General features: G+C 38.3%; 14 protein-coding genes and 1 long non-coding RNA gene across 16 annotated transcripts in view; 8 read left to right on the forward strand and 7 right to left on the reverse strand.

The window, feature by feature from the left end:
- The window catches only part of LOC133722894 (polyadenylate-binding protein 7), a 4,662-nt gene extending 3,780 nt beyond the window's left edge, over positions 1–882 (forward strand). Inside the window, exons 10-11 of the mRNA XM_062149750.1 lie at positions 145–348; positions 437–882. Coding sequence (XP_062005734.1) covers positions 145–348; positions 437–634 — 402 coding nt within the window. The 3' untranslated portion in view covers positions 635–882. The remainder of the gene's footprint in view (positions 1–144; positions 349–436) is intronic.
- A 3,702-nt stretch (positions 883–4,584) lies between these two features.
- Positions 4,585–6,478, forward strand: LOC133722895 (pectinesterase-like). The gene is made up of 2 exons (XM_062149751.1): positions 4,585–5,281; positions 5,598–6,478. Exons 1-2 carry the CDS (start codon positions 4,585–4,587, stop codon positions 6,476–6,478), a joined length of 1,578 nt encoding a protein of 525 aa, XP_062005735.1.
- Positions 6,479–8,327: 1,849 nt separating this feature from the next.
- On the forward strand, positions 8,328–15,762 carry LOC133721299 (splicing factor Cactin). The gene is made up of 13 exons (XM_062147873.1): positions 8,328–8,756; positions 8,845–8,936; positions 10,154–10,253; positions 11,525–11,596; positions 11,766–11,828; positions 11,923–12,063; positions 13,393–13,488; positions 13,967–14,251; positions 14,338–14,473; positions 14,569–14,717; positions 14,800–14,982; positions 15,068–15,334; positions 15,418–15,762. Exons 1-13 carry the CDS (start codon positions 8,343–8,345, stop codon positions 15,535–15,537), a joined length of 2,118 nt encoding a protein of 705 aa, XP_062003857.1. The 5' UTR covers positions 8,328–8,342; the 3' UTR covers positions 15,538–15,762.
- Positions 15,763–18,910: 3,148 nt separating this feature from the next.
- LOC133723396 (wall-associated receptor kinase-like 20) lies at positions 18,911–21,670 on the reverse strand. Its single transcript, XM_062150224.1, has one exon. It carries the CDS (start codon positions 20,945–20,947, stop codon positions 18,998–19,000), a length of 1,950 nt encoding a protein of 649 aa, XP_062006208.1. The 5' UTR covers positions 20,948–21,670; the 3' UTR covers positions 18,911–18,997.
- A 137-nt stretch (positions 21,671–21,807) lies between these two features.
- LOC133723397 (peptidyl-prolyl cis-trans isomerase FKBP16-4, chloroplastic) lies at positions 21,808–26,020 on the reverse strand. Its single transcript, XM_062150225.1, has 10 exons — positions 25,800–26,020; positions 25,562–25,708; positions 25,190–25,245; positions 24,991–25,046; positions 24,533–24,590; positions 23,850–23,924; positions 23,166–23,255; positions 22,661–22,738; positions 22,235–22,275; positions 21,808–22,133 (listed from the first exon to the last, which is right to left on the reverse strand). Exons 1-10 carry the CDS (start codon positions 25,876–25,878, stop codon positions 22,106–22,108), a joined length of 708 nt encoding a protein of 235 aa, XP_062006209.1. The 5' UTR covers positions 25,879–26,020; the 3' UTR covers positions 21,808–22,105.
- Positions 26,021–26,514: 494 nt separating this feature from the next.
- Positions 26,515–28,290, reverse strand: LOC133722456 (protein CHUP1, chloroplastic). The gene is made up of 2 exons (XM_062149345.1): positions 27,394–28,290; positions 26,515–27,164 (listed from the first exon to the last, which is right to left on the reverse strand). The coding sequence occupies exons 1-2, from the start codon at positions 28,204–28,206 to the stop codon at positions 26,661–26,663; spliced, it is 1,317 nt and encodes a 438-aa protein (XP_062005329.1). The 5' UTR covers positions 28,207–28,290; the 3' UTR covers positions 26,515–26,660.
- An 8,999-nt stretch (positions 28,291–37,289) lies between these two features.
- LOC133720685 (threonine dehydratase biosynthetic, chloroplastic) lies at positions 37,290–42,050 on the forward strand. The gene is made up of 10 exons (XM_062147108.1): positions 37,290–37,423; positions 37,988–38,469; positions 38,557–38,736; positions 38,938–39,207; positions 39,370–39,576; positions 40,330–40,578; positions 40,664–40,734; positions 40,873–40,990; positions 41,397–41,531; positions 41,662–42,050. The coding sequence occupies exons 2-10, from the start codon at positions 38,032–38,034 to the stop codon at positions 41,800–41,802; spliced, it is 1,809 nt and encodes a 602-aa protein (XP_062003092.1). The 5' UTR covers positions 37,290–37,423; positions 37,988–38,031; the 3' UTR covers positions 41,803–42,050.
- A 3,133-nt stretch (positions 42,051–45,183) lies between these two features.
- On the forward strand, positions 45,184–47,868 carry LOC133720686 (GDSL esterase/lipase At5g03810-like). Its single transcript, XM_062147109.1, has 5 exons — positions 45,184–45,486; positions 45,589–45,719; positions 45,843–46,073; positions 46,760–47,015; positions 47,461–47,868. Exons 1-5 carry the CDS (start codon positions 45,243–45,245, stop codon positions 47,652–47,654), a joined length of 1,056 nt encoding a protein of 351 aa, XP_062003093.1. The 5' UTR covers positions 45,184–45,242; the 3' UTR covers positions 47,655–47,868.
- A 5,286-nt stretch (positions 47,869–53,154) lies between these two features.
- LOC133722896 (two-pore potassium channel 4-like) lies at positions 53,155–53,793 on the reverse strand. Its single transcript, XM_062149753.1, has 2 exons — positions 53,350–53,793; positions 53,155–53,166 (listed from the first exon to the last, which is right to left on the reverse strand). The coding sequence occupies exons 1-2, from the start codon at positions 53,791–53,793 to the stop codon at positions 53,155–53,157; spliced, it is 456 nt and encodes a 151-aa protein (XP_062005737.1).
- A 20,604-nt stretch (positions 53,794–74,397) lies between these two features.
- LOC133722897 (GDSL esterase/lipase At5g03810-like) lies at positions 74,398–76,135 on the forward strand. The gene is made up of 5 exons (XM_062149754.1): positions 74,398–74,638; positions 74,769–74,899; positions 74,997–75,227; positions 75,429–75,684; positions 75,919–76,135. Exons 1-5 carry the CDS (start codon positions 74,398–74,400, stop codon positions 76,110–76,112), a joined length of 1,053 nt encoding a protein of 350 aa, XP_062005738.1. The 3' UTR covers positions 76,113–76,135.
- Positions 76,136–77,528: 1,393 nt separating this feature from the next.
- Positions 77,529–88,250, reverse strand: LOC133720328 (E3 ubiquitin-protein ligase UPL7). The gene is made up of 15 exons (XM_062146585.1): positions 88,098–88,250; positions 87,883–88,005; positions 87,536–87,782; positions 86,851–87,443; positions 83,632–84,633; positions 83,200–83,534; positions 82,207–82,485; positions 81,856–82,108; positions 81,103–81,273; positions 80,892–80,984; positions 80,683–80,790; positions 80,166–80,282; positions 78,171–78,260; positions 77,984–78,081; positions 77,529–77,772 (listed from the first exon to the last, which is right to left on the reverse strand). The coding sequence occupies exons 1-14, from the start codon at positions 88,119–88,121 to the stop codon at positions 77,998–78,000; spliced, it is 3,519 nt and encodes a 1,172-aa protein (XP_062002569.1). The 5' UTR covers positions 88,122–88,250; the 3' UTR covers positions 77,529–77,772; positions 77,984–77,997.
- A 4,445-nt stretch (positions 88,251–92,695) lies between these two features.
- Positions 92,696–94,482, reverse strand: LOC133720071 (uncharacterized). Its single transcript, XR_009851659.1, has 5 exons — positions 94,378–94,482; positions 94,194–94,304; positions 93,809–94,084; positions 93,254–93,718; positions 92,696–92,841 (listed from the first exon to the last, which is right to left on the reverse strand). It is a non-coding gene; the product is annotated as an uncharacterized LOC133720071 (long non-coding RNA).
- A 21,490-nt stretch (positions 94,483–115,972) lies between these two features.
- On the forward strand, positions 115,973–118,874 carry LOC133722203 (pentatricopeptide repeat-containing protein At5g03800). Its single transcript, XM_062149022.1, has one exon. It carries the CDS (start codon positions 116,065–116,067, stop codon positions 118,726–118,728), a length of 2,664 nt encoding a protein of 887 aa, XP_062005006.1. The 5' UTR covers positions 115,973–116,064; the 3' UTR covers positions 118,729–118,874.
- Positions 118,875–119,054: 180 nt separating this feature from the next.
- On the reverse strand, positions 119,055–120,491 carry LOC133722204 (splicing factor Cactin-like). The gene is made up of 4 exons (XM_062149024.1): positions 119,985–120,491; positions 119,750–119,886; positions 119,538–119,660; positions 119,055–119,453 (listed from the first exon to the last, which is right to left on the reverse strand). Exons 1-3 carry the CDS (start codon positions 120,091–120,093, stop codon positions 119,571–119,573), a joined length of 336 nt encoding a protein of 111 aa, XP_062005008.1. The 5' UTR covers positions 120,094–120,491; the 3' UTR covers positions 119,055–119,453; positions 119,538–119,570.
- A 19,375-nt stretch (positions 120,492–139,866) lies between these two features.
- Positions 139,867–142,029, forward strand: part of LOC133723631 (probable glycosyltransferase At5g03795) — a 3,091-nt gene continuing 928 nt past the window's right edge. The window contains exons 1-3 of one of the 2 annotated variants that reach the window (XM_062150520.1): positions 139,867–140,636; positions 141,312–141,535; positions 141,717–142,029. The exon at positions 141,717–142,029 is cut by the window's right edge and continues 36 nt beyond it. In XM_062150520.1, the coding sequence (XP_062006504.1) occupies positions 140,223–140,636; positions 141,312–141,535; positions 141,717–142,029 (951 nt within the window). In that variant the 5' untranslated portion in view covers positions 139,867–140,222. Of the gene's footprint in view, positions 140,637–141,277; positions 141,536–141,716 lie in introns of both variants that reach the window. The other variant, XM_062150521.1, reaches the window with a different exon arrangement.

Raw genomic sequence — 142,029 nt, forward strand, 5'->3', positions numbered from 1 at the left:
TTTCAAAAATATTTTACAAATGTTAGCCTTTGGAGGATTGGCGCTGAAATGAATATTTTCTTCCTCCACTTTTGTTGTATGCTTGATTATGTGTGAACCATTTATATGTGACATGTTCTAATCTCTGCATGCCATGCATTTCAGCGTTCGGGGCAGCCTAAGTATGTTCCTAATGGGCGTCAACGTGACATGAATAAAGGATCAGGAGTCTCATCTACTGCTTCCAATTCTGTTGGAGGTGGGTCTCAGGGACCAGAGATGCTGAGTAGTATGCTTGCTGCTGCTTCTCCTGAGCAGCAGAAACAGATACTCGGCGAGCGTCTCTTCCCACTAGTTCATAAACACAAGGTGATGAACTGCCTCCTTTAACTCTTTCTTTGGTATTACTAAAAGGTATTGCACTGATCTAAAAGTTACACAATGTTTGTACCTGCAGCCGGATCTTGCTTCAAAAATTACCGGGATGCTGCTGGAGATGGACAACTCAGAACTGCTGCTTTTGTTGGAGTCTCCTGAGAGTTTGGCTGCCAAAGTGGGAGAAGCTGTTCAGGTCCTCAAGATCTCCAAGACTAAAGTATCTAGCAAAGATTCCCTTCATTCTAGTTACCTTTCTGCTGAGGTTGCAGTCAATTGAAAGGGCATCTACAGTTGTGTGCGGTTAGAGGTTTTGTCGCAGCTCAAGCTCAGGGAAAATGAATTTTTGATACTTAATTGGCACCTTCTCTATCTTTTTTAGTATTTTTCTTGCTTAATAGAACAGTAACGTCTCTAGTCAATCTCGTATCTTAGTAGCAATGATAGAGGTGATAAATAGAGGATTTTGGAACCATATGTTTTCTTAATTTTGGGATTTTGAACTTAATGGATTTAATATTGGCAGACTATGCGTAATAGTTTTCTGTTTTGGATGGTACTTGTTAGCCGTGTCTGTTATTCTGGTGGAATTTGAGCATGAGAAGATGGGGCTTTTGCTATAAGATATGAACAAGGCTTTTGACCATGTGGATTGGACATTTCTTGAAGCAGTTTTGCTTAAAATGGTTTTCGCTAATGCTTGGGTAGCTCTGATTATGGAAAGTGTCCGTACTGTTACTTTGTTGGGATTTCCCTATCCTATTTTGTTTTCCTGCTGGATTGAGTTCTTAACTAGTCCTCCCACAATTTTGGCACCGTTCCAAATCCTAGGCTTGGTTATAAAGATTCAGGGTTGAAAACAAGCTTCTCTCTCCTAGGCTGGTAAGGAAACTTTAATATAGGCATGGAAACTACAGTCCCAGCTTAATTACCCTACGTCTTGTTCTAAATTTCCAGAGAAGTTATGCTCCCAGATTAACTCGACATTAGCAAGATTTTGGTGGAGTTCTTCGAATGATTCTGGCCTGCATTTGAAGAATTGGCAGGCATTAATGAATTGGTGGAATGGGCTCCTGGGACCTGGATTCTTTTAATGATTCCATCCTCGCTAAGCAAGGTTGATGTATTTTGGATTTCTCCTCACGCCCTTTGGGTGGAGGCGTTAAAAACTCGATATTTTTCTTCTTGTTCTTTCTTGGAGGTTTGTAAGGGAACTTCTCCTTTCTGGATTTGGCATGGTTTGTTAATTAGTGCTCGTTTGTTGCTTCAACTTGGTATCATGTTGGTTCTTTCATTCTGGAAAGTCTGGCTATTTTACTGTTCGTTCAAGTTATTGCCCATGCACATCATAGAATTCCTTCTCCGCTTCATGCTTCTTCATCACACATGGTGCCTAATTTGGTTTGGAAATGGATTTGGTCTATTCCAACATTATCGAAAATTAAACTTTTTTTCTAGCGGGCCGCAATGCCCTGGCAACAAAATCCAATTATTAATTTTGGCAAATTAGTGCATCTTCATATCTGTCTCTTGTATAATGAGTCTCCATATCCTCTTCTCTTGCTCCTGAGCGGTTCAAGCTTGGTTTGCTCATCCCATGGGTTATAGGCATGTTCCTCTTTCCCAAATTACATCTTCGGAAAGATGGATTGCGGGTTTCTGTTCCCAAAAGCAGTCTTTTGGTATGCCTTTTGATCTCCTGGCTTCCAATGTGGCTTTTTGTTATGGTACCATAGGCTCACACCTAATTCACCTAGGCCTAAAGCCAGCGCTATTTAGAGCATCTTCTTTAGTCAAAGGGACTTAAATTAGAAAACCATTCATGTATGTATGTAATACAATATTCGTAGAATTACTGTTCATTGTTCATGGAATTATGGTTCAATAAACGTTGTATATAATGCTTTCATGTATGTAATACTTTGAACTTGGCCTCGATCTATCACCCTCTTCGATCATTTGAGTTTCCGCATTGGAAAATGATTTGTGGCCTCAATGAGGTCTAAGATTTGTGGCCTCAATTTTAGGTGTCATGTCATGTCATTTACACACATCACCTATTTGTTAAATCATGCCATGTATGTAATACTTTGAACTTGGCCTCGATCTATCACCCTCTTCGATCATTTGAGTTTTCCGCATTGGAAAATGATTTGTGGCCTCAATGAGGTCTAAGATTTGTGGCATCAATTTTAGGTGTCATGTCATGTCATCTACACACATCACCTATTTGTTAAATCATGCCATGTAATTCTAGAGAAAAAGACAATCTTATAATTCCAAAATCTAATAACTCTAAATTATTTTGGCTTTCTTTCATGGGTGATTCTAGTTGGATCTCCAAATTTGCTCTTTGGACCTCTCATACTAATTTACTTTTTAGAATACTTGAAAAGCTAAGTAGACCTCCTTATTTTTACCAAAACACCCTTGAATATGAGATACAACAATTTATTACTCTACTTTTTATCTCTATCTTCAACCATGAGAAGAAGAATGAATCAAAATCACATGATATTGCTCTCTTATGAGTAGGTTTCTCCTCCACCAAAATTAATCAAAGGTTCTCGATCTTGATATATTGCTGAAATCCTTTTGAATTTGCTAAAAAAATGATTTCAAGAGTTTCGGGTTGGAAGATTGAGTAATAACTATATCATAATATTCCATGAATTTAGTTTAAGGAAATTTCAAATCAGATTATTTTGAATTTATTTTTGTATTAAATGATGGGCCATGTATATAAATTATTATTTTTACTTAATTATTTTAGGTAAATTATAAAACTATATGGCAATACAAGGAAATTCCGGAAGAAATAAAAAAATAATTTAATTGAATGTTATATTTAAGGAGGTAAGAAGAGTTTTTTTTTTTCCCATTTTTCTCTCTTTGTCCTTATTTGTCTTTTCATATGACTTGACCAAATCTATTAATAATTGAAAAAAGTTGGAGGTCCAAATATTAAATTTGGAGGTCCAACTAGAACCACCCTTCTTTCATTTTTTTTTCTTTTCATTACACTCATGCTTAGATTTAAACAACAATTTTTTTTTCTTCAATTAAGAGTAGAAAAAAAATCATGTAATTCAGTCAATAGATTTGCACGTACATACGATTAATAGATTTGCATAACACGTGTACAACCTTTGTTGGGTTCTTGCAAATTTTGAAAATATAATGTGAAAAATACATATTCATTTGATTGTATATATTCTTTTGTTCATTGTTTTCTCTTTATGTAGCTACGGTTTAACGTTAGATCTGAATTTATTATTTTTTGTTTGTTTTTCTCTTATATTTATAGATTGTAGATGTTAACTAATGGTTGCTAACGTGAATTTTTTTTTTCTTACATCTTAATTTAGACATAAGTATTTTCCGAATTTAATTTATTAATGCTATTTTTTTTGGATGAAATTAATCAATATTTGGAAAGAAAAGTTAACGTCTATTTCTTGACACATAATTCAATATATTAATGCCATTTGGAAAGAAAAATTAAAGAAAAGAATTTAATTAAATGAAGAAAAATATTGGTCAAAGAATCTGTAGACATATCTCTTAAATTAATACATAATTAATAGCTAATATTTTTTTTTGTACCTAATTAAATTAATTAATGTAATTGATTCACCCCTATCATCTAAAAAGAAATGTAAAAGAGTAAAATTGGTGTCGCAATAGTATGATGTGGCAAGATATATTATGTGGAATTGAAAATAAAAATTGTATTTACTAACATGACATGACACCTAGGATTTGAGGCCACAAATCTTAAGTCTCGTTGAGGCCCCATATCATTGCCCTTCTGCATTTATGTTCAATTACATGCATATGGTTTTGATAAGAAACAAATTAACTGCATAGTATTATGAGCAGTAGTTGATAACTCTCCAAAATTTGACCATGGGGAACGGTCCTCTCCAAAATTTGACCATGAGGAACGGTCCTCTCCCACTTCTGCATATATATGCATACAAAGGAATGATCGAGTACGTGATTCGAGTCCATTGCAGTATTGAATTTTGCTCTGCTCATCATTTACATTTCAGTACAACCCTCACGATTCCATTGGAGAAGATGAAGTTCTCCTATCATTCCATTCTTTTATTCATTCATTTCTCTGCTTTGTTCACTAACCCACATGCTAGCCCTAGTTATACTATTGGCTCCTCTCGCATCACAAAAGTTTCATTGCCTTCGTTCGAAGACTCATTGGTGTCGACCATGGAACTTCTACAAAATGTGACCTCTACCATGTCCCAAATCCATGATGATGATGGTGATCTATTTCTTAATGTTACTATTCAACATTGTGCAAATTTCCTTGGCGAAATTGCTGGAGTCTTGAATTGGACCCTTTCTTCGATTGATCAGGAATACACTAAAGCTTCATCTGGAGATTATAATAAATCTTATACAACAGGTGATGTTATTTCCCATGCTAGGACGTTGTTGAATGCTAGTCATGGCAGCCAAGAAACATGTATGGAGGTGCTCAATGGTACCAAACACTCCATGGTTGCAGGGAACCTCAAACAAGTGACCGCATCTATCTATGAAATCTTTGATATGTTGCAGATGCTACAAGCTTGTAGTCCTGATTTTTCCAAGGCTACTGGTGCTATACCAATTGGTTCGACTGGACTTGATGACTTCAAGATTACGCTAAAACCAAACGTCACTGTTTCACAAGATGGGAAGGGAGATTTCAAGCTAATAATGGATGCGATTGCGGCTGCACCAAGTCACTCGACCAAGTACTTTGTGATACTTGTTAAGAAAGGGGTTTACAACGAATATGTGAACATCAACAACACAAAATCGAATATGATCCTGATTGGAGAGGGTAAGGATGCTACTATCATTTCCGGGAGTAAAAGCGCAGGCTGCGGTTTGACAACATTTGATACAGCCACATTTGGTAAGACACTAAATATTTAATTCTTTGCTCAAATTCCAATTAAAAATAAAATTGTACGTACATTCGGACATAACTTCATATTTTTTTATTAACAAATTAATATATAACATATCATTTAGACCCCATTTCACTTTCGAATTTAACATCATTTCACCATACCATATATGGGTAAGTGTTGGGTCATTTGCACCATCGGTGCATAGAATAATTTTCAACCATATATATAGTTTCACTTAATTATAACGACAATCAATTCACAACCTCAAAATTAACATTTCAAATTACTAGTCATAATTAATGTTTATATATGTTTGACTTCCAATAGCTGTTAGAGCCCAAGGATTCGTTGCAATTGACATAGGGTTCGAGAACACAGCAGGTCAAAATAATAAGCAAGCGGTCGCACTTCTGTCTGGCGGCGACCACTCTGTCTTCTATCGGTGCAAGATAACAGGAAATCAAGACACATTGCTTGTGCAAGCCGGCCGCCAGTTCTTCCGAGAATGCCAAATCACCGGCACTGTCGACTTCATCTTTGGCTATGGCACTGTCGTCTTCCAAAAATGCAACATTTACATCAAGAAAAACCAAATTGGCGGCACTAGTGTCATCGCTGCCCACGGCCGTAACTCCTCAACAGACTCATCCGGCTTTTCATTCCAATTCTGCAATATCGATGGAGACCCTAAGGTGTCCGCTGTGGAGCCAACTCAAGAAGGCGCGTACCTCGGTCGGAGTTGGGGCATTTATGCACGAACAGTGTTCATGCAGTCGTCTATAAGTGATGTTCTAAGGCCGGAGGGTTGGCTTCAATGGCATCTAGATCCTGAAGACAAACTATATTTCGGTGAGTACCAGAATTCTGGGCCTGGTGCGGCGCTTGGAGGCCGGGTGAAGTGGCCTGGTTTTCATAAGATGACCGCATCTGATGCTGATAAATATACAGTGGCCAACTTTATTGATGGGAATTCATGGCTAGCTTCTTTAGGCATCCCATACACACAGGGATTGGATCCGCCGGCCAATCCTCCAACCAATCCGCCGACCAATCCGCCAGCTAATCCGCCTGCCAATCCTCCAGCCAATCCTCCAGCCAATCGGCCGGCCAATCCGCCAGCCAATCCGCCAATGGCAGCTTCAACAATCATAGTCACAACCTACAAAAAGTTCATTTCGAGTTTTTACACCAGCGATTGAAATTAGCAAAAGAGTTTAAGGAAATTATCAAGCTGTATTTTGAGGTTTTATCACTTAAATCATTCACCTAATAAGTTTTTTCTTGGTAAGTGTGAACTTGTGAGTTTGACTTATGAGAAAAACTAGTTGTTGTAATTCAGTTATTGATGTAATAATAATAAAAAAAATCATTCACCTAATTTTTTTTGTTGTTTCAAATTTTAGCGGCAAGACAGATCAATGATTAAGCAACAAAGACATGATAAACTAGTCAAAAATTTAAGGGTTTTTGTCAATTTACCCCATTTTTAGAGATTTTTTTCCCACTTACCCCATTAAGTTTTTTTAATCCCCTCTTACTTAAAACACTCTAAGGATGTATTCCCTAATACCCCATTAAGGTTTTTTTTTTTTGTTTTTATATATTTTTTTAATACCATTTTACCCTCATCCCTTTGTTACTTAGAGAGAGAAAGAGAAAATGGAAGAGAGAGAAACCATATGATACTTTGCTTAAGCCGGTCACCGGTCGCCGGAATCCGGCCAACTTTCTCCAGAATCTGGTCACCGATCGCTGGATTCTGGTCACCTGCCGCCGGCCACCGGACTTTTCTGAAAACCTCACCGGAAAAGTTTATTGCCCCCCAATAGAGGGGCAATAATGGTCTCTTGCCCTCCAATAGACGTCTATTACCCCAATAGTCTATTGCCCCCCAATAGACGTCTATTGGTCCCCAATAGATATTTCAGTTGTCGGAATGTGAGCTAATCTCCCTAAATTTAGACAAATAAAACTTTGATTAAAGAAAAAAAGGGGAAGTTTACATCAATTTAAAACTTCTATTACCCTCCAATAGATGTCTATTGCCCCCAATACCCTTTTCTACAACCTATACCCATCAAAGTTTGATGATGTAATATGAAATGCCCAATCACATATTTGGGCAATCAAATTGTAAGTTTACTAAAAACTTTGGAATGATTTCATGTAGTAGAGGAGAGGCAATACATTTATTTATCATAAAATAAAAGCTTACAAAATAACAAAATATCAAGAAAATAATAACTTGTGGATCCTTGATGGTTAACGTGAGATGCTTCTAAAATGGTAAGCTTTCAAAACCAAATCCGGCAACGGTTGGCTTTACCGCAACTCAAAGAAACGACGTCGCACAGAGGCATGGACTCCTCGTCCTCCATTTCTATTAAACCGCCACAAAAACCAAATCTCAGTCTTCCAGTCTCTCTGATCATTCTTCTTCTCACTCACTCCAAAATGGCGAGTCGACTCGTTCTCGGGTTCACACTCGCGCTCTGCTCCTCTTCTCCTCCCGCCCAGCTCTCTGCAAGGACGTTGTCGTCGACGACGACGAGGATCTCAGCTTCCTCGATGAGCCGACCGAGCAGGGCCACGACGTGGCGCCTCACTATCCAGATCCTGACAAATTTGATGGCGAGACCTACGCCGACGCCGACGACTTCTCCGATTTCGATGAGGGCGATCATGAGGCGTACAAGGAGCCGGAGGTCGACGAGAAGGACGTCGTCGTTTTGAAGAGGGCGTACTTCAACGAGACGGTGAAGAAGAACAATCGGAGAGAGAGAGAGAGAGTGTGTGTGTGTGCAGATCGCGGAGAGAGGAGAGAGAAAAAGTGAGAGTAGTGGCAGGTGTAATTAATTAATTAAGTTAAGGGCAAAACTGTAATTTTATTTTAAACAAGGAAAGTGCGAATACAAATTTATTGCTGGGGCAAGTGAGATTATTTTGGCAAAATTTGGTGCTTTGGGTCAGGAACCCAAAATTTAATCATATCTCTCTCACCCGACCCGATCCGATCCGATCCGATCCGAACTCTAGCTTATGAGTCATATTTGGGCCAGAGTGATGGACTGGGCTTTTGAAACATGGCCGTGTCTAAAACCCGACCCGAACTCCAAGCTTCTAATATCGATTCGTTACAAACCCGAGTCTCACCGCCAAGGCATGGGACGCAGCAGCAGGAGTAGGAAGGAGGCCTCATCCAGTCGACGCAGACGAAAGTCCGACGACTCCGACTCCGACTCCGATTCGTACACCGACTCCGACGATTCCGACAGCCTCGACTCCTCTCCGGCGAGGAGTTCCGGCAAGCGCAAGGAGCGAAGCAGTCGCAGCAGAAAGAGCAGCAGCCGCCGCCGGAACCACTCCGACGACGAGTCGTATGAAAGCGACGACAGCGACCGCAAGAAGAAGAGGTCGTCGAGGAACGTCACCGAGGAGCAAATCGCCGAGTACTTGGCTAAGAAGGCACAGAAAAAGGTTGGCCTTTTTTTGGTTTGTTAGGGTTTTGTGTTTTGTATTTCAAATGTGAAATGTTGTTTGATTGTTGTGGTTTTGGTTGATTTAGGCCGCTCGAGTAGCTAAGAAGCTGAAATCGAAGACGGTTTCGGGTTATTCCAATGATTCGAATCCCTTTGGTGATTCCAATCTCAATGAGACGTAAGTTTCTTTTTCATTTTTGGGGATTCTAGTTCTGTTTTCTTTGTTTGAGTCAGTTTGGTGTAGTGTGTATATGCATTTGTTGTAACAATTGTAGTTTTCGGAAGTAATAGGTTATACTTATAAGTAAGCTTATGGTTGGCGATGCAGAACTTTTCACTAGAACTAGAACTTATGATAATGATGCAAGAAAATTTTCACTTAGAAGTTTAATTCACCAACTAAAAAAATGTTGAATTTGGCTAATCTCACCAGATGAGAAACACTAGTTGTAGTGCAATGTAATGTCTGACGTTATATTCACAGCATTAGGACATAATTGTGCTTCATTGGCTGGTTCCTTAAGGTTGAAGTTATTAAGTTTCTCTATGAATGGCCCTGGTAAGGTTGAAATATGGGTTGTGACAGATATATTGGCTGTAAAACTGAAGGATATATCTATAGATATTTTCATATTGAGGAAATGTCAAATTATGCATGACTTCATCAGTACTTTCAGTGCTGAGGTATAAAATACAGATGGCAAGTTCATATTTCTTTCGGTCCTATATACAAAACATAGCTAAGCATCCATCTGCATACATATGACACTTATACCAAGTCGTATAACCAAATAATTTAAATTGTATGCTTGAACATGAAATTCATATTTCTCTACTATCCCTCTATGAATAGGATACATATTTCCATACTATTCCTCTGTGAAATGCATATATCCCTACTTGAATATGAAATATTTCCAGTACATTATTATAAGCCCATTTTCGGACCAATAATATGTAAAAAATAAGCATACTTACTGACCTAGTGATAAGATAGGTAGGTGGTTGATTTGAAATTTTGTGCTAAGTGACTAGCTAGGTAGTTGGGTGCTTGCCTCCATCTTCTTCAACTTCGATTTTAGCCAAATGTCCCATAGTTTTCATCACAAATTCTATGGACATCCGATATTTCTTGGATATCAGGCCATATTGTCCAAATATTGGGTATTTTCCTTCCCTACAACCCCCCCCCCCCCCCCCCCCCCCCCCGGCAAATCTGTGTTAGTGACCCAAGAAAGAGGTAGATATGTCAAACCATGGATACAGCTAGAGTTTCTTATTCTTGTTAACATATATTGTTTTGCTGAACTATCTATTGATAATGTCTATAAGTAAATTAAGAGCTGCTTTACTATCTGTAATGTATATATTTGAGTTGATGCTATGCTGTCGCAGATTTGTATGGAGAAAGAAGATTGAGCGTGATGTCTCCCACGGCGTGCCACTCGACGTGTATTCAGTTAAAGCTGAGAAGCAAAGACAGAGAGACAGGATGGTACATTTATAACCCAACAAGACTTATCGGCTTATCAATTTCCTAATTGTTGCATTTCTTTGCCTTGTGTTGTTAAGGTCTTATCTGTCTTGTCTAAGGCTTTACATAATATTAACTTTTACTTCCAATTAGTTAAAATGTTTGATCCATATGTTAGCAATCGTGTCTTGTATAAACAATCTTAGTTGAGTTGTAGGATTTGATTGAAATTCATGATCTAAGACTTTAATTTGATCTCATTTCTTACCGGGAGCATCATAAATTTTTGCAGCACTATGGCTGGACTGTATAATGAACTGATCAGCTTGGAATAAAGTCTGTAGGCATTGTACTGAACATGAAATCGAGTCATTGTTTCACTAGAATTGGGGAGAGTTACCTTACAAATGTGGCCTTGGGGCTCTGTGGCTTTCATTTAAAAACAAATAAGAAAAAGGAATTTACTGATGCATGGCCATAACAAAGAAATAAAACAGAAAACACTTCATGATCAAGAGATAGGTGACATGTTTGAAATTTTTATAACTATGAACGGCGCTGATCCCTGCAGTTGTTAATCTTTTACCAAGGCACTTTCATTTGTCTTGATTGGTTCACCTTTTCTTTTGGTAACCCTCTTATGTACGCTTAGTAGTTGCATGTTTAGTGTGATAGGGCAGACAGAACTCATAAGCAGCATGGCTAGCCTTAAACTGTGACTACAATTATTTTGATACCATGTCACCTAGAATATAGTCAACCTGTATTAGTTATCTCCTGTCGGTTAGAGGGTTGGTTCTTGGTCACACGTGTGTCTGTGTGTAGCTGAATGTGTTCAAAAGAGATTACTTCCGTACCCAGGATGGGTTGAACCCTACGTAAGTTAGGTGGTTTGGGAGGTTCGGTTTCAGTGGCTTTACATATTTAGTTTATTGACTCCTGATACCTGTTCTGATACCATGTCATCTAGAATCATATAAGTTATTTCCCTTAGAGGGTTGGTTCTTGCATACATGTGTGTCTGTGTGCAGCTTGTTCTAAAGCAATTAGTCCTTTATCCAGGACAGGGAGAACCTTATATAAGCTAGGTGGGTTGGGAGGTTGTTTCAGTGTCTTTACATATCTAGTTTATTTACTCCAGATACCTGTGTGATATACACATCTGTGGCGGTACTTGGCAGTGTATTTTAAGTATCTCCATCAGCTCATGCCATGCCACAGACTTTTGTTAATTCCCAACCTTTTCTGTTTTGCTTACTTGAAATTCTAATATGTTTAAGTTCATTATGCAGGCTGAGATAGAAAAGGTTAAGAAGAGAAGGGAGGAAAGAGCACTTGAAAAAGCTCAACATGAGGAAGAAATGGTAAGTTTATTGCCTGGTATGCCAAGAACTTTTCTCTTGAGAATGTTGGCATAATGAATTGGTGTGCATTTTGCCATTGGGAATAATATTTTTGTTGTTGTCATTTCTTCTTACCTTATTGGTTGATATCATTGTAGTTTTGTTATGCACCTTTCATTTCTTTCTGCAGGCGCTGCTTGCCAGAGAACGCGCTCGGGCTGAGTTCCAAGACTGGGAGAAAAAAGAAGAAGAGGTATTCTATTTATATACCCTTCTTTTTGCTGTGAACTTTGAATGCTCTTGTATAAGTTAACATGTTATACCGCTTTTGTTGTGCCTGGTGATAGTTCCACTTTGATCAAAGCAAAATGAGGTCAGAGATCAGATTGCGTGAAGGGCGTATCAAGCCAATTGATGTACTTTCCAAGCATCTCGATGGCTCAGATGATTTAGATATTGAGATAAATGAGCCATACATGGTTTTCAAGGTAATACTCTTGTGGGACTATTCTTGCTACTTAATTTCATTTGATTTTTGTTCATTGCATTTTAAAGTCTTCTCAACTTTATTACGGCTGGAAATTTTCAACCACCTGTACTTCACAATGTGTGAGATAAACAGGGAATATAGATGTTTCTTTCCAGGGGTACTTATGTGTTTGCCTCTCCCTCTATGTATGTGTGGAGAAGGGGTATTCTTTGTTAGGTCATTGCTCCTTATCACTACTTATCAAGTCGGTTCTTGATTTGCAGCAAGAAGATTCTCATTCTTTTTTCTACTTTTTTCCCTGAAATGAAGAATGGTCTCAATTTTAAGCACGGACCATCATTTTTTTTAGTGTTCGGAATATTGATATACTCCTTTCAGTTCTCCATTTTGGTTATGTGTATTTGAAACTCTTTTTGTAACCAGTCAGTGAAGAAGGCGAGTTCTTGTTTTTCTCCCTGAAATGAAGAATGGTCTCAATTTTAAGCATGGACCATCATTTTTTTTAGTGTTCGGAATATTGATATACTCCTTTCAGTTCTCCATTTTGGTTATGTGTATTTGAAACTCTTTTTGTAACCAGTCAGTGAAGAAGGCGAGTTCTTGTTTTTCTCCCCATTGGTGTGTTATGTGTAGAATACAGGGAGAGAGTGTAGGTCTTTTTTTTTTTGGGTGAAGTGTGAAGTTGCTTTTTGTTTGTGGGGGAGGTTGTTTTTGGAGGCAGGTTTGAGTTGGGAGATGCCAGCAGGGAGTGTTGCTCTAATAAGTGCAAGGTATCTTGGCAATGGCCAAGGGAAGAAGGCTAAAGTTCTCTGGGTTGCGGTGACCTAGCTGTCATTTGGGTGCCTTTGATGGAAATAAATAGAAGAGTTATCTGAGGATTATACAGGTGCGGGGATAGAGGGAGGAGCTATGGGATAGAGTAAAACTTTTGGCAGCTCTATGGGTTCTGTTTATACACTTTTTTTTTGCTTATTCGGCCTGACAGAAATCCAAGGCGATAGCATCTCTCGTCATTTGTTTGTTTGGAGGACAGCTGTAGTCTAAGCATAAGGTCTTTAGTGTATCTTGTCTACAGCTTTTAAATTGTATTTGGTGTAGCTTTCTGGTTTCTGCTGGTTGTCTGTCTTTGTTTGTGGACTACTTGTAGACTTTTATTGTATTATTCTTGTGTTAATTAAATTTTGTTACATCAGAAAAAAAGTAGTCAATAATTGGGAAGCTCAAAATTTTCTATAACTATTATTTCTGTCTATGTTCTGTTGTATTTTTTATAGACAATTAAATGGAGGCATATAATTTACATTGGCTTTTGACATGTATGATTCAGGGCTTGACGGTAAAGGAAATGGAAGAGCTTCGAGATGACATCAAAATGCATCTTGATTTGGACAGGGCAACCCCTACACATATAGAATACTGGGAGGTATTATTCCTTTCTCTTTTCCTTTTATTGCTTTCTACCTTTGACATGGTCTACTTAACTAAAGAATACGAGCACTTCAGATTACTCAAAGTCATGATGATAACTAAAGATCAGTGTCTTCTGTTATGCATTTGGTTTAATTCATGTAAGTGGTGGTGAACTTCAAACATTTAGGGTTTAGGGTTTAGAGCTGGTGCTCCTTTATTTGGCTCAAAGAACTTGTTTCTTTAAAAAGAAAATTGGGTCTCCTTGGAGTTGTCTTGGGGTTAGTAGTTCAATTATACTCGTAGCAAATGAGTAAACTAAAGGAATGTGAAAGATTGCAGATTGGCCAGCTGAAATTGATTGCTTGGTCTTCATTTGATTACCTGAAATTTTTATTAATGAACTGTAAATAGTGCAAATGGTGCCTGAAAATGATATATTTGAGAACCAAGGTTCAATGGTGAACCATTTCTTGATATGTGCCATTTGGCAGGCACTTTTGGTGGTTTGCGATTGGGAGCTATCTGAAGCTCGGAAAAAGGATGCTTTGGATCGAGCTAGGGTTCGTGGGGAGGAACCTCCTGCCGAGTTACTTGCTGAACAAAGAGGCATGCATTCTAGCATTGAAGCAGATGTCAAGAATCTCTTGGAAGGGAAGACTTACAGTCAGTTGGAGGCATTACAGTCTGAAATTGAGTCACAGATGCGTTCTGGTACAGCCAAGGTCGTTGAGTATTGGGAGGCTGTTCTTACACGCCTCCATATATTCAAGGCAAAGGTACGTATCACTAGATTCTTGAAAAGCTTTTGATGTTATTTACAGCTACATGGTTGAGTCTTACTATTTAAGTGCTGCTAATACAGGCCTGTTTGAAAGAAATCCATGCTAAAATGTTGCACAAGCATCTGCAACGCCTTGAGGGACGAGAGGATGATGAAGAGAAATTGGATATGCCCGATGACTTGCAACCTGAAGAGGAGAGTGAGCCTGATGCTAATGGTATGCACACTTTTCATTTGCAGTAAACAAATAGTTTTATTTTTCATTTTTTATTATTTATTTTATTTTTATTCTAATATGGATTGTCATAATAGGTGCTGAAACATATTCACCAGAACCTGTAGAGGAGGAGATCCACATTGCTGAAGAAGAGGCTGAAGAGGCCGGTTCATTTTCACCTGAACTATTACATGGAGATGAAAATGAGGAAGTGATGGACCCTGAAGAGGATAGGGCTATACTGGTAAACCTTTTAATAATACGTGAGCATGCAAGTTTTCAAAGTGCTTTGGTGTGACCATACAACTCTTTTGCTATGTTAATAGGAACGCAAGCGTATGGCCGTATTAGAAGAACAACAAAGACGAATTCAAGAGGCTATGGCATCAAAGCCAGCTCCACCATCAGAAGATAACTTTGAGATGAAGGCTGCCATGAAAGCCATGGGTGCCATGGAGGAAGGTGATGCAATATTTGGCTCTGGTTCTGAAGTGAACCTTGACTCACAGGTACTTCATCTTGCCCATTTTCCCAATTACCATTTTTGTTCTTCTATTAACTTGTGGATAGAAGTTGACAATTTCATGGATGCAGGTTTACTGGTGGCACGACAAGTACCGACCTAGAAAGCCGAAATATTTCAACCGTGTTCACACAGGATATGAATGGAACAAGTACAATCAGACCCACTATGATCACGATAACCCACCTCCAAAGATTGTGCAAGGATATAAATTCAACATCTTCTATCCAGACCTTGTTGACAAGATAAAGGCTCCAACTTATACTATTGAGAAGGATGGAAACAGCAGCGAGACCTGCATTATAAGGTTTCATGCAGGGCCACCTTACGAAGACATTGTAAGTTTTCTTTGATCTGAAAAATTGAATGCTGTTGATGAATTCTGTTTACGAGTAAATTACTGAAATATTATTTATCACAGGCATTCCGTATAGTGAACAAAGAATGGGAATACTCTCACAAGAAGGGGTTTAAATGCACATTCGAGCGTGGAATTTTGCACGTATACTTTAACTTCAAACGATACCGGTACCGCAGGTGATGTGGCTGGTCTGCAACTGGTTCACACAGTTTCATTTCATATGTTCTGGGTTAGTGAAGAAAAAAAAACGGAAACAAAGAGCTTGTACTCACTACTCACTTGTGTTGTAGTTTATGTAATATAAGATTGAGTGCTGCTATTGCCACCTTATTAACTAGTTTGTTCATCCTACATTCTCATCTCACTCTACATATATATTTATTAATTTCAAGTTTACTTTGTTCACCCATTTGCAGTATTTAAAATACCCTTTTTCAATGTCGAGTTTAACTCGAATTTTTTTTTCTATTTGGCTTCTTCCGCGTCTCTCTTAGTTCTTTTGGGCCTTCTCCTCGTCTCTCTTTGTCAATCAGTCTCAGGATGTCTCAGTCAATCAGTCTCATCGATAGAGGTTCGGCGTATATACATACTGAAAACTATAAAATTGTTTAGTAGAGGTTCACCGAAGACTATTCAATATTTCGGTTATACTCTACCGAATGAAACAAAAATCTGTAACTTTCAGTTCTACAATCATAAATGAAGAAACATGAAAACAAAAAAAACTATTACCTCATTTTTAGGCTCCAAGTAGGTGTTTCTAGACTCCATTAGCGTTAATATGATATATTTTGAGGCATAAAAGTCGTTAGCTTAACAAGAGAACGATTAATGATGATGAATGCTAAGAAAAAAAGCGTTAGGATTTAACGATGGATGAAAAGATTAAGAATGATTCTTAAAGTATGTGTTCTTTAGGGTGTAATAAGAAAAAATAAATTGTAATTTTCGATAAGATATTTTCTTTTATTGTAATTTTACATTAGGGTATTTTAGTTTTTCAGTAAATCAGAAACTTATAGGGTGAACATAATAATTAGTAAGGTGGCAATAGCCGCACCCTAAAAGATTTTGAAGTCCAGTTCAGTTACTGTTGTCCGGACTCACGAATGCTGCACAATAATAATTGCACCATCACCCCAGTTCAAACACAAGTTTTCATTCCAGCATTGAACTAGTGTAAACTTGATGCTTTGATATTGATCCGCACTCTGGCTTCTTGAACCAACATTAGATTAGGCTGCAGCACTAAACTTCATTCTTGAAATTAGGCATTTTGTGCAAACGAGGCATTCAACTGAGATGAAATTCAATTCATCCCTTAATAGGGTATTAAAACCCTAGGAAAGGAATTCATTCTCTCACCTCCGGTCAACAATGAATAATAAAAAAAAAATCATAACCCTAGCCTTTTTTGTCCTAGCGACGTTTTTATGACGTAAGTCATTATGAAGGTGTTTATAATCGTAATTTACTATTATGAATATGAACGATTCAGGTTGAACATATTTTATTTGTCTATTAATTTGATCTAGTTCAATCGTTAAGATACTATCAATTTCGCTAAAAATTTGCATAAGTGATCTACTTATGGAGAAAAAATTGAACGGTCAAGATGCCGATATGTGATTGAAAAATAGGTCTCATAAGCAATCTTTTAAAATGGTTAAAAAAAAAAAAGTATCTTACTAGAAGTTCCATTTATATATAGTGGGTGGGAATGATGTGGCTACCTAGAGTTTATAAACAGAAACCTCTGATTTGGTTACCTCCTGAAAATCCGTAGAGTTCATTTATGAGTTGAAAATGGCGTGCTTCCCATTATGTGTATCTAAACATTGTCTCGTTCTCGTTCAGATGCTCAATGATGTTCTAGAAGAAATCAATAAGACCCGCAACATCATCCGTGTAGCCAATGAGGTCTACTACAATATACTTTCTCTAAAAGGAGCCCCATTTGATAGATTTGTGGATGTTGTCTAATCCTCTGTGAAGACCTTTAAAATTTTGTTTAATCATCACAATAACTACCAAACCGTTCTTAAAAAACTTGCTGCGGTTCCCATATTTGTACTGACCTGTAGAAGAAGAGTTAAAAGTGAGGACTAATGAAATAGTTGCAAATGAAAACTGCACAATCAACCCAGTTTAAAAACAACTCATAAAACTTTCAAGAATTTATTCATCATTCAATCCAACAGAATATATCCCCCAATCTTTTGTTCAATTACGGTATATGTGGTAACTTTGCATTTCTTTGCCATTTTTGTGGCTAGTTTATATTTCTTTTGATTGTATTTACGTTCCATGATTTCCTATATAATTTGGTTTTATAGAGTGCCTATGATGTTTGTAATGAGTCATTTTCTCAGATTGTTTTCTTTATCTCAATAAAATTTTGACGTTTCATTTGAAAAATAGATTACTGTTCACTTAAATGCTCTGGTCTAAGGTAGTATTTCCAATTTTGCACATTAATCCTTCAAATAACTTGTCATTCATCCATTTGTTGGCAGAATCATTTCTTATTATGGGGGGTTATTATACTTCACTACATCATTACTTCGGTATGAAATGTGTTTTCAAATGCTTGTCCCTTTCTCATTGAACGGAGTATGCTAATGATGATTACCAATTCCTACACTCGGGAAGCATTGAAGCAATGAAAGTCATACTAAAATAATAAAATGGTAAAAGTCAATGTAATCTTTGTTCTTTGACTAATCCCATTTCAAAAGTGGCTTTTTTTCTATATTTGCCCACTCTGTAATCCCCTAATATTATTTATAGGTCTCACATTTCCACTAAAGTTTGTGGAGTGATAATTAGCAATACCAATTAACAATCTCCTCAAAAAAAAAAAAAAAAAAACCAATTAACAATATGTTCATGAATGTACATGAGGATGAGGATCTGCATTAGTCTCAACTCCATACTTAAATCATTTTACTAAACTCGAGCTGAAACTCCATATGTGTAATAAAATGTTAAGTATTAGTAGTGCTTCCATTGGTTGCAAAATATGATAAAACTTGACTTCTAGTAATGTGCTTCGTTTGATAGATTGTTCATTTTCAATTCAAACTTTCTGCAAATTAAATGCTGTCCTCTTTTTCAAAAGTTTCCTTCCTTTTTTCTCCAAAAAGATTCCAATAACCCCATATCTTCTTCTCCTCCATCATTTTAAGCTTTCTGCACAAAGAATCTGATCCTAGCTAGTCTTTTTCTCCTCTCCACTCAACTCATCCATAGCAAAGAATCACTTTAGCTTCTATGGGCTTCTCAGAGTCAGAGCCATGCTTGATGGTTGGTATCATCAATTACATACTCTCTCCTTGGGAACATGAATATTCAAAGATTTTATACATATATATGATTATATCGACAGGACCACAACCCCATTTAACTTCAATGTACCTAGTGGGAGATGTTTTCTTGAATATATATGTCGGGATGTTATATTGTTAAGTTGTTAATGACTCAATATATATGGCGTATCTCATATTCAAAGATGTGACTCCAATATCTAATTAATGACAACATAAAATGCGGATTAATTGTCTCGAAAGAGAAGATTTCCATTATTTTAGGAGTAATGTATTGTACACGTACTGATATAGTTCTAACAGTACCAACTTGATTAATTATGAAGCACTTCTTGATCTGAAGTTTGGATTATGCACTGGAGTTCTTGAACAACATCCTTCATGGTTGGTCTATCTCCCTTCTTTTCCCTCAGACAAGCAAGAGCAAGATCTAAGAAAAGCTTTACACTTCCCACAACAACATTCCCTGAAGACTCTTTATCTCTAAGCAGCCGCTGATCCACAACTTCCATAATCGTCCCATTGCTGGCTCTTACACTCACATAAATGACTAGATTCACATCATCTTCGCCACGCGAGAAATCAATGGCTTTCTGTGATGTCAAAAGCTCAAGCATCACAACCCCATAACTATAAACATCACTTTTATCAGTCAATTGGTAGTTTTTGTAATACTCAGGGTCTAAGTACCCCAATGTACCCTGAGCACAAGTTGAGACATGACTCAACCCCGGAAGAGCCAACCTGGAGAGCCCGAAATCTGATACTTTTGCATTGAATTCATCATCAAGTAATATATTGGTTGACTTGACATCTCTATGGTAGATGGGAGTGTGAGCAGCAGAATGTAAGTATCCCAATGCTTCTGCAGTTTGTAAAGCAATTCTCAGCCTACTTTTCCATTCAAGAAACGTGGAAAACTTACCATGTAAATGCTCACTAAGTGTCCCATTTGAAATGTACTCATAGAGCATCAGTGGCTGTTCGGCTTCCATGCAGTAACCCAAGAGTCTGACCAGGTTCTTGTGATTGACTTGGGATAGAATCCCAACTTCATTTAATACTTGTTCTGTGCTCTTTATGTTTCCCACTTTAGCTGACTTCACAGCCACTATAGTCCCATCTTCAAGCTCTCCTTTGTACACTTCTCCAAAACCACCACTCCCTAAAATTCGGTCTTTAGAGAATCCATTAGTGGCTTTCTTAACTTCTTTCAAGTGAAACATTCTAGCTGATTTCTTATCATTGCTCTTCAACATGTCTTCTCTCGCTTTTATAAGCTTTTCCTGCTCAGACAATCTGCAGGCCCTTTTTACTGTAATTATGGATATAACCACAGCTAGAACGAAAAAGGAGATTACCCCAATTGAGACCTTTAAACTCAGGCTAGCTTTGGTGTTTCTCTTGTTCTTCACACAAGTTGTCAGAACTTGATCCCAGTAGTAGCCCTTGTTGCAGAAGCAGCGAGAGCGGCCATTTGTAGCAGTAAGTGAACATTTAGAAGTGCTAGAACAGTCAGGCTGTGCACTACAAACCGGTTCATGTGGAGGAGCCCATTGAACTTCCAATCCATCTTGCCATTGATCAACAGGCTTGTTTACGTCCAAATGAAGAATGCTTCTAAAGGCTTTGCAACCTGAACTGTGAAGCCGAATCTTGTATGCTGAAGGTGTTCCACCAGCAACAAATGTGCAGCAAAGGTTGAGGGTGCTCTCACACTTGAGTGCTCGTTGTGTGTCAACATGCCCCGAGCTTTCCAAGTAGCGGTGACAAAGACTAGAGGGAGTGCAATTCAGAGGAGAAACCAAGAGCCGCGGAGAGCAGTTGAAGAGAAAGATGGTGTTTGATGAAGTGATGTTGAAAGGAAGTGACTGGTTTAACCAGAGGCCTTCACTCACCACCATGTCTCGAGTAACACACTCATTTCCTGGCAGCCATGGGGATGGTTGTACCACCATACGCTGGTGCGAAACCATAATTTGAAGCACTAGATAGTAACTTCCATTAAGGGCAGGGACATAGAGTTTCTTAGAGAAGGGGTCACATTTGAGAGAGTAGTCTGGATCACCACAACCGGGGTTTGTGCTTAGTGGATATGGGACTTTAAGGGAGCCACAGTCCGGGCATGTCTTTTGGGAAGAGCAGAGATGATCTAGGAAAATAAGGATGAAGAGACAGCTGCACAGTAAGCTTGGTATTGTGTTTCCCTTGGTTACCATTGTGCATGAAGCAAGGGGAAGTAATGAAAAAACCTTATGGTACATATGGGAAGGAAGATGGGGTAAATAAAAGGATACACTGCTACAGCAACAGAATAAAATGGAAAGTGGATGCAAGAATCTATGTTAAAAAACAAGGTTCCATTTATAATTTATTGGACCTGTGGATTCTCTTCTTTATAGGATGGTACATTGGTATTTTAATCCGTGACCTCTACTTAAGGAAAGCTGTTCCAGAAAAGGCTACATTAAAAACTAATGGCAAATCTAATTTCCTGTTTTGTTTGTTTGTAGTTAAAGTGTTAAACACAAACTACTAAAACAAGAAAACAGATCCATTAGAAAAATAAAAGAAGGAATTCCACAACATAATGGCCATCACACCAATGATATTTTTCAATGTTCTGTTCTCCAGTAAACAAACACGTGGATCGTGAATAGGATAAATTAAGGGATGCTTACACAGAACAGAAGTATGCGGTCCAGCCGATCTGTGTTCTCCCCAGCTAGCAAAGAATAATTGCGAGCTCCATACAAGAAAATTTAAATTCTTGCTAAAAAAGGATTATAAAGAAGAAGTCCATCAACCAATTATTCAATCATCATGCATACAATCCGTCTTCTGTGCCATTTTGTAATTTCAATTCCCTATGTGCAGAAAATGTATCAAAGATTATGTGCTTCACCACATTTATAAAGAGCGAGAGAAACTAGAGGACTCAACAGTTTAAGTCTGAAAATTAGAAAGGCCATAACAGAAAGGAAATTGCAAAGACCATCTCACAAAACTCTCAGACTTCTTCCATTTGTTTCTTACCATATTGACTTTGGCAGTAAGAAGTACACGTTAAAAAGAGGAAATGAACAATACAATAAGTCCAAAGAAGTTTCTGAGGTTCTGCATAGAAGTTGCAACAATAGGAATGAGCATTATTTTAAAAAGAGGAAATGTACAATACAGTAGGTGTAAAGAAGTTTCTGAGGTTCTGCATAGAAGTTGCAACAATGGGAATGAGCATCATTCTATGCGGGTACAATTGTTATAGTCTCAGAACACAAACACAGCTTTATGGTCTGCATCTTTATGGACTAATGAAGAATAAACCAGCAAAGATGAACATCCTTGCTTGCCATGACTTTGAGCTTCACTCTCCTCATTTACAGTAACCAAACTAACTGACAAGCAGGACAAAGAGCATAAAATTAACCTTCAACAATTTTTACAGGAGACCTGCACAAGAGAGAGTAAAAACATAAATTAACTACTTGTTTATCTTCTACATACATACATTTGAAAGTGATAATGACACTTCGCAGAACATCTTTACTTACCCAAATGGGCTTTGTTTGATGGCCAGTAATTCAACGTCCAACTGCAGTTTATAAGAAGATACAAAACGGTAAAGAGGAATATAGAGAAGGGCCCGTGATAAAAGGTAGTAAAGAGATTAAAAGAATATAATGACATTTTGAAAAGAGAATTGTGAGGGATACAGATTACTCCAAGTCTCCAAGAGGGTTCTACTAAAGATCATGCACTTTTTTTTTTTTTTTATTTAATTTAATTTTATATGTTTATCAAACTATAGATCATACAGTTGGTATTAAAGAGAATGGTAACTTTGAAATAACATCAGGAGACTAAGCATCTGCTAATCATGGATGTGTGAGTTAATAAATTTAAGCATTGAATGCACTTAAGTTTGCATAAAAAGCCTGGAAGAGGAAAAGAGAAAAGCATCGATAAAGTTCTGTTACCTCTATTGTTGCATTTGGAGGGATTTCTTGGACTCCTTTGCTTCCATATGCCAGCTCAGGAGGAACTATGAGCAATCGCTGAGGAACAAAGAATCTAAATCAAACAGTTGATAAATTATTGGGACCCAAAGGGATACTTATAATACAGAATAAGAAAATAAAAAATCAAGAAAAGAAGTAGCTGTCATTTAAGTTGTTCAAGTGATTTCACTTTAATGAAGAGTATCATAGAGAACATAAAGATGTCCAACACCTGAAACAATTATTACCATAGCAACTCTAAAACTCTTACACAGTGAGAGAGGAATAAATATACATCAGATGTCTGAAATTCAGACTCTATAAATTAGTCTGTACATAAATCCAAATAGATGGCTTAATACTAAACGCCAAAATGATAATGTAGGAGCTTGTGACCTCTTCTGCAAAGTATAAACTCAATTTATGTTGCAATATTGCTTCAAAACATAGTGAGGAAACTTTATATGCCAAAAACAGATCTCACCTGGCCTCCTACCCGCATGCCTTTTACACCAATATCTAACCCCTTGAGGACTGATCCCTTCTCAGATTGGCCTACATCAAATCCGTATGGCTGCAACATACAAGCATATGTAGATTAGCTAAAAGATTTAGAAACACAAACAAACATACATGCACATTACACTAAAACAATGGTTAGTGCATACTGCATGGACTTCGTTGATAGAAATTCTTCTTCTATCTTATAATCAATATAATACACATTACACACTTCCAACTAAAAACTAAGATGCCAAAATCTCAAATAAATGATCCATGGAGACAATTGAACACTCAGAGTAATCAATACAATTTTTCTCAGAGAGTTCAATGTGTGAGGATCAATGAGATTCAGTTAACGAGCGGTGACTCATCATATAAAGAAAACATTAGTAAGCATGTGAATGCTTAATGTAAGAAATAATTTTTTTTTTCTTTCTGAAATTTTACTAATCAGAACTGTTTTGCTACATAGTAACGCAGACATGATGTGGCAAGTTATAATTTATGGTCTAGATAGTTATTCTGGGAACTAAATTCTATGAGCATAAAATTGGTTGGTTCCTATATTGTAGTTTAAAAGGAGAGTGACAGCACTTGAAATAACTGTCAGAATGACCTATAGTACTAAATATACAAGTGAAGAGCAGCACCAATCTATTCTTACCGTTCCTCCGCCAACACCAAGTCCTTGTCTACTTGTCATGAAAGTGATACCCTTCCACTTTGCAACATAATGAACCTGCAAACAGAGATGCATAGTTAAATTGCATTCATCGTACTTGAATTACTCATAAATATTTGGTAATTTGAAAGACTCTTGAATTACTCATAGATTTTTGGTAATTTGAAAGACTCTAATTATGTGTTTTAGCAACCTTATCTGAGGTCAAGTTTACTTTAAAATCTATGACAGAATGTATCCATTACATGCGTAGTTGATTTTTGAGGACGCAGCTGATGAACAACTCTAATCCCAGAAGATCTGTGAGGGCTTCTTACCTCTCAGAATGTCTAAATATATGCTGGTAGATGGAATCGGATAATAGTACAAATTATCAATTAGTGCCATTCGTAAAACAGTGTAAAAAGAAGATAGGAAGAATCTAGAAGATAGACCTAAAAGGCAGCCAAGTAACACATTGGAAGAGAGAGTACTTGAGCAGACAACTAGCTACGAGCATGGCGAGGTCCTACTGGGAGTGTCTCAAAGGTTCATTTGGTATCTAGTCAAGTATGGAAGCTTAGTAATATGTGATATCTAATAACACTTAGTATTGGCATATTCTTGGAGACAGTATTGATCATATATACTCAAAATATTGAAATTTAACTTGATCACAACCGTACTGCAACCCGGGATCCTGTCACTGCCTCAGTTCCATTCCCAACCTTCAAGTCATAGTACCTGAGGAATAATAGCAATACTATCAGAAGGAGAGAAATATATGAGTAACACTATCTTATGTCCAGCAGAAAGATATGAACCTTCTTCTAATGAAACCAATTACCAAAGTATGGCATGGAACATCCAAATAAAGGTTAAGAGTTAAATTCTAATAGCTGTGATAATTGTCAGCACCCAACTTCTGGGAAAAGTTCTTCTGAAAGTTTGATAAGAAATTTTCATTTAAAGAGAATTTATTTTGAGGTGTATTTAGCTACATGCAGCATGCCATCGACATGTAAGCTTCAAGCCAGCAATTAAATGCAACGTACATGATTTAGTGTCCTATGAAGAACTACAGAAGGAGAGAGATTCAAAAAGGTGAGCAGAGGATTATATGAGCAACGATTAATTTACTAACTTTAGACCATTAGGAAGGGTTGTAAATTCTTCCTCAGGTATTTTTGCTCCTCTTAGCTGCATCAAAAGTAAATGAATGTCACGAAACTCCAAATGTAATAAACGATTTTCAATAAAAAAATTTGCTTTTTTCCCCCTAAAATTTCACCTATTAGGATCATTGATCACCAAAGCATAATGTAGAAGATAAAACAACTTACAGCTCTCCTACTTGTACTGACAGCCTCAGCCACATCACACACATAAATGCCAGCAGCTGGCTCATTTGAAATAGAAAAACAAAGTTCAGTAAATATTCTAGTGTACAAACAAAATGAACATTCATGGAACTATGGAAGGAATTAAACAGAAGCTACAGCTATGAAAAGAGCAGAGACAATAGGAGAATAAAAACAGAGAAAACCAAATTGGGTGCACCAAATCTCCACAATATCTCAAACCCAATTCATGTTCAATGTCAAAAGGAGATTCCTTTTCCTTTAGCCACATGAAGAATATAAAGAAAGAAACAAAATGAAATCTGGACAACTAAGTAAGCTCAGAGAAAAGGGAGAGTTAAAAGTTACACAAACCTGATATTAAGAGAGAGCCAATCAAAGCCCTCCTTCCCTCAGAGTGTAATGATTGGTGGGTTGGTTTTGTATCATCATCTGATGAGGAAGAAGAAGATGAGCATTGACATGGTAAGACCTGTGAATTCCTCTTGGGGAGCCTCTTGCCTGTGAAACCATACAAATATTGCTCAAATTTGAATGAACACAAAAGACATGAGCTTTCATATATAGAGAGAGATAGAGAAAGAGTGATTACTTGTAATGGGTGCAGAGAAGAAAGGCTTGTGAAGCAGAGTTGGGTTGTGATGGTGGTAAGGAAGAAAGAAGAGTTCCATGGTGAACTTGGAGACCGTTAAAGAGTTTCAGCGGGTATGGTCTTTTTTAAGAGAGAAACAGTTTTTTTTTTAAGAGAGAAACAGAGAGAGAAGATAGCACTTTATTTCATCCACAGCTTATGGTCCCAAAATCACAAGGTGATGCCCAATAGCATGGAATGTTTTTTCATTTATATCTGTTCATTTCAGTGATTCAGTGTGTGTGTGTGTGTGTAGATGTAGATGTGTGGTGTGTGTGTATTGGGGTACATTGATTTAAATTTTCTTATTTTTGTATTATATGCGACCAGATTTGACTATATAATGTATCATCAAACTTAAACTGTAGCTCCCACGACCAGTTAGTCTAGAATGATGGGAGCTTCGGAGTTTCATTTGTTGTGGTCAACCAGTTGTTGTATGTATGATCAAAGAGGAAAAAAAAAAAAAACTTAAAACTGTGGCATATGAGCTTGTCTATGGTGTTGATTTCTTTTTGAGGTAGTTCCTCATTGTACTTTGTTTTTTATAAAGTATATAGACTTGATACCTTTCCCAGGCCTCTTAGCTAAGACCAAGTGCATATATGCTTGCTAAATTCTAAAGAAAGAAACGGAAAACAAAAGAAGAAGGAAAGAATTAGGCACAAGTATCGATCAGTTATTAATGAATTTCACTAAAATGCTTTAGCTATAAATCTCTGTGATTATAACTTTGTATTATTAATTAATTTAGCAACAATGAATTGAAGATTAAATAGTAAGGAGTGTACAATCTATGCGGTCATGCACTAATCTATGCGGTCATGCACTAGAGCAAGACCTCCTTGTATGATGATGTTCCTGTGCATCATCTGAAACAGAATGCCTCCCAAAACACTTGACTGCTTCTTCATGCCTTTCTTTCTCCTCCAATCTTCTTCTTCCGTTCTGATCACTGCCTTCCACCCATCTTCTAAGCCTTCGAAACAACTTGTGCCTTTTCGAACAAGCCTGATCAGTGCTTACATTTCCCAAGCAAGGCTCATTGACATTGTGCTCCAAAGCCATGCCAACAGCTAATTCTTGCTCTAGCCCATAATTCCCAATCTCTATGCTTACTTCAGAATCTGTTTCCAAATGACTATTCTTCTGCTCATTACCATGTTCTTGTTGTGCATTGTTCTTCATCAACTCGTGCCTTAAGCACGCATTGCTCCACCTCAGGTTAATCAGTTCCATATGCTCGGCTGCACGATCCTTCTGTAGCTGCTCTAATTCCTCTGAAAGCCGAGTGTGGTCCTCAATTTTGATCCTTTCTCCTTCAATCTGCAATATGGCATGGTATTACCTCAAGATGGTTAAGACTATGAATATACATACTAGTTTCATTTCTCGCATGGAACCAAATTGTATGACTAGTAAAATGTTATCATAATGGTTTCTAAATGTATAGCTTCTTCCATATTTCCAATATATAAGGAACTTCTGAATGTATACATAGATTAGAAAATGTGATATCTAATGCTCAAAGTTAAAGAAGAGTGGTATATATCACCTCGGAGATTGAGGAAGCTGAATTTTCTTTCAACTCAAGCTTTTCCAAAAGCCCCTTTTTCTCATCCTGCAATTGGTCCAAAATCATTCTTAGCTCCCCAATTTCATCCTCCAATGTCTTGGTGACTGTTTTCCTTGTTTCTAGTTCATCATGAACCCTCCCAACTTCTGCTTCTCTGGCTTCAAGCTTCAAATCCTGTTCTCGAATTATGCTTGCTTGCACACTTGCTTGTGTCATAAGCATCTTAACCTGCCTCTGAAGCAATTCATTTTCTGATTTCCACTCTTCAAATTGTTCCAAAACCTTTAAATATTCTTCTACCAACTCCTCAAGCCTGTGGCTCTCAGCCTCCATGAACGAAACCTCTCTATCCATGAACTCAACACGAGCCATCTCCAATAACAACGTGTTCCGTAGCTCCATAAGTGCTGATTCTCTCTCTTTCATGTCACAGTAGCTGATAAACTCCATCTCCAACTCAGATTCTCTCTTTTGAAGATCTTCGAGACGGCTTCTTAGGCGTGAAATCTCTTCTTCCAATTTGGGTTTATAATCATTAATCTCCAGACTTTCTTCCATAGTAAGTGTGCATGTACAGCTAAAGCTATGAAAGTTATCCTCATCTCTAGACTCTTGAGAATTAGTCTCCAAGGAGCTTACCTGATCACTTTCGAATAAAGACTCTTTCGAATGAGTACTTCTTTGAGCCAGAATCCTGGCATAGATGAAACCAGCCACAGACAAAGCTAAAGGAATCCCAGCTTTAAGCAGGACTGGCTTCAACATCTCCACCTTTGATGTTGAGCTCTCCATCTTAATTAATTAGAAGAAAACAGTTCCGGTTCTCGATTAGATGACCAAACTTGAAATTACATGGTAAATGTACTTTCCAGTTTCTTGAACGGTTTAGGTTTGATCATGATGTGCAAGTTTTATTATAAAGGTGCTTGAGATTCTTTACTTTTGTGTTTTCATTTTGCTTTCCTCAGAGAGAGGTCTAGAGGCATTGTTGCTTCTCTTTTCCGTTACACAATCAGAGCCTCTATAGGGGTCATAGCCAATTTTGTTTCTTTTCATTCCACTTTATTTGTGCACTTTGGAATCTAATTCCTTTTTGGTTTAATCAACCTTCTTGTTTTGATGGAGGAGTCCTATTACTCTAATGAATTTGAACATGTGATGCTCGTGTCCCTTGTGAAACATGCATATCACAGCATACGGTCAGTGTCGGATACCTTTTGTGTTGCTGAGCTATTCTCATTCCGAGAAGGGTTAATTGTTAGGGGCCGTGATCACTTACCCAATTTTAACCTAAAAATTGCTCACTTGCTCCACTAAGAGTTTTTTGACCTCGTTTACCCAATTTAAACGCAAGTGACATTTTTACCCCCAATCAAATTATTAAACTACAAAATTCTCTCTCTCCTCCTATCAGACTCTATCTCAGACTCTATCTCTCTCTCTCTCTCTCTCTCTCTCTCTCTCTCTCTCTCTCTCTCTCTCTCTCTCTCTCTCTCTCTCTCTCTCTCTCTCTCTCTCTCTCACACCTCCTCCTCCTCGTTGGAGCGTCGGAGCACAAGAATCCGATCCAGGGCGGTGAAGACTTCGCTGCAGAAGTCGTCGCCCGGCGAGTGGATGACGGTGACGAAACCTTTCCGGCGGATTTTGGGCCAACTCGGATCTGTTTCTCGATCCGAATCTTGGCCGGGTCTTCCTTGGGGAACCCGACGGCGACGAAGACGTAAGGTGGTTGAGGTTGAGGTCGGCGGTGGTGTGGTGGAGGAAGAAGCCGCGGGAGACGAGCTCGTCTGCCCAAAGCTTCAAGATCTGCCGGTCCGATATCGAGTTTCTTCGTCCCCAGTCATTCTGATCTGGTGCCCAGATCTTTTTTTTTTTTATAGTGTGAACTCCAGAATGGTGAAGGAAAAAAAAGTTAACGTGTACAATTGAACATATAAATTGATCAATTGTGTTTTTAGTGTATTCATTTTGGTTCACTTGAGGGCAATAATATGATTATTAAGAGGCAATAATATGCGTATTGGGGGGCAATAATATGATTATTAAGAGGCAATAATATGCGTATTGGGGGGCAATAATATGATTACTGGGGGGCAATAATATGATCAATTGTGTCTGTAGTGTATTCATTTTGGTTTCGGGAGTATATACAATTCACTGGACGAAAATAATATGATTATTGGAGGCAATAATATGATTATTAGGAGGCAATAATATGCGTATTGGGGGGCAATAATAACATTACTGGGGGGGGGGGGCAATAATATGATCAATTGTGTCTGTAGTGTATTCATTTTGGTTTTGGGAGTTTATACAATTCACTGGACGGAAATAATATGATTATTGGAGGCAACAATATGATTTTTGGGAGGCAATAATATGAGTATTGGGGGGCAATAATAACATTACTGGGGGGCAATAAATTCAGACACCGGAATCCCGACACCAGTCCGGTAGCCGGATTCCGGATTCCGGTCACCGGAGTCGGCGGCCGACCACTGGTCACCGAAGTCCGGCAAGGTGGATGATGGCTTCTCCCTCTAAGTGAGAAAGAAGGAGAGGGCTAAAAAGTCCCAAAAATAAATAAAAAGAATAAAAAAAAAAAGAATTAATTGGGTAAAGGGGAAATAATCCCTTAGAGTGTTTTGGGTAAATGGGGTTAAAAAACTGTTAGTGGTGCAAGTGGGCAAGTTTTAAGCTAAAATTGGGTAAATGAGCATTTCCCCTAATTGTTAATTGATGAGAAATTTTATTAACACATCCCTAAATATTTAATACACATTCTAATTTTTTTACATTTAAAATCAGATTATATGGGTAAATGAAATGATTGAAAAGACATTCATATTAGAAAAGGAACTATAATGGGAATATGTTTAATAACTTTTAATATTGTTATAAATTCAAGTTGAAATCTTTGTCATGAGTTCATAACAAGCTTGATTATTAGCTATTATGCATTACAAAATTCTTATATATGATCGTTCATATTGTTTCTTGGTAATTAATAGAAAGAAAATAAAACCTAGTATGATATATATAAACCCTAATTGGAATCTTCTTCTTCAAGCTTGACTACTAGCAATTTTGCATTACAAAATCCTTATGATTGTATATGTTGTTTCATGATAACTAATGGAGAGAAAATAATAACAATGCAGTTATAAACCTAGTTGGGATCCTCTTCATGTGTTCTTGATTATTTTTCAATTTTGACTACCAGCAATTTTGAATAACAAAATTGTTAAGATTGTACAGGATTTCATGATAATAATTGAAAGAAAATTAAAATTATTATGATGATTCTGATAATTAAATGCATTTAAATTCATTATGATAACATTCTATATATGTGATTATGATAAAGTTTAGCATGATGATTTTAATATTGATTTATATATAGTGATTTTATATAGAATTTTGAGATTTGAGTATAATTTAGGTAGTTTGAGTGGTGTATTTAATAAAATGATAGAATAAGAAATCAAATGGGTGGTGTATTAAGTAAGAGGTGTGTATTAAGTAATTAGGGATGTGTGAATAAAATTTCCCTTAATTAATTGATTTTTTTTTTTTGAGAAAAAAAAGAACCGAAATTCATTCATTCAATCTACTAGCTAGAAAGCATACATTTGGGGGGGGGGGGGGGGGGGGGGGGGAGGGGGAGACATGAACCACAACCCCAAAAAACCGCAGTTACAGATACCATCAGGCCAAAAGTCCCAAACTCTAATCGCCAAACGCCCATTTCCAGGGCTACCTTGAGACATATGAACCCGAAAGTTCCAGTAACACCTCGTAATCAACCGCAAAGAAGACAGCGTCCTCTTCAACACCGTGTCCACCACGTGTAAAGGATTGCATGCTAGCGAATCGAAAACAAAGGTAAACCAGGATAGAACCAAATCGTCCTCGTCCTCGGGAATGACACCATTTACATGGCATACCACTTAGACTTAATCCTAGCTCAACGGAGTACGAACCCAACTAGCTCAGAGAAGTAGGGACTTATTAACACAAACCAAACCAACAAAACAACAACTAAATCCTGAGCTGTGGTGCGACAATGGCAGCGGACAGTCGGCGGAGGCTTTGCTTGAATTGGGCTGGGCCTTACATGTTTCTGATCTCTTTGATAGTGCTTAGGCCTGGGCTATCCTATTGGGCCAAGCCTGGGCTTTTATTTTATTTCTAGTTGTTATTTCTTTATGTTATAATTTAGTTTGGTTGCGCATTTTGCGAGTAATAATTCCCTGCATGTGTTGTGTAGGGCTAGTCGGGCTATACGTCTGTGTGTGCACTCAAAGTGTCTTGTCTTCTTTAGGTAGGCGGCGAGTTTCTTGCTTAGTCAAATGGTCACTACCGTCTAGTGGCAGGGTGAAACTAAGTGTCATCGGATCTATCCTCCGACGGCAACATAGTAGGAAAGTTGTGCTTATGGAACTTATGCTACGTCGTAATCGGGTTACATATCGAGTTATCTTTCCGTTATGTCACCGCTATGTCAAAGCAAATGGAGTAGCCAATAGTGCACTCTTTGCTAATTGGTGCTTGTTAGAATACATGTATTTTGTAGAGTTTTCTGATATTATTTCAGGACGTGTTCTAGATGCTTATTGTAATCAGGGGTTTAGGCTCAATGTCCCCCCTTGTATTCGGAAGTTTCATTAATCAAGGCTGGAGAGTATCCGCACCAAGCCCTCATTTCAAAAAAAAAAAAAAACTAAATCCTGAAACACCGAAAACAACACAACACCAGCAAGGTCCAAAAACAAAAGCCCAACCCAACCACCGCTTCCCCTAACAGAGACCAAGCGCAGTCAACAACCATTCCCGCCACCGGCGATCTCCATCGTCATGACTCCGTAACCTCGCCTCACCTCGTCACCTCGCCTCATCCCTACACCGCCACTCTGCCTGGCCAAGTTGCAGACAGACACGGCACCCTATTGACAACCTCAACCAGATCCAAACCCAAGACTAAAACAGATCCCAATGGGGATCGCCTCTACCGAGTTTCGATCTCCTCCAGCACAGCCCAGATTGCCGAGTCGGAAACGCCAGATCCCACCACCGGAAAGAAGTAACTCGTCGCTGCACTGCACCCTCCGTCGCCCCTGATTCGAGAGGGACAACATAATCTGCCCAACCCAAGATCAAAAACCCATCCTCCTTCCCTGGACTGTGCCTCTGCTCTGAAGGCCCGCCATTATTCAAAATCAACATCCTCTCCCGGACCGGAAGTGAGGCGGCGAAATCGCCGGCAGCGTTCCACCGGGAGAGAAAACACTCATTTGGGGTTTTTTCTCTAATTGTTAATTGATTATAGATTGATTGATTTGTAATGGTAGGTGATTGAATTACAATCATAGAACTGATTAGTATAGGTGTAAAATGTTTTTTTATTTGTGTACAATCTGTAATTCTACTTAAACCTCAGTATGAGATGAATAAGATCACACATAAATGTACCCGATATCTGATATTTTGATTGACCTTGATTAATGTGGAGGTCTTTTCTTTGTCTTTGGGTCTGAGAATGTAGAGGTCCTTGAATATTACAGTAATTGGAAAACAAAACACGAAGATGAATATCAGTTCAATTATAAGAAAGTGAGCTGTGGCGTGAAAAAATTTCTGAAATATAGGACATCTTCCAAATGTCTTACATTTTAGCATTAGAAATCTTATCTTTCAACTAAAATAAGTTTGTGTGCGGACTTTAAATTTGATCAGATTTATGTCAAGATCAACTGCTACAATCAAAAAATCAACTCTTCTTAATTTGTTGAGGATCTATGCCAGTATGCCTAAATGCTAATGAAGATCCTATAGCTTTGTTGGAGTCAGTTCTAGTTAGGTTTCGACTAACAATTCCTTTGTTGACTCTAAGTATTTGACTAGAATTCGGGTATGGTTTGATGAGGCAATTGGTCACGGTGGTGTTACAATTTGCGTTTTTAACTAGGATTCTGTTTGAACCTAAATTTGAGAAGCCCCACATGGAAGACAGGCGGATAAGGCCTACAACAAATTTGGCATAGGACCATGGTTGAACAATTGAATAGCTGCGGCATAATAAAGGACTGCGGCGAGTGACCGCGGCATGATGAATGTCAGCAATGCTTATAATAGAGTATGTTCCTTGTCAAGTGAATTTCCTAGAAATAATCTTTTAGTCCCTTAACCACTCAGCATCTATGCCGAAGCTAAAGGGACTAGGGGGCTCTATTTGAACCTAAATTTGGCAAAGCCCACATGGCACACAGGTGGGTAGGGTCCACAAGAAATTTGGCTTAGAACTGCTGTTGAATGGTTGAATAGCTGCGACATGATGAATGTCAACAACGCTTATAATAGAGCGCGTTCCTTGCCAAGTGAATTTCTTAGAAATAATCTTTTAGTCCCTTAACCACTCGACATCTATGCCCAAGCTCAAAGGACTAGGGGGGCTATGTTTGCATCAAAATTTGGCAAGGCCCACTTGGTAGACAGGTGGGTTGGGCCCCACAAAGTAATTTTGCTTACTAGACCCACACCATAGTTATTTACGTGAATTCAATGAATAAAGTGTGCTGGGACCGCAGTTGAATGAATGACCGCGGTTGAATAGCCGTGATACAATGAATGACTGGTATTTAATGACCGCGGCATGATGAATGTCAGCAATGCTTATATTAATAGAGTGTGTTCCTTGCCAAGTGAATTTCCTAGAAATAATCTTTTAGTCCCTTAAATACTCGGCGTCTATGCCGAAGCTCAAGGGACTAGTGGGGCTTTGTTTGCACCTAAATTTGGCAAGGCCCACGTTGCAAACAAGTGAGCCTGACCTACAAGGCGTAATAAATTATCGCGGCTAATCAGCTGCTACATAATGGATGGTCGCTATTGAATGTCCGCGGCGTAATGAATGACCGCGATTGAATGGTGTTAGTCAAGTTCATAAAAAGCCATTAGATGCAGGTGTTAAAATGATTCAGGATATTTAAAAGCCGTAAAGATTAAATGCACGGTTAGAGTTTTAATTCTCAAGTTAGCAGTTACTGCATTCAAATGCATGTAACCGCGCATTGATTCTCAACTTTGAATTCATGCAATCAGTACAATCTTGACAGTTACAGCCAAGATTGTATTTTTTTTTATTATTCATTAATGTATCATTCACTATTAAAAGAACCATAGGCATCTTTGGTAGGGGTCCTCAACCAAACGCTCTACGCGACTTCATACTTTTATCTCAATACATTTCAACATTTCAACCCAATTTTTAGTCTTTACGTATTTAATCTTATCGCTTTTATTTACCAGTATTTATCTTTCCTTTGGTCAATAAAGATCGGCCTCGAAAAATTTGAAATTCATGCCGAGAATACAAAACCTCTATAACGACACACAAGATTTATACATTTTGTTTTTTCTTTTATCAAATAAACAACTCAAATTCTACAACTAGACAAAAGACAAACTCACAACCTCCTACTTACGAAAGGGAGATTATGCCACTAGATCAAATGGTACTGGGCTATATATTTTGTTTTCTTGCTTTAGTTTCTGCAAAAAAATAAAATAAAATAAGTAAAAATTGTGTTTTTGGGAGCCATTTAATTACTCGGTAGGCATGAAACTGTAAGGCCGAAATATTTCTATGATCACAGCTGGAAAAAATTTGGACGTCATTCGATAATGAGGCCGACTTTGTTTACTAGTTCCTTCACCACTCGGCACGAGCTGAGGCTCAAGGAATTAGGGAGGGGCTACATATATATCACGAATTCAATGACTAGCCGCGGCATAGCATAGGACAGCAGTTGAATGGTCGCGGTTGGCGAAGGGCTGTGGTTAAATGGTCGTAGTTGGCAAAGGACCGTGGCTAGCAAATAACCGCAGATGAATGGTCGCGGCATAGCAAAGGACCGCAGTTGAATGAACGCGGTATATTGAACCATGGTTAAATGGCCATGGAGTAATGACCTTGAAAATGTGTTAGACATTGAGAGATGTCAGCAACATTAGGCAAGAAGCGAATAGAGTGCATCTTGCCAAATAAGCCTGTAACATTGACCTTTAGTCCCTTAACCACTCGACATCTATGTCGAAGCTCAAGGGACTAGGGGGGCACTGTTTGAACCTAAATTTGGCAAGCCCCACATGGACGACAGGTGGATAGGGCCCACAACAAATTTGGCATAAGACCACGGTTGAACAGTTGAATAGCCGAGACATAACGACGGACTGCGGTCACGCATGATGAATGTCAGTAATGCTTATAATAGAGCGTGTTCCTTGCCAAGTGAATTTTCTAGAAATAATCTTTTAGTCCCTTAATCACTCAGCGTCTATGCCGAAACTCAAGGGACTAGGAGGGCTCTGTTTGAACCTAAATTTGGCAATGCCCACATGGCACACAGGTGGGTTGGGCCCACAAGAAATTTGGCTTAGGACCGCAGTTGAATGATTGAATAGTTGCGACATGATGAATGTCAGCAACGCTTATAATACAACGTGTTCCTTGCCAAGTGAATTTCCTAGAAATAGTCTTTTAGTCCCTTATACACTCGGCGTCTATGCCGAAGCTCAAGGGACTAGTGGGGCTCTGTTTGCACCTAAATTTGGCAAGGCCCACGTTGCAAACAAGTGAGTCTGACCTACAAGGCGTAATAAATGATCGCGGCTAATCAGCTGCTACATAATGGATGGTCGCTATTGAATGTCCGCGGCTTAATGAATGGTGTTAGTCAAGTTCATAAAAAGCCATTAGATGCAGGTGTTAAAATGATTCAGGATATTTAAAAGCCGTAGAGATTAAATGCACGGTTAGAGTTTTAATTCTCAAGTTAGAAGTTACTGCATTCAAATGCATTGATTCTCAACTTTGAATTCATGCAATTAGTACGGTCTTGACAGTTACAGCCAAGATTGTATCTTTTTCTTTATTCAGTAATGTATCATTCACTATTAAAAGGACCATAAGCATCTTTGTTAGGGGTCCTTGACCAAACGCTCTACGCGACTTCATACTTTTATCGCAATACATTTCACCATTTCAACTCAATTATCCGTCTTTACGTGTTTGATCTTATCGCTTTTCTTTACCGGTATTCATCTTTCATGCACTTTACGTTACCGTTATTTACATTCGTGCAATTTGTCTTTTCGATTGTTACTTTGATGCACTTTATTTCATGTGGTTTACATTCTTGTTATTTATCTTTATTTGCTGCACTTTCTTTACCTGTTTACTTTATGTTATTTACATTCATCATTCATGCACTTATTAAGAAATCATAAAAAAAGAGACGTCACCAGCACCGAGTTGTACAACACGAACACTCCGGCTAGCAAAGCCGACTCGTGTAAAGTCCTTACATCCAAGGCAGAGAGAACCCCGTGGCCGAGATTGATTCTTCCTCGGCCCACAATTAACTGATTAGAACTCAGATCAGCGCAAACTCAATAACTTAGATCAAAACCTCGCTTGGCCTCCTGGCCGCTAGTTGGCACGTTCGCGCACACGTCACCAAGCCAGAAGAACACGTGTAAGCCAAAGAAGACCTCGGCCCAGTAAAAAGTGGCTGAGACGATTTTTTAGCGAAACCGATTCCAAGGTTAATTAGGATGGTGTAAGGAATTGAAATTCGGGTAACTTTTTATACATTTCTAGCTTCAAACCGATCGACATCGATTTTTGCAGCACGTTCAGTGCAATTTTAAGAATCTATAGGGACCCACGCGGACACGAAGTATCAAGTTGAAAAATCTATGTTGTCCCTGCTCTTAACTTTCAGTCATAAAGTCACCCGTGAGTTCCTGAAAGACCAATCGAATCCGCCACGTCACCCCAGCCATCTCCTCCGTGTCGCCCTCTTATTGGTCCTTCGGAAAATCCCCGGTGAATATATAACTGACTACAAACAAAAAGGACCTTGCAGTCCTGACTGACTCCTATTAGAAAACCCAAAACCCCGCGCCTCCATCAGGAAGCCGCCTTCGCTTCTTCTTCTTCTTGCAAGTACGTCTTCAATTTCGCCCCTTTTTTTTTGGTGGATTGCTTCAAGTTCAGAGCTTTACCTTACCTGGGTTCAATTCTGTTTGTCGTTTTCTTTTCCCCAGTGCCATTTGATTGATTTGTTGGGTTCTCGTTTTTTTTCTCTCTCTCTCTCTACTAATGTTTGTTTAGATCAGCTGTTGCCATTTAGCGGACTTCCATTGCTGTTCTTCTTTAGTTTTGGTGTTGATTTGATTGAGTTCTGTTAGTGCGGTTCAAAATGCTCTGTTTTGCTATTGGTTTTCGTCTCTTATGAGAGTTAGCCCAGCCGGGTTTTTTCATTGACCTTGACTTAGAGAGAGAGCTAAGGAGCTAAGTCGTGTTAGTGGCTTTGATCTTCTCCTAATATTTGTGGGGGTAACTAACTTGATGCAATGCTGTTTCTTTTCTTTGTTGGATATGGACTCCAGAGTCATATGGATTCTGGAATCCATGTTTTTGATATGTTTTCTGTTGTCATGTCGAGGTCTTTGTTAGATTTATATGTAAAATAATAACTTGAGAAATTTCATTCTATTTTGGGACTAGGAAAAGAAATTAGTGTGCCTCTGGTTTTGATTCCTGGTTGCGCCATGGAGGCCCTTCACCTTAGCTCAGTTCAGTCCCCTATTCTCCCACCAAAACGGTTTGAATCATTCCCTCTCGGGACCCAAAAGGTTAGCACACGCCGTCCCAACAATCCATTGTTCATCACTGCCACATTGTCCCGACCAACAACTGAGGTTTCCGCTGAACCCTCCTCCTCCTCTGCATCTATCCTGACTCCGTCATCGCCTCCCAATCGGGTCTCTACTAGTTCCTTACAGTATGAACAAGGTTTTCTTGGGGCAGTACCTGACCGTACGGTTGCTAGTGGAAACAACGACATCGTTGACGCTCTGGGATCTTTGACGAACATATTGACGTCAAAAGTGTATGACCTGGCAATTGAATCGCCTTTAGAGCTGGCAACCAAGCTATCCGAGCGGTTGGGAGTGAACATTTGGCTCAAAAGGGAAGATTTGCAGCCGGTAAGTTTGTGTACAAATATGAAGTTGGAATTGGTTATCTGAATTGAATATTTTGGGGTTTTGATTATGTTTTTCATGTTATTGAAGGTGTTTTCGTTCAAGCTTCGTGGAGCTTATAATATGATGGCTAAGATTCCAAGGGAACAATTGGACAGAGGGGTTATATGCTCGTCGGCTGGAAACCATGCGCAAGGAGTTGCATTGTCCGCCAAGAAATTGGGTTGCAATGCAGTCATTGCAATGCCTGTAACTACTCCAGAAATTAAGGTACTTGATTTGGAACTACATGCTACTTGATTGTGATAGTTGGCCTTTGGCTTTTCAATTGTAGGTTTTCAAGTAGAAAAATTGCACATGCTTTTGGTGTGGCTTTTTTTCTATATAGACCTGATACTAAAAGAATTCACAGTTCCACTTGCTTTAGCACTGAACTGTGGAGTATTTAAATTGGTTATTGCGTGTGGACAGTGGCAATCTGTTGAGAGATTGGGAGCCACGGTTGTACTTATAGGTGATTCCTACGATGAGGCTCAAGCTTATGCTAAGAAGCGAGCTAAGGAGGAGGGACGGAGCTTCATACCTCCTTTTGATCACCCAGACATTATTATGGGTCAGGGAACAGTCGGAATGGAGGTTATGCGTCAAACAAAAGAGCCATTGCATGCAATTTTTGTGCCGGTGGGGGGTGGTGGCCTAATAGCTGGTATTGCTGCATACGTTAAGAGGCTGTCTCCAGAGGTTGGTTCTAGTGTTATAGGCTTTCTACTTGTATCTGTCTTGTTTAGATTGAATGTCTTAGTGGGCAAGTCAGTTCTTTAAGTTTGTTATGATTTGTGGGAATTTTTGGTTTTTAAATGCTTCAATTTTGAAAGAGTACTGATTATGATATCTTTTAAACAGGTAAAGATTATTGGTGTGGAGCCCTCGGATGCGAATGCAATGGCATTATCCTTGCATCACGGAGAGAGAATAATGTTGGACCAAGTTGGAGGTTTTGCAGATGGTGTAGCAGTGAAAGAGGTGGGTGAAGAAACCTTTCGGATATGCAAAGAATTGATAGATGGTGTAGTTCTCGTGAGCCGTGACGCCATCTGTGGTTCAATAAAGGTAAAGTTCTTTCCTGTCTTCATTCTTGAATGAATGAGAATCCTTTGCTAATCATGCATTTATAGGTAGTTGGCTTATAATAAATAAAATGTCTGATTGCAGTTTGCATCTTATAGAATCTAAACCTACTTCTATGTATCTCTGAAACCATGCATATGATAGTGTTTTTGCGGTGTAAAAATTAATTTTTAAGAATGTCTTTGTAGGTACAAAATAATGTGAAAAATTAAGTGACATTCAAATTTATTTGTAACAGTTAGAATGTGCTTGGAGTAAGGAGTTGGGATTATACCCGAGGTTATAGATATTCTGTTTTCCTATAGAAGAACAAAAAAAGTAGTGGAGTGAATGGTTTTTAGCCAACGTTATGTGTCATATGTAGCTTCCACCTTGGAGTTCCTTGAAACAATCTCTCTATTGCTGACATTGTAGAAAGCCATGTCTCCTCAGTGGTCTAGTCGTCTTGCTTGTTATTATCATTGCCCTCTTTCCCTCTATATTCATGCTTTGACTTCAGATGTCATACCAATGCTAGTCTGCTTTGTGGTCTAGTTTGTCATTAGAGAGATGTGTTATTATGAGATTTCTTTTGTTCAAAAGTAATCTCATTTCTGGGTTTGACTATTTGTGCTACTGATTACTTAAATAAATGATATTGGTACTAGTTATCTCAGTGAGAAATGATGGGATACTGGCTTATTAGTTTAAAGTTTTGGCATCTTAGACTTCACAAGCATAGTGCTGGTTTTGTAGGACATGTTTGAGGAGACTAGAAGCATTTTAGAACCAGCAGGTGCCCTTGCTCTTGCTGGAGCTGAAGCATACTGCAAGTATTATGGTCTTAAAGGAGAAAATGTTGTTGCAATTACCAGCGGGGCAAATATGAACTTTGATAAACTGAGAGTGGTGACTGAACTTGCAAATGTTGGTCGGCAACAAGAGGCTGTACTCGCGACAGTTATGCCAGAGGTGCCTGGGAGCTTTAAACATTACTGTGAGCTGGTATGCCAATCAAGATTTAGTCGGTTGTTTTTTTCCTCTTGTTATAGGTGCCATGCCCTTCATAATGTGAGCTGTGTATTTGCAGGTCGGCCCAATGAATATTAGTGAATTCAAATACAGATATAACTCTGATAAAAAGGCTGTCGTACTGTACAGGTAAGTGCTCATCAAGTTTTATCGACACTTTCCCCAAATTTTGGGCTGATCTCTTTCCATCCTGTAGATGTATTTGCTTAGGAGTTCGTTATACATGGAGAAGTGAAATATTCATTCATCCTTTTAAACTTTGTGCAGTGTTGGTGTGCACACAGCTTCTGAACTTGAAGCAATGCAAGAGCGCATGGAGTCTTCTCAACTCAAAACGATCAATCTCACGAAAAGTGACTTGGTTAAAGATCACTTGCGTTACTTGGTAATTTCGAGCATAAAATTGTGCTTGCTCTCTCTCTCTCTCTCTCTCTCTATATATATATATATATATTATATGTGTGTGTGTGTGTACATATATACACACACACAGTTGTAGCCTGTAGGAGAATCTTTTGCCAATTATATTTTGGGAAAGAGCATAGGATGGCTCCATTGATGCCGCCTCCCTGTAAAATGTGGAAAGAAACTTTTTCTTTTATGTGGGTGTTGGGGTGATAATTTTGGAAAGTTTGATTCTTGCCCTTTCTCCCATTGGATTTCCTTGAGCAGAAAATGTATATCTTCTGTTCGGTTTAATGCTATATGTTGAGAAAAAGAGTAGCATCCTCTCCTGCTTGCGTACAAGCTTGCTTTGGTCCTGAATTTTTGTTGTTGTGGATCCATTCCAGATGGGGGGCAGAACAAATGTTGAAAATGAGGTTCTTTGTCGCTTTGTCTTCCCAGAAAGGCCTGGTGCTTTGGTGAAGTTCTTGGACACCTTTAGTCCACGTTGGAATATTAGTTTGTTCCACTACCGCGGACAGGTTTTAATTTAGCATTTCTTTGTTTTTATAAACTATATATATATATGGATTATGTTTGGGGAATTTTAACTTGCTTTTCCTTTCTCCTGATGTGACAATATTTAATTTTCTACTTGTTCCTGTACCATAGGGTGAAACTGGGGCAAATGTCTTGGTTGGAATCCAAGTTTCCAAGAGTGAGATTGATGAGTTCCATTCTCGTGCCAATTCACTTGGGTATGACTATGTAGTAGTGACCAATGATATAGACTTCGAGCTTTTGATGCATTGATAAGGACCATCTGTTACAGATTCCTGAATAAGGAAAGGGAGTCACACTTGCTATGCTCTGTATTTTTTTCTTTTGGAAAATATCATATCTACTTCCCCAACTTTAATGCTTTTTTCTCTTTTGGAACTTAAAAGAGAAATTTGTAGTCAAGGGGAATATATGAAATTTTCTTCTTTGTTCGTCATCTGTATTGAATTGTAATATCAGTGTGCCATGTTGTTTGAATGCAAAAGTTGTGGCGTTTCACATTTCTCCGGTCTGTGTAATTTAACTATCCTAGTTTTATATCTACATGAATAAAATAAAAAAATAACATACTGTGTTATCAAACAAATTCCCGTGCTAGTTCACAACCTAGATTTTATCTGATATCCGACTCTATGATACAGATTAAATCTTTTTATTTATTATTTTTTTTATGGAGGGTTTTGGCCACAAATGTTTCATCCGCAAATGGATGCATTTTTATATTTTTACGAGTCTTTTGCCGACTAGACATTTGTGGGAAGAGGTGTGTCCCATATTTGTAGGGGTGGTTGGATTTTGCCGACGAACTATTTGTTAGGAGGGCATAATTTTTTATTTTATTTTTTTTATTCAAATAAGCTCTTTATTAAACTCAATCAAGTAATACAATCTCAGAGATAAGCCAATAAGCCATGGAGGACCAACCTCCTTGCAATACATCGACCGGACCATCTTCAAAGCTGATCGTGCCGACCCATGAGCTACTTGATTGGCTTTTCTACGTACATGTTTCTAGATCACTAACTCAAAACTCCTGCAGCATTGAACGAACTCCCTCCAAAACAGCCCCAATCTCAGTCAAATCTATCTCAGTTTGTGAAAGTGAATTGATGATCCATAATGCATCTCCTTCAATTCCCGGTTTTCCTATTCCCATCAATCTGCAATACCTCAGCCCCTCCTGCAAGAAGTGCCCCTGAGCGTTTCTTATGACGACTCTGACACCAGAATGTAGGCTTGAGGCATCCCAGGCTCCATCAACATTCACCTTCACAATAGGGTCAGTTGGTACTTGGTAGAGACCATCTTTGAATAAGAGGGGCAGGGTGAGAGGGATATGGGAATGGTGGACGGGTGTATTATAGCTTCAAGATATTCAGAGGCCAAAAGATTGGCCCTCACAATCGTATGGTTAGGTAAAGGGGTCACATTTTTATAAATAGCTGAGCACCTCATCTTCCAAATCTCCCAAAGCAAGAAGCTTATATAAGTCAATCACCCAACCCAATTGACTCTTAGGGACACTTGAAGAGTCGGTGCAACTTGGGAACCATCTGTCAAAGCTTGTAATTCTGTCTTTAGGGTCTTTCTAAATGTACCTAGCAAAAATCTTTTTACACCCAGCCCTAACAAAATTAACCCAATTATTCCAATATTATCCTTTATTTAAAAAAGTTTGCTGCACAGCCTGCACTTCATTGCTGAATTTCAGAATTTTTCTGTTAAACAAGAAACCAAATGAAGGTTTCTTTATTCAATTTTTAGTTTCTACTCCTATTATTCTATATAAGAGAAGATTTGGTCGGGCTTCTTATCTCTGTAATTTACATCTAGCAATGAGTATATCATAAATATTTACATATTCCTCCATTCTTCTTTGGAATGCATAAGCATCTAGTTCTTGAAAATTAATTCTAGTTCTCATATTGGAAGAGAAAACAGATGGCTCGTATTGGGGGAAAGGGTAGTGGGGATGCAGATGGCTGCAAGTTCTATGGGGAAGACGATGCACACTGCAAGTTCTTCTTTTTCTTTCTTTTTTTCCAGTTACTATTAGTTGTTTAATGAAAGGGGCAAATCTGGAAATTAGACAAATGTTTGTTAGGGCTGGGTGTATAAAGATTTTTGCTGGGTACATTTAGAAACACCATTTTGGGAATTGTTTTCACTTTTCACTCCCCAGCAAAGCTTCCAAATTTTTGAATCCAGAGATTGTGAGCTAGAAGCTTGATTTATAGGAGGCACTGTTGAGCTTTCCCTAATGCAATGATATCCAATTTTAACACTATAATTTCAATCCTTCTCATGCGGCCAAATCAATCTCTCATCCTCCTCAGGATTAATAAGAGGAGTAACAGAAATAGCTCTTGCGTGAGTTGCGTCCTTGTCAGTTATGAAGGGAATGATGTGATCAATTCTCCAACTCCTAGCATCTTCATCAATCAATTCACAAAACTGAAGAGGGGTGAACCGATTACTAGTTAGTGCTCAATCACTCCCAATTTAGAGTATGGAATCCATCTATCCTTCCAAACATCAACCATCTTCTCATTGTTCATCTGTCACCAAGGTAGATAAGTTGCACATGGAGCCGTGGCTCTAATATGGCCTATTTCATCATTGTCAACAAAATAATTATGGAAATACGTACAATGCTACCTATAGAAAAGTTCCAATGCACTTTCTTTCAATTTCGAATTCTACTTTCACCAAATTCTAGGGCAAAGTTGAAACTTGAAAGGGACCAGAACGGTACCATTACTCACTGATCATAGCTCATGAATATCATCTGCTAATTTAATATTTGAAAATTATAAGTAATGTCAAATACTTAAGCTCACCAAGTTCCTCAAATTAATCTGAGTGATCCTTCACCCTGGACCAATATGTCAATATATATATATATATATATATGGATTTTGCACTTGTGAGTTTCCACTTAGAGACCAAATTAGGACATTCCTACGGGCATTTCTTTAATATTCCACAGCATGATTGCTTCTCTATACCGACAGACGAATTTCATTAACGTATATACAAATACAACGAACTGACAATTGAATTCACATAGCCCAAGCAGGAAGTATTGAAACTCTGAAATAAAACATTTCGCATTTGTAGTTACAAGTTTTCAACCCCTCAATTAAAACTAAACAAAGGTCACTGTCCCGTCCAATAGAGTTACGAGTGACAAAGGACATAGACCAGAGTGAATCTGAAGGTGTTGCTATTTCCAAATGAAATCAATCGTTTAGATCGAGTAGAGAAACTATTGGTGCAGTTTGGTCGGCTCAAACGAATATATGATCACACAAACAGAAATGAATCATTATTTTCATCACTCTGTTAGCACTGTTAAAAATGTCAATGATAAATTTATTGATATGGGTAGCAGCTGCGCTTTGGTTGGTTAAAAATTTATTCTAAGACACTGCATTGGGTGATGTATATAATTAAATAGGAGTAGCTTCATGTTTCCTACTTTCCTCTACTAGGAAATGGCAGATTTATAGGTGTCACTCTTCCCCACATATTCATGTCAATTAATTTTGACCAGAGATATTTACAGTACTCATCACCTTCTTAAATCCCCCAACCTAACCTCTTCATTTTCATTCACTCTAAATTATTGGATTCATCTATCCTATATATATTAGCCAGTAAGGCTTCACTCTTGGAACAAAGGCAAAGAGATGGAGTTTTCAAGTAGTAAACTCTTGGGTTCCTTGAGCTTTCTTGCTCTAGTTTTCACAGTCGTTCTTGGAGACCCTTTAGTTCCAGCTCTTATCATCTTTGGGGACTCTGTAGTCGATGTGGGAAACAATAACAATCTCAACACAGTCATCAAGGCCAACTTCCCTCCTTATGGAAGAGACTTTGTGAATCACAAACCAACTGGAAGATTCTGTAATGGAAAGCTTGCCACCGATTTCACTGGTATACATAAATTTCTCAATCATGGTTTCTTCTTCTTCTTCTTCGTCGTCTTCTGCTGTAATGGTTACTGTATATATGTGTAATGGTTACTCTCTTCTACAGCTGAATATCTGGGATTCACTTCATATCCACCAGCTTACCTAAGCCAAGAAGCCAGCGGGAAGAACCTCTTGACTGGAGTCAACTTTGCCTCAGCTGCTTCTGGATTTTATGACCCAACAGCCCAGTTATATGTATGTAAACACTGACATTTAAGTAATTTGTATCTCTTCTTCATCACTATATATGCATATATCACTTTTACAGTTTCAGTCTATATATCTTGGTCTAATGATGATCTGTTTGTGGTATCGTAGAGTTCGATTTCACTGACCCAGCAACTGAATAACTACAAGGAGTATCAAGGTAAAGTGGTGAATCTGGTAGGACAAACTAAAGCCAATGCCATATTCTCTGGAGGCATCCACCTTCTAAGTGCAGGGAGCAGTGATTTCATTCAGAACTACTACATCACTCCCCTCGTTACGGTCTATACGCCCGATCAATTCTCGGACATTCTCATTAGATCCTACTCTACATTCATTCAGGTCGCTCCTCACTCGTATACATTATGCATTACAGCATTAATTGTTTTCCTTTATATATGTACTGTTTGTTACTTTGTTATTTTGTATTCGGTCCTGCGGAAGAATTAACAAAAACACTGACTTTCGTAGTGGTAGTAGTTAATGCATTAGGAGACTTAGTACAATTGGTATACTACTGTATGCAAGCCTACTATTACCGATATTATTGTCAATTGGTATACTACTGTATGCAAGCTAGCCTACTATTACCGATATTATTGTATTGAAACATTAATGCAATTTAGAGTTTAATCTTCTTAATTCCATGAACAAGCTTTTAAATTTGTAAAGTGTCATTTTTCTACACTTGAAACTTGCCAGAGAAGTAGTCTTGGCTTAACTCAGATACTACAAAATATCTAGGTCGTATCTTCCTCGAGTAGTATTATTACCTGATAAATCATTGATCGATACTCGATCTAGTCTTTTTTGCACATCTGTGCCTTATTGTATCATAACATGTCATTAGTTTTGGTCTGGTCAGATAGCAGATGTTGTTTAGTGGGCAAATCTAAACCTGGCTGGATTTGAAATTACAGCTGAGGGTCTATGATCAAAGCCACGCATTTGATAATTAATCAAAGATCGATAATTCTATATAGTCTGATTTTCACATTATATGATGCCGGATTTGCACATTTTGACAGAATTTGTATGGGTTGGGAGCAAGAAGGATCGGAGTCACAAGCTTACCGCCAACAGGGTGTTTGCCAGCAGCAATCACCCTATTTGGCAATGGAAGCAACCAATGCGTCACAAGACTAAACGGAGATGCCATTTCATTCAACAAGAAGCTAAAGGGCACATCTCAAAGTTTGCAGACCAAACTTCCGGGCCTCAAGCTTGTGGTCTTTGATATCTTCCAGCCTCTCCTGGATATGGTCACAAAGCCTAGTGATAATGGTAAAGCACCCATCGACCTATATAGTAATTCAATATTAGTCAATTAATGAAACAAAAAGACATTTACATTAGTACAAAAAAAAAAAAACAAAAAAAAAGTTCTTTTACCTTATTCACAAAAAAAAAGTTCTTTTACCTTATTTACAAGTGTAGAAAAATCACACTTTACAAATTTATTGGGGGTAGAAAAAGTTCTTTACCTATTTCACAAAAAAAAGTTCTTTTACCTACCCTTCCCTATTATTTTACCTATTCCACAAAAAAAAGTTCTTTTACCTACCCTTCCATCTCTGATCTATTGTCCATCTCTGTGATGGGTAAATGTATTGGGGTAGCTAGATCACAATATGTAAATCACTAGCTAAGTAATCAAGAATTAATGCAATTAACTCTAATTAAGGAGACTGATGGTTTTTCTTCTGTGATGTATTTATTCGATTGTTAGGGTTCATGGAGTCGAGACGAGCTTGCTGTGGAACAGGAACATTAGAAACCTCTGTGCTTTGCAACTCGGGGTCTATAGGAACATGTAGCAATGTGACTGGTTATGTGTTTTGGGATGGATTCCATCCCTCTCAAGCTGCCAACGAGGTCTTGGCCGGTGATCTACTTCAGCAGGGTTTCGATCTTATATCCTGAACTTATTGCACGGTGGAATAATTAGTACAACTGGTCTACTGTAATCTCGTTATTTTATTTTAATTTTTTAATTTTGGACGATGTAATCTCGTAATTTTACATTGAAGTATCTGGTGGTTTTAGTTTGAGATGAGTTCAGTGTAAGAGGGTAGCTGCATGATATGTTCTGAACTCTAAACGTTTCTAATTGATAAATTTAGTATTTCTTGCTTTAGTAATAACTGGCACTTGTATATCTTTTTTTTTTTTTTTGGCAATCCATGCTTGAACTCTCTATTTATTGAAATAATGAAAAGAAACAACAAGTGGGGAACAAATGTTCAACCCAGCAATAAAAACTCAAGCAAGAAAGGAAAACAATTGAACATCTAACTAACCCGAAAATAAGGCAAATCTTGTTGGTCTTTTCTACAAGAATCTACGATGAAAGGATTAGCAGCCCACCATGTCATACCAGAAGAAGACGAGCCATGGTTTGCGAGTGCATCAGCCACACAATTACCTTCCCGATAATTGTGAGAATAATGGAATTGAGAATGAGATATGAGATACATGGTATTTCCGGATTTCCACTCTACACGAAGTTGCAAAGGCACCAACATAAGAGAGAGAAGAAAATCAAGGACTATTGAAGAGTCAACTTCCAACCAAATGTGTTTCCAGTTTCTAACCCAAGCTAATTCAATGGCCTTTAATCACCACCATAACTTCCTCTGCAAAGCTAAGGTTCTCCGGACTAGAGAAAAAGAGTCAAGAACTTGACCACGATGATCACGGCACACTCCACCATATATAACGAGCTTTATTTGTAACCACTGCAAGTGGCCTAGTGGTTCTTGCCTAGTTGGGTGTGTTCCCCAACCTAGGTTCGAACCCCGAAGCTGTCAAAGTGGCCAGGCACTGTGCTGCAATGCATAGTTGGAGCATTTCACATGCGCTGAAGGGGTTTATCTTGGGCCTAGGAAGCCTTTGGGTTCCCCTTGACAAAGTCAAAAAAAAAAAAAAAAAAAACGAGCTTTATTTGTATGGCCCCATCTGTATATATTTTAACCCAACCAAGGAGTAGAAGGGACTCGATCTATATACACAGTTACACACACATACACAATGATTCCGAACACAAAGACCGTTACAACTAGTTCTCCTACTCTATGATTTCTAACTCATAAATCCGGAATTTGTTGTGAATATATCTTCCTTCTGCCTCCACACCTAGACTCCTAGTATGCATGTATATATATATATATATATATTCATACATTCAAACTCAAAAGGTATCACTCGACAATCGATCAATCAGTCACAAAAAACGTGACCGTGGACAATTTATAATGGAGCATCTCTCTGACAAAACTACCGACGAAGAAGTTGGTCCCTGTGGAATTATTTTCATAACCTGCGGTTCCTGCATTGTGTGGCTAATCATTCTCTACTTCCCAATCATGACTGCGGACACTGCATAGTCAAACCTTTTAAGGTCTAAGGACGAAAGAAATGGAAAAAGAGAGCACCTAATCATTCCCCTTCCATATGGCTTGATTAATTGCTCTCAAGATAATTACTGCAGCTTTTGAGGGAGAGATTAATGATCTAATTCTTGAAGCCTCTTAAGTCTAGTGTCTTTTCAAATTTTATGTTTCAGTTTAGGAGTTTTAAAGTTTCCTTTATTAAGTCTTTTATGCTTCAGGTTTGGGAGTCTAAGAGTCTTACTATGAGTCTTTAATGCTAGTTAAATGTGAACTATCTGCTCAAGTATAAATAAGTCTAATTGCCAAATGACCAGGCAAGTCCTGATGAATAAACATTATCAGAGTATTCTGAGTTTTCCTGAGATGGGAGTGTTGGTGTGAAGCTTAGTTTGGGTGCGAAGCCTGTGATTGATTCCTAATTCATAGTTTTCTCTTCCTATCCTACAAAATTTGTGTGTTATAATGTCTAAACTTTAGTGTTTGTCAATCCTGGTGTCTAACCAGCAAGTATACTGCATCAGAAAGAACAAGCAACAAAGTTCTAATGGACAAGAAACATTGTAATGCCTGGCGGCCACTTTTGTAAAGCGTGGTGGCCGCCAAAATTCTACTTGCATGCATCAACCATAGACAGAGTGAAGCTCTTCAACCTAAAAGACAAGTGGATCAAAATGGCCATGAAGAAGAAACCTAGAATCGGAACTACTATATACACAAAAAACGAGGAAGTGAAAAATCAGTGCTCCATTTTCTAGTTAGGTGCACAAACTTTAGCGTAAATTCCCATCATATAATCAAACTATAATGATATTTAGCAGGCCATTGACGTAATTCTGAGAAGCCATGATATACTAGTCTGAGCAGATAACAACACCAACGAGACAATCAATAGATAAAAATGCAAAGAACAGAAGCTATGCACTCCAAGACAAAACAGGCTATAAGGAGAATAGTAACTATGAACCACAATACTTAGGGAAAATTTTGGTAAATGTACCTGAAGTTTGGCCCACTATTAATTTCTGTACATGAAGTTCTAAAATATAAACTTTGGTACATCAAATTACAAGCCCGACCCAGTATATGTACACGACGTCAATGACGTCATTAGTTTGTGTGACACATGTCATATTTTGAGGGGTAAAACGGTCTCTCTCTTTCTCTTCCTCTCCCTCACTTCACTTCGTTGGTTTTGCCTCTTAAATCCCAAGCCCTTCTGCTCATAACCACCACCACCGCCGTCGACGCCTCCACCCCAACCTCACCACCTGTCCCTACCACACCGACTTCACCCTTTTCTTTTTTATTCAGTCTTGCTCCTTCCTCAGCGGCTGCTCTCTCCACCTCCATCTCTTCTACCACGCCTTCTACTCTCCCCCACCTTCTTCTTCCTCTCCTTCTTTCCACCTCAACATCAAGTCTTTTGTACGGGCGCCAGAGATTGAGCTGACCTCGATTGCCAGAGAAGTGGAGGAAGAGTGGAGGCTTTGAATTAGGGCGAGAGGGAGCCAGACGTTGCAGTTGTCTATGAGTTTTGAATCGGATCACCGCCAGGGAAAAAACCCGATCAATTGGGCAGTAGCGGAGGACGTTGAGGTCGCCGCCGGTGTAATAAGGAACACTCATCGCAGTCAAAGGACCCGAGGAGGGACAACAAAACTGGTGGCAGATTTTGGGTCGTGGACCAACGGTGATTGGTGGTGGAGGAGATATGGTGGTCGTGGCCATGGAAGAGAGAAAGGCGATGGGCTTAGAAGGTGGATGAGATATGGTGGTCGTGGACATGGAGGAGAGAAAGGGGATGAGTCTGTGTAGAGAGAGAGAGAGAGAGAGAGAGAGGAGTGAGTGAGTGAGTGAGAGAGTGTGTGAGAGTGAGAGATTGAGGAAACTGAAAGTACTAAATTATCCTTTGACAAATGAATAATGACATAAGGGTTAACACCGTTATTGACGTCGTGTACATATATTGGGTCGGGCTTGCAATTTGATGTACTAAAGTTTATATTTTAGAACTTCATGTACAGAAATTAATAGTAGGCCAAACTTCAGGTACTATTTCTGAAAATTTTCCCAATAATTATGAATCTCCTCGCAAGAAATCTCTCATAATGGTATATATTCTCTCTTATAATGAATGCTCTCTTTCTCTATTCTCACCATAGTTAGTAAAAAACGGGACGTGTATAGTATGCGAAAAATACGTACGTGTATTATTCGGACATTTTATCAAATAGTTCGTTGAAAAGTTTGGCAAAATATTTTTATTTAATTAAATAATTAAATTTTTTAATTAAAAAATTTAATTTATATTTATTTTTGTTCAATAATGTGTATAAAATATGAAAAAAAAACGTAAAAATCGTGTATAGTAGGTGTATAATACTTTTGGCTTCAAAAGTATGGGAAATTTAACGAGTCCCTTTCAAAAATATGAAGTACGGAAGTATTTTTGAAAAAAACGTAAGTACGTGTTTTATTCGCGTATAATACGAAAAATTACTAACTAGGATTCTCACTTTATAATGAAAGCGTTGGCCTTCAATTATAAGCTAGGCAATAACTGTATAATAAGAAATCTCCTAAACAATCTTTGTTAGTTACAAGCTGGCAGCTGCCACTTGGGATTTTACCAGAAATGACTGGTACACGCGTACGTACACCAACATGAGAGATTTCTTTCAACTGGTTCCATTTTGGCCAACGATGAACAAGTCCTGCAAATTAATTTGTCCACACAACATCCTTGACATATTCTTTCAACTGGTCCCATTTTGGCACCACAATCTGCTGGAAGAAGTTTTTCAGCCATACTGCGATTTTTTTTTCCAGCATACTGCAAATGGTTTCAGATAAAAAATATAATTAACATAATGAATACCATAGTTTTACCAACAAATATTAGATGAATAAACATACCTGTGGTAATATACCTCTATAAATGCATAATGCTACGCATGATGAACCTAGATGACTCATGAAAAATAGGATAGTGTTGAAAGATATCAGGATTATGTGTGCCTTACCAAACTAGGATTACTTTCTATTGTTGTAATAGGAGAAGATTATTTTAGATTCCTAGTTCTCTAATTACTCCTTGTACTCAAAGATTACGTACTTGTATCTTCTATATATAGAGACTCCTATTATAAATGAAAGACACAACTATTCTCCTAATTCTCTCTACAATTCTCTTTTCCTTAAACACATTATCAGCACAAGCCCTAATCTTGAAAAAAAAAAAAAAAAAAAACTCGAAGAGCCTTGAAACCCTAGAACCCTATCCTAGGACCACCTCCTGCGCGCCACCATCTCTGCGCATGGTTTTGGGAAGAAAATCACAAGACTACAAGAAAATCAAGCATCAAGAAAGCACCAAGTAAGTTTAAAATTAAATTAAGTTCCTGCTTTCTAAATTTTAATTTCTTATTCTTTTCTTCGGGGACTTTCAAAATCCCTTCTCCTACATCCCACCTTTCTTGTAATGTGAGTTCGATTCATAAAAGCAGAACCGTAGGGAGTTCACGCTAAACTACGAACTAAGAGCGTACGTAAACTACGAACTAAGAGCGATCGTAAACTACGAACTAAGAGCGTTCGTAAGCTACAGACTAAGAGAGTTCGTGAGCATCGAAAATTGACCATTCAAACATCATCGTTTCGGTCTAATTCAAATTTCTTGGAATTTTATTTCTTGGAAGCAAAAACGCTAAGAAATCTTTATTAGTTGTCGTGGAAGTATTATACTCCTAAACTAATTTATTCTCCTTCGTTTTTTGAATGTCGAATGCAAACATGCAAAAACTCGACTTCACTAAACTAGATTCGAATGACATTGGTTATCACCGATGGGTGAATAACGTCGAGAATCACCTCACTACTAATGAGTTTCTGTGGAGTAGAGCACACAGAACAAGATTTAATTGAGAAAACTCTCTCAACTTTCCCGTTTCAACATTACTAGTTAATTTCAAAGCAATATAGGCTTGAGTACAATGCTAAACGGATCACAAAGTTTCATCAGCTTATCACTGCTATGTCAGTTCCTGAGAAACATGAAAATATACTCGTGAAAAACTATAATTCAAGGCCCATTGGAACGAAGAGCGTTCACGAGGCGAATTATAATAGCGCATCCAAAGGAGGGCGCAAGGAGCGAAACCATAAAGTAAAGGGCCAAAGAAATGGACGTGTGGGTCCATACAACCGCCCTACAAAGGATAGCATACCAAAATCCACGGAATAGCAAATGCCTTGCCCCCTTTCATTCGGAAATAAGAATCACCGTATCCAATCGTTGCTAATATCAACATAGATAGATAAAAATAATCTTTGACAGTCATCTTGTAATGGTCACTCTCCATGTGCTCAAGAAGAAAAATACCTAGCATTTCTATACCAATGCTCCCAACTACCCCCACAAGCGATAAACCAAATAGCAGGCAATCTTTCTTTAACCCTTTCACATTACTAAAATATGTCTTGTTCAGCCACCACTTAATATTATAGATCACAGTGCTACCCAAAACAAAGACGAGAATGCCTGCCAATACCAAGAAAACAGTGTCCATCTTGGTCCCTGAGGTAAGAGAGTAAATATCCCCATATCCTATAGTTAAAGTAGTGACCACAACAAAATAACTAGTGTTAAGCAACATGTTTCCTGCTTCCATCTTTCAGTATTCCGCAGAATGCTTAAAACAATATCTTGTACCTAAGATTAGATACATAAATATAATCATCAAGGCTTCAATGCAAGGATACAATCCCTTCATTCCCTCATTATGCTCAGCAGTCCTGAACAATGTTTTAAAAGGCTGAGGCGTAGCCGAGGCGTTTTCGGGAGAGACTCAGTAAGGCGTTCGAGTTGACCAAAAGCTTAACGTAGAAAAGCCAAAGAAGAACAGAGGGATTATGCTTGAACAATTCTGGTAAGGTACATACTTGCTTATTCTTGACCTCTTTTGCATCTCAATATATATAGTGGGATGTTCATAATAAAATATAATAAAAAATTAAAAAAATGAAAAACTTAAAAATTCTGAATTTAAAACCATTTTCCATTTTCAAAACAAACACATTTACTCTTGCTTGACCACATAAGTCGATGTTATAGGTTTCCCCTACCTCTCATCCCTCTCATCTTTGAAACCCTATCAAACCCATTTTTCCCACTACCACAATCATCAATAAAAATCAGAGAATTCTCAACCAAGTACTCAAAGCCATCAAAAGCAAGCAAGTCAATCAAAACACAGGTTCCCAGTGGATACTTTGAGAGGCCTCCTATCCTGTACCGACAACAAGTAAGAAAAGTTTTGGCTTTACCAAACAGCTAAATTCATGCAATCCTTACAAGAGATTTGGGAGTGAAAAAAAAATATTAAAAAAAAGTAGAAAATTCCTCCTCCTATCTCATCTTTATTATATTGTGATTCTTCCATTAGCCTTCCCTCTCCCTTACAAAGGTGGTGACATATCGGAAAGTAAATACTTACTCGAATCCATAATTTACTTATCTAAGATTTATCTGAAGGTGGGTAGATTTAAAGCAAATAAATTGGAATTTTTTAGGCCGGCGGAGGATCGGTTTTTATGAGAGTGTCAAATGCTTAGCTTTAGAGTAAAAATGTTGTGCATTTTAACATGTTGGCTCTAAGTCTGAGTAAACGAGAAGTCTAATGAGTTATTGAGTCTACGCTAAGGTTGTATAACCAAGTTCGATCCCAGCTCAGCCCAGCCATGCATATGCTTATGAATTGATGATGTAATCAGGGCCGGCTCTGAAGGTGTGCAACGTGAGCGACAGAACAGGGCCCCTAATTCAGAGGGCCCCAAATTTTTTTTTTTTGTTTTATATATATATTAAAAACTGTAAATAATATAAAATAGGGGGCCCTAGAATGGCAGAACCTCTTTTGCTTCGTTCAGACGTTCACGACTTCTTTGAGAGGTCTTTTCATATAGAGGGCCCCTTTTTTTTAGTGGTTTTATATTTAAATAAATAGACATTAAAAACTGAAGATAATATGAAATGTGTGGCACAACTGAACCTTATCCCCTTTTTTTTTTCTGCGTTTTGTCTCTCCTCTCAGCTCTCCTCAATTCTCAAATTCTCATCGGCCGTTCGACCTCAGGACCGTTGAAGACGTCGAAGCCAACGAACCAGGTGCCGGTGAGGGACTGGCGGGAGGAGGAGAGTCAGGAGACGTTGAGGTTGGTGACGGTGAACGAGTCGACGATCTTGGGGAGGACGACGAGCCACTGAGCCAGTCGACTCGGACGATTTGGGTTTGGGTGAGAAGAAGATGTGGGTTTTGTAAAGGAAAATTAATCAAGTGAAGAATCTGGCGGTGAAGAACTTTACTCTTTTGATTTCTGCTGAAGTTCAAATTCTCCGGAAAGGTTGAGATGAAGACGAATGGTGCCGTCTCAGGTATGATTGAACCAATGTTTGCTGCGTTATCTACTCGGCCCCGTAATGATTCTTTGATGCGTTATTCCTAATGGTTTGATTTGGTTTCCAGATTGCAATGGTGTAGGCCAGTAGGCCTTTCTAGCAATTTTGTGGGATTCTGGAATTGAGAATATTGGAGAAGTCAAGCAGTGAACAAACTCAGAGTCTCAGACTATACTTTGAGTTCAGGGAATCAGGTTCTCTCCTTCAAATTGATTGGCTCATTTTGTTTGAATTGTCTGGGGATGTTGGTCATGTTGCTTGAATTGATTTGCTAAAATTTAGAAGCATGCCTCCTAAAAGAAAATATTTATCCGGATATGCAAAATGCTTAAAGAAGAAAAAAGATGTAGAGTTGGTTAACTCTTTAAGGGGAAGTCTTGATAGGTTCATTACTAGGGAACCAGAAGGTTTGGGTGGACATTTAGTTAATGAAGATGCAGAAGAGCACACTGATGGGGAAGATAATGTGGAAGAGCATATTGATAGGGAAGATAATGTGGAAGAGCCCACTGATGATTATTTGATTTTATATTGTGAGTTTGTTCAAGTATAAATTTCATATAAGATTGAAGCTTTGAGGGCCTCATTTTGAACTTTCGCACAGGGCCTCCGAAAAGTTTGAGACGGCTCTGGATGTAATGATAAAAAACAATTATAATATTTTTCTTAACTGAATAACTAAATATTTTGAGAAAGAAAAATTGTTAACATTTTTTTTTTTTTTTGTGAGAGTGAAATAAATTGAAAAGGGTGATTCTAGTTGGACCTCCAAATTTGATATTTGGACCTCCAACTTTTTTCAATTATTAATATACTTTGTCAAGTCATATGAAAAGACAAATAAGGACAAAGAGAGAAAAATGAAGAAAAAAAAAATACTCTTCTTAAATTACCTCCCTAAATATAACATTCAATTAAATTGATTTTTTATTTTTTATTTTTCCGGAATTTCCTTATATTGACATATAGTTTTAAAATTTACCTAAAATAATTAAGTAAAAACAATAATTTCTATACATGGCCCATCATTTAATACAAAAATAAATTCAAAACTTTTTCCTTAAACTAAATTCATTGAGTATTATGATATAGTTATTACTCGATCTTCCAACCCAAAACCCTTGAAATTCCTTCTTTTAGCAAATTCAAAAGGATTCCAGCAACATATCAAGATCGAGAACCTCTGATTAATTTTGGTAGAGAAGAGACCTACTCATGTGATTTTGATTTATTCTTCTTCTCATGTTGAAGATAGGGATCAAAAGTGGAGTAACATATTGTTGTATCTTATATTCAAGGGTGTTTTGGTAAAAATAAGGAGGTCTACTTAGCCTTTTAAGTATTCTAAAAAGTATATTAGAGGTGTACTAAGTATGGGAGGTCCAAATAGCAAATTTGGAGGTCCAACTAGAACCACCCAATTGAAAAAATGATAAATTTGTTTTTGTTTTTATTTTATTTTATTGGGGGAGGTTAGCGTTAGAAAGTTAGCAACACACACACCCTTCGGGGGGTATCCCAACAGAGTCGGACTAATCCCTTCCGAACGCCACGGGGCATTAAGCACCTATTAGCTGGCCACCAAGGCCTCATGGGGATTCGAAAGCTAGATGATACGCTCAAAGCAAACGCATAATTTAACCCTAAAAAAATCATCAATAATATAAGCAAGTGAACAATTATCAGGGTTGAATTACACCGTCATTGTCAGGTGTACCCTCAATGACAGGTGTACCCTCAATGACAGGTTGAATTACACCGTGAATAGAGATGGGAATGAAGGACTTGGACTTTGAAAGCAAATCTTCAAGCTTCACGGCTCCAAGGTGGATGGTGGAGGGATGCTCACGGCTTCTTCTTCCTTCTTCCTTGCCTTGCTTGAAACGCCAAAGATGAACTAGAGAATGGAGAGAGGAGGAGACGTTTATGAGAGAGTGATTTTCTGAAAGTTGTAAAGTGTGTAAGGTGTGGAGGACGTCAAGAATGAGGAGTATATATAGGGGACGGCAAGGTGTTGCCCTAGCTTCTTGATTCTTCTTTTATTTTCCAAGGAATTAATTTAATAATTCCACATAGCTTCCACCAATGAGAATTCGCCAAGTAAGCTTTAGTGTGTCTTCCAACCAATCACAAAACTCCAAAATAAGTCTAAATTCCTTAAATATATATCCTTGCCGAAATTATATAAGGATTTTCTGATTTTCTTCATGAATTTCGGCCAAAATTTCTTTAGGGAATTTAGGGATGCACCTAGACTTGTTTTGGACGTCTTTCTTCTTGCACACACTTCTTCTTTCCTTAAACTTCTCCCTATTTCTTCTCCCAACGTCTTCCTCTTGATATTTTCTGATTTTCACGTTGGCTTCCTCCTTTCTCTCTCTCTTTTCACGGCAATCACACAAAATTAACTCCCCCAAGAATATTTCCTTCCTTAAAAATCTCCCTTGAATTACTCCAATCAAAATCTTCAATTATATTTTCAGATTTTCACGTTGGCTCCTCCTTTTCCTCTTTGCATTTTACGGCAAACACATATATATTCTCCAAAAATATCTCTCGTGTGTCACAACCCTAATTTCCATGGGCCTTTATCCATTTTGCCGAAAATCCATCTTCTCTTGAGAGTTCTTGGGCCATCTTGCGTCAACTCCTTGCCATGTCATCTTCTAAGGTCTTCAAGAAGCTTCTCTCACGCCATGACACTTTACTTTTCTGATTTCCCTTCTTGGTTGACTCAAATGTCTCGTTTTGGCAGGGTTTCCTCTTTTGGACAGGATTTCCTGGCTGAAACAGGAAAACTTCTTTTCTTCATTTCATGCTCATTTATGCAACCCTTTGTATCTCATCTTGTCTCCCTCCAACGTTGGTTAGCTCCTCTTTCCATTTATGAGCTCATTCCAGCTCATTTATTCCAAAGACCTGAAAATAGAAACTTTCTACAATAAGAGATGGAAACTTTCCTAAACTAAAATGGAAACTTTCTAAAAAGGGAAAATAGAAACTACAAAACGGAAACTTTCTACAATTAGAAACTTTCCCAATCGAAGAATGGAAACTTTCCTAAACAGGGTTTCTTTAAGGAAATAACGCAGGAAATGTAGGGAAATAGCAGTTAAAACGTCGCATTAAAATGCTCCTATCACTAGACCTGGGAGTTCCAGACTGGGACCTTCTACCACCACACTATCCCTAGTGGTTATAAATTTGTTTGATAAAAAAAATCTTTTCTTTTTCTATTTTTTCTAGCATTTTTTATAAACTTTTTTATAAAATTATTCCTCTCAAGTTATTTTCTATTTCCATTTCTTTTTAAGCCCTTTATTTTTTATATAAATTTTGAATGGGTGGCTCTAGATTGGACCTCTAAACTTGATATTTGGACCTCCAAATTTTTCTAATTATTAATAGACTTTGTCAAGTCATATGAAAAGACAAATAAGGACAAAGAGAGAAAAATGAAAAAATAAATAAATACTCTTCTTACCTCCGCCAAATATAACATTCAATTAAATTGCTCTTTTTTTCGCGAATTTTTCTTTATATTGCCTATATAGTTTTATAATTTACCTAAAAAAATTAAGTAAAAATAATAATTTATATACATGACCCATCATTTAATATAAAGGTAAATTCAAAATAATCTGATTTGAAATTTTCTTAAACTAAATTAATTGAATATTATGATATAGATAAAAAGTAGAGTAAGTGAGTAACAGATTGTTGTATCTCATGTTCAAGGGCGTTTTGATAAAAGTAAGGAGGTCTACTTCAAGTATTCTAAAAAGTAAATTAGATGTGTACTAAGTATGGGATGTCCAAATAGCAAATTTGAAGGTCCAACTAGAACCTCCCATTTTGAAAACATGCATGATAAGTTCTCAAACATGTTTTGTATTTAAAAATCTTTCAAAAAGATGGTGGCTCTACCATTAAGGATTCTCCCTTCATTTTAGCTTCATCTTCTCTTTATTACTCCATCTTCCTTAAATCCAGACACCAAACTCCATTTCCATTACTTCCACCACACATCAATTCAGTGGCGGAACTTGAAATTTGTCTTTGAGGGGGCCAAGAAAAAAATGTAATATTTTTGTACGATAAAATTTTACTACTATAAAATCAAAGATACAAAAAAAGGGAGATGAAAGTTGTACAATAAAATTTCACTTCTTTTTCCCATTTTCGAAGCCACATATTAAGGTATATATTAATATTGTTCTTTTACTATGCACCTCATTTAAATTCTTTTTTTTTTTTTTTGATGAAAAGAGGTCAGCCCATTATATATATTCAGCAAGCAGTACAAAAACGAAACACCCCTAAGGGGTCGACAGAAAGAATCGTTCCTTAGGGAACCCTAAACACCTATTCTCTGACAAGAACAAGCCCCAGGCCACCCCGAGTACACCCACCTTTTAGGGAAAATAATGCACCCTTATTTCAAACAAATATCAGCATCCTCCGAAGCAAATAGTAAAATGAACCCTAAGTGGATGTGAGCTTTGCGACCTATTAAAGAAACTAAAAACTAGGAATGGAAGATGAAAAATCACCTTCCATCCCTTCTAAAATTAAACAAGCCCAGGAATGGGAAACCCAAACAGGGACAGACCAGACCCAGGCCCAAAACAAACAGTCAACACAAACCCTAGCAGAGTTACTGTCAACTTGATCATCACCGCCGCCGCCAGCGTCGTGATCACCGTCGTGATCTACACCAAACCTACCACCATCACAACTCCAGCCTCCCAACCCAGCCGACGCATGTCAGACCATGTCCCAGCATTCATGAACAATGTCGTCGTCACGAGTACAAGACCTCGACCAGTTTCCGCCATCGTCATCAGACAACCAAACACCCTTGGCCGTCGTCTGACCTTCGTCAAACCAGTCCACCCCAAGTCGAGGCTTTGCGAGCAAATCCGGCCACAGTCTAGCACCGCTCGCTCTAGTGCCCACTTCCGGCCCTCGTACCGAATCCGCCTCAAAAACCTGAAATAGGGTCCAGTCGGCATCCCACAAACCAAAACCACCAGGAGCCACCACTACTGGATCGGAGGCTATAGCTATAGCAGGTCCGCAGATCAACATGACCAGGAAAAGAAGTCGAAACCAGAGTTCGACAGGTTCAGAAGCACGTTGACGAAGAAGAACTCCGCCTCCATCTTTCCCAAGCTGACCGGAGAAAGGAAAAGCAATCTACCCAGGCCAGAAAATTGACGCCGCCACCAGGAAGCCCTAGTGAAGACATCTCTAGTGATAAACGTGTACCTCATTTATTAATTAAGGAATTTATTATAATTTTCCTTTCTAAATAGATATTTAGTGCTAATCTTCAATTTGGGAGGGGGGGGGGGGGCGCTGAGACTGGCATTTATTGTGTAAATAATTGTCATTTATGAGAAATATACAAATCAACCAATAACATTACAACATTTTCCATAATATTTGGGGGGGGGGGGGGGGGGGGGGGGAGGCCAGGTCCACTTCGGCCCTAAAGAAGTTCTGCCATTGCATTAATTCCACAACCACATGAACACTACAATTAAACCATCACTAGCTACTCTAGGATTTATCATCTCTCTACAACATTAAGGAGCTTGAGAAGAAGGAGGAGGAGACAACCATCATGGCATGGGAGACCCATCTCCACCACCACTTCCACCATCATCAATAGTCATTCATCACTCTCTCTCTTTAATTACTTGACGTATTGTAGTATATTGAAGCTTCTTTATTTAGTTATGAGTAAGTAGTGAACTTGTTGGGGCAAAACTTTCTTGTAATTGATCTTTTGTTTATGATTTGATGAAATTCATATTGTCACCTACACATGCTAAATCAAAAAGTGAATGCTTATATTTGAATTGAATAGTTTAAGAATAATGTTTTTTTTTTTTTTTAAAAAAGGGCCAGTGCGGCTGCACTCAAGCCTTGATTAATGAAATTGCAGAATACAAGGGAGGGACATAGAGCCTTAACCCCTGATTACAATAAGCATAAGAAGAACATCCTGAAATAATACCAGGAGTCTCCACTAAATCTATGTATTCTACCAAGCACTAATTAGCAAAGAGTGCACAACTAACTACTCTATTTGCTTTAATAAAGTGGTGACATAACGGAGAGATTACTCTATCACGAAGAAGCATCATTACAAATAGCACAGCTTTCCTATTATATTGCCGCACGGAGACAAATCTGACGACCCTAAATTTCATCCTGCCACTAGGAGGTTGCGTCCATTTAATCAAGTAAATGGCTCGTCGCCTCACTAGGCCAGACAAGGCACACTGAGTGTGCATACCGGAACCAAGCCCACGTCGCCCTACCAAATAGTGATAGGGATTTATTTCCGGCAGATAGCCGTATCTTACTAAAAGTAAAAAACAATAAAAAAAAATAAGAAAATAAAGACAACTTGGGCCCAGATCCGAAGCCCAGACCCAAGAGTCACCTAGCCCACATCGAAGTAGAAGATAGCAGAGGCCACGACGCCGCCAGCCCGCCTGCAATTCCCTTGCCGTCCCACCGGCGGCGTCTCCGCCGTCATTGATCATCTCATGATTAGTGTTTTGAGATTAGTCAGGTCTAGACATTAAGAGCATAGAAGCACACCATGTGTGCATGTGAGGGCAGTGAGCTAAAATCACCTAGAGATAGGACTGATTTGCTAAACTTCAATCTTTATGTATCTAGGAACAATTAATTGAGACTTAACCGGTAGTATGATTTCTTTTTAGGTAGGTAACTATATACTTATCTAGTTGTGATTGATAAAATTGAAGGAGTTTAGGCTTTAGTAATCTTAACCAGATGCTAAGAGCCTAAGAGGATAATTGGACAATAGGTAGTTTAGCATCATTTGCATCGAGGGAGGTTAGTGGTAGACAATCCAAACCCTAACTCCCATCCATTTCTCTATAACCTTAGTTTACCTAGTCTTAGTTGACTTTCTTTGCATTTAGTTAAGTCAATCAACCAATCACTCAAACAACAATCCACTATCCATCTATGCATAACATTATTCACATGCTACAACTAGTAATGAGCTTTGGTTTTCTGAAGTTGCAAATTAAGCGCATTCTCTAGATTAGGTATTCCCTAGCTAGGATAAGATTTGTCAATCCTCGTGGGTTCGACATCCTTCATTAATTTCATATTCTATAACTTGTACCTCTTGCACTTGAGAGTGGCTTTAAAGATAAGATCGTTGTGGTTTGATACTTGTTGGATCGACTTGCATCCTTTCTCTTTCTCCTGGTCGTATGTTGTTGTGATGTGCATGGAGCTAGTTGTCCTGACTATTTCAAAAGATACCACACAATAGTTGGCAAAAAAAAAATTATGGATAGGACAAGATTGATCGATAAAATTAGTTAGTACAGGGGCACCAGTAAGAACATTATAAGTGCATGTTTACAAGTAATTTAGGGTGTAAAGGTAAGGGAAGTAAAACGAAATTTACCCTAGATAATTTTAAATTGCAATCAACAAAATATGTCTTACTAGTGTAATGGGCTTGATGAGAAAAGTAATATGTATTCTCTCTCTCTATGTATTCTTTCTCTCTAACACCTTGCTCTTCTAGTGTTTTGTTGCCTGCCCGCCAACCTTCCTATATTTATTTCATCTTAGATGGCTGCTTGGGGCCTCTTCTCCCGTACACCTACTTCTTCTTGTTCTTTTCTCCATCCAACTGATGCTTATTGTTCTTGTATTTGGGTTTATCCTCCAATCTAATCCACTTGACGGTGGCGGAGGCCATGTCCTCCTTCTGGATACCGTGATGGGTGACAGTGATTTTGTGGAATGACCGAGTTTGCCTTTGGTCTAGTTCGCGAAGGGAAGTTTCCTTTGGGTGGTGTTGATTGATAGATCAGCTGGGAGATGGTCCCTAAATATTTGGAGGCTAGGTAAGATTGTTTTGAGGGCCACAACTTCTTATTCGTGGCGGTGATGGCTTGCATCGCCGACGTCCTTTACCTTTAGGTCTTCTTGCGGTGGTGGTGGAGTGTCTGCAAACAAATGCAAAAACTAAAACTGGGCCTCATAATTTTTATATTTTTGAATGATCTTATTATAACATTTTAATTTATTATATCGATTTGATTATGCAATGTTATGAACATAAGGCCTCGATCGAATTTTTCGCACAAAACCCTAAAATTCTCAAGACTGACGTTGGTAATCAAAGTCAATAACCACATAATTTACTGTAGTACCAAAATATGTTTTGGTAGAATCCAACTCATCATTTAAATTATGGAATTGCAACAACCACTATCCAACTTTGATTGGCCAATCCAAACATCCGTAACTGGCCAAGAGAACAACTTTATATCCAATATTTAAATTCTATTTTGTTTTTTATGAAAAGAGACATCAATTTTAGTTTAAAATTAACAAAATTATACATTACCCAACCCCACCCCCTTTTTTTTTTTTTTTTTTTTTGAAAAGTGAATTCATTGAAACTTTCAACGATTACAATAGTTTAGAATTGAAAGCTGAGCTATGAATCAAAGACAAAGGAAGAAGAAGATGAGAGAAAGGAAGAGGGAGAAAACGTGAGAAAATTGAGGACTACATTGTGACTGGAATATTTTGATTACAACCATCCATTCTCTTTATATACTAAAGCAAACTAAGTAAAAATAACAACCAACACAGTAAAAATACCCAACACTGCTATATTACCCTTAACATCCCCCCTCAACCATATGCTTGGGTACCAAGCATAATGGTTGGAATACATGATATAAAACCCAAATGCACAGTTCATCTTCTTCAGTGCTCGTGCTGTGATCAGTGGGCAGCTGCAATGCATCCAATCTCATCCAAGCCTTGTGCTATTCCAACCAAGCCTTTGTAACCAGCAACTTTGGCATCAATATCAACAATCACTTCTGTTGGTGTAATGGTCAAATCAGTTTTGCGTCAATTCCCACTCATTGCAATTCACCAAATCATTGCAGCAATGGCCACTATCCAACGTCTGAAAAGACACTTTCACCAAGCCATTCATGCCATTCATGTCAGCAACGCCAACACCAGGATCATAGTTGTTGCAATTACCACTGCATAAAATCTTGTCATCGATCTGCTCCACCTCCATAACTCCTCAAACCATAACCAATACCAAAATCATATCCAGAACCATCCCATCCAAAAAAAAAAATTTATGCAAATTGCAACAGTCAACTAAATCTTCTTCTTTAACAATCACATAATTCTTCTTCTTCAACTTCATTCACTTCTTCTTCTTCAACTTCATTCACTTCTTCTTCTTCAAACTATATACAACTAATTCATCTACTTCTTCAAAACGCAATCAATTCTTCATCTTCAAATCATTCAATTCTTCCTGTTCAAACTATATACAACTAGTTCATCTACCTCTTCAAAATTCAATCCATTCATCTTCTTCAAAATTCATTTCTTCTTTCACAAATATTTACAACTAATTCATCTACTTCAAAAACCAATCAATTCTTCTTCATCTTCTTCAAAATTCAATTCCTCTTCAAATATTCTATCAATATACTTCAACATAATAACGTGCAAAGTAGACGGATGAAACAAAAATGACTAGGGAAGATCCCATAATAGACTAGTACATCATCAGTATAGTGAAGCAGAGCAACAAGAATTGCAGAGGAGCAGATGAACAACGAGTAGAGATGAGTGAATCGGAAAGAGATTACCAAACTATCTGTAATTGTATCAAACCATGGACGTGAATCGGCACTCCAATTCCGGTGGAGACCGTCGGAGGGAATCGCTTGTCTGCACTCGAATCGGAAAACGACGTCGCATCGAACAAGGCCATGGAATCTTGATATCGATGAGTTTCGGACTCCGGAACAGAACAACGACGGTGAAAATCTCAAGCTTCGAGCAAGGTTCCATGGCAGAGGGAGAAACTGAATTTGGGGGTTAGGGTTTGGAATTGGGGAAAATCAAAATTGAATGAAACTGATAACGCGGAAGCAAAAGATAGAGGAAGCAAGAACATCTAGGTCACCGATCGACCTGAGCTCTTGATACCATGAAAGCTGAGCTATGAATCAAAGACAAAGGAAGAAGAAGATGAGAGAAAGGAAGAGGGAGAAAACGTGAGAAAATTGAGGACTACATTGTGACTGGAATATTTTGATTACAACCATCCATTCTCTTTATATACTAAAGCAAACTAAGTAAAAATAACAACCAACACAGTAAAAATACCCAACACTGCTATATTACCCTTAACAAGAATGACATCCCAAAGAACCTTGGGAGCAGACACAAGCCACAGACAGCTTGAAGCTACAAACGGCTTGAAGCTAGAGCTAAGCTAGAACAAACCAGAAGCAACTTATTCTGTACAATAAAATACTGCTCTGAATCACTTATAGAGAAACTAACAAAAACTAAAGGTAAATTTCTAGCTTCCTCAAGATAAATCAAGGCAGTGGATTGTGAATCCACCACGCGCGTGTTCAATCCCCGTCGTTTTCCCAATTACCAACAATGAGAGTATGAGACCATTGCCATGACCTTGAGATTTGGAGACCAAACCATCAGAATCTGCAATCCGGGCATGGAAGAGATCAGCAAACGAATCAAATTAAACTATATTTGTCCCAGCACAGATAACATTGTTCGCAAGACACACAATTGTGGTACTCACAGCAATATTTTACTAGATCTCTTATAGAATGTAGCAATGAGCAATCTACCTACACATAAACACGGCACACCCGAAATAATGCGGATAACACAATTGATCAAACTGAGACCCAAAACACCTCCTGGATCCCAAATCCTTAGAAAACTCAAGCCCAAATGGGCTCTACCATGGGCCCAAAGGCAGCCCAGCCATATATAAGACCCACTATTATGATATGGACACCCAAATACTGGCCACCTAGATGTGACTGACTGCCAGCTTCACCTCCGACATCAACCAGGTAGCCACCATCACCGACGTCGCTGCCATCAAAGACGTTGCCCATAGCAGAATAAACGCCAACATCACTCCGAACCAATCCATCCGAGATCCACCACAACAAAACCAAAGATCACCCTTCAGCCTCCCCCTATGTGGCCACCCTCACCAACAAAAAAAAACCCACAGGAAATCTGCCATGGATGTGCCATCAAGAAACAAAGGAAGCCACAAGAACAAGGAGGCCAACGCATGCAATCGATTTGAAAGATCGCGATAGGTGGAGGCGCACTCGAGATTGTGCGTCGTGTGCTCGACACTGAAGGCGGCGTCACTAGGGTTCTCTAGCGCGAGAGACATCAACTCACTACCTCAAACTACCTCTATGTTTGCTCTTTAAAATCTTTACCTTAGAGCATCTTTAGCAGACTCTCTATTGTGGCTCCTTAGCTATTTTGGAGAGCATGTTTAACTTTTTATCTATTTTAGCAGCTGCATTAGACTCCTAAGTGGCTCTCTATTATAACTTTTAGCTATCTCGCTCCTAAATATAGAGAGCGTGATGAGGCTCTCTATAATTTAAAACATTCCTTTTAAGTTATTTTATGTAATTTATAAATACATTTAAACTATTTAATATTCATTTAAAAAAACAATATAAATTCAAAACTAGCTAAAATAGAGAGCATTGATGCAGACGTAATTCTAAAGTGGCTAGCTAAAATGACTTTTTAGCTACTTTAGCTAAAATTTGACTCAAAAATTGCTAGCATTGCTAAAGATGCTCTTATGCCCCAATTGAGAACTGCCAGACCGAGCACGGCTTTCAACTTAATATAATAGTTTACCTGCCAAAGCAGTTACTTAATCAAAATCAAGTTTGCATTCGACTATTGGTCATAGCACTCCGGGAACTAGTTACAATATGTAAAATTAATAACCTAGGAACTATGGCTTGCTACGATGCCTTTATCAGTACATCACTCAAAGTGACGTCTATGGATGAATGTCTGGATCCGGTCGCAAGTATCCAAACGTAGCACCAAGAAAATTTTGTAACCAAGAAAATTTGACTAAACAACACGATTACGACAGTTACCGCCATGCATGGCAAATGAAAACTCAAACAAAAGAGCGCAACTGCGCAAGGAAGCGCTCGGATATCACTCGCTAGGGTTTAGGATTTAAAGATATTTAGCGTGTAACATTTAGGTTTTTGGAGTTATGGTTTGAAAATTATAATTACGCTTTTCTTCTACAAAAAAATGTATGATTGGCATCGAACCGAACCCAACCAAACACATAATTAATTAGATTTAGGTCGCCGCCTCGGAAAATCCGAATCCGAAACCTCCTCTATCTTCCTTGGTCAAATCCCTCAGAAACAAAGAAAAAAAAATCCAGGCTCTCCTCGATAACCAATCAAATATGGGAGCTTTTCTTGATCCTTTTCTTGCGTGCCACAAAGAATCAGACCGATATTTGCGAATATGTACGCGGATGATCGCAGGTTGTGTGCTATTTTCTTTCGTGTTCATTGGAATCTTATTAATATACTACCTCATCCTGTTTGTCCAATCAACGCTGTGGGCGGACGATGTGTCCGATCTTGCATATCCCCATTTTCGGATCGACTCAGCTGCCGTGTTCGAACTGGAGACGACTGACTACGATTTGAGTGCGACATGGAACTTTACGCTCGTCGCTTCATACCCTAATTATGATGGAAAGCTAGCCATTTTCGACCGTGTCCGAGCATTCGTCTACAACTGCCCCAAAGGCTACATGTATTATGGGGATAAGTACAAGTACTCTCTCGCAAAGAAGCAGTTGCCTCCTTTCTTTATGTACGGAGGGAACCAAACCCGGCTCGATTTCAAGGTCGGAGTAATTGGGGCTCCTGTCTGTTAAAAATGCTGATTGAGAATAAAAATTGCAGAGAATGATTCTCTATATTTTCATATATGTTTAGTAGAATGTGTTATAATTATATACAAAGGAAAAGAAAATTCTAGAGGCTGAGAATCATTCTATACAATCAGCCTATAATTACAACAAGATATGACAATATTAATTGCCAGATTTGTAACCTATCAATTACAATAAAATCCCAACAATTAGTCTCATGTAATCAAGCTAATAAATCAATTATATTCATTGTGACTTTCAATACTCCCCCTCAAGTTGGAGCATGAATGTCTAAAATGCCCAACTTGCGTGAATGTGAATGGAAAAGCGTAGCACCTAGAGGCTTGGTAAATATGTCTGCAACTTGTTGGGTAGATGGCGTATAGGCTGTTGCAATCACTCCCATTTGAATTCTTTCACGAACAACATGACAATCCATTTCAATGTGTTTAGTGCGCTCATGAAATACAGGATTTGCTGCTATATATAGAGCAGCTTGGTTGTCACAAACCAACCTTGTAGGTTCTGGATGATGTACCTGTAAATCTTGAAGAAGATGTTTCAACCAAGTGAGCTCACAAGTAGCAGAGGCCATAGAACGATACTCTGCTTCTGCTGATGAGCGAGATACAACAATTTGTTTCTTGGATTTCCAAGAGATAAGAGAATCACCAAGGAAAACACAATAACCAGAAACTGATCTCCTTGTTGTGGGGCAACCACCCCAATCTGCATCACAATAACCTTTTAGCTTTAAAGAACTTTGTGATGGAAACAATAAACCCTGACCTGGTGCGCCTTTTAGATATCTTAAAACTCGTAATGCTGCTTTAAAATGGGGTTTTCTAGGTTGATGCATGAATTGACTGAGGATATGAACTGAATATGTGATGTCGGGCCTTGTGACTGTGAGATAAATGAGACGACCAACCAACCTTCTATATCGTGAAGGGTCTTTGAGAATCTCTCCATCTGTTGCAGTCAATTTCAAGTTCTGATCCATAGGAAATTTTGCTGGACGTGCACCAAGTAAACCAGCATCATCAAGAAGATCAAGAGTATATTTTCTTTGGGAGATAGCAATGCCTTTCTTAGAACGAGCAACTTCCACACCAAGAAAATATTTCAAATTTCCAAGGTCTTTGATGCGAAAGTTGTTACTTAGGAAATTTTTGAGATTATGGATGGCAGATTCATCATTCCCTGTAATGATCATGTCGTCAACATAAATCAAAACAACTGTAAATGAATTTTCATGTAACCGAGTGAATAATGAATAATCTGCCCTTGATTGTCGAAACCCTGCATTTTGTAAGGCATGTGCAAATGTTGAAAACCAATTGCGAGATGCCTGTTTCAACCCATACAAAGATTTGTTGAGTCGACACACCATGTTCTCCCCTTGTCGACGTAGACCTGGAGGTGGGACCATGTAAACTTCTTCAACCAAGTCACCATGGAGGAATGCATTTTGAACATCAAGTTGGTGCAATGGCCAATTGCGAACGGAGGCAATAGTTAAGAGGCATCTGACAGTAGTAAGTTTGGCAACAGGAGCAAATGTCTCTTTATAATCTAGTCCTTCCTTCTGAGTATACCCTTTGGCAACTAAACGGGCTTTGTAGCGTTCAATGGAGCCATCAGAGTTGTATTTGATTTTGTACAACCACTTGCAACCAATGGCATTTTTTCCCGGGGGCAAGGAGGTAAGTGTCCAAGTTTTGTTCTGTTCAAGAGCCAAAAGTTCTGCTTGCATAGCTTTCCTCCAGTTAGGATCAAGCTCAGCCTGAGAAAAGGTTGTTGGTTCGACAAGACTAGAAATACTAGCAACAAAGGAACGGTGAGATGGAGATAAAGTAGCATATGAAATAAAATGGGATAAAGGATAACGAGTACCTGACCCCGAAGAAGATGTTGACCTAGGAGCATCAGAAATAACTTGCGAGCAATGAAAATCACGGAGGAGTACTGATGGTTGACGCTCACGGGTACTACGGCGGGGCACAACTTCAGAAGGAGGTGGTGATGGGTCTGAAGGTTCATTTGGAGGAATGGTAGGTGTGGGTTCATTGGGAAGGGATTCATTTAGAGTGATGGTAGGAGGATTTGTAGTTGAAGGATCTGTGGATGAAATGATAATTGGAGGATCTGCAGGTGAAGTAGTGGTAGGAGGATTTGTATGTGGAGGTAGAGTGATGGTAGAAGATGGTTGAGAGACATCAGGTACAGGTAACGGTAACGTTGCATCATCGCGTAGGTCGTGTGGCATGGTGGAATAAGGAAACAGATTTTCATGAAAAACAACATCACGACTAGAGAAAATTGTTTTAGATGTTAAATCATACAACCGGTAAGCCTTTTGACCCAAAGGATAGCCCACAAAAATACATTTTCTGGATCGTGAATCAAACTTTTGAGAAGGTTTAGGGTTAGTTGCATAACATAAACAACCAAATACACGGAAATGTTGGTACTCAGGTGCTTTTTGGTAAAGTACTTCAAAAGGTGAACGTTTTGAAAGAAGTAATGTGGGCAAACGATTAATAATATATGCAGCTGTTTGGACACACTCTCCCCAAAAAGTTAAAGGGAGATGTGCTTGGAAGCGCAAAGCACGGGCAACATTTAGAAGATGACGATGTTTGCGCTCAACAACACCATTTTGTTGGGGCGTTGAGGTGCAAGAATGTTGAAAAAGAATTCCTGAATCATTGAAAAATGAATGCATAGAAATGAACTCAGCACCATTATCAGCACGAATTTGTTTGACATTACGCTAAAATTGAGTTTTGACAAACGAAATGAAGGTTTTTAACAACCCTTGGGTTTCATATTTAAAATGCATGAGGTGAATCCAAGTGTATCGTGAAAAATCATCAACAATGGTTAAAAAATAACGAGCACCAGTGTGAGAAGGCTCTCGATGTGGACCCCAGATATCACAATGTATTAAATCGAAAGGTGCACTTGTTGAAATAGAACTTAAAGGAAAGGACAACCGAGTTTGTTTAGCCATGGGACACACATCACAATGAGAGTTAAAGTCAAAAGTTATACCAGATGTTGATTTTTCCAAAAATTGGGATGGTGCGGTAGATGGATGACCAAGACGACGATGCCACAAATCATGGGTAATAGAGACATTATGTGTTACGGGTGGTGGTTGGACTGCGGTGTTTTGGGACAAGTAGTACAAGCCATTGTGATGCTTCCCTATGCCAATCACCTTCTTCGTTGCCAAATCCTGTAAGACACAAAAATCTGGGTGAAAGAGGATAGTACAATGGAGTTGGCGAGTTAATTTGCTAACAGAAAGTAAATTGACTCGAAAGGATGGCACACAAAGAACATTGTTAATAGGCAAATTTGAATTGAGTTCTATTGACCCAACAGAAGTGATACCTACGCTAGAACCATTGGGTAGGTTGACAAAAGAAGATTTTGATGATGATTTGTCAAAGAATTTGGGTGATGACACAATGTGGTCGGTTGCACCACTATCAATAATCCAATCTTGAGATTGTTGTGATAAAGAGCGAGCGGAATGACAAGATGGAAAGAATGTACCATTTTCTGTATCTGATTGAATTGGCTCGACCTCCATGAGATTCTTTATAGCTCCACATGTGCAAGGTGGAATATCATTGTTGAACACCAGTTCCTCCCAAATAGACTTCAACTTGGAAATAAGGGCACTTCTCGAAAGCTTTGAGTGATTCGCCATGCTGAATAACTAAGATAATAGAATAATTTTCAAAAGGTGAAAATGTCTAGAGCAACCAAGATCGGAGCTTTGATACCATGTTAAAAATGCTGATTGAGAATAAAAATTGCAGAGAATGATTCTCTATATTTTCATATATGTTTAGTAGAATGTGTTATAAACTTATAATTATATACAAAGGAAAAGAAAATTCTAGAGGCTGAGAATCATTCTATACAATCAGCCTATAATTACAACAAGATATGGCAATATTAATTGCCAGATTTGTAACCTATCAATTACAATAAAATCCCAACAATTAGTCTCATGTAATCAAGCTAATAAATCAATTATATTCATTGTGACTTTCAATACTGTCAGCCCTGACGAAGCCAAACAAATCTCGGTGGGGAAGACTGTGGTTGGGTCAGTGAAATTTGGGTTGATGCTGATGACTCCGCATAAAAACACGACCGATGACTCGAACGGGTTTATTCTGTTTTGTGAACCCATTGAATTCATATTTTCCTCCTGTAATAATAACACCGGAGTTTTCACAGATCAGTCAAGGTCATGCCATGTATTTTGATGATTAATCTATTTGGTCAGTTTTAGGTGTTTTGAGGTTGATGGATTTGTTGCGGTTGGTGAAGAATGCAGTATTGTTCATGTTTATTCGATCTCTCTTCGAAATCTATTTATGTTTAATGATATACTCCACCTTTGTTGCATTGGTTAGTTCTTTCTTCTTTGTATAATCACTTGGTAAATCTTCTACGATGCTATCTTGTTGCCTTTAAGGCGCAGGAGTAGTGATTGCTAGACATTTTATTGCTTAACTTCTCAATCATTCACTTAGAAAGTCTAATTGCCGTTTAATGAGCAGAGCTCATCAGTTTTAGAATCTTTCATCAAAATTTTACTATATTTCCAAGAACCATGCTAAACAGTTTTGTCATTGTGTTGAAAAACCTTCCCGCATCTGGATTGCTATTGTAACCTAACACAGTTCACCATATAAGTGTAATGATCCATGTTTTTGCAATGTTTTAATGAGAAACAAAATATTCAGAATTGTTGGTAAAGATGGATGCAAACTGCTAACCATTCAAAATATAATAGTTTCTTCTTGGAAATGGCCTTTTTCCTTGAGCTTATTTCCTTGATCTTTCAAAATATAATACTTTCCGAAATAATTGTGTTCGTCAGAGGTCATTGTTTTACTTTCAGAATGGGTTACAATTGGGATGTTGTTGAGTTGTACAATTGGTTTGTCTGGAGTGCGCTGCCAGGAGATCATAACAATATGAGAGAAAAGTACTGGAATATTCCAGTACTTTTCTCTCATATTAGAACATTAATGTTGTTTTAGTATTTGTCTAGTGGTTGGTCAAAAGGTTGCCCAAATTTGAAATGTTGTTCTAGTTGAATATTAGAACCCTAAACTTTTGTTAGTAGAGAAGCAAGCATGTTTATTTTCTTAGGCAAGCTGAATGGTAATAATTTATCTGATGCTAATCCGATCCATTCCATGATTGGCATCAGTTCTGCTTAGAGAGGGGATCCTTGCCCAATCCAAGAGTTCACCATTGCAACCGTTAGCTGCCCCAAGTGGTTTTGAAACACAGCGCCAATTCCTCAATCTGCATTCTCCACCAACATCCACGGCACCATCAGTACTTCTCATCCCAAAAAAAGTGTAATATCCAAGTTATGATAGTTTCATCAACCAAATCACATAAATGCATCGCTTATTATTGATCCTAAGATGCCACACAATGAAATGGAAAGAATAATAATGTCTCTAATATCACATATAGTCCATTACGCACTAGCTGTTCATTAATCAAATTCCAAGTTTGAGTCCATGAACATTGTGCTTGGCTTCGTAATAATATCTCTAATATCACACAGAGTCGACACGTTGCAGCTGGACTTTGGTTTTATTCAATCTGTTCAAGAAATGGCACTTAATGATGTATAATGTGAGTGGCTGTGTAAGGTACCAGCCTTTTCAATAAGCTCTGCTAAAGTTTCTCTGCCTTTAACTACTCTTGCCTTTTACTAAATCCATTGTCATTCATCAAACAAACCCACAACATGTACAACTTGATAACACTTTCCCTAAACGAGGCTAACAAAGAAGACAAATTTCATAAGCTTCTTTAACGTGTATAGAACATTGCTTCTTCACCAGGAAATGAGCTGCTTTATTAGTTTCACTCGGCATTTATAGTTCACTCAAACTCTCTTAAAGTTATTATTGGGAAGAAATGATAGTTTCCGGTAAACTCTTGGTTTCCTTGAGCCTTCTAGTTCTTGTTTTCAAAGTGTCTCATGGGCAGCCTTTAGTTCCTGCACTCATCATCTTTGGGGACTCTGTTGCTGATGTGGGAAATAATAACAACCGCACTACACTAGTGAAGGCAAACTTCCCTCCTTATGGAAGAGACTTCGTTAATCATCAACCGACTGGAAGATTTTGTAATGGGAAGCTTGCCACAGACTTCACCGGTAACATTATCAACTGTTTCATTTTCTTCGTCTCTAATGAGTTAAATGTGTAACATGTTTCTATGTTGTCCGTATAGCCAAATATCTTAGATTCTGAAATTAGTCACTTGTTTTTTCGTTTCATTGATAGCTGAATATCTCGGATTCACCTCATACCCACCAGCTTTCCTTAGCCAAGAAGCCACAGGGATGGGCATTTTGACTGGAGTCAACTTTGCCTCAGCTGCTTCTGGCTATTATAACTGGACAGCCCAGTTATGGGTAAACAATGGCATCCCCATCTTCTTTGATGACTCAATATCTCTTCTCTTTCTCTCTCAGATACAAACTTGTGTTGATCTGTCTACTGGTTTTGTAGGGTGCAATTTCACTAGACCAACAATTAAATTACTACAATGAGTATCAAAGTATAGTGGTGAATATGGTAGGGGAAGCCGAAGCCAATGCCATATTCTCTGGCGCCATCCACCTTCTTAGTGCAGGAACCAGCGATTTCATTCAGAACTACTACATCAATCCATTTCTTAGAGGCTACACACCTGACCAATTCTCAGAAATTCTAATGAGATCCTACTCCTCTTTCATTCAGGTCACTCTCAGACTTTACATATTGCAAATGATTAGGGTCTCTATGCAGCTTTAGTTTCAGTACTGAACCTGAATAAATATTATGCATAGTTTTAGATCTCAACTGGGATTAAAACCCACAAGTGTGATCTTCAATGTTAAAGAAATTGCAAATCATTATGCATGAGCTTTTTCTCAAATACACTAATATGTCATGTTACAGAAGTTGTATGGACTCGGAGCACGAAGGATTGGAGTCACAAACTTACCACCTATAGGATGTTTGCCAGCATCAATTACCCTATTTGGCTCAGGAAGCAACCAGTGGAACATAAAATTGAATCAAGATGCCATTTTATTCAATAACAAGCTTAACAACACATCTCAAACTTTGCAGAAGAGTCTTCCCGGACTCAAGCTCGTAGTTTTTGATATCTACCAGCCCCTCCTGGATATGATCACAAACCCCAGTGACAATGGTAAAACACCTCTGTGTGTAGAAGTTAATCAATGCAACAAAAAGAGAAAACCAATGCAAGTCTATCTGTCATTAGAAAACTTATAACTCTTATTTGATTTGTAATTTTTGGCTTAGACTATCTGTTTGTGCAGGATCTATTATTAAACTCTTTACTTGATTAATGTCTTCATCATGCAGGGAACTTGAATTTTGATATTTACTAACTTTTCCCTCTGAACTATTCATGTGACAGGGTTCTTCGAGTCAAGAAGAGCTTGTTGTGGAACAGGTACATTTGAAACATCTGTGCTCTGTAACTCTAGGTCTGTAGGAACATGCAACAATGCAACTGGTTATGTGTTCTGGGATGGATTTCATCCCTCTGAAGCTGCCAATGAGGTCTTAGCTGGTGATCTACTTGCACAGGGCATCGATCTCATATCTTGAATCTATTTATACAACAACTTTGATGATTTAATAGTACTCCCATAATACTTATCTATAATCATATATTTTACACCCTCATACATATCAAATTATCAATAAACTCACATTTGATTTGAACGGAGCACTTCCCATCTATACAGAGAATGTTGGAACTTCAGACTAGTAGCAACCACGCAACGGCTCAAAGAATGGGCTTTCAGATTGCTTTCAAATTGCAAATATGAAACGATTAAAGACAGCTAAAAGAGGACTATTGTTATCTCCTTATAATTATCCTTTTATTCTCTCTGGTCTATATCTTTCTTCTTTGATAAAAAAATACTTTCATTGAATTAGCGATGAATATCGCTTAAGATGGCATCCCTTATAAACTCGGGAGCATACAAGAACCAAGAATGAGATAGCTCGGAATGAAGATCCATCTGAGCAAGAGTATGAGCTATATTATTTGCTCTACGAGTAACACGAGATAGAGAAAACAAAGGATAATTTCTAAACATCAATCTAACCTCATCCACAATATGACCAACAATTGAAGCATCTTCATCATCAGCAGTGATAACTTGAACAAGTTGTAAACAATCTGTTTCAAACTGTACCTGCTTATGATGCAGCGATATAGCAAACTGAACTGCAGCCTGCAAGGCTAGCAGCTCGACTTGGAAAGCAGAGGCTGCAATGCTGCATTACTCACAATCTTCGTCAAAGCTGCCTGAAGGTCCCCTTTGTGATCTCAGGGTACACATCCAACTCCACCCTTCATCTGATGGTGATTATAACTACCATCGATATTACATTTTAATACATGTTCAGCTGGGCTTTGTCCACCGCTGAATCACCTTCACTCCTGGGATTGAATGAAGCATGCACCAGCTTATACTCATTGAACCAGCTCATAGTAGCAATTGCTATATCTGCTGGCAGTCTTGGTCTATCTTCCCACACGGCAGCATTTCTATTATTCCATAACGCCCACAAGAACACCATGAATTTTTCAAACTGCTGCAAAGATACCCAATTGACACATTCCAACATCCATTCCTTAAAAATAAATATAGGTGTTACCGGACAAGTAATCTGCAAAGACACCTCCGCCAACAGCTCCCTAGCAATCTTACAATCTGGCAAGACATGCCCAACTGACCCCATAGGACAATCACGGAGCAAAACAGGTAGTTTCTCCTTCATAGACTTTTGTTAGCAATCTTTCTCGAGTAGGGAGGATACTCTGGCATGCTCGCCAAACCCCAACAGCCACTTTCTGTGGTTCGTTTTAATTAGTAGAAAACAAGATGAGATTACAAATTTGGAAGATTAAAGGCAGTTTGGATATTGTACCAAAAAAAAAAAAGGCAGTTTCGATATGTTCATTTAAATCCAAACAATAAAGAATTAGTATAAGAAAATAAAAAAATAAAAAAATTAAATGAACAATAAGTCATATATCGATGTATATGAATCATACAGTAATATTGACAAATATGAGTGACATATATCCTCTTATCTATAGTATTCAAATTCACTACTGATATATACATTTATAAGAAATATTCATTTTAGTACTCAAGAATGCACTACTAAAATAAGCCCACAAGATCTAAGGGGTCTGATGACTCCAATCCCAAAGTAAGGAAGCAAAGACAGAAAGGAGGACGGACACCTGCAAAGAAAGATGCGCACACAGCAGTTATGTTATAGCAGTAATTAATCAACTTCAATTGCGCTATGATGCTTGCTATTGACCAATGAAATAGTGATCTGTCAATAACACAAAACTCAAGTTTTGCAAATGCCGAAAGAAACATAGAAAATAGCATCACTAGAAAAGTAATCCAGATGAGGAAAAAAGAATAAGAGACGAAAATTATCACCTGAAGGCATGTCTTCAAGAAAGTTCAAAACCTGCATTAGAACTGATTGCATATAGAAGTTTTTCTCTCAACGTGCTTGGACGCTTGTAAGTTGGAAGCTGCAACCATTACAAAGGGAAACATGAGCACAGTTAAAAGCAGATATAAGCAGTAGTAGGTAGCTCTTCTGAACCCTGTGTTACTGTACCTTCAAAGTATTGTAGCAAGTTGAGGCTGATGGAAGCCGCTCTACATCCTCTCCTCTCATTGTTGCCCACAGAGGGATATCGCATGCAACCTATATATAATAACCCACTCCTTGAGTAAGCACTACAGATTGATTATATATCACTTTCCTAACATGAATTTCTATTTAGTGTACATTATTTTGTTTCAAATATCATAAATTTCTCTTCATTTTCTTTCAGAAGACAAAACCAAGTAACTTTATCACTCTTCTCAGAGATAGAAACTAGAATATATCCCAGTAGTTAAATGTTCATGCAACAGAATGATAGAAACCAAAAGTAACTGTCAAACGAATCTATTTCTTTCTGTTGATGCACTTAATTTCACCTCGTATTTTGAATATAAATGTAAGGTTTCCTAAAAATTGATAGTTCCAAAAGAAGTACAGAGCTGAACAAATGTTCAGGAATGCACAGGAATACCATGATACTGTGACTAACATTTCATTCAGCAAACAAAAGACAACAGCTTCTAGATTACAAACAAAAGAGGAGGAAATAGATGACCTCACAACCTGTTCATATGAGTATTTAATTGCTTCTGTACCATACTTCTCGGCAATCAAAAGTTTGAAACTATTATTAGCTAATATTTCTTCCTTTAATTGTAACTTGTGAAAGCAATGACTGGTAAAGTGGCATTGCCTGGTCATGTTGTGTGCATACTGGGCTTCACCTCATCCCTTCAGCAATATCCAATGAAATCCCAGATTTTGATATGTATAATACACATGGTATACCAAATAATATATGTTCTCATGAGATACACACAAAAAAAGGGTGGTACTAGCAAACCGATATCACCATTCACAAGTACAAAAGTGATATAAACATAAAATAAGGGCTTAAAAGCCAATATGCACCATTAATTTGACCACAGTTTCAGTTTGCATCCCTTGATTTTATTTCAGCCAAACTGCATCGAAAATTTATGAAATAAGCTAATTTGAACAAGTCTGTTAATCTAGGTGATTCCCATCCACAATTCTGTTGATCTTTGCCTAGCACATGAAGCAAAAACGTCAAGTTCTTATTAAAACCTAGAACTATTTTTAATCTGAGACCAAACTTGGTATTTTTTTTTATCTCGGTTTCTTTCTCCTCCTATGAAGTCTGAGATCGAATAGCAACAAGTCCACCCTGATCTGAGATCTGCCTAGGAAGCCAGTCACATATTTGATCTGGAGGTGGAGGATAAGAATTCAAACCCAAAAACCAAATACAACCAAGATTTGAATGTCACATACGTATCGGGCATGAACAGCGAATCCTCGATCTAAGGATTTGGGTGGCAGATAAGATGACTCTCACGAGGTACTGCCCCACTTGTGAAGAGTTCGAGCTCTGCTACTAGAGAGATGGCCTTCGCTAGGTTCAAGGTTAATATTCCATTTATAGTTGAATTATTGTGGACTAAAGCACCTTGCTTTTCTAACAACCCACTTAGAATTAGTTTTCACTCATTATATGTGGTATTGTTTTTTAATCGTTTGCTGGTGATACTGAGCATCTGGTGAGTGAATTTGAACCAACTGGTTCTCCCTCTGGTGAACCACTTGGTGCTTTGAGAGGAGCTTTTTTCTCAGAATGCTGCTATTTGACAAGATGCTGAATTGGTGGAACTGATGTAGTGCAGATCTCATAGTTGGAGTAGGTACGAAGAAGTGAGAGAGACTAAGAATTGCAGGATAAAAGCATCAGAGAGAGAGAGAGAGACAGAGTAAAAAAAGCTTGTATAAAAAATTGACATTTGTACTCTCAAATGCCAGGCAAAGATCACGGAAATGTGATGGAGATCACTAAATTAACATATTATCCAAATTATAATAAACGTAGGAATGCAAATTGGCTAAAATACAGTGCCCTTAATTGATTTAACTCCAGCTTTAATTGTGACAGTGTGTGTCAGTGCACACATAAGAAAACCGTTTGCAGAAATAAGATAAAGAACACACCTTATGAATTGTAAACGTTGGTTGCAAGTGTTTAAACCCAAGTAATGGAGCTCGAGAACAACTGGTCACGAATTTCAGAAGCATACACCGTTCTTTAGGTTCAAATCCGCTAATTACCTGTTATCATAGTACAACGAAACTCAGTAAAACATAAAAACATCATAAGCATCCTGAACATTAGCAATATTAAATATGCCACATGGATAAAGATACTGTACAGCATAAACTGAAAAGGCAGATAACTGTGAAAGTCCTGTCTAGAGAGGGAACAGAGTGTGATTATATAACCATATTTGGTCTTGCATATATAAAAGGAAAGAGGCAGCAGACATGAAACTCCACATTTAATGATTAAAAAAAAAAAAAGGGGAACAGATCATCCTTTACAAAATATAAGCTTACACTATGCCCATGACGGGGTCAAATAAAAACTATACTGTTCTATTTACTGATAAAAATCTAATTTCTCATTCAAAAAAAAGTATATGACAATCAACTTCCAGTCCAGGGTCAATACCTCCCAAAAGATTTTAATCGTTCGGGTCCCTTCAGAGTAACCACCAGTGTATCGTGTGTTCTTTCTCAAGTCATCAACATCAATGTCATGGTTTCCACCTGAAAGCAACTATTTACCATAATGAAAGATCAGAATTTGACACCAAAATGATTTTGTTTGGGTCAGAAGTTGAGCAATCTGAAAGGATAATTAATTTGGGAGGTATTTACCTGATTAAATTCCCCTGCATTAAATAATTTTAGCCAAGATGGTGATATGAGATCAATTAACCCTCTATAGAATGCATTTGAAAAAAGGAACATCTGCAATTCAACATTAAAAAAAAAGAGTAATTCTTCTGTTGTAACACCAAAAAAAAAAAAAAAGGTGACCTTTGTCTTCAATCAGGTTTTCAAACGTTCAACAGAAATCAATACAAACCTGTCGGTTAAGCTTATAATCAGCAATTGCATGGATGTACTGCATTTTGTTCTTGCTTGTCACAGTAACATCCTTTCCACCAGGCTTGAGCTCAATAACATGTCGTTTTCCAAATGACTCTTCAGTTACCGTAAAGTCCAGACACAGTTCCTCAACATCACCATCATAATGCTGCAAAGTGATAGCCGCGCAGATAAATAACAAACTTAATGAATTAATATACAAGGCCTAACATTAATGCATGTAAGAGAAACTTTATCCAAATATAAGAGACTTCCACACACTTAAGCTGGAGCTCAATCATTCAAGGCATTGTATATCAGTTCAGACCAAGCAACCAATAACACCATATTTCAAATGCTTTGATTCTCATTAAACCAGATGGACTTTTACCTAACATAAACACATAGCAGTTAAAATATAAGGTCCTCAACTCCCAATTCCAAAGGCCTTTCTTTTCTTCCTTTACCATTCTTTCAGACAAATAATGTCATACAGCTTATAAGTAGAAAGAAACTTCAAGCCCCAAATTTCCCATCAAATTTTTGTTTCTCCCTACAACAATTACGATTAATTCCAAAAAAAATTGTTATACTGTTGAATCATTTGCCTTTAACTTGAATTGCATGATAACCTAACACTTAACACCAGTCCAACATGTTGCATGATTATCAAAATAAATACGAACACTTCAGCAAGGATGTAATGAGAAACAAAAGAACCCAAGAAGCGCAAACAAAATATATGGTTTACCTTAACATACATGAGATTCCTGTAAATCTCTGGATCAAGTGTTGATAGTTCATCGAGGAAGCTATATCGACCCAACAGTTTTTGTACAAAAACATGAGAAAATGAGTAATCTAGCAGTATTCCTTCATAGAGAGCTTTCCCGACAACTCTTCCAAGGAACTCAATCATCTGGATACCATTATCTAGATATCTTGCAGATGGATTAGGAATTAGAAGTCTGGCTGAGGTTGAGGTCTGGGAGAATAGCCCATACCTATCAACAGAAAAACTGAGGTTAAGAAACTCACTTAGAAACAAATAACTATGTAACAAAGTAATAATAGTTATATTTATCTGTAGTCACAAACTTACTCAGGAGCGAATGCAGCTTTTGATATATCGGTCAAAAACTCTTTAGATAATCCACCATAGTCGAGGCCAGCCTCTGGAAGGCCACATTCACTGACAAATGAAACATGGATGGATGACTTTAATCTTGATCCCAGGGAGTTTAACTGCTGAAATCCATCTTCAACAATATGACCACGACGAACTACTATCTCAACTGATCGTGAACTAGGGCCAGAAACCTCACCAGCCATTTTCCGGGAGGCTTTGTCCATCTTGATAAACTCTCTAAACATTTCCACTCTGATTATACAAAATTACACAGAATTACATCAAGAAGCATAATTACAGAATACAACATCTTAGATGGACCTGGAGGCCTCAAACATATCATGTCCGAATTTAAGATCAAAATGTCAAACTTAAGATGCAAGTAGCAAGAAACCCATAAATTATAACATAAGGGTGAAGGAGAACTTAGAGAAGTCGTGATATTGTGTCCAAACACTTCTACACTCTCACTTGCAAACACACGGAAACAGAACATTCAAGTGGACTCACATGTGCACTGTGTACCTTTTGACACTCAAGGATTATATCACAAAGATACAACCCACACCCATACACAAACAGAGACATATGCACACAAGAACTATGAACCCAGATGAATATCCTACAGTAACTGACTCTATCTTCCAAATGCATTATCCACTGATTTCCACTCCTCTATAATTTTTCTCAAAAAATTAAAGTTCAATGTATAAACTTCCACGCATAAATAGAATAATAGATAGGTTTCTAAATCCTATCTTTTAGTCAACAACTATAGTATCACTAGACAATAACAGGTCCTCCAGAGTAAAGAAAATAGGATTCAGCTTCCGTTGCATGTCAAATGTAATGGTTCAAAGTGAGCCAAGAATACAGGAAAAAGAATAGCTGTTAACGCCGAAAGCTATTGATATTTTTTTTAACAAAAGCAATAAAAGCTATTAATTTACTCAACTATTTTCTTACCTTTCTTCAAATGGAAATACATGCGGAGTTGTAGTTATAACAGAGCCCATACTTTGCACAGCCAGAGAATCATCTGATCTTTGATTAGCTGACAAAACTTCATGAGTTCTGGCAGCTACCGCAATTGGTGGGCGGTTCTTTCTAGCAGGTGAAAGCCACAAAACTGGGGGGCAGAACTGGTGCCTGCAATCCCTTTCATATATTAAATGCAGGCATCTGACAGCAGACTCCATAAGGGGTCTACCCTCCTGTCCAATACTTTGAGAAAACCCATTATAAACCAATGTATTGAGAACAGAAGCAATTTGCCGTTGTTGCTCCAGTGTAAATGGTACCTAGTATAATGCATAAATATTAAGAATTGATAACTCTATACGATCAATGGGGGGAAAAGCTCAAAAGGAAAAATAAGACAGAACTTGAAGAAGGTACCTGTTTTTCATAAAACTCTATGTCATCAAGAATCAAAAGCAGGTGTGAATAGCTTGCACAGAATAGATGAAGCATATATGACATGTCTCTTGAAATACCTTGAGGACCAGGCCTCACAGGTTCTATATCCCAAACATCAGAAGAATCCTCTTTGTCAACAAGTCTAGGCTTGGGTTGATTACCACGCAAATCCGTATGATCAATCTCCGCTTGTGATTTACCCGTAATTTTATGAAGGACACTGACCCACTTATTACCTCCATCATTATTGCCATGCTTTTTCTTTTTTCCAAAATTCCCATCTTTTCCACTACCAGAAGTTTTACTAATGATATCATAGGGTTTATGACCACTGCAAACATTCCTAGGAAAAAGATAGGTTTCCAACGCTCCCCATAGACTTACAAGAAATCCAGGAGTAAACGATAGCATGTTAAGGACAGGCAATGAGCCAACCCTTGGATTCAATAATGAAAACATTCTTAGCATGAAAGAATAAAAATGCACAATATCCAGCAATTCCAACGTCCCTGAATATTCCAGTCTTTTTGGGGTCATAGTCTCAGACCCTTGAGTGTGACCAAGTTTATTCACTATTGCCAAAAGATCTGTAAGGTGCCACTGCTGAGAAACAGGCCTAAGCATATCCAAGAATGACAACTTAATAGATCCATGGGTCATTTCAGTCTCACATGAAACTGTACAGCTTGGCTTTTCACTGGTTTCAACATCACTTTGGAGATCCTGATTCTCCTGGACAGAGTCAACATTCTCAAGCCTAGACAATAAGTTTTCTGCAAGACTATTAACAGCACGTACATAAGATGCACAATCCAACTCTTGATGGAAACCTCCAGGATCAACAGAATCACTCTCTCCCCCTGTAGCTAGGCATATAATGTTTGCAAGAGCCCAACCAACTGGTGGAATAACCTTGGGGGAAACATGAAACTTTGACTGATCCACGGCCAGCATCTCCTTCAATATTTTCTCTTTCAAAATCTGCCATCACCTGCGAAAGTTTGATCAGTCCCCACATGTTTGAATCACAGAAATAAGAAAGAAAAGAAAAAGGATAAACAAAACCAATATTCCATTGACAGGTGTGATTACACCTCCACATGCGATAGTGAAATAGATAGATAGAGCCTATACTATACAAAACTAATGTATACATGTTTTCTCGTTAATTACATAAAGTATTAAAAGACATAATTTAATATATAAAAAATAAAAGAGCAAACAAACAAACAATGTGATCATGATAGCTATTGAGATATGTTCTCTATTATATTGCTACACAAAGGTCCCATCCACACGTTAATTCTATAGATATTTAGATGAAACAGTCAAAACAATATCAAACAATTGGTAGACTTAAACAACCCACTTCCTGGTAAGATATAACTCACTGATCTAGCATATACGGAGCAAAAGATAATGTAGGTTCTAAATTACTGTCACAAGAAGGTACCATCCACAATCAAACTTCTAATTAGTTCAAAACATAAGTCAAAAGAGCATTCAACCATATATAAACTTACATGAACACCTGCTTAGTGACATATAATTGGCTGACACAGGATATATGACAGGAGATAATGTGTGTTCTAAATCTTTATTAGTGTAGTTCCTATACCGACATCAGGTTGATATATTGGTCAAAAGGGCAGGTGAGATTTGAGTTTGAAAAGCCAGGCTAAGTTTGGACTGCTGCAGTACTATCAAACTACTAACAGATAGATCCATTAAAAAGTTCCACCGACCTGGTTGATTCATCATATAAATATATGAATGGTAGACAGCATGAAACTATACTCACAATAAGGCAACACCAACATGTATCATACCAAATTATCAACTGACATCCAAAAACCTAGACATCACGCATCTAAACATCGTGCAAGTATAATAAACTACTACTAAATCTACTAGCAAGTGTTATTTTGAAACCATAACCAGTTACAAACTAATCAAGTGTTACTTTTAAAGTCATATGCTCAAAGTATGATTTATGGACCCAAAAAAATGCACCTTAGAGATATAACTTAGTTTCCGCCCATTTATACAATATCGGCATCAAGTCACTTTAGTGGTTTCAATACATCTTTTTTCCATTGAAAAACAAAGGATTGATGATATTTGAGTTTGAAATGCAAGCTTAAGTTCAAGCATCAAACTAGTTACACATAGATCAGTTGAGAAAGTTCCAAACACTCATTGACTCATCATCTCCAAAAAAAAAAAGAATGGTAGCCAGCATGAGACTAGGTCAATGTTTTATTGATTGAAGAGAAGAGAAATATTATTAACAGAGTGCAACAAGATATCCAAAACTTTATTATCCCTAAAAATGAAATACATCAAAGAGATCCTCTAAGGGATCTTATGCTAGGATGAGTAGACAGATGAGGATAGTTGTCAAACCAAAATACAATTTTGAGAATATTGTTGTCTTAAACTAGCATTAGTAGCATATTGATCAGCAACCATTTTAGCTTACTGAATAACTTGACAGGTATCGCTAAGATGATAGATGTCTTGAACTGTAGTTTAGATGTGCCAACAAACTTAGAACTGTGTTCGGATCATTTGAACATGAAGTCCACTACTGAGAGATCAGCAGGAAATAGAAAAACAAGCCTAGTTACCACAGTTATGATAACAGTCAGACTCCCAAAATTGATCCCAAGAGCATCAGCTCACTAAGGCTTTCCAATGGACCAGTACTTCTTTCAAAGAACAGTTCCTAAATTCTACGGTGACCGTCACCCACGGCAAACTACAAACTTTAAAATCGTTTTGAGATGTCCACTGGTTATAAATAAAGGGCATCAAGGTGATGAATGGGTTGCAACAAGATGCTCTTACTGTTGCAAAAAGTCCTGACAATATTTGAGTTTGAAATGCCAGGTTAAGATTGAGAGTATGAACTATGAAGCATTTACAAACTAGCAACACATAGACCAGCTAGAAAATTCCACCCAATTCATTGACTCATCATATCCAAAGAAAGCATGGTAGCTGGCATATAACTAGTTCAATATACTGCTTTCCAATCCAACAATAACGCTTATAAAAATTAATTCCTAAATTCTACAGTGACTGACACCCAAAGTGTAATACAGAAACACACAGATCATTTACTTGAGTACATTCAAGGAAATACTTTACCAAAAAGAACTTACAAAGAGTTCGTTCAAATTGTAGGAGCCTTACCAGTAATGTTTGAAAACAAGGTTGGAGAATGGATTTGTGCCTCATTGCAGGTATAAGTACAGCTGGCAGACGCTGAGTAAGCCAAGGAATTGTAAGCAGAAACACAGAGTACTTCTCAGCAACATTATGGACATCCAACAAGCCAAGGCCATTTAGATCGGACTTTGACGCATGAAATGGCCTAAGAGCCAAAGTTATTGTGCTTGCAGTAATCAAAAATCTGTCATCTGTTTGTACACTACTTTTTGTCCGTGAAGAGCAAGGAGCATCCAATGTGTTAATGTATATTCTAATCGATGAGTAAAGACCACTTTCACCACTCCCCATAAACCGAACTAAATCCTTCACTGCTGCATCCGCAATCTGACAGTCATGTTCATCAATACTCTTCCACCCTTTGACATCAGTTAAGACAACAACAAGCCGCATTGCCAAGGACGCAAGAGCAACAATGTCTTGACTTCCTGGGCGGGACTTGTCACATTCCGAAAGAACAAACATGCAAAGAGAAATCAGCTTCCGCGTCTGATAACCCCAGACTCTTCTCTCCTCGAGAGTTCCAATTGCCAGAGAGCAATAGCTCTTCTTCGAGTCTTGACATAAAAACACAATGTCAAATCAACACACTTGCTAAACCAAATCGCGAAAACTGTTCATTCAAAAACAAAAGAAAAAAGGACCATACCAGTGGAATTCATGCTGTCTAGTAGCATTTGAAAGCAACTCTTCATAGAGTCAACTTCTGTGGCTTCAATTCTCCTCTTCCGAATCGATAAACATGTAATGAAGAAAAGAAAAGGCCTCACTACATGACTTGAAATCCAGGTGGCAGTGATGACTAAACCAGCTTGCTTCTGCTTCACACACTTCTCCCACTCCTCTCTGAGCTCCAAAGCCACCACCTTAGTCACCCTATAGCGCCTCCACACTCTCTGCAACAACATTTCCAAAACGACCGCGTTTCACATCCTCAAATTCATACCAAAATTCACATTTTCAAAAAAAAAAAAAAAAAATCAAAAACGCAGGCACCTGAAGGAAGAGGGCAGCAGCGGTGGCGCGTCTGGCATATTGGCGAAGCTCTCGTTCCTGAGAGACCTTCTCGAGCAGGGCGTCTCTGGTAATTTCCTTGGCGCTCGCGCCCCTCAATGAGACCTGAACCGATCACCACCGCTGGAAATTGTAAATGCCAATAATTTGATGGAGGAGATTGATCGGAGCAATAGAAATTGAAATAGAACGCGTACCTGATGCTTGCGAGGGTCGTCCATGGAAGTTGGAACACAGCGGCGGCGATCGGCCAATCCAAGCGCTCAAGTCTCATTCGCTTCTCGTCAACAACCACCGTAATCCTCTAATGTGACGATATATGCTTCTGAGCTTCTTCTTTTCAACCGTGGACATACAACACGCGACTAAAAAGCGCGTAAGCTGCTAATCTCTCTCTAAATTTTTTTTTTTTATTTTTTTTTTTTTGAGTTTTGTTCTTAATTATTTTCTCAACTCTAGCCTTCTTGCATGAATTCACTTGCACGTGAGAATCGTCTTTTATATCGTTTTACATGTGTTTGATAATTTTTTTTTTTGTTAAAAAAAAACCCACCCCATTCCCACCCGATGGGGCTCGAACTCCTGACCTCTTATATATGAGACCAAAGCCTTACCACCCCACCAAACACACACACTCCATGTGTTTGATATAATTATGTTACAATTTATACACTCACACTTGGCTTAGTTAATTTTGATCCTACGGCGTGCAATTTTTCTTTTTCTCATGGTGAAATACAAACGTATAAAAAAAAACTAACCGTATTTATTTTTATGTCATCTCTATTTCTTTTGATGGTATTTTCTTTGAAATTTGTTCAAAATTAACAAGAGCTATTAGCAACAAAGTTTCTTCGGTGTATTAGTGTATGATGGTTTGTTGGGCAAGAAACTTAGTTATGGGCAAATTGAGAATTTCAAATAAGACACCAAAAATAATGCAACAAGGAGATGCCAGATGGCTATTCAAAAAAAAAAAATGTCAGATGGTTTGTTGGGTATTCGTCAAATTGACTACAGACAATATTGAAATTTCAAAAGTTTCTCAAAATGAACCGTGAATCATGCTTGGCTTTATTAATAGGTCCGATTTCAGAGTGTTGGTTCAGTAATTTTGTATGTTCAAATTTTTGTGCTGAAATTTTTGGATCTCTCTCTCTCTCTAGTATAATTTGGTGGGTGATTTTTTCATTCATTCATTTATTTGGTGGGTAATTTTTATTATTCATTCAATTGTAAAGTTTTGTTCTTTTGTTCGCTCCGTTCAAATAAAAAAAAGTTCATTCACTTATAAATTTCTTTTGTCCTTCATTCATTCGCTCAAAAGTTCATCTGCTTGGATAATAAGGATGGGAAAGTTGAGGATGATGGTTTTATCCGTATTGTATAGGAAGTAAATGAAAATGAAAAATAACAACAGAAATAAAAAAATGAGCCGAAAGAAAAAAGAAAAGAAAAAGATGAAGTGTTAAAGATAGAGTGATTATGAATTCATTAAATGATAATTAAGACATTTTCACTCACCATATGATTATTTCTTAATAATTTTAAAAAACAATATTAAAAACCAACTTAAAGATCTAAACTTGGTCAATTTTTAAAATTTCTCTCTATTCTACTTGTGTTTGGTTTTGGAAGATAGTACATAGAAACAGAAGATAGAAGAAGAGAAACGCAGAACTGAACAGCCTTGACTTTTTCAACTGCAAACGGGCAACCTCCTCCTCCTCCTCCAAAGATTTCTGAACCGGATCCGAGCACATCTTGCCGCTTCTTATCTTTCTCATATCATAGCTTTCGGTATAACCTATTATTGCTTCATCATGATCATTAATCTGACTTTGGTTTTGGTATTGGAACGAGTCATGTGCTCTTATAATGCATGTACGAAGGCTCTCATTTCTATATGTTTAACTCTCCTTTTATTGACGTTTTACAGGAACAACATCAACGGAGTCGATCATTACTGTCCTTGTTTGTGGGAGGCTTGTCTTTTATTGTTACTATATATTATATAGTGGCTGTCTCACATGTTTATGAGCAACGACATGGCTTTGCGGGCATAGAGGAGAGAAGTGTGTTTTGGAGTACCATTTACTTTGTAGTTGTCCTATCATCTACTGTCGGATACAGAAACATTTATCTCAAATCAGATGAGGCCGTAACATTAACTCTATATCACATATTTGCATTTGGCTTTATTTCTATTTTTTGTACACATTATATTTGGCCATTTCTTGACTTTTATGAGGAGAAGATGCCTAGCTTCTGCCATAGGGTTACAAAGAAGATTTTATATTTGTGGCTTAGCAGTACTTGCAATGTTTGTATGTTATTATGTGGGAATGGCTGGTGCTAGTACTGATGTGATGACTAACAAAGAGATCAAGCGCTCCGAAGCTAATAGGGATACTATGTGTTTGACTTATGTTATGTACCTTGACGACTGTAGAGTTTGGGAACGTCTCTTTCATAACCAAAGGTGGACGCATTTTTGCAAGTATTTGGATCTTCTTTTGTATTTCGATTTTCTCTTGGGCATCAACGTACATATCTTATGGAGTTGATTGTACGTGTTCTGAGTTCTCTATGGCGAGGTAGATTTCACTTGTTTATGTGTTTCTCTTACTTAACAAAAGTCTGAATGCAAGACAGAGTGTTTTATTTTCTTATTTTTACTTGTAGAGTTTGGATCAATACACTTAGACCATCTAATGCAGAAGCTAAACCCATATTTGGTGTCACTATTTTGATTGGCTGAAACCATCTTTGCGGGATACTGTGTTTCCATATTTGTGCAGCTGCTTCTATCCTACAAACTAGTTCTTAAGGTACTTTTTTGTTTGATCAGCTCTTCTTCTTTTAACTTCTTTTTCATATTGAATTGGATACGAATTCTGGTGTTTGATAGGTCGAATGTTTTGCTTGTTGTTTGCAATTTTTTCAATTTGTTTCTGTGCTATTTGTTCATTGATTGCAGTTTTAGTGAACTATTGATTGAATTGAATTCTTTCTAAAGGGTACTATTGATTGAATTGAATTCTTTCTTAAGGGAACTTGACTTGCTTTTGCGAATTTGATCTATGAGAATAACATAGTCAAGCAAATTGCTAAATGATTCGCTAAAAACAAGCACACAATTTAACCCTACAAGATTATCAGATTGTAGTATATATAGAATAAGCATGGATCGTTCAAGGCTGGGGATTAAGAGTATACAATTAATCAAACGCGAACAAATTAACTAAAATACAAAAAATAAAATAAAAGGAAACAAAGTTTGGAGGTTTTTAAAACTAACGAAAATTAAAAGAATAAAAAAAAGAAAATCTATTTTTTTAGGTTTTTGAAAAGATAATGAAGAAGATGTCAAGGACTCGATAATCCACCACCAAACATGCTCAAGACAAGTTTATTATCCTTGCTTCAATTACTAATTCATGAAGAAGGTTTCAATCAAGAACAAACCATGAACGCATGCATAAGTTCTTATTACTTACCTAGATTACTTAAGCAAGATGAATGCACAATCAAGGTATAGAACGTTATCCTATCAACAATTTATTCTAAGCATTAAGCATATGTGGAAGTTTGATCGAAACAAGAATCCAATACTAGTGTGGAACGCCTACCCTAGCATGCAACTCTCATTATTTGATTTGGTTTATTGTCCTATAGACTTATTTGCTACCTATGAAACAAACATTATTAACCGTTTAGGAGATAAAATATCTATCTCTAGGCCCACTTACATGCACATAATATGCTATGTGTACAAAACATAAACATGCAAGAGTTATCCATCAAGCAAAATCAAATAATCAATTTTCACAACAAAGTAATTTCGAAACTAAGAATCAAAACAATGTCAAAAACATGTCTAGGGGCTTCAAACCTTTCTCCTAACTAAGAAAGTTAGTTATACATTGTTTTAAAACCAAATAAAACTTAGAATAATAAAAATAGATAAAAGGAAAAAAAGAAGAAGAAGAGAAAGATGCTGGCGGATGAAAAAGAAAGAGGGATAGAAGAGAATCTCGTGGCGGTGTCTTGAATTGTGTTGTTGAGGCCTCTATTTATAGAAGATGTCATGTCTTATTTCCTTCTCCAACTCGACTTGTAATATGCTTTCCTAGTTGCTTGAGGTTTCCTTTGATTGGTGCACAAAATTGGAATTAAATAGATTAATTCCAAGTCATCGTAATCAAGCCTTAATCTTGTAGGATACTTCTAAGACTTCTCCTTACACTACAAGAAAATATGTCTTTCACGACGTTCAAAGCGCGCCGTAAATTACAATTTACGACGCGCAAAGCCGTGCAAAAACACGCTCTTATAGACAGCGTCGTGAAATCAAGTTCAATTTTGCAATTTTACGGCGCGCAAAATGCACGCCGTAGATGAACCCAAAAGCACGTCGTGAATCTATTCCCGCCAAATTGAAAATGTTAAACTCACGACACCAGTGCACGCCGTAATTTCACATTGTGCACGCCGTAAATCAACACATGCACGTCGTAAGTTTACATTTTGCACGTCGTAAATCAACATTTATGCACGCCGTGGATGGACAAATTCATGCCGTTAATTTGTTTGTTTTTCCTGGATATTTTCTCATTTCAATGAGCTATTATGTTACATTTTCTTTACATTTCCACTGTACATTAACTTAAGCACCCAAAAGTAAAGTAGACAAAGAAAATGTGCATTTTATAAAATTATCCATTATATTGAACAACTCAAATTAATCTAATGTTGATAAACTATTCTTCAAGCCATAACAAAAAGAGGCCTTCAAAATGAAATGAGAGGCAAGAATGAAAAAGAGGTCTAAAACTTGACCATCCTCGAATCTCATATATGCTCTTCCTATCTTGTTTTTGAAATGATCACTCATCTTATCGGTAATGTTCTTGATTCGCTTTCGCCTCCATTGCTTACCTGCAAGGAGCAAACAATCATATAACTTACACTTCATAGAAGTATACAAATAGAAAAAAGAATGCTAGCCAAACAAAAGAATATTGTATCTGCATTGGTCAAAAACTAATATTTAGACATCTATTCAACTAGGTAGTGGCTTACAACAATTATAAGGTGATCTGAGACTTTCATAGTTTTAAGTTTGAAAAGCAAGCAAGATGCATCTGAGTCTCCAACAACTCAAGTGACTAACCCAATTATAGTTTTAAGTTTTCGAGGAGTTCATAAACTAGAACAAAGTAACAACTATTGCTCTTCAAAATTCCATAAACTAGAACATCTATTCCCTCTGAGATCAGTTCTATGTTCTGAAATCCTACTATCTTTGCCTTGTATTGAACCATAATGCAATCAAAGTCTAAAAGTTTACCTCAAATAGCACATATTAAAGTAGCTTGATGAAGTTGATGGGCCAAGCCACTGTGCTTCCTTTAGCTGCAACAAGCGTAGTGAACTCTTGGGTTGGCCGAAACAAAGGTATGTCATGAGAGACTTCACGCACCCAAACTTTCCAACAACCAAGACCAAGAGGAACACAATGTACTTTCTCGTTTGGATCCTCTGAGTGAAGGTCTGCAGCTGTAACAATCTTTTCCTCTTTATCTAACCAACTTAACAAGTGTAATTTCTTCATCTTTACTTCACTCCCACCTTCCTTTTCTTTGGCTGTTGACTGAATACTTGCATGTGTCTTCTGCTTGCTATGCTTGCTTCCTTCATGTTCAGAACCTCCAACTCTACGATCTTTTTCTTTTCTTTTCTTGCTCTCTGCAGTGGCATTTACTTTTTTACTTTGTGCAATCTCAATGGCAGAATGCTGAGCACTGCTAGTTTCCTTTTTATTACAATAAACAAAAAATCAGTAACATTACTATACATATGAAAAAGAAATAATACATGATGTATTTTGGGCCAAGATGCTTACATTCTTCTTTTCTCCTTTGTCTGACTGAGCTAAAATGTTTTTTACCACCATTTTCAACTCTTGCAGCTCTTGTGAAGTAGCAAGCAGTGCATTCTCCAACATTGTAACTTTGCTACCCACGTATGTTTGACCATCTACCTTTGAAGGAAGTGCTCCAAATCCATATCCTCGTACTCGTCCTCGTCAATCGGGTCCTAAAACTTTAGAAACAGCATCATCCTTGACAGAACGAGTTTGTGAAGTTGCTTGTTCTGCCATGGTTTTTTTCACTTGTTTCTGAAAAATATAGCAAACAAATGAAAATATAGCAATAATTTCTCAACAAAAACAGAGAATATGCTAAGTGAAATATGCATTCAAAGTCAAAGAAGGTAGAATTACTCACCACTACTTCTGGATCTTCAACATCTTCAGTTGAATCCTTCTTCTTTGCTTCATAAGCATGAAGCCACACATCACACCTTGATATTGAATCAGGTTCATCACTTTTTTGCTTCTACAAAACAAAAATGATCCATCAGCTCTATTATTCTCATTCATAGAACATGTGCAATTTTGTTCAGTCTTACCAACTCATCCTCAATGCAGGCAAAACTTTTTCTGCTTGTCCTATGAAGTAAAGTTTTCTGTTCTCTCATCCGTTTAAACTTTTCACACTTTTCCTATAAACAAAACATATGCAGGTGTTGTACCTTTAAAGCTACTAAGGTCATCATTCTTTAGGTGCAAATTCTTTCTAATTGTGACGTAATAACAATGCCTACAACATTAATAATATGATAATATCAGTAACTAAGTGAGGAAGTTATAATAAAAATTGAAAATGAATGAGAGGGGAAAAACTTAACGTACCTCCCAATATGGCAGATCAAAAAAGATTGATCTCTTCTTCCAACGTTTTGTAAGCTTAAAAGGATTCTCACCATCATCATCCTCTAAATCATTAGTCTTATCTTCAGCCCTCTGTCTTTTTCTCTTTCTTTTGCCATCCTCCCCATCTTTCTGTTTTTTTTCTTTTCCCCAATCATTTACAAAATCCTTGACAACTTGGAGAACTTGTGATCCCGTTAATTGTATAGGCTTTGCTCTATGCTCCTCGGTTCCATCAAACCAAGAAGCTTTAAATCGAAAAGGATGATCTTCAGGAAGCCACCTCCTATGACCCATGTAAGCATGTTTTTTTCCATTTTCTAGCCATTGTGAGCAGGTTTGGACACCACAAACAGGGCAAGCTTTTCTGCCTTTTGTGGAATAACCCGATAAATTCCCATAAGCAGGGAAGTCATTGATAGTCCACATTAAAACTGCCTTCAAACTGAATGTGTTATCTCTCCACGCATCATACACACTTACCCCTACCCATAACTCCTTCAAATCTTCAATAAGTGGCTGCAAATAAACATCAATATCATTTCCAGGTTGCTTTGGCCCTGGGATCAGCAATGTTAACATCATATTTTCCTTAGACATACATAAAGATGGGGGAAGATTGTATGTCATCAATATCACCGGCCAACAACTATACCTAGAACTAAAATCACCAAAAGGATTGAATCCATCCGATGATAGTCCAAGTCTCAGATTTCTAGGTTCTGATGCAAAGTTAGGCCACTTATTGTCAATGTTTTTCCATGCCGGAGAATCAACAGGGTGGCGCATCTTACCATCCTGACTTCTGTGATTATAGTGCCAGGTTAATTGTTTAGCCATCTCCGTTGACTTAAACATCCTTCTAAACCTGGGTATGATTGGACAATACCTCAACACCTTTGCCGGAACTCCTTTACAAACTTTTTTGGTGTGCTTATGAACCTTTCACCTCGATGAACCACATTTTGGACAGGTCTCCACATGCTCTAGTTCTTTTCTAAACAATACACAATCCCTTACACAAGCATGTATCTTCTGGTAACCTAGATCGCATGCTTTCAAGAGTTTTTTAGTTGAATACAAGGAATTTGGAAGAATGTTCTCTCTTGGTAGTAAGCCCCTAACCAATTGGAGGAGGTCATCAAAAGCATTATCAGATAAACTATGTCGAGCCTTATACTTAAACAATGAAACTGTGGAAGACATCTTAGTAAAATCAGACCCTGAATATAATGGTAGTTCTGCCTCCTCTAATATATCTCTAAAGTCAGCCTCATTCCTTTCATTTTCAGGTTCCATAACAACATCATCTTGAAAGTATGCATCTTTCAAAATTCTGTACGTTTCTGGAACTTGAACATTCTCTTCTTGTACATATGTTGTCGACTCACCATGTAAGATCCGACTAACATGAAGAGGATGGATCTCATTCATGCACAAGTGACCAAAAACTAACTTAGGGGAATGCCACTGCATATTTTTGCAGAGGCGACAAGGGCATTGCATGATAGCTAGATTCCCCAAGCTGGTGTGAAGTCTATCAACATACAATTGGGCTCCAGCACGGTAGGTTTCAGAGTTTCTAAAGAACAGAAAAAACAGTAACAATTTTACTAAGAATCTACATACTTAAAACTTATGGCCTAAGGTTTTGAATATAACCTGGGATAATATATCCATTCTGTATCCATGGAAGCTTGCCTAGGTACTCAAGAGGACCACATTTTCAGACACCCAACTAACAGCCACTACAAAGTGAAATCAGATGAGATCACATTAATAAATAAACACCACCTAAAATCATCATCCCCACAAAATCCAATTAAACCAAAATCAAAAAATGAAACAAAACCCATAACCTCGTGATTGCAATGAAATCAGATGAGATCACAAAAAATTGAATCAAGCAATGTAGAGCCCAGTTACTTTCAGAAACAATCACAATAAGTATTAATTTCAGAAACAAAAATGACCAAACACTTGCCTAACTTAGAAATTCATAAGCACATAATATGAACCACTCCCAAGATTCTGAATTATCCAAACCCAGCAAACCATCGATCACACAAAATCAAAAAAAAAATTCAGAAATGCATAGAAGAAGTAAACCCTTACACTCGATGAACAAAATCAAAATCAAAATCAGAAATGCACACCAAGTGTTCGACGAAATAACGATAACAAAAACTTCAAGAATCAACTGCAATTACTTGTAGAAAACCAGAATCGAACACCGAGTATGTAAAATCAAAGCTTCGAAGCTAACAATCACAGAAAATTTCAGCAATAATCACATGCAATGGGAGAGCAGATGAGAGAGAAGAAAGTACCGCGGAGGAGGAGGAGGTCGGAGGACGCCGGAGCAATCAGAGAGCAGAGGAGGCCGGAGCAATCGGAGAGCGGAGGAGGCTGGAGCAATCGGGGAGAGGAGGAGGTCGGAGGAGGTCACCGCGTTTTGAGAGACGAGGGAGAGAGAGACAAGGCCTGTGTTAAATGGGTGGCTTTTTTTAACGGGCTAATTTTTATAAATGGAACAATTTTTTATACGCTGACATCACAACGTGCAGTGGAAAAACGTCGTAAATTTCAATAAAAGTATGATTTTACGGCGTTCTTTGCAAACACGCCGTAATTTTCTTCAAAAAATTGCAAGATTTACGGTGTGCATCTAATATATGTCGTAACTGATACTTATTCACGGCGCGCATTTGATGCACGCCGTAAATCTTGCGTCGTGAATGATCGATTTTCCTGTAGTGTTAATGATTATGGTGTCTTGAACCTTCCAAATTCGTAAGGCATAGCAGCCCTAAAGATTCACTACCAACTTCCCCTTGTTGGAATATGATACGATTTCTGTTCTTGAAGCCTCCTTCTTGGACTAGGATTGACTTGCTATTGCCATTCTTCTGGTTGGGTTCTTGACTCCTCTATGCTCTATGACATCATTCTTCTAGTATGATCAATCACCTTCTAGAATGATCACTTTCCCCTCAATATGAAATTATCTATAGATACATCCTTCAATTTTGCAGCCGATATATTGATGCGGATGAAATAGCCTCACAATTTAACCCTGCAAAATGTAGTTGTCAGTATAGGATAAGCCGGGATCGTTCAGTCCGGAGATTGTAGGGTACACCTACACAAAAAGGTCAATTAACAAATAAAAGAATAAAATGGGGGTTTTGAAATTTGGTTCCTAATCTACTTAAAATAAAAACGAAACAAATAAAACTTTATACAATGATCGACTTCCGTAACCTAGACCACTACCACTCGAAAATTACTAAGTGTAAAAACAGAAAATTCATTTCAACATGCTACAAAAACGTGCCCATCTTAAATGCCTAGATAAGAGTCCAAATGAAAAGCCTTAGCGGATCAATCCATTTATCTGATTCATTCTAATGTCGGCTTGGATTGGAAAAGTCCTTACCAAACCCAATACCACTAATTTTCGAAAACACTTAGCGCAATTCTCTTAACTAGTAGTATTATCTAACCCTTGAATCAACTCACACGTGCAAATTAACCATTACACATAGAATTTAACACGTAATTTCTAGAATTGTTTAATCATTGAAACATGATTTTTACCACTCTTTAGAACTAATTATTATTTGTTTAACTTAGCGGCGCCTTAACAAATAACAATTACTCTTGGTAAATTAAGCAAACACACAAGAACACTTAGCGTTATTCTAGCATGCAAACTTATTAACCTAACTCTGAAAATTACCTAAACACGTAAAAGGGCACAAGATTGTAACATGCATCATCAAAGAATTCTCGAAATTAACTTAATAATAAACTGAAAATCTCAAAAATATTAATAAAAATATTCTGAAAATTTCATGTCTCCAATTACACAACTCGCAAATCCAAACACACAAAACTGAAACAAAAATTATAAGTAGAGTCATAGTTACACTTTGAAGCTTTCCTCAGCGGCTTAGCAATAAGGTGATGAACTCGTCTCTGCTATGGTGGTGGAGCGTCCTTGACTCAGCGCCTAAGAACTTCGTAGATTGATGGAAGGATGGTGGTCACGGTCTTGTAGGTGATGGAGGTTTGAGGAGTGAATTGGGCAGAGTGATAGGCCGGGAAGTGATACTTTTGGTGTTGAGAATGGCTGCTATTTATAGAGGGATCCTCCTCTCTGTGATCTCTTTTCCCTTGATATATTCCCTGGATATCTCTGGAGTTAATCATGAAATGGTCATTCTTTTCCTTGAATAGTGACCAGATACATCCCTTATTCCTCTCCTTTGAATTGCACTAATTTCTTGTTCCAATTGTGCACACAATGAACTCCTATAATCAAGAAAATCAGAAATTAATTAGAGTTTATAATCAATAGAAAATAAGATAATTAGGAATAATTATTGACTATAAACTCCCCTTTTTATCTCCATGAAATAAGAAGAATTTTATGTAATTGAAAACTCCTTGAATTCCTCTTGATTTATGTGCTTCATCTTATCCTTCATGTTTCCTTGATTTCATCACTCAAGAGTTTTCAATGGGATGGACTCTCTTTAAAACAAGAAAATCAGAAATAGGAAAGTTCAAAAGAAGAAAGTTCCCTAAAACAAAATAGGAAATATTTCCTAAAATGAAAGAGGAAAGTTTCTAAAATAACTTATCCTTCATGTACGCTCATTTATACTCTTTTTCACCTCTTTTCTCCATTTTCGACCTTAAAACAGATTCTATGTTAGAGTTAGTAATTTTAAGAAAATAACTTAGCCAAATGAGGAAAAATATATATTAAAAACGTCGCACTTTGTGCTCCTATCATATATCTGTCACATCCCATATTTTCAACCTTACCAGGGCCATTCATAGAGAAACTCAATAACATCAACCTTGAGTATGATAAAGAACCAGACGATGAATAGCACAATCATGGCCTATGCTGTGAATATAAAGTCAAATACTACATTGCAGTACAACTAGTGTTTATAGCCAAATTCAACCTTTTTTTAGTTGGTGAATTAAGCTTCAATTCTAAGTGAAAATTGTCTCGCATCATTACTTTCCCAAACTACAATTGTTACAGCAAATGCATATACGCACTACACCAAACTGACTCAAACAAAGCAAACAGAACTAGAATCCCCAAAAATGAAAAAGCAACTCATGTCTCGTTCAGATTGGAATCACCAAAGGGATTCGAATCATTGGAATAACCCGAAACCGTCTTGGATTTGAGCTTCTTAGCTACTCGAGCGGCCTAATCAATCAAAACCACAACAATCAATAACATTTCATGTTAGAAATACAAAACACAAAACCCTAACAAACCAAAAAGCCAACCTTTTTCTATGCCTTTTTAGCCAAGTACTCGGCTATTTGCTCCTCAGTGACGTTCTTCGACGACCTCTTCTTCTTGCGGTCGCGCTTGTCGCTGTTGTTTAATCATGAACAATTAATTAAGAAAATATGTTTGAACCCTTAAACTCACTATCCTCCTGCTTGTTCACACAACTGGCTGTCTGGCTGGCTTACTGATTCTTTTGCTCCTTGGATTTGGATTAGGTAATAGTGTCTCTGCATATAGCTGTTAATTAAGTAAATATTATATAATTTGGGGTAAAATAAGAAATATCCTAAAACTTGGATGTTTCACCCAGAACACTTTGTTATAGAATACTTGTTGGTCTGCTTAATTAGGTGTTCCAGAATTACTACTTGGGTGGTCTAGAAGGCTCGTATACATGTATCACTAATCGAAGACATTAATTATTCCAAGTGTTTCAGAATTATAGTGGGGGGGGGGGTGTGTCTACAAAGCTTGATTAGGATTTTGAAATTTTCATAAGTCCAGTAAGTCAGTAACTCGTAGTTCTCCGTGTTTCTGTGACAGCATGCCATTCAGGATGCAGCAAGTCTGCGTTTTAGCAAAGGGAATCAAGCAGTATGTGTATGCACATTGGGTTAATTTCATCAGATTTGTATTATTGTATATTCTAAGTGTCTCCAGGAACTGATCGAAATGTGAAATATAATCAGATATCGTACAACACCAGATGCCTGTAAGTCTTGAGGGTAATGGCTGTGTTGTCTGCCAAAGATTATCCAATGGTTCATTTGTAAGAAAAATTAGTATGGACTCTCAGGATCCTCTTGCAGCTGAGACCTTAAATTTGAATAATTGATATGGCAGGGTGATTCAAAGAATTAACTTCGTGGAGTTTGAACACCAGATAATTCAGTTCATGTCACAAATAATTTTCACCGTTTGTTTTAATGAACCATCTAATACGCTCGAAACCAAACTCAAGCTAAGTCCACGAAAATATTGTTCAGATGTTTTAATCATCAGCCCCAGTGTAGCAAAGGTCTAAAGTTTGCCTTTTTTTTTTTTTTTTTTTTTTTTTTTTAATGAGAGAAGAACGAGCCAAGGGGCTTTAGCATAAACAACAATCTGCAAAAGCCATAATTGAGTTACTCCCACGTTAACAGCTTGAAGCTAGATAAAAAATTGAATGCCCTAGCTAGCCTAGCTATTGTTACATGTTCATATGGAACTAGAGTACGTTGCAAAGCACGCACAGATGTGGCTAATCAACCTCTTCTCAATTAAAAGAAGCCTGTTACATGAATATCACTGTCAACACGTACGAAATCATTAGACTGCAAGATGAACAAGTTTCAACTACTTCTTAATGTCACAGAACTACTACGCATAATTAGGCCTGGCAACTGGGCGGTCACAGGCGGGTTGCGGGCGGACTTAACGGGTTGGCGGTCTTAACGGGCTCAACTCGTTATAACCCGTTAAGATAACGGGTTGAGCCCGATGGGTTCGCGGGTTACCCGTTGGAACCCGTTAAGACCGCTAAGGTTTTTTTTTTTTTTTTTTTTAATTTTAAAATTCTTTTATAATCAATTACCCACTAAAACCCGTTAACAATAAATTGACCATTGAAACACGTTAAGACCCCCTAACATAAAAATGATTTTTTTTTGCATTTTTTAAACTCTTTTTCACATCCATTATCTATTAAAACTCTTCTAAAAAATAATAATTTTTTTTTTTTTTTTTAAACCTTTTTCCAACCCATTACGACATTACCCATTAAAACTCTTTTTCATTGTTGCTTTGAAAATCAACAAATTCAAAGAAAATCGGGTTAGATGGGGAGAGAAGGTTAGATGGGTTAGACCATTTTTTATTTCTAATCGGGTTAGATGGGTTCCATCGGGCAGCCCGTTTCCGTCCGTTAACTAACGGGCTGTTAACGGGTTGGCAGCCCATTAACACGTTATATTATCGGGCGGAAATAAATGGGTTTTAAGCGGGCGGTTAACGAGCGGTTGACGGGTCATGGGCTGAATTGCCAGGCCTACGCATAATAAAGGTCAGGATTAAAATCCTTTTATCAAATTACCTACGGTTAAATTCTTTTGTTAACTAGAGCTCCAAAAATAGCGGAGGAGAAAACCTAAAGCGTTGAGAGTCATGCCCTGTCCGACGGCGTGCCCTCGCGGCGTCGTCGTCGGACGGGCTCGAAGGGACCGCGTGTCCGGAGGAGAGAGGCCCAGTCGGCGTAAGAGCTACGTGGGATTGGCAGCGTCGTCAGGATCAGTTGGAGGATCTGATGGGGAGGGACAACGGCGGCTAGCGGCAGAGCCAGCGTCTTTCGACTTCAGAACGAAGCGCAGGCGGCTTGAGGGTGGGTTCAAGTTGATGTCGCCGGATCGGAGGTCGCCTGGTGGTGATCTCTTCATGGCGGCAACGCTGGGATCGTTGATGCCCGGATCGGATCAGCCAGATCCGATCTTCCTTTGGTTGATTGTTTTCGATCTGGGGAGGAGCAGCGCCTCTATCGCGATTGCTCTGCGTCAAGTTGGGGGAGGTGGTGATGCTGCCAGTGGTCGGAAGATACGGGGGGTACAGGCGAGACGGTGGCGTGGTGTCTCCTGCAGGCTCGATTGTCGGCTTGGGCACGGTGATATTTGGGCCTGGGCTTTGGCTCTGGGCCCGATTTGGGCTAGAGTTATGGGTTGGGTTCACATTGTGGGCCCTATCTCAGATTTTATTCTATTTATAGTTAATTATTTTGTTTGCTTAGATTATTTTCGCTTATTGCGAGTAATAAGTACCTACACTTTTTGTGTAGAGCTAGTCAGGCTTTGTGCCTGTGCATGCACTCAAAGTGCTTTGTCTGCTCTGGGTAGGAGAAGATTTTCTTGCTTTGTCAAGTGGTCGTTACCGTCTAGTGGCAGGGTGAGACTAAGTGTCGTTGGATCTAGTCTCCAGCGGCAACATAGGAGGAAAGCTGTGCTAAAGCTGGTAATTATGCTATGTTGTAATCGGGTTACATATCAAGTTATCTTTCCGCTGTGTCACTGCTATGTTAAAGCAAATGGAGTAGCTATTTGTGCACTATTTGCTAGTTGGTGCTTGTTAGAATACAAGTCTCCTGTAGAGATTTCTGATATTATTTCGGAAATTACTCTAGACGTTTATTGTAATCAGGGGTTTAGGCTCAATGTCCCCTCCTTGTATTCGACAGTTTCATTAATCAAGGCTTGAGGGCAGCCGCACCAGCCCTTTATTCAAAAAAAAAATAATAATAATAAAGGTCAGGATTAAAGGCCCAAAGATGAGCAATTAAGAATCATGGGCATTCCCTTGACTGACCTTTGAAAATTCCAGTGCCATGATTATTACTCGGGGCGAACACAAATTCGACCCGATTACAGAAGGTTAGCCACCGGGACCTCGCAGGATCCGAAACTTGGTTCTATAATCAAACAAAAGACTGATGCCCAGCCCAAATTTGACTTTGCCACCACAAGCCGCTCCCTCTGAGATCTCCTTCGCCAAGACACAGTCGACGTCCTTACTCACTACTGCGAGTTTGAAATTGACAGGGGTGGTCTGGTTCCCTCCTTTCCTTTGTCCAGGAAGAATGGCTTACACAACGTCGTGGTTGCGATTGAGATAATGCGTGTCGTCTTAGTACTCCCGTCCCATTAGAGCACGTCTTTCTTGTCTCCATAATAGAGGGATGAGTCGATGGTCAGATAGTCAACGCCGAGGTGCAGGTTAGGGTTTGAGGCGAGGAGGGTGATGTTCCACGTGGCAGTTAACTGGCAGCCGGTGACGCTCACTCCGGAGACCGATGCGGAGTCGATCTGAAACTGGGGTCTTTGAGGATTCATCTTGTAGTCCAAGAAGTTAAAGTGAGGTAGCTTATAACCAGGACGAAGGGTATACCCACAAGGAATATAGTGAGAAATATGCACTTCTCACGGTCTTTGTTGTCTTTGAATTCGTACGGACGAGGAGGATTGCGATAAGAAGAAGAAACCCACAGTAGCATCGTTGTCGCAGCCAGTCGATGTTATCTCAGGTGATAGCTAGCAGGTTGATTAAAGGGGTTTCGGTGCAGAAGAGAGACTTGGGGTTTTTGAAATTCTAATTCTAGTGGTAGGACCGTAGGAGAGATCTAATCACTTCAGGATTTCACTCTTATCTAAAAGATGGACTTATTCGGTTATTCTCTTCAAGTCAATTTATAAGTTGATTATTCCCAAAAAAAATTTATAAGTTGATCATTCCCTAAAAGAACCTTCGTGAAGAGTGCACCGGGGGCCAGCGGAAAGAGAGATGGGGTTACTATGATGAGCATGATCTAATCAATCTACTTTTTCTTTCACAATCTTTACTCTCTTTTTTTTTTTTTTGAGAAGTTTTGTTTTCAATGTTAAAAAATCGTTATTCTAAAAATAAAAAAAGTGTTAAAAAATCCAAAAAAGAAAAAAAATTCGATTTGAGACTATCTTTCAGAAGACCTAAACAAACGTTAAAAAAAGGGTCCTTGACCTAAAACACAGAATCAGGCCAATGTTTTCCCACTTACACCACCAAGAGTTTTTAATTTCCAGCTACCCAATTCAAGTGCTAAATGACAATTTTGACCTCCAATTAATTAAAAAATTACGGCTACTCTGACTCTCCTCTATCTCTCTCTCCTCCGCGCCTCTCTCTCTCTATCTCTCTCCTGTCTCTCCCGTCAGCCCCGTCGTCGATCTCTCCCCTCAGCGCCGTCGTCGATCTCTCCCCTCAGCGCCGTCGTCGAGAACCGTTAGCCTTTTGGCGATTCCTCTCTCTCTCTTCGATCTCCACCTCCGGCGCGGCATGGATTCACTTTAACGGCGAGTTCTTGCAGAGATCGGATCGGAGTTTCGCACCCGTACAGAAGGATGACGTTTTTGATCCAGTCGGGCTTGGAGTTGTAGATGCGATCGTCGTGGCGCTTGACGACGACGTTTTGATGGTGGTGGGCGGAGGAATAGTCGGTGTCGTTGCAGTGGGACTGGGCTTGACCGCCGGTGCTGCAAATGCCTCCGTTTCATGTTTCTCTGATCTGCTCTTTTTTTTTTTTTTTCTTGTTCCAACAAAGCTTTGATCTGCTTTGATAAGCCGAAGAGTATTGATAAAGGGTTCAAGATTAGTTTCTTTTTCCTCAATTTTCTTTTCAAAGATAATTTGGAATCCAATTCAAGCATTGCGATTTTTTTTTTTTAAGGTAAAATGGGGCAGAAGGCACAGAAAGAGAGAAAAAAAGAAAAAAAAAAAAAAGTTTTATACGGGGGGTAATACAGGGCTATTGGGGGGCAATAGACGTTTTTAAATTGATATAATCTCTTCATTTTTTTCTTTAATCAAAGTTTTAACTGTCTAATTTTAGGAATATTAGTTCCCATTTCGGCTACCAAAAGTTCTATTGAGGGGTAATAGGCATCTATTGGGGGGCAATAGACGTCTACTGGGGGGCAATACATGGCTGATAGTCGTCTATTGGGGGCCAATAGACGTCTATTAGGGGGCAGTAGATGTCTATTGGGGGCAAAAAAAACTTTCCGGTGAGATTTTCAGTAAATTCCGGTGGGCGGCAGCCGGTGACCGGAATCCGGCGAAAGTTGGCCGGAATCCGGCGACCGTTGACCGGAATCCGGCGAAAGTTGGCCGGAATCCGGCAATCGGTGACCGGATTCCGGCGGTCGGTGACCGGATTCCGGCAGCCGGTGACGGGCTCCGGCGAAGTCTCCTATGGTTTCTCTCTCTTCCATTTTCTCTCTCTCTCTAAGTAATAAAGGGGTGAGGGGTAAAATGGTATTAAAAAAAAATTAAAAACAAAAAAAAAATCTTAATGGGGTATTAGGGAAGACTCCCTTAGAGTGTATTGGGTAAGAGGAAATTAAAAAAACTTAATGGGGTAAGTGGGAAAAAAATCTCTAAAAATGGGGTAAATGGACAAAACCCCTTAATATAAAGGGACCTTGATTATAATTACCACTCACCCATTTAAGTGCAAAAAATCAATTTTACCCTCGTCCTAATTAATAAACTATATATGCCACTAAGATCTCTCTCTCTGTGCAAACCGACGAATTCGAAGCTTCACCGTCATCTGACAAAGCACGAAGGTCCATATCGCTGCAGGAATTCTCTTTCAGATTCCGAGAACTGCCGCCACGCGAAGGGGAAGCAAGAAGAAGAGGATCGTTGCAATTGCAGTATCCGTCGGCTATGTCGAGGTCGTCGTCTCGAAATTTTGTAACTATTGTCCGAAATTTTGCAAATCTCAGTAAATTCATCATTATGACTATGTGTTGGCTGAAGTGAAAAGACACGACAAGTACAAAAAATATTTCGTCTAATTAACTCAGACAACAACAAAATTTGATGTGTTGTCTGATAAGTGTCATGTGATTCAATTTGTCTAGTAGTGTGTTATATCTTTCTTTTACAAATCTATCATGCCATTGGGCAGGCCAATTCTCAAGTACAAAATGGTGCCACAAGTTGTTATTTGGTATCATTCTATGCTGCATGTTTGTTGTTTTTGTTTCTCTGCTAGTAATTACTAATTTGTGAGTTACTGTGTGCCAAATTTACGCTCGAAACCAAACTCAAGCTAAGTCGCGAAATATTGTTCAGATGTTTTAATCATAAGCCCCAGTGTCGCAAAGGTCTAAAGTTTGGCTTAGGGAGCCAAGGGGCTTTAGCATAAACAACAATCTGCAAAAGCCATAATTTTGTTACTCCACTTTAATAGCTTCAAGCTAGAGAAAAAATTGAATGCCCTAGCTAGCCTAGCTATTGTTACATGTTCATATGGACCTACGTTGGAAAGCACGCGCGCACAGATGTGTCTAATCTAGCACTGTCCAGGTTCTTCTCAATTAAAAGAAGCCTGTTACATGAATATCAGTGTGCAACACGAAATCATTAATAGACCAAATAAGTTTCAACTACTTGATGTCACGGACCAACTATGCATACAATTGGGAGTTGAGCAAGAATCTGGGCATTTCCGCGAGTGACCTTTGAAAATTCCAGTGCCATGATTATTATTCGGAGGGAACACGAATTCGACCCGATTACAGAAGAAGCTAACATCATGGAGAACTCGCAGGCCCCAATTCTTAGTTCTGTAATAAAAGAAAAGCCTGATGCGCAGCCCGAATTTGACTTTGCCACCACGAGCCGCTACCTCTGAGATCTCCTTCGCCAAGCCACAGCAGACGTCCTTATTCACTACTGCGAGTTTGAAATTGACAGGGGTGGTCCGGTTCCCTCCTTTGTCTAGGAAGAATGGCTTACACAACCTCGTGGTTGCGATTGAGATAATGCATGTCGTCTTGGATCTCCCATCCCAGTAGAGCACGTCTTTCTTGTCTCCATGATAGAGGGACGAGTCGATGGTCAGATAGTCAACGCCGAGGTGCAGGTTAGGGTTTGCGGCGAGGAGGGTGATGTTCCACGTGGCAGTTAACTGGCAGCCGGTGACGCTCACTCCGGAGACCGAAGCGGAGTCGATCTGAAACTGCGGTCTTTGAAGATTCATCTTGTATTCCAAGAACTTTTGGTACACGGCGAAGCTTAATAACAAGACGCAGGGTATACCCATAAGGAATTTAATGAGAAGTATGTCCTTCTCACGGTCTTTGTTGTCTTTGAATTCGTAGGGAGGAGGACGATTGCGATAAAAAGAAACGCACGCTGGCATCGTTGTCGCAGCCGGCCAGTCGATGTTATCTCAGGTGATAGCTAGGTTGATTAAAGGGGTTCGGTGCAGAAAAGAGATCGACTTGGGGTTTTTGAGTTTGCATGGGATGAGAGACCTAAATTCTAATTCTAATGGTAGGACAGTCGGAGAGTAGAGTCATATCACACTCTTATCTAAAAGATTGACTTATTCCCTTCAAGTCAATTTGATTGACTTATTCCCTTCAAGTCAATTTGATCAACTTATTCCCAAAAAGAAGGCGTGAAGAGTGCACCGGGGACATGCCGGCGGAAAGAGAGATGGGGTTACTATGATGATCGAGTATGATCTAATCAATATCATCAATCCACTTTTTCTTTCGCAATCTTTACTTGATTTTTTTTTTTTTGGGGGGGGGAGGGGTGGGAATTTTGTTTTAGTGCTATAAAATCTCAAGAAAAAAAAAATTTCGATTAGAGACTATCTTTCAGAGAACTTAAATAAATGTAAAGATACACTTCCGGTGGTAGAGCTAAATTGTGGTAGAATGTATGTAGACCGAAAGTTGTTTATTATAGTATACAATTTTTATGAAGAAATGGATGACATGTTTGAACTTTTAAAGATTTTTTTGCAATGATGATATCCCATTTCCTCTCCCATATTGGACACTCTGTTCCAACGCACACTTGAAGAACCAAATCAAGGGCCTTCGCCTCCGGCTTTTCGATGAGTCCGCCGTCCTTTTAAATTAAAGAAATAGGATTTGATCTGGGTTCGTCCCGATCTTCTTTTTCATCATGATCTGGGTTCGTCTTGATTTTTTTGGCGTAAATATTAGTTTATTTTTTAATTAATGTTATCAGAAAATAATAAGCTTTTTCAAAGACTTAACTCTGTTAAGTAACGTGGAAAGACATGTGTCAATACATTAGTGGGAGACAGGGAGAGAGACAGAGAAATGGGGACAGAAGATCTGAAGCCTCGTCAAGGAAATCAATATCATGTCTGTGTGAGCATTGGACGTGACATTTAGTCTTTACTTCTCATCCGTAAAGGAATAGTAGATACATTGATTGATTTTTCTGGGTAAAAAAATTGAAAAAAAAATGGCATGGGGATTTCAATTTGGGACTCTTAGGCCATCTCAAAGGACTTTTACTCGAACATTAAGAAAAACGCTAGTGGTCAAAATTGAAAATGAAAATATGATGGCTGTGTGAAGGATACAAAAAGATAAATCATTTTTTTTTTGAAGGATTTGATTTTATTAGATATCAAACTATCAAAGCCATGAAAAAACAGGCCAGAGTCTAACAGAACTTACAGACAGAATCCCGGAACAAACCGGATAACCTATCCAAGCTACAACTAGACCCATTAAAATCTCTGAGACGCTCGCTGAACAGCAAGCCTAAACTACGCAAGAATAATCTCGCTCTCTAAGGAACAACTATTCATCTAGTCTAATCTGCCAATCACTCAATTGTGGTACAAATATCAACTAGAAACATCTTAGAAAAACTTATAGAAATTACCCCTACATCAAAAGGCTTGAGTCCAGAATGTTTAAAGAACCTAGAGAACTTAAGAAGATGCTAATCCCTTCCCCGTAGGGTTGGAACCAACATCATCTTCAGCCTCCTTAGTAGCCAACAACCTCGGCATCAGGTCGCTCCTCGGGCTCTTCTTGAGGGTCTCCACCAAATAGCCCCTATTTTCAGATTCAAGCCAAATAGGCCCAGTCCCTGTCTTTAGCCCACGAACAACATCCCTAGGCCCAGTCAACTCAGGCCCAGAGACCTCCGGCCCAACAACCAGCCCGGTCAAACCCGCGACCAAATCTAGTCTGAAAATCGTCGATTTTTCCGGTGCCGCACTGACCTCCAGCATCCAACCGGTCTCAGCCACCGGCATAGTCACCGCTGGCCCAGAGACCCGCCTTGGTCCACCTGTTGTTGCCACAAAATGAGGCGCAGCTGCATCCCCACTGCCTGGGCCGAGGACGTCCCAGCCCGACACCACCGAAGGCATCGAGCCACGCTGCCACCGCTCCCGAAGCTGCAGGCGTTGATACCAGCGTCGCCGCTCCAACCCGATCCGCAAAGCCACGGTCGCACCAACACCCTCAGTTGAGAATCGCTTCAACCAGGGCCCTCGAAATCCTTGATCGAGACCCCAGCGTCGCTGTAGGAGAAACCACGATCTCTCCAGGCCCACGCCGCCGTCGTCTCGCCATTGTCCGGTCTGGAGAGTACGAACCTCCCCGCCGCCATCACGAAACCTAGGTTTCGCCTTCCAGGGTCGCTCCGCAAGTTTCGGATGCCCTCTCATCTCTTGTCCCAAACGAACAAAAAGATAAATCATTGCTTAAGGAGCTTTATGAAAAACATATCAATATGTTAAAAAAAATTCAAGACTTGTTGCTTTAGGAGTTTTTTTTTTTTTTTGGAAAATGTCATTTTACTCAAATTTGAGTTACACTAACTCCACTTACTCAAACATCTTATAAAATTACCCATTTACCCAACAAATTATATACATTTTGCCCTAATACCCAATAAGTATTTTTTTAATTAATTTTTATTTATTTTTGTGACAATTTTGCCCTCCACCCCTTTGTCACTTAGAGAAAGAAGTCATCGGAGACTTTACCGGACGCCGGTTGCAAGACTCCAGTCACCGGTCGGAGGTCTCTTGATGTTCCCAAAGAGTTCGTTGGATCGAGATCTCATAGGTCACCAGAGAATATTATTGCCCCTTAATAAAACCTAATAAAAAGTTTATTGTTCCCCAATAAAATGTTTATTGCCCCTATAAACCCCAATAAAAAGTTTATTGCCCCCCAATAAAAAATTTATTTCCCCCTAATAAAAAATTTATTGTCCCAGTAAAACAATTACATCAGTTAACCATTAGTACAATCAGTCACGAATCTACAAAATCCTTACCAAATAGATGCTATATATTGTAGTACATAATTGACATTAAAACATCATTTGTACATATTTTCTCATACTTTCGGAAGTAAAATGCTAGAGCTAAGAAGCACATCAAAATGTACATGGATCTAGCTAATTACATCAATTCAAAACCGCACCAGCCATACAATGAATGCAGAGCCATATATGCTGTACTGGTAGTAGTACTACTTCCAAAACAATGCCATCAGATTAAATTGCACGAAACTCTCTATCCTACCTAGTGTCGATTTATTATCTCCCACCTCGAGGTTTTTGTTCATGGCTTCAAACGAACCCAGTGGTACCAGACTACTCGACCGTGGCGAAGAACTCTTCGATTTCGTCACTTGGAGGCGCTTTGCTCACCTCCGGCGGCTCCATCTAGTCAGAGTCTCCAAGCATAGCTCGCTCAACGGCGTCATTTCTCTGTTGATTTTTGACGAAATGAAAATTGTTAGAATAGAGTGATAGGATGAACAGAGGCGGTTAATGTTTCGGTTTGAGAAATTGATGAGACAGAGTAAGGAATTTGAAGCGAATTCAGATCCAGATCCAAAAGCGAATGGAACCGGCGCAGTGTAGACGGTTTCACAACTCTTGGCCTCCAGATCTAGAAGCGGCTAGCTAACGAGAACGACGTTGTTGAGCTCATTAATTGTTGGAGCAGCAAGAGGAAGAAGGTGGAGAGTGCTCGTCGGAGTAGGAACTCGTGGAAATAAAGAGCTTGAAACTGTGAGAATTGTCGAGCTGATGATGATGAAGCATTGTCTCTGGAGGCAAAGCAGAAGCGGTGAGGATTTTTCTTCTTATGGACGGAGAGTGGTTGTCGGCGGCAGAGGAGTTGACGACCGCCATTCACTTACAGTCTGTCATACTTTAATTATTGGTATAATTAACACCATAGAAGTCATGAGTTTATGAGCATGCAACTCGGTTAGCACTATGAGAGCTTCCTTCTGATTCATTAGTTTTATGGTGAAACTAAATAAAGGTGTATTTGAGGAACCCCGAGTCTAAAGAAAAAATAGAGATAAAGTTAAAATGTTTAAACCGAGGGTTATTGTATTAATAGGCATATAAATGTATAAATTGTTTTAGCTTAAGATGTCAGTTCACATAATTAAATTGATGGAAATTAAGAGAGCTCTACTGCCTTCAAACTCTAGTACGTTGTCATGGATTGGGTGTTCGATCGACGAGGCCCTTAGGCATGACAATGGTTCCAACTGTGTTGTTGTGGTTTGATATAATGTAAAAAATAATGTCATAAGTGAATGTGTTGTTGCACTAAGGGCGCGTTTGTTTGCCCGGTTAAGTGGCTTGATAGGATTAAAAATTAGGGGCCGTGACCACTTATCCAATTTCAGCTTAAAAATTGCCCACTTACTCCACTAAGAGTTTTTTAACCTCACTTACCCAATCTAATATCTTTTGACAATTTTGCCCCTATTATTAAATTGAAAGGGCTAAATACAAATTACTACCCTGTGGTTTAGGTCCAAAATCAATTCAGTCTCTGAACTTCCAATTTCATCAAAAACACCCCTGCACTTTCAATTTTGATCTAATAGGTCCAATTTGTTAGTTTTCCGACAATTGAGTTATTTAACTTGTTAATGTGGCTCATATATGGCCTATGTTTTATGATGTGGTGTCGAGGTGGTCTGCATAGTCAATTTAGGAGTGAGTCATACTATTAAAAATAAATAGTTTTTCAACAAATAATCCAACTATAACTTGAATCCATAACAGAATATTAACGAATTAGACCTATTAGATCAAAATTGAAAGTGCAAGGGTGTTTTTGATGAAATTAGAAGTCCAAGGACTGAATTGATTTTGGACCTAAACCACAGGGTACTAACTAGTATTTAGCCCAAATTGAAATTTATCAATCTCTCTCCTCTCAGTCTCTCTCTCTCTCTCTCTCTCTCCCCCCCCTCCCCTCTTCGATCTATTTTCTCTCTCCTCCCATCCCAACGTGGCCCGCTCTCTCACCAAGCTCAACCTCCTGACGGCGTCGTTTACCGAGGGTTGTAGAGCCAACGAGATCCGATCCATCACCGAGGCCTGCCCCAAGCTTCATCAGCTCTTCGCCGCTTGTATGTTCGATCCCAGATACATAGGGTTCGTCGGGGAGGAGGCTCTCTTGGCCATATCGACCAATTGCCCGGAGCTCAGAGTCGTCCATCTCATCGATACGTCGTCGTTGGCCAACGCGCGTGGGGATCCAAAAAGACGACGGTTTCACATCGGAGGACGCTCAGATTGGGCGGGCGGCTTTGATCGACTTCTTCTCCGGGCTTCCTTTGCTGGAAGAGCTGGTACTAGATGTGTGTAAGAACGTGAGGGACAGTGGATTGGCCTTGGAGGTTCTTACTTCCAAGTGTCCCAGACTGAGAGCTCTCAAGCTTGGCCAGTTCCATGGGATGTGCTCAGCGGTTGGGTCCCAGCTCGACGACATTGCTCTATGTCAGGGGCTGGAGTCACTGTCGATTAAGAACTTGCGGATTTGACAGATATGGGATTGATCGAACTTTGCACTACCTCTCTCCTCTTCGATCTATTTTCAGTCTGAGCGGGCCACGTTGGTGAAAGTTTTATTGAGTAGTTATACATGTCTATTGCGAGGCAATAATATGATTATTGGGAGGCAATAATATGAGTATTGAGGGGCAATAATATGTATATAAATTGATCAATTGTGCCTGTAGTGTATTCATTTTGGTTTTGGGAGTTTATGCAATTCACTGGAGGGCAATAAATATGATTATTGGGAGGCAATAATATGAGTATTGGGGGGGCAATAATATGATTACTGGGGGGGGGGCAATAATATGGTTACTGGGTATTATTAGGGGCAATAAATTCAGACGCCGGATTCCGGTCATCAGTCACCGGTCACCGGAGTCCGCCACCGGAGTCAAGCAAGGTCTCTAATGACTTATTTCTCAAAGTGACAAAGAAGGAGAGGGCAAAATTGTCCCAAAAATAAATAAAAATGAATTAAAAAATACTTAATTGGGTATTAGGGAAATAATCTCTTAGAGTGTTTGGGTAAGTGGGAATCTCTTAGAGTGTTTGGGTAAGTGGGCAATTTTTAAGCTAAAATTGGGTAAATGATTATTTCCCCTAAAAATTATCTGTCTACCTGTTTTGAGCTGTTTGGCAATCTCGATATCTATAGATTGGAAATTTCAATTCCTATCAGAGTTGGATATCAAATCTTGTTGAATAGGTGGGATAAGAAGCAGATATCATTTTGACAGATAGGTCGACTCAATCGCTAAACATATTCGCGCTAACAACAACCACCAGCTTCATCTCCATCGCATCTTTGGCGGTCATTCCCTTTTGATTCTGGTCATATCCGGCAAAACCTAGACATCTCCGGCAAAGTCCGGCGATCTATTCCTTCCCAAAACATCATCACGTCCTCATGGTCAACCTCACCATGATAGGTCAATGGCGAATTCGAACTCTTGGGCTAAAATCCGGCAATTTTCGAGAAATTTTCGGCCATCTCCGACTTCCATTTACATCTGTGCTCTTCGTCTCCAGCCATCGCTGATGGGAAGCTTAACTCATGCTCCAAATCTCTAATAACAAGTAGATGCATCTCCTTTCATGCAATATCAAACCCAAAACTCAGTCAATGGAATATCAAACCGTGAATTTTCTTTCCCTCTGGTCTGAGGCTTTGAGCCCCCTGAAGGTTCTTTTCAATTTTTTGGTTTTCATTTTTTTGTTTTTTGGTTTTTTCTGAAAAGGAGAGAGTTCCAATCCAATGCAAAATCTGATGTAACAAACAAAGTATAAGGTTAAGGATTCCTTATCAAATCCAATTTAAATCCAATCCAATCCAATCCAATCATGTATTCTAAACTATTCTTATCTTGGTTGCCAAACGCGGCCTAAATGGACAAATGGTGATGAATGTATGAGGAAATTATACAAAAAAATGGTCGTTTTTGTCATGTTGGAGTTGCACAGAAAATAGTCATAAACTACGTAATGAAACCAAAAAACCGATAAAACCGACCCGAAAAAAATCGTCTCGGATTCTCCTTATAATTTTGAAAAAAATATCACTTTGGTCATCGAACTATGTTTCGTTCGACACTTTGGTCATCAAACTTTTAAAAACTTCACTTTGGTCACTGAACTATATCACTGTATATCACTTTGGTCCCTCCGTTTTTTTTTTTCTGTTTAAATGTGGCAACTGAACCTCACGCGCAGGGGTATATTTGTCAACCCAGTTAAAAAAGAGTTGAGTGTTGGAGATTGCGGGTCAAAAGTCTATCTCTCTCTGTACCAGAATTCAAGCCAAAAGATTCTCTCTATGTCTCTATGTTTATCAGATTTCAAGCTACAAGGCAAAACCTTTGGGTAATTGATTATCAGATTGCACCTACAAAGGTATGTAATTGATTCCTTGATTCTTTTTACTGTTTGTGGAAAAGAGCTGCGATCACCCTTCAAATTTCTTTCTTCTGCCTATGGCCGTGTTTGGCACACAGGATTAGATTGGAGAAGGAAATATGCTGGAATAGATTGGATTGGGGAGTGGATTGGCCAAATCTGATTTTGTGTTTGGCAGAAGATTGGATAGGAGATGGATTAGCTTATCTGAATGAAACCTTCGTTAAAATTGGATCTAAAACAATAATCTTCGTTGCGCGGTAGATTCATTGGTGGCACATATACGATAATTTAAGAAATTGGAGAAAGGTACAGTGGGAGGGGATCAAGTACCTCCGCAATGTACCAGGAAAAGAATAGAATAGAAGAAGATAGAGGGTGAGGAATTGATGCCTGGGATGCGATTGATTCATAAAACCTGCGGGCTTCTTTCTTCCACACCCATACTTTCTAAAGGAAGAGAGCTGGACTTCATCGAAAAAAAAAAAAAGAGAGAGAGGTGGAACACAGAACCATGTTATGGCATTATTGGCTTGCAAGTGGTGTCCAGACTCTGTTTAATCAAAGTTAGAGTACTTTGTGGGGGACAAAACTTTTCATCTCTAAAATACCCTTGGAGTTAATGGAGAAAACGAAGAAAATAGACGGAGAGACCAATGTGATATATGGTGATATAGTTGAGTGATCAAAGTGAAGTTTTTAAAAGTTGGATGACCAAAGTATCGAATGAAACATAATTCGATGACCAAAGTGATATTTCTGCCTATAATTTTCATACCTTAAAAGAAATGTAATTTTCATTCTTTTATTCCTAATATAAAAGCAAAACTGAAACATAGTCCTGGCGCGTGGTACACACTTTACCCACTGCAAATTTAGTAGCAGTAGAGCACACTTGGCCCTTTGAACAAGAGTAAAACGCAGGAGAGAGCATTCGTTTGACTATGGATATGGTTATTCCCCGCCTTCCCTACACTTACAAATGAACACCGTTATCCAACCCACCTTCGCCGCCTTACCTCCTCCGCTCTCTCACTACTACCCTCCAAAACCACCACCGCACTCCTCTCTTTCTCTCTCTCCCTCTAAACCCAAACCCAAAACCCCCCTCAACTTCTCCACCTCTCTCCCCACCCAATCCCTCCAACCCCTTTTCACTACTCCACACCCTCCCAATCCCAATGGCTCTCACCAAACCCACTCTCTCTTCTCCCATCTCCTCCATCTGCTCCGCCTCTCGTCCCGCCACGCCGACGCCGAGCTCGCCAGGGCCGTCCACGCCTCCGTTCTCAAGCTCGAAAACGACACCCATCTCGGCAACGCTCTTGTTTCAGCTTATCTCAAGCTGGGTCTCGTTCCCGACGCTTTCCGGGTCTTTCAGAGCCTCCCATGCCCCAATGTGGTGTCTTTCACCGCCCTCGTTTCCGGTTTTGCCAAGTCCGGCCGGGAAGAGGAGGCGGTGGAGCTTTTCTGTAGGATGAGGAGGTCAGGTATTGAGCCTAACGAGTACAGCTTTGTTGCAATTTTGACTGCTTGTATTCGGGTTTTGGACCTCGAATTGGGTCTGCAGGTTCATGCCTTGGCGGCTAAGATGGGTTACTTGGATTGTGTTTTTGTTTCCAATGCGGTGATGGGTTTGTATGGGAAATGTGGGTGTTTGGATTATGCGCTTAAGGTGTTTGATGAAATGCCTCAAAGAGACATTGCGTCTTGGAATACTGTTATGGCGAGTCTAGCGAATGAGTTTATGTATGATCAAGTGTTTGAGTTGTTCTGTGAAGTGTTGCGAGGTGATGGGTGTGTAGCGGACTATATCACGCTTTCGACTGTTTTGACTGCTTGTACTGGTAGTAATGCTTTCGTGGAAGGGCAACAAGTTCACGCCTATGCTGTCAAGACTGGTTTGGAGGGCAATTTGAGTGTTGGCAATGCACTTATTGAGTTATATGGTGAGTGTGGGAGTGTAAAAGATGTGGCTGCTTTGTTCGAGAGGATGCCTGCGAGGGATGTTATTACTTGGACGGAGATGATTACTGCCTACATGGACTTCGGGTTGGTGGGGTTGGCTGTGGAGATGTTTGATCAGATGCCAGAGAGGAATTGTTTTTCTTATAATGCTCTAATGGCTGGCTTTTGTCGAAATGGGGAAGGTTTGAGGGCACTGGAATTATTTATGAGAATGGTGGAGGAGGGTATGGAGCTGACAGAATTCACTTTGACTAGTGTTGTTGGTGCTTGTGGATTGCTCATGGACTGCAAAACTAGTGAGCAAATTCATGGGTTTGTTGTCAAGTTTGGTTTTGATTCAAATGCTTGTATTGGAGCTGCGTTGCTTGATATGTGCACAAGGTGTGATCGAATGGGAGATGCCAAGAAACTGTTTCACCAGTGGCCAAGTGAGCAGGAAAAATCTATAATTTTGACTTCACTTATATGTGGGTATACTCGAACTGGGCAACTGGATGAGGCAATTTCTATTTTCCACCGATATCAATCAGAAGGAATAATGGTTGTGGATGAAGTTGCATCAACTTCACTACTTGGTCTTTGTGGAACTGTAGGGTATCATGAACTGGGGAAACAAATCCACTCGCATGCTATCAAGTATGGTTTTCTAGCTGATGTAGGGGTAGGAAATGCCACGATGAGCATGTACACGAAGTGCTGGAACATGGATGAGGGAATCAAAATATTCAGTATGATGTCCACTCGCGACATAGTTTCATGGAATGTTTTGCTGGCTGGTTATCTTCTGCATAGACAGGGTGATGAGGCCTTAGCGGTCTGGTCAAAGATGGAGAAGACTGGCATAAAACCAGATAAGATTACCTTTATTTTGATCATTTCAGCACACAGACATACTAACTCCAATTCTGTTGAAAATTGTCGAAGTTTGTTTCTCTCCATGAAAGCAGTTTATGACATTGAGCCCACTTCAGAGCATTTTGCCTCATTTATTGGTGTTTTAGGGTACTGGGGTCTGTTGGATGAGGCAGAGGATACTATCAGTAAGATGCCCTTTGAGCCTCAAGTTTCTGTTTGGCGAGCTTTGCTTGATAGCTGTAGAATCCGTATGAATGCAACTGTTGGAAAAAGGGTTGTGAAACGTATACTTGCGATGGAGCCCAAAGATCCATCTAGCTACATACTCATATCAAATCTGTATTCAGCATCTGGGAGATGGCATTGCTCTGAAATGGTGAGAGATGACATGAGAAAAAAGGGGTTCTGGAAGCACCCAGGTCGAAGTTGGTTCATTCATAACAACAAGATACATCCATTCTATGCAAGAGATAAATCCCATCCCCAGGCGAAAGACATATATAGCGGATTAGAAATACTTATTGTAGAATGCATGAAAGCTGGTTACGTTCCAGACACAAGCTTTGTTCTTCATGAAGTGGAAGAGCATCAGAAGAAGGATTTCTTGTACTATCACAGTGCAAAACTAGCAGCCACCTATGGGCTTCTGACCAACAAACCAGGAAAACCAATTCGAGTTGTGAAGAATATCCTTCTATGTGGAGACTGCCATACCTTCTTAAAGTACTTGTCCATTGTTGCCAAGAGAGCAATACATGTAAGAGATGCTTCCGGATTTCACTATTTTTCAAATGGTCAGTGCTCATGCAAAGATTACTGGTGACCTGTGGTTGCCTCGCAGATCTTTCATCTCTTTAAGTTTCGTGTACCTTTTTGGTAGCTAGTTAACAGTTATATAGCATTGTAACATATTTGTATTTAAAAGTGTAATTTTCCAATAGAATTAAAATTACAGAAGTTTTTGAACAATGGACTTCAAAATAGTGTTGGTTGAAAATAGATACGATCTTCTTATCTTTTGTTACCGTAAAGGTCTTATTATTGAACAGTTAAACAGTTGGTATCAGGCTATCAGCACCATCACTTCGCGAAGAAAAAAGAAATACTTGTGTTCAAAATGATATGCATAAAGTGAAAGTTGAACAGTAGAGTGACTGGGAACTAACTTGGTTAGTAAATATAGACATACAGTAACTTGGTTAGTTAGTACATGTGGTTCAAAAGTACAAATCTATTAGAAATATTGGATTTGAGTTCAAGATGACTGCCTCCATGAATTAGGCTTTGATGGCTGAAATTGGGTGGCTATTGTTGCAAAAAGAAGAGGGATTTTTGAAGTAATGTCTCATCTGCCGAGTTTCTCATGCAAAAAATCTCTACATGATAAGCTGCAGTAAATACTTATTGCTCTTCTCCTTGGATGGCACCCGTGGCTTTCATGGCAGCCTTCATCTCGAACTTATCTTCTGGTGGTGGAGCTGGCTTTGATGCCATAGCTTCTTAAATTCGTGTTTGTTGTTCTTCTGATACAGCCATACGCTTGTGTTCCTATTAATATAGCAAAAGAGTCATATGGTCACACCAAAGCGCACTATGAAAACTTGCATGCTCACTCATTATGAAAAGGCTTACCAGTATAGCCCTCATGGCAACCTTCATCTCAAACTAATCTTCTGGTGGTGGAGCTGGCTTTGATGCTATAGCTTCTTGAATTCGTGGTTGTTGTTGTTCTAATAAAGCTGTACGCTTGTGTTCCTATTAACATAGCAAAATAGTCGTATGGTCACGCTCACACCAAAGCACTAAGAAAACTTTGCATGCTCACTTATTATTAAAAGGTTTACCAGTATAGCCCTATTCTCTTCAGGGTCATTCACGTCCTCATTTTCATCTCCATGTAATAGTTCTTGTGAAAATGAACCGGCCTCTTCAGCCATGTGGATCTCCTCCGCTACGGGTTCTGATGTATATGTTTCAGCACCTATTATGACATAACATATCAGAATCAAAATAAAACAAAAAAAAAATTAAAAAAAATAAATAAACTATTTGTTTACTACAGATAAAAAGTGTGCATACCATTAGCATCAGGCTCACTCTCCTCTTCAGGTTGTAAATCATCGGGCATATCCAATTTCTCTTCACCATCCTCTCGCCCCTCAAGGTGTTGCAGACGCTTGTGCAACATTTTAGCATGGATTTCTTTCAAACAGGCCCGTATTAGCAGCACTTAAATAGTAAGACTCAACCATGTAGCCGTAAATAACATCAAAAGCTTTTCAAGAATCTAGTGACATGTACCTTGGCCTTGAATACATGGAAGCGTCTAAGAACAGCCTCCCAATACCCAAAAACCTTGGCTGTACTAGAACGCATCTGTGACTCAATTTCAGCGTGTAATGCCTCCAACTGACTATAATTCTTCTCTTCCAAGAGATACTTGAAGTCTGCTTCAATGCTAGAATACAAGCCTCTTTGTTCAGCAAGTAACTTGGCAGGAGGTTCCTCCCAACGAACCCTAGCTCGATCCAAAGCATCCTTTTTCCGAGCTTCTGTTAGCTCCCAGTTGCAAACCACCAAAAGTGCCTGCCAAATGGCACATATCAAGAAATGCTTCACCATCAAACCTAGTTCTCAAATACTTCATTTTCGGGCACCATTTGCACTATTTACAGTTCAATAATAATTTCAGGTAATCAAATGAATACCAAGCAATCAATTTCAGCTGGCCAACCTGCTATGTTTCACATGCCTTTAGTTTACTCACTCGCTACGAGTATAATTGAACTACTAACCCCAAGACCACTCCAAGGAGACCCAATTTTCTTTTTAAAGAAACAAGTTCTACGGGACAAATAAAGGAGCAGCAGCTCTGATGTAGTGCCATGTTTGAAGTTCACCACCACTCACATGAATTAAACCAAATGCAAACAGAAGACACTGATCTTTAGTTATCATCATGACCTTGAGTAATCTGAAGTGCTCGTATTCTTCAGTTAAGTAGATTATGTCATAGGTAGAAAGCAATGAAAGGAAAAGATAAAGGAATAATATTCCTCCCATGTATCCTAGCTATATGTGTAGGTGTAGCCCTGTCCAAACCTAGATGCATTTTGATGTCATCTCGAAGCTCTTCCATTTCCTTTACTGTCAAGCCCTGAATCATACATGTCAAATGCCATTATCCCAATGTAAATTATATGCCTCCATTTAATTGTCTAAAAAAAATACAACTGAACATAGACAGACATAATAGTCACTGAAATTTTGAGCTTCCCAATTATTAACTACTTCTTTTCTGAAGGAACAAAATTTAATTAACACAAAGAATAATACACTAAAAGTGGACAAGTAGTCCGCAAACAAAGACAGTCAACCAGCAGAAACCAGAAATCTACACCAAATACAATTGAAAAGCTGTAGACAAGACACACTAAAGACCTTATGCTTAGACTACAGTTGTCCTCCAAACAAGCAAATTATGAGAGATGCTATCGTCTCTGATTTCTGTCGGGCTGAATAAGCAAGAAAAGGTGTACAAACAGAAGCCCATAGAGCTGCTAAAAGTTTTACTCTATCCCATAATTCCTCCCTCCATCCCTGCACCTGTATAATCCTTAGATAACTCTTCTATTTATTTCCATCCAAAGCACCCAAATGACAGCTCGGTCACTACAGCCCAGAGAACTTTAGCCTTCTCCCTTAGCCATTGCCAAGATACCTTGCACTTACTAGAGCAACACTCCCTGGCGGGATCTCCCAACTCAAGCCCGCCCCCAAAAACAACCTCCCCCACCACAAAAACCAACTTCACACTTTACCAAAATAAAAAAGAAAGATCTAGGCTCTCTCCCTGTATTCTGTTGGTAAATATTGGTCTAAATGCTATATTTATAATAAAATTAAGAACTCATTTATGCGGATCAAATAACAGGCAGAAAGCAAATCAAAGTAAACCAATAAAAGTTAGAAAAACCTTTAAATAATTTGGTTGAGTGTAGAACTTGATTCTATGTCCTTAAGACGAAATTGCCTCATCATTGGTGCTTAAAGGTTTTAATGGCAAACGTCTTCCAGGATACAACGACCTTCTTCTTGTGTTAGTAGCACTCTAAACCTCAAGAACAGCGAACTTAGATTGTGTATGAACTCTCTCTTGAAAAGACTCAATTGGTTTTCAAGACATTAGGAAATACTCATCTATAGTTCTATACTATTATTAAGAGAAGATAGTTTGTCAGCTAAAATAGAAAAATTTTACCAAAATATCCCTCAAATATTAAAAAACATCTGAACTGAAATATTTGAGAAAGACAAAATGGTCAATTCACAAATAAAAGAAAAACAAAATAATTTAACAAAAAAAATCAAAAATAAATTTCAGCAATTTTCTCCACATTCAGTGGAATAACTTCCCACCTAATTATCCACACTCATAAGGTGTGTTTGGAGTCTAGTATGTATAAGGAGAGAAGGAAAGATGAATTCAAGAAGTTCTTTTTTAGAATATGGTGGAGCAAGTGTTTTATAGATGTAAGGTGACTTTTCACCAAAAATTATCTTTTGTGATTAGCCATGACTTCTCATTGCATAGTCATTTACATTTATTTAACTTCACACATTTATTCATCCACAAATTATGAATAATAAAATATTTAATATTAAATTTTCCAACAATCCCCCACATGGATGAAATAATTAGTTAGAAAGAAACATTTCAAAAGACAACGCGCGGACATATGAGAGAGTTCGGTTGAAATGATATCGCATCGGGATAGGTAGTTTTTGGTTTTGAACCTTCCTTAGTGAAATACCATCGGATTTACTAGCTAATTAGTGAACGTGATGTCTTGAACTATTCAGCCATTTATGTAAACCAAGACAATAGTATTCACACAATATCTTTTCATACATATCTAGTTCTACGGTTGTGTCCTTCTGGCCATGGACAACACCCGGTATTCGTGAGTGCTTTAGAGAATTCAGCCTTCAAAATTCTCATAGAAACGGCCTCATTACACACTCATATAGGTGGCTTCCTATGAAAAGTATCTTTCTATACCCCACTTGAAAAATCAAGCTATAGGAACCATTAAAAGCAAAGCTTACCCTAACTCGATCATTATGCATCGTTTCATCATCATAGGATATGGGAAGAGATTTATCTCCACAATGCTACTCCAAAGTCATCCACCATTTAGTTGTCCCTTTGAACCTAGATCTTGGGATCTCCAATTAACTAGGTTGGGTATCCATGATGGCGACTTTATGTTTTAGGCTTATATATATCACATTCATTTCGATGATCAACTTACTCTCTAGTCAAACTTCGATTCAAATAATCGGGCCCACTTGTTTGATTATAACTTCATTCCAAATCAAATTCAATATATGAAAACTAATTTCATTCGACAGTAGTTGTTACCAAGTCAAGTCTTCGATTCACCAATTAGTCGAGACTTGCTACTTGTGTTGGCTAAGATTCATTTAGCCACATGCCCCCACATTTCTAGGTAATTTGTAGGAAAGTTATTAATTAACTTTTCCAAAGCTTGAAATGTCATTATGGCATGTGAGAAAATACGGTGCGATCACCCTCGTGAGCCGGCCCATACTCAGGGGCTCTTCTCATCTCTTTAATCTCTCTTCATAAAAGGAGATTCAATGCATATCAAGATAATAATTCTTCATTTCAGGTAAAAAAAAAATAGAAAGAAGAATGAGAATCTTCTTGCTACAGATCAAGAACTGACTTGATAAGTAGTGATAAGGAGCAATAACCTAACAAAGAATACTCCTTCTCCACACATACATAGAGGGAGAGGCAAACACGCAAGTACCCCTGGAAAGAAACATATATATTCCCTGTTTATCTCACACATTACGGAGTACAGGTGGTTGAAAACTTCTAGACGTAATAAAGTTGAGAAGCCTTAAAAATGCAATGAACAAAAATCAAACGAATGAGGTTTTTATGTAGCAAAAAATAAGTCCCACAAGAGTATTACCTTGAAAACCATGTATGGCTCATTTATCTCAATATCTAAATCAGCTGAGTCATCGAGATGCTTGGAAAGTACATCAATTGGCTTAATATGCCCTTCACGCAATCTGATCTCTGACCTCATTTTGCTTTGATCAAAGTGAAACTACCACTAGGCACAACGAAAACGGTAAACATGTTAACTTATACAAGAACATTCAAAGTTCAAAGCAAAAAGAAGGGTATATAGATAGAATACCCCTTCTTTTTTTTTTCTCCCAGTCTTGGAACTCAGCTCGAGTGCGTTCTCTGGCAAGCAGCGCCTGCAGAAAGAAATGAAAGGTGCATTACAAAACTACAATGATATCAGGCAATGAGGCAAGACGAAATGACTAAAGCAAAGATATTATTACCAATGGCAAAATGCACACCAATTCATTATGCCAACATTTTCAAGAGAAGGATTCTTTGTAAGAATTAATGTGGACTTATGAATGTTCACTATATATGGACCACAACAACTTAGCTACCTTATTTGCAGAATAAGTAATTAGACAATGCTTGAATTATTCAAGTCCATGACCTCTTTATTTATAATCAGTACTGAATATGCTATATATTGTTGATTACTTAATCATAGAGTAATCCTAAATGTACATGAAATAGTTTGACAAAGGCCTACATCAATTAGGACTACGAATCCTTTATGAGAGGTACCTAGTCCTTGATGCCTATAAAAGTCTTAGATCCCTGCTCTATCAATCACCACGCTATTCATAAGCTTCGCCCCATTAAAGCTTGCATACAGGATTAGATAGAGGAGAAGATCTATCATGACTAATTCAAGTTGGTATACAAGATTTATATTTTGTTCATCTCTTAATGTTATGCTTATGTTAATCTTAATTATGTTCTGTGTTCTTAGATTGAGTACAATATTATTTTTATTTTACGTACATTCTTCTCATACTAGGCAATAAACTTACCATTTCTTCCTCATATTGTGCTTTTTCAAGTGCTCTTTCCTCCCTTCTCTTCTTAACCTTTTCTATCGCAGCTTGCATAATGAACTTAAACATATTAGAACTTCAAGTAAGAAAAACAGAAAAGGTTGGGATAATGGTGCATAATTTTCCTTAAAAGGTGGGTGTACTAGGGGTTTCCTAGGTCTTCTTCTTGTTTTAAAATTGGTATTTAGGGTTCCTTAAGGAACGATTCTTTCTGTCGACCCCATAAGGGTGTTTCGTTTTTGTACTGCTTGCTGAATTAATACAATGGGCTGACCTCTTTCTTCGAAAAACATTTTATTTGTCTGATTTTAGGGAAATTAGTCTCCCTCTCCCCAATAAACTTTAATTGTCCCCCAATAAAAGTTTATTTGGTTTTATTGGGAGGCAATAAAAGTCTTTGGCGACCTCTCCGATGACATATAAGATCTCCAATGACTTCTTTCGGGACCTCTAGTGAGATTTTCGGAGAAGTCCGGCAGCCTGTCACTGGACTACCGCGAAGTCTCTTATGGCTTCTCTCTCTATGTGACAAAGGAATGAGGGCAAGATATTCTCAAAAACAAATTAAAAAAAAAACTTAATTGGGTGTTAGTGAACAACTTATAAGAGTTATTATTGGTAAGTGGGGGAAAAAAATAAGTGAGTGGTATAAGAGGGGAAAAAATTGTAAAATTAGTGTAAAGGGACAAAATCCCATTTTTTTGTTTATCGGGTAAAAACCGTATCATTGCGTGGAAAATGGGCTATTTGTGTCCAAACAGGTCCCAATTTTATAAAGATTATGCTTTTTGAAATTCATGACTGGATCCCACATTATCTCTAAAAAATTTGGGCCTGGAGTTGATTGATTGGGAAGCCCAAAAGAGGTTTTAGGCATTTTATTCCGCTGATTACATAAAGAACAGCATAAACTCAGCGTCGTGATGAATCATGTTGGGTATGGTGCTTGAAGGCTGTTGATAAACCAAGATGGTGTTAAGCATCAATTGGTCATCAAATATATAAATAATTGTACCTCAACTCTCCGATCTCTCATGATTGTACAAAATCATGGGGAATCCAAACCTGAACTCCATAATGGATGTGCCGAGTGAGAAGAGAAGCATGTGTTTGGACTTTTTCATACATAACATAATGTTCATGAAGTATTTTTCCTTCTTTGCACAACCCATGAAGCTTTTGGATATCCTTAAAATCGCGAGTCCATAGTCTCAAATGAGGGCCGATAGATGCTCGAGAAAGGGGAGTGTACAAAACTAAATTTGTACAAAGAACCACAACTCCAGAAATACTCTCAGTGAAAGGATTCCAATATGGCTTTATCACAGGACGCCAATATGGAATATCAATAGACACTGGCAGGTGAGGAATGCAATCACAGTTTCCAAATAGAAGTACCCTGTAGTTCTTCTGCAATCATCAAATAGCACATCAGATTTTCATTGAAAGGAACCTTCTTTTGGGTGATTATGAATTCAATAAATGATAATTAAGACATTTTGTATCCGGAGCAGAAGCAGGTAAAATTGACCCCCACAAGTGGACTCGTTCTTTGTCAAATTGAAGACTTGCATGAATTGGATCTGAAGATGAGGTTTGGTGATGAATCCCATCGGAAGAAGCCGAGTTCAATTGAATAGAGGTATCTTTGTTTTATGAAATGTAGTTTTTGTATTATTTGAATTTCAAGTTTGTTTATTTGTGTCCCTATCAATTCAGTCTTTCTATTTCATCCATGGATTTTATAATTGATGAGTACTGGAACGGAGCTATCCATGGATTTTTGCAATTTTTCTGCTCATAACCATAGCATACATGCACGAGGGAACTATCTATGGTTATTTTTTGCAAATTCATTGGTTACAAGCATACAATACAAGCTTTACAAATATTAAACCATAAATTTTAGGTAAACAAAAAATTTGTAATGCTAGTTTAAACAACGGATTTTTTTTTTGTGACACGTTTTGTTGGACTTGTGCTCCCAGCTCATTAGAGGTAGATAGTTAGGGGGGAGAAGACGAAGGAGGTGTGGTATTCCTTTTCATTTTTGAAACAAGGAAGTTTTGCTTCCCCTTTCTTGCTTTTTGTTGCGACTTTGGCGGCTGATGTTACTGTAAAAAACGTTAAACAAATTAGTATTATTCACAAAGTATAAAACAAAAATAAAACAAAGTATATATTTACAAAAACACACAAGTTAGAACGCTAATCAAGCATGTAAGACTCATTGTTGATATACCTAAGGAATTATAGATTTTCCACTTAAGCAACTAAGACCTAGAACGCTAGCATATCTTAATTTGGTTCAATTACATGATCAATATTCTAATTTTTAAGTTTGCAACCAAAGAACACAAAACACATAAAAGGTGGGATTAAAGCACAAAATCAACAAACATTTATCAACATATCATGAAATCGCAATTAACAATTTGAAAATCCTAAAACGTTTATCATGCTTCATGGTTATTGGAAACTAAACATCAAAACATACTCTTTATTCTCACAAATTATCGAAACATCCATTTAAAACAAAAACCTAGAACGCTAGTGAAATTGTCTTTAACGTTACAAGCATAAGAAACCAAAAACAAAAGTTAGAAGGACATGGTTACACTTTTGAAGAGATTCAAGAACGCAAGAAAGACTTCAAAAGGATGGAGGAAATTGATGATGACTACAGCAAGAAGGTGGAGATGCTTTATGGCTTCAATGCTTGAACAATGGAGAGGGGCCGAAATTTAGAGAGTAAATGGGAGGAATTATGAATTTGATTATGGGTTTGATGATGAAGAAAACATCTACACCCTCCCCTATTTATATTACACGGCATAGCTCTGATGATTAAGTCCTTCTCTACCTCCTTTAGTAATTCTAGGAATTAATTAATTGGTCCACATAAAACAAACCAATCAAATAAATTTACATCACTTCTTCTGCATCATGCGTCATTCAACCAATGAAAAGCCTTCAAAAGCAATTAGAAAGCAACCATGAATCTAGGAAGATTGCTGAAATATTGCTGAATATTTTTTTGTATTTATCTCCATATTTCGGCCCAAAGAGATGTAATGCAATTAGGAATCAAAATCTGATTTTTATTCTTCTTTCCTTGTTGCATAGTGGAAAAACAGTGATATTTTTTTCTCAAAACTATAAATGTAGTTGGGCTCTAAATCATGCTTTATAGCCAAAAATGCGTTTATGTTTTCTTTTTGTCAGAGGAATATCGGTGCATACCACTAAAGGATGAAAACTTGAGAAGTTGAAGGATTTTGATTGAAGATGAAGCAGCGCAAGGTATTGAGTTGCCACCTAGTGTAGGACTTTGTGAGTGAGCATTGCAATTATGTGTATTTCCCCTTTCATGCATGTACTTGATTTCACAGTAGGGAATTTAAACCTCATCAGTGATGACACAAGCGTCCACCTAGCCATGGAGTCTTCTGGTTACTACATTGTGGTTTTGCTAATATTGTTTGTAGCAAGCAGTTCTTTGAATGAACATATAACTTGCTTGTAAAATGCTCATGTAATTAACTACTACTTGACGGATGCTATAAATGATCTGCATAGATAGTGTAAGATTAGTTGCAGTATACTTTTATACATTTGTACGTAATAAGCTCATTCATTTCTAATTAAGGTTGTTTGGTTCCAAAGTGATTTAGGAAGGACAAATTGGAAGAGTTTGAGCATAATGGAATTAGTGAATTGACTCTTGATCATAATTTATAGATCTGTATACTTGTAACAGTTGTCAGTTGTCTTATATTTTGGTGATTACTATATTGTTACGGTGATACGGGGGCATTTTTGAATAAAAAGTGGTCGATCGACCTTGATATGGTTTGACACGTACAAGTGACATGTCAAATACATTTTCTTCAAGAAATTCTCCCATGTCATAATATCATTGTTGGTATAGCATGATTTTTATGACATGTTTCAAGTGACGGCACTCAACAATAGCAAATTGTCTATTTTTAGACACGATGACTTTCACATTGAATTTATAATCCAGAGATGCAGTCTCTCATCTGTCTACAGCTTTCAATCATGCCACCAATTGGAACATATGCAAGTTTGACATGGTCGATCTTCATGCGCAAGTAGAAAAGAATACTTCAATTCAGGGTTAATTCGATGATTCTATTCATCCCACAATGAGGGTATATATACAAGTACAAAGGAGTAGTCTAACTCTAATAGGAAACAATCTTTCCATAATTACAGGATATCCTAATTACATACAGATTTACAGCGATTCTACACTCCCCCTCAAGTTGGTGCATAGATATCTATCATGCCCAACTTGTCAACTGCGCTGTCAAATACCTTCCTGGACACTCCTTTAGTAAGAACATCAGCTAATTGCTCATTTGAGTTTACAAATGGAAAGCGAATAACCTTTCTGTCAAGATTTTCTTTAATAAAATGACGGTCAACCTCCACATGCTTTGTTCTATCATGCTGAACTGGATTATGTGCAATCTCAATGGCAGCTGTATTATCACAATGCAAATCCATAGGCTTTTTAAGCTTGTATCCCAGGTCTTTCAAGACATTACGAATCCACAACATTTCACAGACTCCGTGTGCCATACCTCGGAACTCAGCTTCTGCACTTGATCTGGCAACAACTTTCTGCTTTTTGCTACGCCAAGTGACAAGGTTCCCTCCAACAAAAGTGAAGTACCCAGATGTAGAACGTCTGTCAGTTTTATCTCCAGCCCAATCTGCATCTGTGTACCCAACAACTTCCAATTCATCTTTTTTCTGAAACAGTAACCCTTTACCTGGCGCCATCTTCAAGTACTTCAAAATACGAAAGACTGCATCCATATGCTCTTCACTAGGACAATGCATAAATTGACTAACAACACTTATAGCATAAGCAATATCAGGTCTAGTATGTGAAAGATAAATCAACCTTCCTACAAGACGTTGATACCTCCCTTTATCAGTTGGAACTTGATCAGGATAGATAGCAAGTCCGTGATTCATCTCAATGGGTGTCTCGATGGGTCTGCAGTCCAACATCCCCGTTTCAGCAAGTAAATCAAGAACATATTTCCTCTGTGAAAGTGAAATCCCCTTCTTAGACCTTGCAACTTCAATACCCAAAAAATACTTCAGTTGTCCCAGATCTTTCATTTCAAACTCCTTTGACAAATACTTTTGCAATTCATTTATCTCTTTCGGATCATCCCCTGTAACAATCATGTCATCAACATACACAATAAGAGCTGTAATCTTACCACTCTTGCGCTTGATGAACAAGGTATGGTCAGAATTGCTCTGTCTATATCCAAAGGCTTTCATGGACTTTGAAAATCTTCCAAACCAAGCTCTTGGAGACTGCTTCAGGCCATACAAAGACTTCTTCAATTTACACACTTTGCCAACGTCACTTGGGTAATTCTTAACACCTGGGGGCACATCCATGTACACTTCTTCTTCCAAATTCCCATTAAGAAACGCATTCTTGACATCAAACTGGTGCAAGGGCCAATCTTTGTTTGCTGCAAGTGAGATTAGAATCCGGACAGTATTAATCTTTGCCACATGTGCAAAAGTCTCCTCATAATCAATCCCATAGCGTTGTGTATATCCTTTGGCAACCAACCTCGCCTTGTATCTATTAATAGTTCCATCTGCATTAAGCTTCACAGTAAATACCCAACGACATCCTACAGTCTTCTTTCCAACCGGCATAGGTACTAGCTCCCATGTTGCATTCTTTTTAAGAGCTTCCAATTCTTCATTCATCGCCTTTGTCCATTTTGGATCCGTCAATGCATCCTGCACGTTACTAGGAATAGATACAGTAGATAATTGATCAACAACAAGTGCATGTGACCCAGAAATCCTATGGTTAGACATAAAATTAGCTATAGGGTATTTAGCTTTGGCTTTGATATCTGGTTCATATTGTTTCTTAGGAATTCCCTTGGTAACCCTTTGTGATTTCCTAGGTTCGACACTTTCTAACCCAGAAGACTCATTACAGTTTAGGGGTACCTGAGGTGGATCATTCTGACCAGGATCTTCAGTTGGTGATGCAGAAGGGGAAATATCTTGTGTGTGAGCTTCAGATATGTCTTGATTTTGATTCAAACTATCCAGAAAAGTTGTCTTTTCTGTCTCGGAATTCACAACACTCTGTTCGGTAGTTACATTTTCTGTTTCGGAATTCGCGACACTTCGTTCGGCAGTCGCATTCTGTTCGGCAGTCGCATTTTCTGTTTCGGAATTCGCAACACTTCGTTCGGCAGTCGCATTGTCTATTTCAGAATTTACAATGCTCTGTTCGGCAACTGCATTTTCTGTTTCCGAATTTCTATCTTCAAATCTATCCTCCAAATTTTCCAAGTCTTCAAAGAGATCAAAATCAATAATAGAACGAGGATTCCCTTCACAACCTCTCTCCCCCTGAAGGGAAGACTGAGAAGCTCCCCCTGAGTAATAAGGCTCGGATTCACGAAAAGCAACATCAAGAGAGACATGTATAGTGCCAGTAAGAGGATCATAACATCGATAACCCTTCTGGAAGTCAGCATAACCAACAAAGATACACTTACGGGCACGGGGATCAAGCTTGCTGCGTTGGGGCTTGGGAATATGAACATAGGCTGTGCACCCAAACACCCGGGGCTCCAAATTAGGCATAGAAGGGATGGTCAAAAGTGTATGAAGCTTCTGATGAGGATTCTGAAACTCAATCACCCGTGAAGGAGTACGGTTGATAAGATATGCTGCTGATTTTACTGCTTCTCCCCAATAGGACCGAGGTACATTCATGCCAAACAAGGAAGCACGAACAACTTCCATCAATTGCCTGTTCTTCCGTTCTGCTAAACCATTCTGTTGAGGAGTATAAGAATTGGAGGTTTGATGACGAATTCCATGTGACAGGCAAAACTCAATCATAGGGCCATTCACAAACTCTCCACCATTGTCAGACTGAAACACTCTAATGGATTTTTGATACTGAGTTGCCACCATTTTGTGAAATTCGGTAAACATCCCAAATACATCACTCTTATTCTTCAGTAATGATACCCATGTCATGCGAGTACAATCATCAATAAACGTTACATAATATCGAGCTCCAGAAAGAGAAGGAATTTTCGCAGGACCCCAGACATCAGAGTGAATTTTCATAAAAGGAACAGGACTTTTATTAAGACTTGGTGAATATGAAACACGGTGGCTCTTGGCTAGTTCACAAATGTCACAATGGAAATCCAAATCACTGACAACAGAAAACAAATGAGGTTGCAGCTTCTTAAGATAACTAAAAGATAGATGACCTAAACGGCGATGCCATAACCATACAACTTCCTTCGCATTCTCTACCCCATTGATCTGATTAGCTTGCCCCAAAAGATGCTTCTGGTTCTCTCCAGTCTCTGTCAGATCCAGGTAGTACAATTTCCCCCTTCTAACACCATAACCAAGGATCCGCAGAGTCAGAATGTCCTGAAACACACAGAAAGACGGATAGAAGGTCACAATACATGCAAGAGCTAAAATAATTTGACCAACAGACAGGAGATTATAAGCTAGTGATGGCACAACTAAGACAGATTCAAGGGTTAATGTATCAGATAAAACAATAGAACCTTCTCCGGTGACCGGAGTTGGAGTACCATCAGCAGTAGAGACAACAACTTGAGGGGAATGTCTAAGGTTTTTCACAAGATTAGGGTCATTGGTCATATGATTAGATGCACCTGTATCAATTATCCATGTATTATTCAAAGTAACCTTACCCTTCATACCTGATTGCGCTACATTAGCGGAGGCATTGTCTAGATGTTCTTCCTCTGTAGTAGCAATGGCGGCCTTGCCCAGATTCTTTCGTGGTTTCTTGGTGAAGTCCCACCAATCAGGGTAACCAATCACTTCATAGCACCGCTCTTTGCTATGACCTAGTTCCCCACACACAATGCACTTTCTATTTGCATATGGATTTGGTTTACCTAGAAGACGATGTGAGAAGCCTGGAGGAGGACCTGGTTTGCGTTGGACCGCCATAACAGAGGATTCGGTAGGTATCGAATGCCCCATAGCCTGTTTCTCTGATTGCACCTTGCGAATGTAAGCATAGCTCTGCTCCAAAGAGAATTTAGGTTCCTTGAGCAGGATTTCTCCACGCACCTGATCATACTCTAGGTCAAGTCCACTCAAAAACATGTGAACACGCATCCGGGACATCGCTGAGGTCTCTTGAACTACAACTGCAACATTATCATTCTGAGAGGCCACCCTTTGATCAATCTCCTGGAACATCGCCACTAACTCATTATAGTAGGTAGGAATAGGCCGTCCATTTTGCTTTGCTTCAAAACACTTCTTGTTCAATTCAAAGATCCGGGTTTCATCAGAATCATCATAAAAAGTTTTCTCTACAGCTTCCCAAATATCTTTTGCAGTAGAGAGACGAATATATCGGTTCATAAGAGAGGACTCCATGGAGTTAATGAGCCAACTTTTCACCTTTTCATTGTCCGTGGCCCAAGCTTCTTACTCTGCAGAATTTATGGCGGGTTCAGCCTTCACTCCGGTCAGATAACCAACCTTCCCTCGTGCTCCAATGCGCATCCGCATGAGAGGAGCCCATATGGTGTAGTTGGATTCATTCAAGACAACACTTGTTGGGAACGCAGAGTTGTCTTGTTGGGTGGTGTAGTGGTGATGGATGACTTGTGAGGATGGCACCATTGCCTTCTCGGGATTTGATTGTTCGCCTTCAATTACAGATCCGGCCATTGAGGAATTCGGGATTTTTGCAGGATTGGGTTTTCTAGGGTTTCAAGATGGATCTGAATTTTTTTTCAAAAAAAGGTAGGGTGATGGTGGTTTGGAATTCAATGGTGGTGGTACGCAGCGGTTTGTGGTGTTCTTCAGGATTCAGGATTCAAAGGATGCAGCGCAAGTTCAAAGGATTGAACCTGCTCTGATACCAAGTAGAAAAAAATACTTCAATTCAGGGTTAATTCGATGATTCTATTCATCCCACAATGAGGGTATATATACAAGTACAAAGGAGTAGTCTAACTCTAATAGGAAACAATCTTTCCATAATTACAGGATATCCTAATTACATACAGATTTACAGCGATTCTACAGCGCAGAGCACGAATAGTTGATTCTCCCTTGCCTGAGATTAACATTTAAAGAGAATTCTTACTCCTGAACTTTATTCCAAATTTATATCATATATGTAGATGTAGCTCATAACTTGCAATGCTCATTAACGTATATCTGAATCCAGGCTGATGAAGAACAAAAATCTTACATTTAATAGGCTCAGAGTCTAAATTGCAGCTTCCAGCTTGAAGATGACTAGTTGTTTGGTTTATGATTAGGTGTAGAATAAGTTATTACATTTTGATTGAGGTTGGTGAGTGTGTAGTTTTTCCTTTATATGTATTTCTTGATCTTATAGTAAAACAATTTTAGCTTGTCATATATAGATTTATATAATTGGGTTCCAAGTCACCCTTCTATGGTGTTGGTTTTATTGGATCAATGTGGTAGTACTAAAGTTAATCTATATAAGCTATGAGCTAATTGGAAACTTGACTCATTTCGTCACAATGAATTTAAGTACAATATACAACCAATGGAGTACACACGCTTTCACCATAAACCTTAATTAATTTGCAATTCAAGATCATTGTAATGGTGATTTTGCTTAGGGTGTGCAAATATTTAGTCATGAATGCTAGTGTAATTGTTCATGATCAGCTTGAGTTTCATTAGCAAGTTTGGTGCACCCGTCTGTTTAGTGGCAACACATATTGCACGTTCACCAATAATCACTATTGTCGTAATGCCTTCGCGTTGCATGAGGTTGAGTAGGATGAGATACACATGCCTAACTACAGAGGTTTTCTTGTCTTCTCGATCGGTAGAGCTGGAATGACTCGATCCAACACTGTAAGAAATTCATATATCTTATTGTTGATTTCTCATGAGGTCTTGTGTACGTTCATCCATAACTTCTACATTGAAGTCATTTTACAGCTATTTTGATCATCCATAACTTCTACATAGAATTGTAGCTAACACATGAGGCTAAGATATCATGCGACTTCTAATTATGACTCAAATGCATGCCTTCCCATTTGAAACAAAGTAGACTACATATAGGAAACTTGAGATTTCTACAAATCTGTAGACTACATTCAGGGTATCAAGCTAGAAATCGATTGGCTATGTTGGAACAGTTTATATCACTTTATCAACACATAATCATTCCGGCTCTAAATGGTCGATCTTCCTTTCAATAGGCTCACCATCTACAAACTGATATGGTCCTAATAATATATATTGATCTTTCTTCTATCTAGCACAGCTGCAAAAAGTGTAGTATATTGAAATAAATTGTCGCCAAGCTAATTTTTTTTTTCTGAAATCAAATATCTTCCTGAGATACGTAGATGAACATGCAATGTTAAATCCCGCACATAACATGAACAGTCTTGGTAGTGTTGAACACTGTAGGAGACTCTCAAGTGCCAAAATCACATAGCATCGGAAAGACACCAACTGTAGACAATTGATCCTTAACTTGATCTTCTGCAGATACTTTCAACATTATGAAGTCTTTTTGAAGTCCTCTAAGAGTGGTCATGAGCTGCATGTTTTTCAGTAGTTGGTAACTTGGTATCATTCAACTCGATCTACAGTGATTATAAGCCATGACAATTAATTCAAGAACAGAGTTAAAAGACTCAGCCTGATAGTATTATTGTTGGTTCTCCGATGAGGAAGCTAGCTATCATATTGATTGACATGTTCTTCCATATCCGGGGATGTTAATTATTTTCAGAGTAGAGAAACTGACATGAAAGAATTTTCAAATTGAAGCACTTGAAGCTTATGCGCAGAGTTTTCTGATAGTAGTTGCTCATGGCTAGTTTGACTATCAACCAGGTCCATATATAGCAAAACCTCTAGCCTGTTAAATTCACAATTTAGCTACTAGATAGACCAACCTACAACTGAGAATTTTGATCAAAGCTATACAACCCGATGTTCATTCTTTGATTTATTCTTTGATCAAGGAACACAGTTGGCACCAACTATCAAGTGCATTCCATTCCACATACTAGTGATATTTCAGTTGATGAAGTAAGTATACTTGTGCTCATTAGGCTTCCCGAGTTGTTTAAGAAAGACATACCAGAAACTGAATCACCAGAACCATGATGAGTTTAATCTGGAAATTTATACTTCATTATTCCAGGGAAGATGCAACCTTCAGTTGTCATAACAATATTCTCCATCTGGAATGAACACATCGTAATAGATCGACAAATGTGGAACAATTTAATTGAGCAAATAAATTCTGACAAACATGAACACAGTAACAAAATATATTAGGTACCATCAGATTTAAACACAATTTGTTACGAAACAGGATTAATGAAAAAAAAAAAAAAAACAGAGGAACACAAGCGTATGTGAAGCCACATGCTATTCAAGATTTCCATACTCCAAAAGAAATGGACCCAAGTAAACCAGTAAACCACTTTCTTCTCCTAATTACTAGACAAACTATGATGAAGATGATATAGAAATAATGTAATTTGTACATGGCTTTCCCAGTATATAATGTAACAACATGTTGATTTGGTCATTATAGGACTAAAAGAATGTTTCTCAAGCCTACCCTCTTGTCCATGAAATTTACCGGTTTACCATATCTCTCAGTGGATGCAAATGAACCATCTTGAAATCAAAGGCCTTTACTTTTCTGGTGTCTGCCAATGAGCTAAACATGATTTCTTCCTCAGATTCACGGTTTGATATTTCATCTATTGATCCCATCTGCAGATACAAAGAATCAAAAGAAAAATGCAGAAAAACAAAGGCCACATATACTACTGGAAAAAAAAAAATCACCTGGTATATATAGTGGCAGAGCAATAAGTTACATAAATCTTGAAAGTCATTAAACCTTAGAGAATTTATTTGCAAGAGAATAAATTAGCACCATATGTAATTCCGATCTTCTCATATTTTTCAGGAAGGTAATAATCAAGTTGTTGATGCTTTAGTAAATTATGGTTCTTCTTTTGTTGGTTTCATTTGGTGGGACTTGACTCGTTATATTCATGCTCATTTTAATAACGAGGACCTAGGATTAGGAAAGTTTTGTTTTCAATAATTGGTGTTGGTTTAGTTCTTTTGGCTTTTGCTTAGGAGGTTTGGTTTGGACCTCCTCTTTTTGTAATTCTAATTTTCTTTAATAAAGTCCAAGGTTAAGGAGGCTTTTTTGTCTCTCTTCATCTCTAGTTTCTGGCAAAAAAAAAAAAACCAACATATCCCTCTTCTTCTTTCTTAATCTAGCTAGGATGAGTAGTCTGGTGTAGTGCACCGAATATCCTTGGTCTCACATTATATGCAGCAATGGTGATAAGCCTAACGAAGCCTGCGGATGAGAACCCAGAGACTAAAGCTAGAAGGGCAATTTTGCTGACATTTGAATCTCTGTCTTCCATGCCTATGATGTCATAGTTCTTGATACATGTTGAAGAATTTTCGAATAACATGGGCTTTAGCCTACACCAAATGTTTGCTACGTCATTTCTGTTAGCTATTTCCGGCCGAGTGTAGTTTGACTCCAAACTTATTTTTACAATTATTTCCGGATTAAAACAAAGTTTCTTCTATAAATTTAACAACTAATTAGTTAATTTAATTTTGGATCTGCATCATTAAATTAAAGTTTGCGCCTAAATTCGGATTCAAATGTGGATGGGATCTTGATTCATATTGATGTTGTGAATTTCTTTTTTTTTTTAGGAATAAATCAGTTGTGAATGTTTATGGTCACAAAGTTTTATATAAAGAGTCAGCAGTCATATTGCATTCTCTTTATCATGAGCTTGGTGTCATCATCTTTGAGAATCCGCCTGTTCATGCTGCTCGGGCTTATCTTGATGACATTTCTGCAGTTTCTAGAGCTAGGAGGAGCTCCTGCTCGAACATTTAGTTCTTTTTGTTGTTTTGTTTGGGCATTTTAGGCCCTGCTTGTAACCAAAAAAAAAAAAGTTTTATATAAAACTAAATCATTGGTTTAGTTCACAATCTACCGAATCAAATTAACTTAAATCATGTTATAGACGGCATAAAGTGACATCATTAGGTATGTGTTAGTTATTTTGATCATTCAATTCATGCACGTTTATGTATTTCTATACATGTTATGTTATAATTACTTTACAAATGTAGTTTCACTTTTAGTTTTCAAACTCTCATAAAATTGTTTTTGTTTGTTCGCTAATACCTTCAATCTTGAATAATCGCTTGTCTTTTACTTAAAATTTTACAATTTACACGCCGGCATCCATTATATATATATGCCCTATATATGATTTTAACCACTTTTTCGTATTAATGTTATTTACGCCAAAACTAAATTTATGATTCAAAAACTAAAAAAACACAGAAAAAGAAAAAAATAATAATAATAAAGGAATAAAACCGTGGACTTGTCTCACCCCGTTGCAGAAGTAAATTAGAGGTGGCATTCAAGAGGGCCTAACAGCTGACAACCATTCAAAAGACGCATTTGCCCTTCTACTCTGTTCTCTATCCCTTCGGCAACTAGACAACAACGAATACGGGTCTGTTAGGGCGTCTGAGCAACAAAGGGACAATTAAGTCGAGCCTTCTTTCTCATTAATCAACTAAAGCCTTCGAAATTTATGCGGGGGTGACTTTGGCCTTTAGCTTTGGGAACCAGCACGACGTACGACGTGGCACCGTTTGACTGGCTAAACGACGACTCCAACGCAACAAAAGTACGTGAAAGGTCACCGTTGCTATAAGCAAGTGAGAAACCGTTGATAAAGATTAAAGGGGGGCAATGACTTGGTTCTCTTGGCTTTGTTCTCTTTAATTTTGTCTTGGTTTGCTTAACAAGCATGCAAGATTACTTGGTTCTCTGACTTTCTTAAGTTATTCCTATGCTTTCTTAATAAGTTGTAGATAAGTTTTCTCAGTTATGGTATTTATGTGTATATATTTAACATAATAATTCAGTTTAACAAAGGTTTCTTGTTCCGTAAATAAATGTTCCCTTCTTAATGGAAGAGTGTTTCAAATTTATATGATCAAGTTGTATGTCAATAACATAAGACAAATCGGACAAAGATTAAGAGAGGAAAAATACAGAATAGTTTATCAGAACTCAACATTTTACGATCGTAAACATGTACGTGATTTCTCTCGTCTCATTAAATATTCTATTTTTAGATATTTTAGTAAAGCTTGATCGGATATTTTTGTCCACCTTACCTTACCTATCTGGTTTGTGTCTTCCTATCTCAATATTTATGATTGATTGCTCTGTGAAGCATTATTTTTGGATTGGCGATATTATTTGACTTTTCCAAATTGATGATCATTCAATTTTATTTTTCTCATTGCTACAAGAATTGATTTGTTGGAGTTCTTTATATTATGGATACGTGACCCTGTGGAAACTAATGATGTGAACATCCTATTATACGTGTTCTGGCCACGTTAAATGCCTCTAGTGACGCATTCATTTAGAGTCGATTTGGTTTTTTAATTAACTTCATCATAAGAATAATTCTGTGCTGAACTTTTACCTTCAATCTGTGAGCAAATACTATTGTAAACCAATATCAAAACTACCAGCCTACAGAGATCTTGAATGTAGAGTAATTATGGGTAAATTCCAGTTATTAATATAATTGACTAACTTTTTTTTATTGGTAACGTCACTTCATGTGTTTGCACATCCAATAAGCATTTATTATTTCTCGGGAGTTCATTTATTAATGATGGTTACATTTGATTTACCTTTTTATTTTATTTTTTTGGTTGTAGGTTATATTATTATTATTAATCCAAGCGGCGAAATGTAATATGATCAGATCAAAGGTGGAATAAAGGAGTCCACGTTTGGAATAAATTTGCTTGGAATTTAATTACAAGAATCGGTGGGTGGTAGGAATCCGAATACAATGATGTGAGAATCAGAAAGAGGGCAGAATCGGAAGTTCGAAAAGTTGCATGAGGAACTCAGAAATAGAAGCTAAGGCAAGACGACGCTTGGCGTGATGGTGCAACCATTTATTACCAAACGTTGTCCTTCCCCAAAACCCACAAGCTCTTCTTCTCTCTCTCCCCCCAACTTTTGCTCAGCTAAAAAACAAAGTTGCTTCTGCAACGGATGCTGTTCTTATAGCAGGAAGTTTCATTCAGCAACAAGTTAAGCTCCTTTATAGCTTGAGGAGGAGGAGCTAGCTGGGTGCCGAGAGAGAGTTTATGATGGCGTATAGTAACAAGAAACCGGGCGGCGGCGGCGGTGGTGCTGGTGGTGGTGGTAGTACTGGTTCATATGCATGTTGGTCTTATTCGTCTTACTCAGCAATTTTGGTGCTTATTGTTCCATTGGTTGTGGTTTTCGGGTTGATTTCGCTGTTGAGTCCGAATTCCTCCAATTGGGTTTTCATATCCAACTACTACTTAACCGGCCCTTCTTCGGATACGAGTACCACTAACTCGTCGGAGATCGGAGCTTCACACGACGACGTTTTGGGCTTGAGGTCGACGGTGGTTGTTATGGATATGCACAGTAGTACTGTAGAGGAAGTTCACTCAGATGATTATGTACAGAATCGGTCTGCTTCTCCGCCGCTCGCCGTAGAAGAAGCGACACCACCACCACTTCAACAACCGGTGAGACCTTTTTCGTCTTGTTATTTACTTCATGCAATTGTTAATTTTGAGTTATTCGTTGCTTGTTTTTCCAATCTCTTTGATTCTTTTGGTATTTTACAGTCAGAAGTCCAGAAAACTCTCTCTTTTTTTGGTAACGTCTTTAATTAATATCTGTTTTTATGCACTAAGATATTTATTTAAATCAGAATTCATAAAGCACCTAATTTTAGGTATGTCCCATGCTTTCAGAGTTTTTGTAATTTTGGGCATATTTTCAGGGTGAAAGAAATGTTATTGTATATATCTCGATGCATTTGACATGTTTTTAGGTCTGGTATAAGTTGCTTTTTGTGAAAGTTTATATGTCCGTTTTGGACTTTTCGCATCACCCTTTGGTATTGGTAATTGGTGTGATTTAGAAGTAATTTATCAATTTAAGTGCCTAATACCTTTACGGCACTCTGCATTGCATTGCCCCTGCTGATCTACTTAAAGTTTTGAACTTATTAAATGCTATCGGGCATAGTATATGTAATTGAAAATTGTACCAAACACATCAATGGGGTCACATGCTATTGAACTTTGTCTTTCAACGTTTGCCCTGTGTTTACGCAATTTGATTCCTATTTGAGAATAATGTGATGTGTTTTAATTTGTAGAAGTATATCTGACCATTAATCAGTTCCTTAATAGATTATTAATGGGACAAAGGACGAAGACCCCATGAATGAAACTCATGCTTCTATCATGAATAATCCTGCTACAAGACAAAAGGAGTATACTAGTTTAGGGCGGCTAGAGGGTCGTCTTCAAAGAGCTCGAGTGGCCATAAGAGAGGCTCGATTTGGAAATAAAACACATGATGCAGATTACATTCCTAATGGTCCAATGTATTGGAATGCTAATGCCTTTCACAGGTACCCACCAATCCAGTTTGAGGCATTATTATCATAACTATCATATATGATCAAACCATTTAAATATGAAATAAGGTCAATTGAGTACGTATTTCATATAATTATTAAACACTAAATAGTCAATTAGTTAATTCAAATGCAAATCATTTGAAAAATGTTGGATACCTCTATGATTTTGCAGGAGCTACTTGGAAATGGAGAAACGGTTTAAAGTCTTTGTATATGAAGAAGGGGAACCGCCACTGTTTCATAATGGCCCTTGCAAAAGTATATACTCTATGGAGGGAAATTTTATACATGAGATTGAGGTGAATAAGCAATTTCGGACTAGAAATCCTGAGGAAGCGCATGTTTATTTTCTTCCCTACAGTGTGACAATGTTGGTTCGGTTCGTATATGTGCGTGACTCACATGATTTCAGCCCCATCAGACAGACAGTAAGGGATTATGTCAATATTATCTCCACCAAATATCCCTATTGGAATAGAAGCCTT

This window comes from Rosa rugosa, chromosome 7 (assembly GCF_958449725.1).
Source record: "Rosa rugosa chromosome 7, drRosRugo1.1, whole genome shotgun sequence".
In the NCBI taxonomy this organism is placed as follows: Eukaryota; Viridiplantae; Streptophyta; class Magnoliopsida; order Rosales; family Rosaceae; genus Rosa; species Rosa rugosa.

What these genes read in the sequence shown, in the direction of transcription:
- LOC133720686 (XM_062147109.1), top strand. Translation starts at nt 45,243, where the DNA reads ATGGAGTTTTCAAGTAGTAAACTCTTGGGTTCCTTGAGCTTTCTTGCT. An exon ending in ACCCAACAGCCCAGTTATAT is followed by an intron (nt 45,720 to 45,842) that starts GTATGTAAACAC and finishes GTGGTATCGTAG; the next exon opens with AGTTCGATTTCACTGACCCA. An exon ending in CACAAAGCCTAGTGATAATG is followed by an intron (nt 47,016 to 47,460) that starts GTAAAGCACCCA and finishes TTCGATTGTTAG; the next exon opens with GGTTCATGGAGTCGAGACGA.
- LOC133722203 (XM_062149022.1), top strand. Translation starts at nt 116,065, where the DNA reads ATGAACACCGTTATCCAACCCACCTTCGCCGCCTTACCTCCTCCGCTC.
- LOC133723397 (XM_062150225.1), bottom strand. Translation starts at nt 25,878, where the DNA reads ATGGAACTCTTCTTTCTTCCTTACCACCATCACAACCCAACTCTGCTT. An exon ending in CTTCTCTGCACCCATTACAA is followed by an intron (nt 25,709 to 25,799) that starts GTAATCACTCTT and finishes ATGGTTTCACAG; the next exon opens with GCAAGAGGCTCCCCAAGAGG. An exon ending in TTGGTGTTGGCGGAGGAACG is followed by an intron (nt 23,256 to 23,849) that starts GTAAGAATAGAT and finishes TGTATGTTGCAG; the next exon opens with CCATACGGATTTGATGTAGG.
- LOC133722204 (XM_062149024.1), bottom strand. Translation starts at nt 120,093, where the DNA reads ATGTTGCACAAGCGTCTGCAACACCTTGAGGGGCGAGAGGATGGTGAA. An exon ending in GAGTGAGCCTGATGCTAATG is followed by an intron (nt 119,887 to 119,984) that starts GTATGCACACTT and finishes ATGTCATAATAG; the next exon opens with GTGCTGAAACATATACATCA. An exon ending in AAGAGAATAGGGCTATACTG is followed by an intron (nt 119,661 to 119,749) that starts GTAAACCTTTTA and finishes CTATGTTAATAG; the next exon opens with GAACACAAGCGTACAGCTTT.
- LOC133722896 (XM_062149753.1), bottom strand. Translation starts at nt 53,793, where the DNA reads ATGGAAGCAGGAAACATGTTGCTTAACACTAGTTATTTTGTTGTGGTC.
- LOC133722456 (XM_062149345.1), bottom strand. Translation starts at nt 28,206, where the DNA reads ATGGAGAGCTCAACATCAAAGGTGGAGATGTTGAAGCCAGTCCTGCTT. An exon ending in CAGCTTCCTCAATCTCCGAG is followed by an intron (nt 27,165 to 27,393) that starts GTGATATATACC and finishes GCCATATTGCAG; the next exon opens with ATTGAAGGAGAAAGGATCAA.
- LOC133721299 (XM_062147873.1), top strand. Translation starts at nt 8,343, where the DNA reads ATGGACTGGGCTTTTGAAACATGGCCGTGTCTAAAACCCGACCCGAAC. An exon ending in AGCCATACATGGTTTTCAAG is followed by an intron (nt 12,064 to 13,392) that starts GTAATACTCTTG and finishes TGTATGATTCAG; the next exon opens with GGCTTGACGGTAAAGGAAAT. An exon ending in AAGAGGATAGGGCTATACTG is followed by an intron (nt 14,718 to 14,799) that starts GTAAACCTTTTA and finishes CTATGTTAATAG; the next exon opens with GAACGCAAGCGTATGGCCGT.
- LOC133722897 (XM_062149754.1), top strand. Translation starts at nt 74,398, where the DNA reads ATGATAGTTTCCGGTAAACTCTTGGTTTCCTTGAGCCTTCTAGTTCTT. An exon ending in GCTTGCCACAGACTTCACCG is followed by an intron (nt 74,639 to 74,768) that starts GTAACATTATCA and finishes TTTCATTGATAG; the next exon opens with CTGAATATCTCGGATTCACC. An exon ending in CCTACTCCTCTTTCATTCAG is followed by an intron (nt 75,228 to 75,428) that starts GTCACTCTCAGA and finishes GTCATGTTACAG; the next exon opens with AAGTTGTATGGACTCGGAGC.
- LOC133720685 (XM_062147108.1), top strand. Translation starts at nt 38,032, where the DNA reads ATGGAGGCCCTTCACCTTAGCTCAGTTCAGTCCCCTATTCTCCCACCA. An exon ending in CCATCTGTGGTTCAATAAAG is followed by an intron (nt 39,577 to 40,329) that starts GTAAAGTTCTTT and finishes CTGGTTTTGTAG; the next exon opens with GACATGTTTGAGGAGACTAG. An exon ending in AAGATCACTTGCGTTACTTG is followed by an intron (nt 40,991 to 41,396) that starts GTAATTTCGAGC and finishes GATCCATTCCAG; the next exon opens with ATGGGGGGCAGAACAAATGT.
- LOC133720328 (XM_062146585.1), bottom strand. Translation starts at nt 88,121, where the DNA reads ATGGACGACCCTCGCAAGCATCAG. An exon ending in CTGCTGCCCTCTTCCTTCAG is followed by an intron (nt 87,783 to 87,882) that starts GTGCCTGCGTTT and finishes ATGTTGTTGCAG; the next exon opens with AGAGTGTGGAGGCGCTATAG. An exon ending in CTTGCTACAATACTTTGAAG is followed by an intron (nt 78,082 to 78,170) that starts GTACAGTAACAC and finishes TAATGGTTGCAG; the next exon opens with CTTCCAACTTACAAGCGTCC.
- LOC133722895 (XM_062149751.1), top strand. Translation starts at nt 4,585, where the DNA reads ATGGAACTTCTACAAAATGTGACCTCTACCATGTCCCAAATCCATGAT. An exon ending in ATTTGATACAGCCACATTTG is followed by an intron (nt 5,282 to 5,597) that starts GTAAGACACTAA and finishes TATATGTTTGAC; the next exon opens with TTCCAATAGCTGTTAGAGCC.
- LOC133723396 (XM_062150224.1), bottom strand. Translation starts at nt 20,947, where the DNA reads ATGTACCATAAGGTTTTTTCATTACTTCCCCTTGCTTCATGCACAATG.